Source organism: Acomys russatus, chromosome 5, assembly GCF_903995435.1.
Source record: "Acomys russatus chromosome 5, mAcoRus1.1, whole genome shotgun sequence".
NCBI classification, from domain to species: Eukaryota; Metazoa; Chordata; class Mammalia; order Rodentia; family Muridae; genus Acomys; species Acomys russatus.
In genome coordinates this window covers 26,306,227-26,441,539 of record NC_067141.1, presented here as the reverse complement: position 1 = coordinate 26,441,539, position 135,313 = coordinate 26,306,227, and the positions used below count along the sequence as shown (strand labels likewise).

Here is a 135,313-nt window from a genome sequence, read left to right as displayed (position 1 = left end):
CACCTCTAACCCAGTTCAGTACCCCTCCCTGCCCCCTCCCCGCCCCAGGTCTCTGGCTACCACCAGCCCAATGCTTGGGGCTGCCTAGGTTTTCAGCCTTATATCTCCCCATTGCCTTCCTACCTTAGGCCCCCGGCGCCATGGCCGCTTGGCACAGTTTCCCATGGGTCTCTGAACCATGCCAGGCCCTGAGTCCTAGGAGGACACTGTGGATGCTGCCAGCCCCCTGCTGTTTCCAGGGACAGCCCGGGAGCACTGGAGAGGATTTTCCTGGGGTTTTGTGGACAAGATCAGGGGCGGGTGGGCAGGCGGGTGGCCCTGGGCCCGGGGCTTGGGCCCTAATCCAATCCGGGATTATCTTTGAGTATTTCTGTAAAGGGGGGCTTACTCAGAGTCAAGGCACCCCTGGAAGGCACAGCTTCCCAGACCTTCCTCAGGAGGATCTTCTGAACACCCCCTTGATAACCCTTCTCCTCTCAGTCTTGCACTAATCACCCCCCAATCAGCACCTTCAGAAGCAGGCATGGATCCCCAGGGAAGAAGCAGGCACACCCAGTGCCTGGACCAACTGGATCCCAACTCTTCCAGAGTGGCACCCTGGGGCCGGAGGATGAAGTCCTTTGGGAGAGAGCCTACCTGATTTTACCTTGGCCCAGTACGAAATCCCTGTGCACCCCTGCCAGGACCCTGTCTCCATTCAGCATTCCTTTTTCCCCCTTCCATACATCTTGCATAAAGGGCAGCAGATCCCTCAGTATCAACAGAGTTGGTAGATGGGTCCACTAATTTCTCCTGACCACTCTGGTCACCTGTATGTGGACTTGGCCCTGGGTCTGTTTTACATCCAGCTGGGATGTGGGGGTCCCTTAGTAACAAACAGTCTGTGCCCCTTACCTGCCCGTAGGCAGCCTGCACCTGGGCCTCCAACTCACGGAGGAGGGCCCGCCTGCGGGCAATGGGGCTGGCTAGGCCCTGGCTGGGTCCTGGAGTGCCTGCACATGGGCTGGAGTCTCCTTCGGGGAGGCTGCCATCTGCTGGGCCCTCCGGCAGGGCCATGGGCATGGATGTGGTACCTTTGCTCTTCGGGTTGGGCCTTCTCAACCTGTAAGCAGGTGGCTCAGTGGGAGCTGGGGATATGTTTCCCTTCTGGCTCTGAGGGTTGGGAGAGCCCTACTTCCCTAAGGTCACTATTTTCTTCCATTGCCACATGCACAGCCCTTCTTTGAAATCTTCACCTTCCTCCTGGACCACTTTCCAACCTTCACTGGACCACAGACTGCACCCTGGGGCTCCATGATGACCCAGGTGGCCAGGCTCCTAAGCTGGCTGGCCTCCTTCGGTTCCATGTCCTGCCTGCACATCTCTGGTTGGTAGTTCTAGGATGTTCTTCCTGCTTCATGCCCTGTTCATTCATTCTCCATCTGCCTTGGCTTTTGCTAGCATCTGTGTCTTGGTCTAGCGGTGTTCCCATGACCCTCAGGCCCTCTTGGTCCATCTCTGTTCCCCTCAGTTTCTCTCTGTGCCTTAATCGGTCTGTTTCTCAGCACCTCCACCCCCACCCCCTCACCCTCTCCCTCTCTCTGCTTTTTCATTGTTACCCAGAGACTCATTCTTGCCTTGCTCTGTCTGTCTGTCCTTCCTACACTTCCATCATTCCCATTCCCAGAATGGCTCCAAGATTCTGGAAAAGTATGCCACCTGCTTCTCCCTCCCTCACCTGGAGCCCTGGTTCACCTCTGCCTCTCCGCCTCCTGGCCTGCAAGCTCTTCCCAAGGAACAAGGGTAACATGCCACACAGCCCCCTGCCCCCTGCCCCCTGCCCTCTGCCCCCTGCCCCCTGCCCCCTGCCCCCTGCCCCCTGCCCTCTGCCCCCTGCCCCCTGCCCCCTGCCCCCACCCCAGCCACTCACCACACAGCTGCTTCCTCCTCACTTCCAGAATGAGGTCAGCTGTGGCCTGCTGGCCTGCTGCAGGCCCCTCATGATTTATTCACCTGCCCTCTGCACCAGCCTTTGTCCCAGGGGAACCAGATCCCATGCCATGTCTGCCATCTGAGCTGATGACTAATCATCCATTCAGTGACGAGCTTGCAAACACCAAGGCCAGGGGAGGGGGAAAAGAGAAAGGCTGGTACAGGGGCTCATCCAGCATGCAGAAAGACCTGGCGTCGATTCCCAATACTGAATAAACTGAATACAGTACTGCACACCTGTAAAGTACCCACCCAGGAGTGGAAGTAGAAGAATCAAAAGTTCAAGGTCACCCTTGGCTACATAGTGAGTTCTAGACCAGCCTGGGTTACATGAAACCCCAAAGTAGTATCTAGTCCAATGCCAGCAGCTGGGACTACATAACTGACCCCACCTGCCCTGGCCCTGAGGACTCCAGCCTCAGGTGCATTTAGCTCACACAAGGGCAATCAAGAGGTCTGTTTGTGCTTGGTAACACCCAGCAAGGCAGGGGAGAGGAAGACTGTTTGCTAGGCTGTGTACCACCAATGTCAACTAGCCCTGGATCAGGTGACCTGGCAGTGTCTGGGTGGGTGTTGGAATCTTTAGGTAGTATTGGGCAGAGTCGTTAGGAGACAGGGGAGGACATCAGTGGCCTCTGTAGAAAGTGTGGACAGTAGGAGATGGGGGGCAAGCTGGGTGTGGTTGCGCATGCCTTTAATGCCAGCACTCAGGGAAGCAGAGGCAGGCAGATCGCTGTGAGTTCCAGGCCAGCCTGGGCTACAAAGTCCACGACAGCCAAGGCTACACAGAGAAAGCCTGTTGGGGGCCGGGTATATGGGGACATCACAGGGTGGTATTGGTTGAGTGTCAGTTCTGACATCTCTGAGCCTGGGAGCAGGCAACTGGTCTCATTTCTGGAACTGTTGACTTGATAGGGGCAGCAGCTTTAGCAATGTAAGGTTATAGTCACTGGGAAAATATAACAGTCCCACAAGCTGTTGGAGGGAGGCCTTGCTGCGCTTGGAGATGAGATAAGGTGACAGGGAGTAAGTGGCCTCCAGGACGTGGGACAAGTCTGAACACAGCCTGGAGCAAGCTCTGAGATCTGGGACAGGCAAAACTGAGAGGTGTGTGGACTCTGGCCAGGCAAGCAAGGGTGGGAAGAGGTCTTTGTTATACATAGTGACTCGGCTTGCGGCTTTCTCCAGCCCCTCTGCACCAGGCAGGGACATCCTCGGGAGTGTCCCCCAGAAGGCATATTCTCTTATGCTGTGCAAGGTCTTAGAGGGGCCAACGGGGCTGGGTTCCCACTGAGAAAGCACTTTACCTTCTGACCCTCTTTTCATTTTTGTTCAGTACTGTGTATTGAACCTAGGGCCTCATACATGCTAGGCAAGCACTCCACCAATGAGCTACACGTCCAGCCTTTTCTCTCTTCCTTTTCTTCTCTTTCTCCCTTCCTTTTGTCACGCAGCTGTGATTGCAGACATGCACCACTCCGTGAGGTCAATGATTTATCTGAAAGAAAGGAAGGAAGGAAGGGAGGGAGGGCGGGAGGAAAGGAGGAAGGAAAACTAACCTTGGATTTGCCTCTGGGAAGGTAGGAAGTGATGAGAAACATGTGTCCAAGGAAACTAGGGAAATGATTAGTTCAAAGTCCGTAGGCAAAAGTTTCCTGTGGGGACAAAGGCTTTGTCTCCTGGCTAGAAGCCCCTTCTCGTTTATTTTCAAGGAGTAATGTCCTGGAGAGCTCATCTTGGCTCCCCCAGTTAGCCCACAGTGACTTAGCCAAACTGAGGTTCTGGCCCTGGTGTCTAAGGTTGTCAATCCATAGATCAGGACCCTCACCATAGGGCAGAGTCCTTCAGGAGGCAAGAGAGGTGTTGGTGGTCTTTATAGAGGGGATTGGTGGCAAGAGGGTGGGGTTGGCAGGGTGTCAGCGCCAAGATTTCCAAGCTGAGTGCAAGAGATTAGCCGTTCTTCTGGAGCCTTCCGTCTGGCAGGAGCAACACCTTTGGCAGCGGGTGGATGGGTAGATGAGAGGAAAGATGGGCGGCTGGCTGGCTAATGGAGAGGCTGGCTTTGAGTGCTTAGTAGGTGGGAAGGCGAGTGCTCAGATAGGTGGGCAGAGGGAGGGATGACTGGGTACACAAGTGGTGAACAGATGAACAGTTGGGTTGGCGAAGGGGAAATTGGATAGGTTGATGGATGGGTAGACGGATGACATCCCATGAGCCAACTGCTGGCAGGTGGATAGTGGGTGCTTGCGCAGACAGATGCTGGAAGGGCAGATAAAAAGATGGGTGGATGATCTGGTGGTGGTAGACTGGGTGGGGGCAATGAGTCTGTGCGCATTCTGATGGACTCCTGCTGGAGTGTTTGTTGGATGACTGGATAGGTGGAAAGACGGGTAGAAGCAGGTGGACGGTGGGTGCAGGATCTTTTTAAAGATTTCTTTTTATTCTATGTGTATAGGTATTTTGGCCCTCTCCTGTAATCTCAGTACTCTGGGAGGCAGAGGCAGGCAGATCTCTGTGAGTTCGAGGCCAGCCTGGTCTACAAAATGAGTCCGGGACAGCCAAGGCGACACAGAGAAACCCTGACTTGGAAAAAAAAGTGGATGAATTTTTGGAAAATGCTATGGGAAATGAAAGGAGCCTGAAAGACAAATATAAATACTGTAGGATCCATTCATCTGACTCACCAGAGAAACAAGTCCCGGTGACTGACCTGGTGATGTGGAGTCACCACTAACTAAGGGGTACGGGGGTCTTTTGGGGACTTAATGATAATGTTCTGGACTTGGACAGTGGTGACAATTTGCTCAGTGCTGAATATATGAAAACCCACAGAACATCCACTGTGCAAGGGTGAATTTTACACAAGCCAGGCCTGTTTATGTCTTTAAATTGCCCAAGAAGCAGGTGTGGATAGACGCAGTCTGAAGGTTGGGGGATGGGCAGTAGGAAGCTGCTTGACGCAATGACCTGTCAAGGGTGGGCTTCTGGGATGGTCCCAGAGCAGACCAGAGGACAGAGTCTTCAGGCCCTCACGGGGAACTCTGGAAGGAGGGGTAGCCCACGTGGCTACAGAAGGGTCTCTTATGTCAGGTAGTTCTTCCTGACTTAGGAAGAGAAAGGGTTTATTTGGGCTCAGGACTTCAGAGGTGTCAGTCCACGATCTCAGAGGCCTGGGCTGAGGCAACACGTCACTCACCGTGGGCTCATGTATGGAGGAAACTGCCCGTTTCACAGCAGAGAAAGAGACTGACTGTGTCTGTTTCCTTCTCGGAGCCTGCTACCCAACAACCTAACTTCTGCCCACTAGGTTCATCTGGGGAAATGGCTCAGTTGGTGAAGTCCTGAACATAGGCACAAGAGCTCAAATCCAGATCCCCAGCATCCATATAAAAGCTGGGTACAGCAGCATGCTGGGACGGAGATGGGGAAATCCCTGGAGCTCATTGGCCAGCCAACTGAGCCAAACTGATTAAAAAAAAAAAAAAAAAATGGCAGAGTGCTAGACAAACACACTCTCTGGCTTTGACTTCTGACCTACACACACACACACACAGAGAGAGAGAGAGAGAGAGAGAGAGAGAGAGAGAGAGAGAGAGAGAGAGAGATCTACCATCTCTTTACACTGTGGTTCTCAACCTTCCTAAGGCTTTGACCCTTTAATACAGTTCCTCATGTTGTGGTAACTAATTTTGCTACTGTTGTGAACTGTATGCGGGATATCTGATATACCATGAATATTGTTTGACACCCCCAAAAGGGTCGTGACCCATAGGTTGAGAATCATGGTCCTAACCACAGTCTGATAACCAAGTCTTTAGTACATAGACTTTGGGGTCACCTATTCAAACTACAGCACCTGCTTTCCCAAGTCTGTGACGCCTCTATACAGGGAACGTATGACTTTGAGACACCGTGTCCCATCTGCGTACTGGCAACGAGCCTCCCATCCTGCCTCCTTAACTTCTTCCCAGAGTTGCTTGGGAGATGAAATGAGATCGTTTCTATGAAAGCTCTTAGTAAGCGGCTCCGTGCTGGGCAGCTGTTCCTCCAGCTGGGAGCCAGGGATGAGAGCCTAGCTCTGGCACCACCTCCTCCACTTGCTCCAGCCCCACAAAGCCCAGGGCTCAAGGGAGGGTAAGCGCTTCCCGAGCAAGAGCCTTGGCCGCTCAGCTTCTCCCGATTGGGGTAACTTTGGTGTCCCCAAGTTCCCGGCAGCTGGTTTTGCATCTCTACTTTCCTGTGGCTCTGATTCCCCCCCCCCCCCCAGAGCCTCCAGCGAGGGGCCCTGTGGGGGTAGCTGGCTGGAGTCCTGGGCATGCCAGAAGGTCCAGATTCTTCCGTGTTCATCTCTGTCCCCAAATCCGGCCTGGGTGCAAAGGGCAAAGGACAGGCAGTGCAGGGAGTAGTTTGGAGACTACAGATGGGAGGCGCAGGATGCTCCCCCTCAACCTTGGACACGCGAGTTTTGTTGGAAGACCAGCCAGGGCTACGTAGGTGTCTGCTGGAAAAGTTTCCAGAAAAGTTTAAATGGCAACAAAAGAGCCACCCTGAATGTGTGCGGCCCTATCCCATGATCCATGATAGGTAGCCAGCCTACCCTGCTGTGTAGACCAGTGTGACCTGTTCTCTTGTCCAGAAAGGTCGTTGGCAGTTGAGGAACACTCAAAGTTGTCCTCTGAACTACGCATATACTCACACACCACACACATACACACACTACACACATAAGCACACACCACACATGTATACACACTACACACATACACAAATACTTACAGCACAAATATATGTATGCACGTGCGCGCGCGCACACACACACACACATTTGTTTTTCACCTTTAAGCAGAAAGGGAGGAAAGGAGAAAGGGAGAGAGGGGAAGAAATCCTTTCCACCATTTGCTGTTCTCAATTGCCTCCTCTTTGCAGGAATTTTTAATTTTTTTTTTTATGATTATTATATGTGTGTGCATGTATGCCACAGTGGGGATCCGAGGGCAACTCGTGGGAGTCTGCTTTCTCTTTCAACTGTGGGTTTCAGGAGTTGAACTCAGGTCATCAGGTTTGGTGGCATTTCCCTGAGCTTTCTCATTGGCTCTGATTTATTTTATCTTTTAAAAGATACACTGAGCGCCATGACTAGGCATAACCCTGGGGCAGGGTCGGAGGGGGCGGAGTCTCGCTGTAAATATAAGGCCCTGAGATACCTCTCTTCCTGTTGAGCCTGCACGGTCCTGCATCGCCTAACAGTAAGTAGGAGCCGGGCGGCGGTGAGGGCAGGGCTTGGGCAGAGTTGACCTCCCCCCTCCCCCAATCTACCTGCCTTTGGCCCTGAAGCCTAGGCGAGGTCCTCCTTCATCGTGGTTTATATCTCTCCTAGTGCCGCCTTACACCATCGTCTATTTCCCATCTCGAGGTATGGCCTCAACGCTTTCAAGATGAAGGAAATGAACAGCAGTCTTCTTCTGAGTCGCTCCTGTTGCTTCCGACAGAGGAGCGGGGGTGGGGGGGGGGGGGTGTGGGGGGGTGTGGCCAAGGCCTGTTGGAGCGGGACCAAGACCTGGGGCGGGACTAAGGTTCTGGTTGTTGGGGCCAGGACTGCCCTCGCAGCCTTCTTAGGCAGCTGTACTTTCATCCTTCCTTCCCTGTGCCACTGTGGGGCTGGGTCCTCGCTCTCCAAGGTACTGTTAGGGCATGGCCTCTGCCACCACATTACTCCCCTGCCCATGAGGCTCCCACGCTAGTTCTGTTCCTTGCCAGCTTTCCACTCTCCCAAACTTCCAAGGTGCTCTTTCTTTGCAGTCACCCCATCTCTGTCCTGCACCCCGATACAGGGCGCTGTGAGGTTATGCGAATGCTGCTAGCTGACCAGGGCCAGAGCTGGAAGGAGGAAGTGGTGACCTCGGATGACTGGAAGCAGGGCACACTCAAGGCTTCCTGTGTGAGTGATTGCCCCTCAGTGGGATGGGGTTGGGGCACTTTAGGGTGTTGTGACTACGGCTGGGGGCAGCCAGGCTCATCACCCCTTACAGAGCTGTCTTCTCTCAGCTGTTTGGGCAGCTCCCCAAGTTCCAGGACGGAGACCTGACCCTGTACCAATCGAACGCTATCCTGCGGCACCTGGGCCGCTCCTTCGGTGAGTCCTGAAGCCCGGCCCCGAAAGACAGATGTCCTGCAAAATGTCCTGGGGCTTTCAGTTACCTCATCTGCAGCCACTAGTGTCCCATCTGGATGGACAGCAACCAGATGGTGCAGGGCTCAGGTTCTAGAAGGTTCCCAGGGTGGTGCTGGGCTATCTGCGGTCTGTGCACAGCCAAGGGGCTGTGAGTTTCCACTAACTTGTATCATTTTCTTAGCTGCCATCTCATTAGAGGCCAGCGGTTTCTATGTGTGACAGTGCAGTGGGGCTAGAGACCTTCCTGCCCATGGCTTTCTCACCTGGCTATACCCGAGTCACAGTGAGGCAGCCTCAGCCTGTTTGAAGAATGGCAGGAAGGTGGCAGGGGCAGGCTGTTCTCTCTGGGCCTGGAATTCCATAAGAACAGGGGACCCTGTGGGTAGATGGGAAGTGGGAGTAGTTCAGGCCTATCCAACTTCAGTAGGACACAGAGAGCAGACAGAGGCCTTGGGCTGGGGCCCCGCCATCTTCTCTTCTACCTGATGCATTCCACGATGCATATGGATAGCAGCCTTCACACACACCCCCAGGCTGTCTAGGCCCCTAGACAGCTCGTTCTAGAGGAAGTACAGTCAGACTCTATGTCTTCCCTTGGTGTGGCAGGTGTGGCCCAGGAAACAAGCATGGCCTTCAGTTGGTTGTGGCCCTGGGGGTCGGTAGACCTTGTGAAGGTGGGTGTGGCTGAGGTAGGCAGGGAAGACCTATCTCCAAAGCAAGACTAGAGAGTAGGGTCCTGGCCCAGGCTGAGGTCTGAGGTCTGAGGTGGGGGGAGGGTTGGAGGGAGTGGGGGTTGGGTGTACAGAACCTGAGCCTACTGCCTACATTTCCAACCCAGGGCTCTATGGCAAAGATCCACAAGAGGCAGCCCTGGTGGACGTGGTGAACGATGGCCTTGAAGATCTCATCAGGCACATTAGCCAGCAGTTTCTCCGTAACACTGTATGTAGGGGCCACAGACCAGTGCTGAACAGGGCCAGGAAAAGGGAAGTCAACCGTGGTCGGCCCGGCTGCACATCCCCTGATGGGGTCATGTCTGTCCACAGGAGGAGGACAAGGCTCAGTATCTGAAGGAGCTCCCAGGACACCTGAAACCATTTGAAACCCTCCTGGCCCAGAACAAGGGTGGCCAGTCCTTCATCGTGGGTGACCAGGTGAGCACGAGGCCAGGCCTTACCCACCTTACTTTGTCGGATCCTTTCTCAGAAGGGTAAACTGAGGCCAACTTCCCTGATTGGCTCCATGGAGCTTCTACCCATCCCACTCCACCTCAAGTCCTGTTGCATCCTTGCCCCACAGATCTCCTTCGCCGACTACCGCCTGCTGGACTTGCTTCTGAACCACGAGCTCCTGTTCCCTGGTTACCTGAGTGATTTCCCTCTGCTCGCTGCCTATGTGGCACGCCTCAAAGCCCGACCCAAGCTCAAGGCCTTCCTAGACTCCCCTGAGCATATGAACCGTCCCATTTCTGCTTACCGAAAGACATGAGCCCACCTGCCTCCCCCAACTCCCCACCACTGGATCAATTAAAAAAAAAAACAACGATGGCAGGAGCCAGGCAGTGGTGGTGCCCTTGGGAGGCAGAGGCAGGTGGATCTCTGTGAGTTGGAGGCCAGCTTGGTCTACAAAGTGAGTCCAGGACAGCCAAGGCTACACAGAGAAACTCTGTCTCAAAAAAATAAAAAATAAAAAATAAAAAACAAAAACAAAAAAAAGAGGGGGGGTGGGGAGAGGTTGCTGGAGAGATGGCTCAGTGGTTAAGAGCACTGACTGCTCTTCCAGAGGTCCTGAGTTTAATTCCCAGCAACCACATAGTAGCTCACAACCATCTATAATGTGGCCTAATGTGCACTGTATACGTAATAAATAAATAAATCTTTAAAAAAAAAAAAAAAAGCACTGGCCAGCTGCTGCTTGGGGTGGAGCAGAAAAGGTAGATTCCAGGGGACTGGCCTCAATCTCCCAAAAGGTTTCCCTTTTATAGCCCTTCCAGCATTGAGAGAGCTGAGAAACGAGAAAGGATCAGGGCTCAGGCCAAGGATCAGGCCTCTCTCTAACCTGGGAATCAGCTCAGGGAGCAGGTTTAACCCCAGGGTCAGGACTCACCATGAAGAGCAGGTTTTAGGACTGGAATCAGGATTCAGCTCAGGGATCAGGGCTTAGTGCAGGGATTAGAGTTCTGACTTGGGATCAGGGCTTAGCTCAGAGATCAAGGTTCAGTCCTGGGATCAGAGCTTAGGCCCTGGGTTGCACTCCTCAGCTATATCATACAGACAGCAAGTCTGTCTATGGGGATTTTCCACCAGGCAGGTGGATACTAAGCCTGCATCCTTTTCCAGACAGCTCCAGAAACTACTTTGGCATGTGCTCTGGACAAGTGTGGAGAACAATTTAAACATGGGGGGAAAACCACATATTAAATAAATACTCAGGCTGAAGTCGAGTGCTAGAAATGTGAGGTCACGTCCTAACTCTGGCAGCCTGGGTGTGTGTTGTATCTGAGCTAGGAAGGCTGTGCTAGGAAGTTCTGGAAACCAGGGGGGTGAAGTCAGGGTGACCTCCAGCCAGAATTTCTTCTCATTCCACCCGCGGGCTTTCCTGTCACCAAAACCGCCGAGTGCTTCTCTGTTTGGAAACAAACCCGCCTCCACCCCTGAGCTCTGAACATTCCCTGCCAATTTTGGACAGAGGCTGGAGGAAGGAGCGGTGCCTGGCGTGTCTGCACGGTTATTTCCTGTCATAAGGCAGAGACGCTGCCCCAGATGAACGAGCACAAGCTTTGCTGTTTCCTTTCAACTTCTTTCTGTCCTGACCCTGGTTCTCGTCAGAGCAGGAGAGAAAATGACAGGTGGACGTCTGCCCCTGGGGCTGCTTTGGTCTTAAAAGGTGACCAGACCACCTGAGGCAGCAGCCTCTCCAACATCCAGGGGCAGGAGGCTTGAGGCCTTCCCACAGATCCACTCGGGCTGTTTTTGTGGAAAGTTACCATTTTGCAAGTCTGAAACAGTTGCTTTTTCCTGCTGTTCCAAAAATAGGGCAACTGCAACCTTTGGCTCATAAATTTAGCCAAGGCAACAGTTGCATACACATTTGGGATGGCTGGCCAGTTCCGGCCTGGCAACCCCCTGGGTATCTCTTCCTCCACACTCCACGTTAGTGCCCAGCATTCTCTTCCTCCTGTGCCGGGCCTTGCGCTCTAGATGCAGGACTAACCTGTGGCCCAAGGCCAGCCAATCCCAGAGCCTCCACTCTGACTGTAGGGATGGATGCAGGATGAGTTCCCAAGAAACAAAGAACCGGGCCAATCCCAGTCCGTCTCTAACAGACCGCCCAGTCTCCTCGCACAGTTGGTCAGAAGCCATGTCATTCCATGTCCCTTACCTCATCCTCCTCTGAGGTGGAGCCTCTTCTGAGGAAGCTTCCTCTGAAGTGGGGGTGGGGGTGGCTTCCTTCTGGTGACTTGAATGTATATTTCTCTTCTCTCTACTCACCCTGTTCTCTTCGCTTTCTCTCTCTCTCTCTCTCTCTCTCTCTCTCTCTCTCTCTCTCTCTCTCTCTCTCTCTCTCTCTCACCACAGAGATGCCTCCCAAGTGCTTGGATTAAAGGCATGCGCCACCACCGCCCAGGGAGAAAATTACTTCTTAACCATGTTGCACCTCAGCACGATGATGATCTCTGGAAGTCATTGTCAATTGGAAGCCAGATTTTCACACCTCACTCCATAGGGTCGGGCTGTGTGTTGGCAAACGCTAAAACAGGATCTACCTCTATCCCTCCACGGTTAACCTCCTTTTCCCCCTGTTCTTCCTCTCTCTCTCTCTCTCTCCCTCTTCCTCTCCTCTCCCCTCCCCTCCCCTTTTCTCTTCTTCTTCTCCCCCCCTCCCCCCTTCTTCTTCCTCTCCTCTTCTTCAACAGTGTCTCACTATGTGGCTCTTACTGGCCTGGAATTTACTATGTAGATCAGGCTCACCTCAAACTAATAAAGACTCACCTGCCTCTAACTCCCCAGTAGTGGGATGAAAGCACGCTTAGACCCTAACAAATCTGCTACCAAACTGGGGGTCCCAGTGAACCCCTCTGCAGGTTCATTGATTTGCTGGAATGGCTCACAGAACTTGAACAAGATATCAGTCATCTTTATGTAGTTGCCAAAAAAGGCAGGACTCAGAAAAGGCAGGATGAACTGCAAGGGCCAAGATGTGGAGGAACAGATGAACAGAAAACTCACACTCTTTCCTGGGCCAAACGCAGGAAAGCACTTTGAGAACCTAGACTTTGATTCGTCACTGGCAACTGTGGCCATGAAAGCCTGCAAGACGCAAGACTCCAACAATGGAAACATGCTGGCAGAACATTAGTAGTCTTCAAAAAACCAAGAAACTCAGGCGAGCCAGTGACTAGGAGCAACCCTCTGCCTCAGCCTCTGCGTGCCAGCGCCCCCTGGTGGCACAGCCTTCAGCCTCAGCCTTTGCGTGCCAGCACCTCCTGGTTGCAAACATTTTAACTCTTAGAGATGATTTCCAGGGCTTTACCCTGGTTGGTTGGATTTCTCTATTCTAGGAATGAGGTTATAGTAACCACATTGCCCTCTATATAGAATCTTGCTTCTTCAACTTGAAAGACAGAAAGAAAGAAAACCTCCAGGACAGCAAAGGCTACAAAAAGGAACTCTGTCTCTTTTCTTTCTTTCTTTCTTTCTTTTTTTGTTTTTGTTTTATTGTTGTTGTTTTTGTTTTTATTTTTGAGACAAGGTTTCTCTGTGTAGCCTTGGCTGTCCTGGACTCGCTTTGTAAACCAGGCTGGCCTCAAACTCACAATGATCTGTCTGCCTCTGCCACCTAAGTGCTAGGATTAAAGGCGTGCACCACCACTCCTGGCCTAAGAAACTCTGTCTTAAAAAACAACAAACCAGGCACAGAGGAGCTTGAGGCTCCCAGAATAACAACTCAGACTCAAAATATATTTACAAATACCTATGCCACAGAGCTAGGCTCTTCTCTGACTATCTCATAACTTAAAATAACCCATTTATACTAATCTACATTCTGCAACATGGCTGATTACCTCTGCTCAGGTACTGTGCATCTGTCCTCCACACATCTTCCCAGGCACGTCTCCTGAGCCTGGCTCTATTCCAGAATCCTTTCTGCCTGAGCATATCCCACCTTCCATTCTACCATTTCCTATAGGCCATAGGTTTCTTTAGTTGACAGGCAATGCATCCATACGATACACAAGATATTCTCTCTATGCTATGTGGCAAAGAGAGACTACATAATGTCTTAACAGAAGATAGGCATTTGGAACTTAGTACTCAAGTGGGAGAGCTTACAACTACTTGTAATCAGCTCTAAGGGTTCTGATGCCCTTTTCAGCCTCTCTGGGCACTGCACTCACATGTACATACCTATATAGAGATGTGGGCACGCACACACACAATTTAAAAATAAATTATTTATTTTTTACATTTATATAGACACATTCTAATCTCAGCTGTCTGGAAGCAGAGACAGATGGATCTCTGTGAGTCTGGTGAACATGGTGAGGCTTTATCTCAAAAAATGAGATTTTAATTTTCACATTGTAAACTACAACTACAGTATTCTACCTGAATGTCTGCCTGCATGCCAAAAAAAGGCACCAGATCTCGTTATAGATGGCTGTGAGCCACCCTGTGGTTGCTGGGAATTGAACTCAGGACCTTTGGAAGAACAGCCAGTGCTCTTAACCTCTGAGCCATCTCTCCAGCCCCAGACATTAATTTCTAATTATTTACTTTGTGAAGGCCTCAGTGATGGCTCCCTTTTCAGCTTCCGTTCTCTAACGTTTTATCATTAATCTTGACAAGGCCATGGTGATTGGCTAGTTTATCCCTATGGTTGGGATTGTATGCTGTGGTGAGTCTCACATAGTCACCAGTCACGGCAGAGACACAAGGCAGTGTTTACTGCCTTTGTTGCCCAGCTTTTCACTTCCCCCTTTCCTCTTCACCTCTAAATCAAGTCCTCAGAGGAGGTATCAAGTGAGAGAACCTAGAAGGACAAGCTAGGACACTTCCCGAGCTAGACCATGGTCCCTTGGAGCAAAGCTCTTCTCTCCCTAGAGAGATCATGACAGATCCCAGTGCGAGGCATTGAGTGTGCTGACGTCACGAAGGCCTCACATGGCTACACCAAAGCCTAACTTGCACAGAACACAAGTTGAGCACCTTGGGCTGTAGAGATGGCCATGAGTAAAGGCACTTGCCACCATGCTTGATGACATGAGTCCTGTCTCTGGGTCTCACTTGGTAGAGTGAGAAAACCAACTCCAGCGGATTGTCCTCTCACCTCACACACGCTCATACACAAGTGTAACAAAAAAGCTGTGTGTTAAAAAGTGCTGAGAACCTCAGCGGTTCCGCTAGTGCCCTCTGCTTCCTGAGAGGGCTTCGTGACTTCAGTCTGCTTCCTAGCAGTGGGATCTGTCATGACATTTCTAGGCACCCTGAGGTACCATAGTCTGTGAAAATATGAGTGTTGAGCGAGCTCAGTAGCGTTTTCTTGTGGCCTGGAGCAGTGAGGTAGTATCCATGGCTGCCTGAACCTATCGCAGGATCATGTCAGGACCACCTGCTGTGGCCTGGACCCCAAGGTCAGTGCTATGGGGCACTCCGCAGCAGCCACTCCCACGAAACAAAGGATATGATCCAGTGTCTTGGAAGACAAGGGTTTGTATAAGAGGTCAGCAGGGTTTCTACACAGGAGAGACAGCAAATGTTTAGCCTTGGATGGTGGTGAAGCACACCTTTAATCCCAGCACTCAGGAGGCAGTCAAGGCTACACAAAGAAACCCTGTCTTAAACCACCCCTCCCCCCCAAAAGACAAGCATGACCAGGATCCAGCTAATCTACCCAGGCAGGTGATGTCTGAGGCCCACCATGTGCCAGCCCTCACTTTCTGTGGTAACCTAGCACACACTAACCTCAACTTCAGTAGAAAACTGGAAAGAGAAGAGGTATCAGGAAATTTTTGAGTAAAAAAAAAAAAAAAAAAGAAAGAAAGAAAGAAAAAAGAAAAGAAAAGAAAGCTGGAGAGATGGCTCAATGGTTAAAAGAACTGGCTGCTCCTTCAGAGGACCTGGATGTGCATAGTGGTTCACAGCCATCCACAACTCCAGTTCCAGGGTGTCTGACGCTGTCTTCTAACCTCTGAGAGCACCATCAGGCATGTGGTGCACATATATACATGCAGGCAAACCCCATTCAGTGAATCAATATTTCTTTCTTTCTTCTTCTTCTTTTTATTTATTTTTATTTATTTATTTATTTATTTATTTATTTATTTATTTTTGGTTTTTCGGTTTTTCGAGACAGAGTTTCTCTGTGTAGCCTTGGCTGTCCTGGACTCACTTTGTAGACCAGGCTGGCCTCAAACTCACAGCGATCCGCCTGCCTCTGCCTCCTGAGTGCTGGGATTCAAGGCGTGTGCCACCATGTCCAGCTGAATCAATATTTCTTTAAAAAAAAAAAAAAAAAAAAAAAAAAAAAACAATAAAAGATTAGGGGTTGTTGAGCAGACATACTTCTTAGAGACAGATGGTTGGTTTGAACCTATGTGTTTGTGCATAGAGGTGCATGAGCAGTGTGTGTGTGTGTGTGTGTGTGTGTGTGTGTGTGTGTGTGTGTGTGTGTGTGTGTGTAGCTTGAGACTGAGGGTATCAGAAGGTATTGACAAACGGAAAGCCAAGGGACCACTGTTACTCAGTCCTTACCACTGCCAGGGTTGGGGGAGGGGCTGCCATTGCTGTCACTCACACTGCCACTTCCATTGACCTAAGGTGGCTGCAGGCATTCCTGTCAGAAGGGCTGGCTGCAGACTCTGCTGGGGGAGAGGCACAGGGCAAAAGGGAATTTCTCTTATCCATGGCTTCTCCTTACATGCCTTAGGACTGACACCTTAGAGCCCAGAAGCCTCTCCCCCGCCCCTAGGGTCTTGAGGGGACCTCTGGTCTCAGGCTCCGTTTCGGCTGTCAGCTAATTTCCGCGGGTTCACCCCCTTCCTTCTTGAAGCCACAGGCTGGCATGTCCGGCAGCTAAGACTGGAGTTTTAATAAATCGTAGTTTGGCGTACAGAACAATACAGACTAATCAAGTCCAGCAGGGGGCGCAGGCTCACAAGTTCCCGAAGCCTCCAGTGTATCAGCCTTGTACGTAACCATGGGCCCACAGAACACACCTTCTAGAAATACAGAAGCACAAAAAGGACAGTTATGAAGAGGAAATAGAAAAAATAGTGGCAAAAAAAAAAAAAAAAAAAAAAAAAAAAAAAAAAAGCAAGGTTGAAGGGCCAGCAAGATGGCTCAGCAGACAGAGAAACCCTTTCTCGAAAAACCAAAAAAAAAAAAGAAAGAAAGAAAAATGAGGGCTCAGCAGGTAGAGACGTTTTCCAACAAGCATGATGTGACACTTCCTTGCACGGCACAGTAAATAAATAAATAAATACATGATTTTTTTTTTTCAGAGTTGAAACAGTGAATAACAGATTCATATGCCATATAAAACTGAAAAGTAAAAATACAAAAAGCTGGTTGCAGTAAGGGATACGCATACTTCTAGCTACTTGGGAAGCTGAGGCAGAAATGTGGCTAGAGCTCAGGAGTCTCAGGCCACCCTAAGCAGCACCCCAAGGCCCTGTCTTAAATACAAATAAATGGGCCTGGGCATGTGACTCGGTTTGCAGAATGTCTGCTTAGCATGCACAAAGTCCTGCCTTCCACACCCAGCGCCATAGGAACGGGGTGTGGTGGCACACACCTGCATTCCCAGCACTAGGGAGGCGGCAGCAGGAGGATCAGAAGTCCAGGATCACTCTCCAAAACCTGGAGGATTTGAAGTCAGCTTGTGGTAGAGTTGGCATGGCCAATAAATAAAGAAACAAATAAATGAAAGTGCTTAAACTGTAAAATAAAGTGGTGAGTGACATATATTGTTGGAGACTGTCAGAAAAGACAAAATGAAAAAGGTTACATATTTTATGTGTTAGCAAATCAGCAGACAGAATACAGCGTCATTTTCTCAGTCTCTGGTGTATCACAGGGGTGCCCCGCCATGTGTCACAGCAGGTATGCGTCACCTGGTCCTTCCTGCCCCCTCTTCTGAGATGTTCCCTGAGCCTTGGAAGAGAGGGTGAGGTATGCTTCCTATCTATTCCATGGCATCAAGTATATAAATAAATCTTAGAATTAAATAATAAGGGGGCAATTCTAGTAAAATATGCAGAAGACTTAATATTTATTTAAGTAGCTTGGGCGGGCCTGGATCAAGCTGGCCTCAAACTTTTGGATGCCTGCTTGCCTCTGTCGCCTAACTGCTGAGATAAAAGGCGTGGGGTACCACAGCCAGCTCTGAAGAGGATCTGAAAAGATACTTCCATGGAAACAATGTACTGATCTGCACACAGACCCATGAAAAGAAACTAAGTGAACACAACAAAGACAGAACACAACAAAGTATCCAGCAATTCTTTTTTCAGTGGTGGGAGTCAAACCTCCAGGCTCAGCCACAAGCAAGAGCTAGACCAAGGAGTCGCACCACCAGCCCACCAACCATCAGAAAGGCAAGGAAAAAAGCTACCGCTGTTGCTTCATGCTGGGGAGGATGGGAGAATTCTTCTACAATGCTGGTGGGAGCCAAGAACAGTGCCACTACCTGGACAGCATCTTAGCAAGTTAAAGGGGTTCTTCCCTCATGACTCGGCCATCTTTCCACTACACACATATCCTGGTTGATGAGCCCTACTGCTTACTTAGCTGCACCCATGTAGGGCAGCTGGAGCCATCATACCCATGAGCTCAGCTGGGCTTCACCTGGCCAATGAATGAACTGTAGCAATCTAGTCAATTCACCATGAATCAGCAACAAGAAATAGAGTCCGTACACACCCCATCCGTTTGCCTGGTGAAGCTTCCCCGGCCTCTAGTCCCTGACCTTCCTTCCTGCTTTCTCCCGCGAGTTTCCTCTCTTGCTGGGTGTCACGGCCTGAGAATGAACAGTGTGCAGACCTTGGGTTCACCTCTCCCTAGGATGTGATTCGTGCATGCCTGCTGAGAAGATGCAGGGATTCCCTCAACACTGTTGGTGGGGACAGAAAAGGCCACAGCCTCGGAGGAAGTTATTTTAGACAGGACCTCAGTGTGTAGAACAGGTTGCCTTTGAAGGCACAATCCTCCTGCCTCAGCCTCCTGAGTGCTGGGATTCTACACACGCATCGTCACATTTAGCTCAGCTCCATTTTCTTTTTGCACGTGTATGTGGTGTGTGTGTGTTCTTGGGCACGTGTGTGCCTGTATGTAGAGGCTTGAAATTGACACCAGGCATTGTTATCAATTGCTTTCTGCATTATTATTATTATTATTATTATTATTATTATTATTATTATTCAGAGTCTCTTGATAAACTCAAGTTCACCAATTCCAGCTAGTTGACTAGCTAGCTGGGAATCCATCTCTGCCTTTCAGATGATGGGATTTGGGATTACAGGTCAAACATCTACACCTAGAACGCCACATGAAGTCCCCTAGCCCTCAGGGCAGATGCTCTGACCCAGACAATAACCCAAAGCATGGGTGTCGTGGTGAGGTGAGAGTCCAGGGGTCCCCTCTCTGCATTCATACCCACCCAGCCATTTGAGACCCGGGCAACAGGTTCGGCGACATACCTGTAACCCCAGCACGTGGGCTGCTGAGGTAGAGAAGTTGCCACAGGTTCAAGGCCAGCATATGCAGTCTAAACAGTGAGTTCTCCACCAGTCAGGACCTACAGAGAGCCTCCTTCCTCACCATCCTGAGGCCTGCACCGCCATGCCCCACTAGAACCTAGTGTTTAGCTCCTCAGGCTTCTGGGTGCCTCTGGAAGGATTTATGTAGATAAAAGGAGAAAATTAACAGAAGTCAGTGGGGGTGGTAGCTGTGATTTGGGACATTAATAAGAGACTTAACTGCAGTTTCAGACTGAGGATGAGTGTGTGCTCACACCTGTAATTCCAACGGTCAGAAGTTTAAGGCCAGCCTGGGTTACAGAAGGAGTTTTAGAATAATCTAGTTACAACATGGAATGGTGACTCACACCTTTAATCCCAGCCTTCAGGGAGGCAGAGGCAGGCAGATCCCTGTGAGCTCGAGGCCAGCCCGGTCTAAAAGGTGAGTCTAAGACAGCCATGATGACACAGAAAACCCCTGTCTTGAGAAAAAGAAAAAAGAATAGTCTAGTAACAGAGTGAGACCCTGTCTCCAAAATGAAATAAATAAGTAAATAAATAAATAAATGGGAGTGGAATAAAAGCCAGACACATGTAACACCCATTCCTACATCCTAGCAGTAACATTTTTTTTCCGAGACAGGGTTTCTCTGTGTAACCTTGGCTGTCCTGGACTCACTTTGTAGATCAGGCTGGCCTCGAACTCCCAGTGATCTGTCTGCTTCTGCCTCCCGAGTGCTGGGATTAAAGGCATGCGCCACCACGCCTGGCCAACAAAAAAATGTTGAAAGCAACCTTGACCCGTTTTAATGAACGATATATCCAGTAAAGATAGAAAGGTGTAATGTCTCCAGGCAGTAAGAGCTGAGTCGGGGGAGAGGTACATTTGTAACCCCAGCACTCAGAAGGTAGGGCAGAGTCAGTCTTGCTACCTAACAAGTTCCAGGCCACTCGAGGCTACAAGAATTCCTCTCTCAAAATGGAGCAAACAAAATTAGGGTCTAAGAACATGGCTCGGTTTGTGCAGTACATGCTCAGCATGCATGGGACCCTGGGTTCAAGACCCAGAGCCATACGAACCTGGTGAGGTGACGGGAACCTGTGATTCCAGCACTCAGAAGGGGAGGCAGGAGGATCCGGAGCTGAAAGTCATCCTCAGCCATAGTAAATTCAAGGCCTATCAGGCCTTCTTGTGGCTTTGATAAATAAATGAGTGAATTAATAAATAGATAAATAGAAAGATAAATAAATGTCAAAGTCAAAAATCAATAAGAGATTAACATCTAGAATAAAAGAAGGCTCATTGAGCTTGTGAGCACAGAGCAGCAACCTTGAGGAACAAAGCCCAACGTTAGGAAGCAGCAGTTTCTACAGGGGAGTAAAAACCCTAATAACACAGGACCCTCAGTAATATAAAATGGGGTCTGAGGAAGCTGACAGCAGCTGAGAATGGGAGGTTGGAGTGGCCCACACAGCTGTGCCTGAGGGCCACCTGGTCGTTCCCCACCAACTCCCACCCCAGACAGGGTTTCTCTGTGTAACCTTGGCTGTCCTGGACTCCCTTTGTAGACCAGGCTGGCCTCGAGCTCACAGTGATCTCCAGCTGTTATTTTTAAAGGGCTGAAGAACTAGCCTTCTGGACAGAAAGGATTGGCAGCACCAACCGTGAAGGTTTTTGACATAAAACTGCAACTTTGTCTCTTCGCTTCAATTTTCCGTCCCTTTTTGAAGCTCCTCGGATTCCTGGCACGGAGGAGCCAGGATCGTAGTTTTCTAGATATTTCTGGCTAAGGTCGAATGACCTAATGAAGCTCTTTAGGCAGAAGAAAGAAGTTGTGGAGTTAGGATAGCCACTAATGGAATCTGCGGAGAGGTTGGTGGACGGGGGCAGGCGGAAGGCGGAGGTGCACACGCTACAGAAAGCTGTCCCGCTCCAGCACAAAGTGGGAGGGAGCTGGACACACCCCTCTCTGAGCGGGACCAACCTTTGACCCAAACGTGAACCCAGCACGGCTGCACACTCGTGAATGTCCCCGGCAGGAGGCGGGAGCTGAGGAGCTCAACCCAGTTCGCCCTCCACCGCGTTGACTCAGCATCCGGGGCGGGGCGCGAAGCCCCTTATAAGGCTGGAGGCCCTTGAAGCCTGTGCTCGCCTCGGCGTCCTGGGTCCTTCGTCGGCTACGCAGCTCTGGGTCCGCGCCTCTACGCAGCAGCCAGTGAGTCCGCACCGCTGGGCTTCCGCGGACTACCAGCATGCAGTGGGGCTGGCCTGGGCTCTCTCGGGACTCAGAGCTCTTTTGCACCGGGCAGGAGGGGGGCAGAAGGAACGGGGAGACTTTCAGGAGGTTTTCGAAGCCCAGAGCAGGGAGGCGATCCGGGAGATGGGGCAGGAGGGTGCACCACTCTGAACCTAAGTCATCCCCTTCCCTTACCTAATCTAACACCCTTCTTCTGCCCACCCCAGTGCCGCCGTACACCATTGTCTACTTCCCGGTTCGAGGTAGGAGCTCGTGACTGCTCACCGTTCCTATTCAGCCCGGGGAAACTCCAGTTCATGTTTGACCCTCTTCCGGGTTGCAAGGCTGGGCTTCCTTCACCATGCCCACTCCCCTGACCCCAGGTTGCTTTGAGGCTGGGCCTAGACACTGTCCCCCAAAATTTTCCCTGACCCTCTCTCCATACAGGGCGCTGTGAGGCCATGCGCATGCTGCTGGCTGACCAGGGCCAGAGCTGGAAGGAGGAAGTGGTGACCAAAGATACCTGGATGCAGGGCTCGCTCAAGTCCAGCTGTGTGAGTGACACACCTAGTGTGTGTGTGTTGGGGGGGGGGGGGCAGAGGCGAGGCCTTAGGAGATTTGTAACTAGGAAGAGTGCAGCCTCACTAAGCTTTGCCCCTCCCCTCCAGCTATACGGACAGCTCCCCAAGTTTGAGGATGGAGACCTAAACCTGTACCAGTCCAATGCCATCTTGAGGCACTTGGGCCGCTCCTTCGGTAAGTCCTGAACCTCAGGTGGTCCGGCTGGCGGGCAGGGTGGTGAAGCATTAGGCATAGTTTCAGGGTATTTGCCCTCCTGGCCACTCCCATTTTTGTCCAATTTGGACAGAACAAAGCAGGGACACACAGAGATTGTACTTGTTCGGGCTGCAGCTGTGGTCTGCCTGGCGTCACTTCCGGTTGCCTCTCATGAGCCCTGGACTCAGATGACTGCCCAGATCCCCCTCCCTCCCAGACTGGGACCTGCAGACAGACACATGCCTGGGGGGGGGGGGGGCTGAGGTGTGGGGGGGAATCAGGAGTTAGTCACGCCGTCTCTTCTAACCTGCAGGGCTTTATGGGAAGGATCAGAGGGAGGCCTCCCTGGTGGATATGGTGAATGATGGGGTGGAAGACCTTCGCTGCAAATATGTCACCCTCATCTACACCAAATACGTGAGTCTCGACCCCCTCTCCCAGGAGAGGGGCCTTAAGCAAAGGGGCTTGTGCACTTTTGACTCCATCCTTTCCCTCCCTGTGTCAGAGCCCCAGAGGCAGGCTGGAGCAGTGTGAAGAGGACCTACAGACAGCTGGGGGCGGGGGGGGCGTGGCCAGTAGTTGCAGATAGGAAGAGAGTGAGTGTGTGGGTGTGTGTGTCCACAAGTGTGTGGGTGTGTGCATGGGGACAGAAAGTGAGGAGACAGAGCTGGGGGCAGCAGGCTAGGTCCTCAAGTCTTTGAACCAGCTGGCTCCGACTCTGGGGCGGGGATCGGGGGGTGAGTGGGGGGGCTGTTGAATTACCTGTTCCTGGCTGGGTCTAAATGTAAAGACACCTCAGAGGAGACTTTACAATAATAAAGACAAGAGATCTTAGCTGGAGGTGGTAGCACACGCCTGCCATCATAGTAGTTTTGGAAGACTGAGGCAGGAGGACTACGCCAAGTTCGAGGCCAAACCTGAGCTACAATGTGAGCTATCCAGGCCAGCCTAGGCTATAGAAGAGGATGTTAGCAGGAATGGAGTGGGCGCCTGAAAGGGAGTGAGACCAGGTCATAGCCTGGGAGGGGTGTGGCTAGGCCTCCTGTTTCTAGGCAACCCAGGAGATAGTGGGAGGGTCTTGTCCCTTGGGGGTGGAGTATATCTAGAATTTATTATAGGCAGCAGGATTCCAGTGCCCACTGCACTGTGGTGGTGGGAGGAAAGTACATCTTTGGGTGTCTCCCTGGCAGGAGGATGGTAAGGATGACTATGTGAAGGCCCTGCCTGGGCACCTCAAGCCTTTTGAGACCTTGCTGTCCCAGAACCAGGGAGGCAAAGCCTTCATCGTGGGTGACCAGGTGAGCATCTTCTGGCATTTTGCCTCTTATGATAAGACAAGTAGGGGCCATTTGTAAAATGGAGCAAAACTACTGGGTACAGGGGAGGGAGGCTGAGGGATTCAGCTCTCTCAGCCCCCCCCCTCCACCTGCTGATATCCACACTTCCTGCCCCTGCAGATCTCCTTTGCCGATTACAACTTGCTGGACCTGCTGCTGATCCACCAGGTCCTGGCCCCTGGCTGCCTGGACAGCTTCCCTCTGCTCTCGGCCTATGTGGCCCGTCTCAGTGCCCGGCCCAAGATCAAGGCCTTTCTGTCCTCCCCCGACCATGTGAACCGTCCCATCAATGGCAATGGCAAACAGTAGTGAACGGAGGAGACAGAAGCTGTTTGTACTTCCCTCACCACCACCACCACACGCACACCCTTTTCCAGGTCTAATAAAGTTTGTAAGACAGAAAAGATGTTGCAGGCGCTGTTTCCTGGACAGGGGGCTCTGAGACCGTCAGGCTGGGAAAGGGCAGAAGACAGGAAGTGTGCACACAAGAGTGGGGCCAGGGCATCTTCCTGCGTAATGTTTGCAGACATTTTGGAACAGGAGGAGGAGGAAAAAAGAGTAAAAAGAGAAATAATCCAATGTCCAGTGAGAAGAGTATCCTGTTGATTTTGGCAGTCAGTTCCAGGAACACTTGACAGAACACCTGGCTGTAGGTAGGCTAGTCCCCTGGCCCGGGACAGGCTGAGACCCTGTGACCCCAGGCTGGTCTGGTGGAGGGTCACAAATTACACAGAAGGTCTCTGTTTGACTTGCTGGTGATGCACCCTATGCATACAAGCCGAGGTATGTTAGCAAGGGTTCTCAGAATAAGACATCCGGAGAAGATAAAATCTTATCTGTAAGCGGATCTAACCTTTTAGTGTTTGCTTTGTTCTTTGTTTTTTGTTTGTTTGGTTGGTTGGTTTTGGTGTGGTTTTTTTCAAGACAGGACTTACTTTGTAGACCAGGCTGGCCTTGAACTCAAAGAGATCCTCATGCCTCTGTTTCCTGAGTGCTGGGATTAAAGGTTGTTTTGTTCTTGCTAGGCCTGAGAGTTACATTAAGAAGGTAAGAGCCAGGTATCATTTATTTGGTGTGTGTTGTGTGTGCTTCTCTGTGTGTGGTGAGGGCAGTGTGCAAATGCACATATAGAGGCAAGAGGAGGGGAGGGTCAAGTATCCTGCTGCACCTCTCTCTGCCTTATTCCCTTGAGTCAGGATCTCTCAAAAACTACAGCTAGGATGGCCAGCAAGTCCCCGAGTCTGCCACCATCCCCTGGCTGCCCCAGGGTTGCACATGAGCATGTGGCCTCGTGCAGCTTTTTTACTTGAGTGCTGGGGATTCAAACTCACATCCTCATCCTCGCTCAGCAAGTGCTCTAATCCACTCAGCCATCTCCCCAGCTCCTTTGCTGGTTTTTTGTTTTTGTCTTAAAGATAGGCTCTCCTGGGCTGGAGAGATGGCTCAGCAGTTAAGAGCACTTGTTGCTCTTCCAGAGGTCCTGAGTTCAGTTCCCAGCAACCACATAGTGGCTCCCAACCATCTGTAATGAGATCTGGTGCCCTCTTCTGGTGTGCATGAAGACAGTGTACTCATAGACATAAAATAAACAAATTTTTAAAGATAGATACTCTTACATGCCAGGCTGCCTTCGAGCGCTCTGTGTAACCAGGACTGGCCTTAGCTCCTGATTCTCCTCTCATCTCCCAAGTGTTGTGATCTGTGCAGATTTCCTTTGGCCTCGGTATTCTGTAGTGGATAAGAAGGATGCTTTTCTTCTTCTTAGCCTGGCTTTTATTGCTGTAACAACACCCAAGCCCAGGTAATTGAGATTGCTGTCACACTAGCTGCTGAGTCACCACCGTGCTCTAACTTGTGTGAGACAGTGGCTCCTCAGGCTGGGAAGTTCCACTTGGAATATAAATGCAGACACAGGATGACTCTGCATCTAAGCACCGCCGTCCGGCCAGCATGCCTACCAGTCACTGATAGCGTATCTATAAACGTAGCCACGTAGATTGGAACACATGGGCACACAGGTGTATTAAAGCTATGTGAGAGAAAAGTGAGCCCAAGAAGTTAGTTAAAAACTCCAGATCAAGGAAAAAAGCAACACCTTCACCAGCCCCTGTAAAAAGAAGCCCACTGCCGTGGCAATGGCCCTACAAACCTGGCATCCAAACAGCATGGGCATCAGAGGACCAGCTGGCAGAGAATCTCTACGTGTCCTCTGATCAGGCTCCAGCTCTACATGGCCTGGTCCCCATTGCTTGACAAGGCCCATGGGACTAGCTTTTCATCCACCCACCCTTCCTTCTGGACCCCTGGCTCTCACATTGAGGATCCCACACTGTACTCCCCTGCAACTGGCTTTTTCTTACTGGCTAAGCAACTACCTGTCACTCCACCTGTGCTGGCCTCTGCCTCGGCCTTTGGTAATTCCTCTTTGAAGTCTGCAGCCCCTTCCCTTCTACCCTGGGAAGTGTAAGGAGCAACCTGAGAGTTAATATTTGTTAATGCCCAGCTGGTGCTCTAGAGAGGGTTCAGGGTATATTCTCTCGGACTGGATGTGGATGCCCTTCTAGTTCACTTTATCTCTTGGGTGACCAGAGCTGATGGCTCAGGCAACTGATCAGGATTGAAAGAAGAAAAAGGAAGGAAAGGGAAAAAGGAGCCCAAGGTTTCTTCTCTAGGGACTGGCTGTACTGCGGCTGAAGAGAACTTAAACTGACCACCTTTTTTCCTATGGCTTGGGCTGTAAAAGTGGCTTCTGGCTAGAAGCTGCACGGGGGTTGTAAAAGGAGGCTCTTTGATCTGTAGATAGGCCTTTCCAATAAGTTGGTGTAAACTTAGGCTTATTAGCCGTAGAAGGCTGATGCCCCTGAGCCTGCTAACTTATTTGCTAATCTATAGAGAAATAAGGAGTAAGAGAGAGAGAGAGAAAATAAACCACTCACACACATACGTTCGGAAGAAGAGGACCAGGAGAAAAGGTGGATGAAGTCAGGCGTCTTAACTTCAACTGAAGTTAAGCTCCTCAATCTTTTCTCCTCTGTTCTCCTTCATTTTCTCCTCTGTTCTCCTTCATTTTCTCCTTTGTTCTCTTCATTTTCTCCTTTGTTCTCCTTCATTTTCTCCTTTGTTCTCCTTCATTTTCTCCTTTGTTCTCCTGCTAACGTTTATTGTAGCCCCTATTTATACTTCTGAGAAAAGGGAATTACCTCATAGTCAGAAGAGTACAATTAATCACAAAAGCAGATGAATTCTAAAATACAACAGGTTACATGCTTTAAAGTTAAACATTTCTTATCTATGTATCCATTATGTAAGTTCATGGTGAGTTTAAAATGAGGAAGGTTGGCAGGGTCTAAAGTTAACAAGGTCTGAAACTTACAAGAGTATACAACCTATCAGTTAGGACGGACCTGACTATACATTATCCAGCTATCTCTTAGTTCATTATGAGCTCAGGACAATAATTTTGTCTGTCTTTCATTCTAAGAAACAGAGTAAATTCAGACATCTCTAGGTAACTTCATTCCACATAGGTTCACATGAAGTTTAAACAAATTTGGCTATATTTATGGTCAAATACCAGAATTCATGGTGCCATCTGTGATGGAGGCTTATCTGAAGCCACAAATCTGCTGGTAGGCTATCCTAAGTGAGGCATCTGGAGGTCCACAAAGGTATTTATTGCAGCCATAAACTAACTTTAACTTTTAAAACTATTTGAGCCAAATCAGGAATTCCATAATCAGGGATCAATTCATCTGGATAACAAAAAGTACATCTTCAATAAGATCCTCTAGGAAGTTTGCTCAATCAGAGCTGGTCAGAACCCAGAAGCTAACAATTCACACCAATGCCAGATGTATTTATTTTTGTTTTTTTGAGACAGAGTTTCTCTGTGTAATCTTGGCTATCCTGGACTCGCTTTGTAGACTAAGCTGGCCCTAGACTCACAGTGATTCACCTGCCTCTGCCTCCCTGGGTGCTGGGATTAAAGGCATTCGCCACCATGCCCAGCTCTAATGCCAGATTTCAGAGAGATACAGCAGTACACAATTGACAGGGCAGTCAGAGGTTGGAAGCAGTTCTGGGGTACATCACAATACAGACCTTGCAAATATCGGATCACCTCCGAGATCTCTCATGCCTCCTGGACTTTCCCAAATCAATGGCGCCTGACAGCATGTCAGAGGCTGGAAGCAGTTTTGGGGTACATCGTGGTATAAGACCTTGCAAACACCAGATCACCTCCTAGACAGCCCACATGCCTAGTGAGCTCCCTGAACAGGGCGGCTCTTGGCAAATATTATTAGTTAGGGCTAAGACAAAAGAAGCTATTGCCAGTGCTCACGATGTCAGGGGAAACTGATTATGTGATCAATCTCAGCGGACAGGGACAGTGTGGAGTAGGAGCAGATTCTTATTTGATACATACTAGCACCTTGAAAAGACACAGCTGTCTACAGGAAAGAGTCTTGTTTCCGCTCAGAGTTCCCGAGTTGGGAAAACATTGTATCCATATTGTATCTGAATCCACTCAGCTTCTGGCGAGGAAGGAAACAATGTCACAGAGGAGCCCAGCAAAGGAACTCATCTCCACAGATAATGCTTTCCTGAGGGGTCTGTCCCCAGCACCCAACACCTCTTAACTGTACCACTATTTGTTTGTTTATGTGTGTATGTTTGTATGAGTGTTTTTGTTTGTCTGGTTTGTTATTTATTTTTGTTTGATCAGGGTTTCTCTTTGTAGCCTTAGCTGTCCTGGAACTTGCTCTGTAGACCAGGCTGACCTTGAACTCAGATTTACCTGCCTCTGTGCAGCAGTACTGCCAAGCCATTTCTCTCTCTCTCTCTCCCTCCCTCCCTCCCTTCCTCCCTTCCTCCCTCCTTCCTTCCTTCCTTTTTTTTTTTTTTTTTTTTTTTTTTAGACAGGGATTCTCTGTATAGCCTTGGCTATCCTGGACTTGCTTTGTAGACCAGGCTGGCCTCCAACTCAGAAAGACCTCCTGCCTCTGCCTCCCCAAGTGCTGGAATTACAGGCAGGCACCACCGGGCCAGCTGCTGGCTGCTTCTGAATGTTCTAATGTTGACAACTGAATGTGATTGTGAGTTTTGGTCAGAGACCCCAGGCTGTCCTTAAATTCGCAGAGATCTGCCTCCCGAGTGCTGGGATTAAAGGCATGTGCCACCTTGCTCAGGGTGAACAAGTCACCATGCCCTGCTCTGAGCTTCTTCTCAGGAGAATGTCTCCTTGTCCTTCCAATGCCCATTAGAAGCGGGAGACGGTTATGGTTCAACAGTTGTGAGCACTTTGCTGCACTATCATGAGGACCAGAATTTGGATGCCAGCGGTTAGGTAACAAACTAGATGTGGTCCTGTGAATACTGGTAAGTCTAGCTTAGGGTGGGGCTGAAGTCAGGAGGATTGCCCTGGCTCACTGGCTTTCAGCCTAGCCAAGGAAGCTTGAATTCCAGGATCAGGCAGAGACCTTACTTCAAAGGAACAGGGTGATAGAAGAAGTGTGATGCCCCTTTTTTGGTCTGTTTGTGAACACAGGCAAATACATTCATGCACATGCACACACACACACACACACATACATTTTTAAAACAATTTTTTTTTAATTTTATGTACATTGTGTATGTCTTTCTGAGGGTGTTGGAAAACCTGGAACTGGAGTTATAGACACTTGTGAACTGCCATGTGGGTGCTGGGACTTGAACCTGGGTTCTTTGGGAAAAAAGCCAATGCATTGAGCCATCTCTCCAGTCCTATTTATTTTATGTGTATAGGTGTTTAGCCTGCATGTATGTCTGTTTACCACATTATATATACAGTGCCTGTGGATCTACTGGTCCTGGAGTTATGATGGTTGAGAGCTACCATGGGGATGTTGAGAACCTATCTCCAGCTCCTGCTCCTACACATAACTAAATAAAATAAAATTTAAATCCATATTACTGCGAATAGAAGAACTATAGATTATACTAGGTAGGCTTCTTAAGACAAGATTTCTCTGTGTAGCCTTGGCTGTCCTAGACTCACTTTGTAGACCAGGCTGGCCTCGAACTCACAGTGATCTGCCTGCCTTGCCTCTTGAGTGCTGGGAAAAGGTGTGTGCCACCACGCCTGACTAAGCTTCTTTTTTTTGTTTTAATTACATTTTATTTGGGACTGAAGAAATGCTTCAGGAGCTAAGAGTACTGTTTGCTTTTCCAGAGGACCCGGGTTCAGTTCCCAGCATCCATATGGTGGCTCACAGCTGTCTGGTAGCTCCAGTACCAGGGACTCTTTCTGGCCTCCGTGGGCACCAGGCACGCACACAGTGCACAGACACAGAGGCGAGCAAAACACCCACACACATAAAAATGTAAAAAAAAAATTTTTTTTAATTATATATTTATTCTGTGTTGTAGAAGAATGTGAATTCAGAAGATGGCTGCTCTGGCAAGAGATCACATCCAAAGACCTTCTAGGCCTGTGTGATCTGGCTGGAATACAAACATACTTTTAATCCAGGAGACAGAGGCAAACAGATCTGAGTTCAAGGCCAGCCTGGTATAGAGCAAGTATCAGGTACAGAAAGGCTTAGGTGATACCGGCCTTTAATCCCAAATGAAGGTAAAGTTAGTTTGTAGAAGGGAGCACCCAGGTCTGAAAGTGATGTCTAATTGAGTGGCAGAAAAGGTGACAAATCAGAGATTTGACAGAATAGGATACACCCAACTGTCATGAGAAGAGATAGGAAAGAGAAGCTATTTAAGAGACAGTTTTACTGCTGGGCAGGTGTGGTGGTGCACACCTTTAATGCCTGCATTTGGGAGGCAGAGGCAGGCAGATCGCTGTGAGTTCGAGGCTAGCCTGGTCTACAAAGTGAGTCTAGGACACTCAGGGCTACACGGAGAAACCCTATCTTTCTTTCTTTCTTTTTTTAAAGACAGGGTTTCTCTATTTAGCCTTGGCTGTCCTGGACACGCTGTGTAGACCAGGCTGGCCTCGAACTCAGCGATCTGCCTTCCTCCGCCTCTCAAATGCTGGGATTAAAGGTGTACACTACCACGCCAGGGAGAAACCCTGTCTTGAAAAACCAAAAAAAAAAAAAAAAAAGCAGTTTACCAGGACAGTAGTAGAGAGATGAGTTGCAGAGAAAGAAAGAGAGAGAGGACTCAGGTGAAGATGGAACAAGCTAGAAAATGAGAAGAAGCCAGAAGATTAGAGTAGATTGCTGAGTTAGTTTGAGGCCAAGCAGAGCAGTTATGGGGTGAGAGAAACCAGATTAAATAAGTCAGCTGGGAAAGGAGTTTGGGCCAGAACAGCTAAGTTGAATCAGCCAGCCGGAGCTCAGAAAGAACAAGTAAGGTTGAGCCTATTAAGCAGAAAGTCTCAGAGGTTGAAAACATTCTAGGCCTAGATTAGATGGTACGGAGCCTAGAAGCTTCCAGGACTAGGCCTAGGTTAGCAGAAAGGGGCAGTAAGACAATTGAGCTAGAAGAATAAAAGCTACTTTTACATTGTGTGTTTTTGTTTTTGAGATAGGGTTTCTCTGTGTAACAAGCCCTGGCTGTCCTGGACCAGGCTGGCCTTGAACTCACAGAGATCTGCCTGCCTCTGCCTCCCTGAATGGTGGGATTACAGATGTGTGCCGCCACACCCGGCTATTTTGTGTGTTTTCATGCATGTGTGTTTGTATGCATATGGGTGAGTGTGGAGGTCGAACACGAACATGAATGCAGGCATCTGCCCTAGAAGCCAGAAGAGGGTGTCAGCCTCCCAGGTGCTGGAGTCTCAGGCTGTCTGAGCCAACAGGTGGGATTCTGGGACGTCATGAACTTGGGTCCTCTGGAAGAGTAGCAAGCACTTTTAACCACTAAGCCATTGCTCCACCCCCATCTGAGTTTTTATAAGGCTGGAGGGTGATGTTGCCCAGCTGCTTGAACCCAGCTTCTCAGCAGAACTCTTAGGTGTTTTGTTGTTGTTGTTGTTGTTTGAGACAGAGGAAGTGTGTCACTGCTGTGTGGGCTTTGAGTTTTCAGAAGCTCAAGCCAGCCCCAGTGTCACTCTCTCTTCCTGCTGCCTACTGATCCAGATTTAGAACTCTCAGCTCCTTCCTCCTGCATGTCACCATGCTTCCTGCTACAATGACAATTGACTAAACCTCTGAACTGTAAGCCAGCCCCAGTTAAATGTGCTTTTTATTATTATTATTAGTAGTAGTATTGTTGTTATTATTATTATTATTATTATTATTATTATTATTATTATTATTATTTTAGTTTTTCAAGACAGGATTTCTCTGTGTAGCCTTGACTGTCCTGGACTCACTTTGTAGACCAGGCTGGCCTTGAACTCACAGCGATTCACCTGCCTCTGCCTTCCAAGTGCTAAGATTAAAGGTGTGCGCCACCACCCACCCCCCCACCACCCCCCGGCCAAATGCTTTTCTTTATAAGAGTTGCTGTAGTCATGGTGTCTCTTCACAGCAATAAAACCCTAACTAAGTCTTCTTATGTAGCCCAGGCTAGCATTGAACTCATGGTCCACCTATCTCTGCTACCTGTGTGCTAGAATTAGTTACAAGTGCATGCCACCACATCTGGTTCCCAGCACTGAGAATGAGATGGAAGAATCACTCCAAATTCAAACTTTCCTGGACACATAGTGAGCTCCAGACTAGCCTGGTTAAGGAATGAGATCTTAAGGCATGTGTGCAAGGTGGGAGTGGTGGTTTGAAAGAAGGTTTTTGTTTTTTTTTTGTTTTTGTTTTTTTTTTAATGAAAGTAAATTCCAAACGTTCCATTTTACGAATAAAGACTCGGGAGCCAGATGCTGGGGTGAAAAACTCCTAATTCAGAGAGGCAGAGAAAGCACCCAGCTGAGTAGGAGAAAGCACTCAGCTCACGTCTCAGAGGAAAAGCCTGAAAAGTTTACTAGCTCAGCTGACAGCCCAGGAGGAAAAGCCAAAAAAAAAACAAACCCCTAAAAGCCAAAGAGCTTGCTATCTCAAAACTCAAGATCCCCTTCTTTTTATCCACACTGTCTTAAATGCCCTTCAACTCAAAGTCCCTCCTCCTGTTTAATCCCTGTCAGCTGGTTTCTTGCTCCACCTCTTGACCTAGGGTTAACTTTATTAAATTCTGTGTGCAGATAGCTCTTGGATTAAAAGTGTCTGCTAGGGCTGAGCCACACTGTAACTACCTGTTTACAATAAACAAAAAGTCCTTGGATTAAAGATGTGTGTTAGGGCCCAACCACACCAAACAAGAAATAGGGTTTTACAGGTCACAATCTCAGGGTTCACCATGGCATCAAACATCCTGCAACAGAAGGCCCAGCAGACAAGAGTGTGTTCTGCTGTGGCAGAGAACTAGAGTTAGGCTCTCATTCCCACATCAGGAGATACAACTCCAGCTTTAGGGATCTGTCACTCTCTTCGAACCTCTGTAGAAACACACACACACACACACACACACACACACACACACACACACACACGAATAAAAAACAAATTAAAAAACAACTAAACAAAGCCAGTGTGGTAGCACACACCTGTAATCCTAGCACTCAAGAAGTGAAGACAGGAGAATCAGAAGTTCAAAGTCAACCTCAGCTATATAGTGAGTTCAAGGCTAGGCGGAGCTACGTGAAAGCCTGTTTGAAATCATTATCTTCATCATCATCATCATCACCATCATCTTTCAGTTGAATTTTCCAGGCTCCCCAACCCCCAACATGATCTGGTAAAATCCCATTCCGCTCCCGATCTCCAATCTCACTAGCTCGGAAAACTTCTCTAGGCCCAGTTCCACATTCCTGACACTCCTGGCATTCCTGACAGCTGTCCCAACCCCCATCACCTGAAGATGCCAGCCACCTAAGTCCCCACCCAAGATGGCCATATCTGGGCACAAGTCCAGCATGTGGCAGACAGACCACTTTCCTTTGCCTTTAACCCATAAAAAACCCTCCCTGCCATAGTCTGGGTGCTGCTTCCTCTGGTCTCATCCCCTGAGGCTGGTGAACTCACCCAAGAGCTTCAGTTCTTAAATAAGCCTTTACTTTTAATCGACTTGAATGGCTTATTTTGTTGGCAGAGATAAGCTATCAAACACCAGTGTCAACACTACCAGCGGCGGCAGCAGCACCTGAGGCAGGGGAGGGAGGGAGGTCTCTGCAGATGTCAGGCAAGGAAACAAATCTCAAAGAAATGAGACAGACATTTTTAAAAGTCTGATAGCAGGCTGTTTATTCCCAATATATGTAAATCCAGTGCAATTTGGGGGGAAAAGGTTCCTGGTGTAGTGCAATCCCATGTGCACAGAGAAGCATAATTACATCAAATCTTAACTGTTGGAGGTTGGCATGATGTTTTTTGATGCTAATTACTGCTTGCTCCCTTTGTACCCCAAGTATTGATTGCTATGGTAACCTTGCCTTAAAAAATGTATTGCTATTTGACCAATAAAGAGCCAACACACCTGGGCAGGTAAGCTTTGCCCCCACCCACCCACGCACTCATAGGAAAGAGCTATCTTAGCAAGCCGTGACTCACACACATTTGTGGTTCCAGAATTTGGGAGGAACAGGCTGGAGGACAGGAGTTTAAAGCCATCCTTGGCTCCATAGCAAGTCTGAGGACAGCCTGAGCTACAGGAGACCCAGTCTAAGAGAGGGAGAGGAAAATGGAGGAGAGGAAGAGGAGGAGGAGGAGGGAGGAGAAGAGGAAGAAAACCATTTTGACTGATCAAGTGGACAGGCTGCAGTTTCTGACTGCCACAGTTTCTACTTTTGTTTTTACCGATTATACTCCACTTTATAAGAATCTTTTCGTGTAGTTAGGATCATAAGATGCTAGCACACTCACCTCCAAGTTGGATGATGATGGGACAGGTGGACAAAATATCGCTGTAGCCTCAACCACCTGGCTTCCCTGTCCGCTCTGCTGGCCACATGACCTGTGCCAACTATTTCACCCACCCCCTTGACTGAGACCAGAGAGAAAATACTCTTGTGAGATGGCTTGAGTTCAGCAGTGACATTATTAGCTAGCTAAATGGCCTGGGCTCAGCAGTGATATTGTCAGCTAAAGAAACAAGATTCCGGGAGGCTCGGACCCAGCGTTTGCAGGCTGGTAACAGGAACAAACCGAGGAGGAGGAGTTAAAGATTCTCCACTAGCCTCCACCTCAACCCTGGCCCCCGGAATTTACTACCTCAGACCCCATTCACCTAAAAGGTCACCAATTGTTAAGCCTATCATCTGATAACTAACCACAGTTGTTAAGTTCTGCCTCTGTGAGAGGGTATTTAGGCGACCCTCCACCATTACAGAACAGGGTCTCCCATTGCTACGAGTACACAGTGTGGACCCCTACACGTCGGCTAATGAACTCCTTTGCTTTTGCTTCGACATTGGACTCTGTCTCTCAAATGGGCTTCCAGGAATAAACTTAGCCGGCCTAAATTTAACATTCTCAGTCGTCGGTGAGGTAAAAGGTTCTGCATGTGACTAAGGGAAACGGGACATGCTCTGGTTCATTGTGCTGGTGGCCCACAGCAAAGCTTATTCACACAGATGCGGTCCAGGCAAGATGCCCAGCTTTCTTAGTCTACAAGATGGGCCGTAGCCGAGGGATGCAGGCTTCGGCGCCGAGGCATCAGCCTCAAGGCTCCAGCAAGCACAAGGAGCATCCCTTCCCGGGGCTGCTGTGGACAGAGAACCTTGGCCTGGAGCAGCTGACTGACGTACTGAAGGCAGCTGTGGTGGATCAGAAAGGACCTCTGGTGACAATGAACAAGCCACAGGGTCTGCCTGTGACAGGGAGACCGGGAGAGCTGACATTGCTGTCTGTGCTGCCACAGCTGAGCCAGGCCCTGGGGCTGGGAAACCAGGAGCTCCAGGTTGTGCGAGCACCTGGAAAGGAGGCTTCTGGGCTTGTGCTCCTCTCCAGTCGTCCCCAGACAGCAAGCCACCTGCAGAAGTTCTTTACCTACTCAAGGAGAGCCCAGAGACCCACAGCCACTTACTGTGCCATCACTGATGGCATCCCTGAGCCTCCTGAGGGGACAGTCCGCGTGCCTCTAAAGCTGGAACACATGGATGGCATTGATCTTGCAGTCCCAGTGACATCCCCATCTTGAAAGGACATCATGGAAGGTGTCAAGAAGACCCTCAGCCATTTCCATATGATGGCCACAGGCTGTGGCTGTGCCCTGGTCCACCTGCAGCCGCTGACAGTCAGCTGCAGGTGCACATGGCTCTACAGCTCTGCCCAATTCTTGGGGACCACACCTATGCAACTCGCGTGGGCACCGTTCTGGGCCAGCGCTTCCTGTGGCCAGCCAAGACCACCAAGCCCCAGAGACAGGTCCTAGATGAAGCCCTGCTCAGACATCTCCACCTGAGTCCTTCCCACGCAGCCCAGATGCTTTTGCACCTGCACCTGCACCACCTCCTCCTCCCAGGCACCAGATCCAGGGACCCCCCCACCAGTGAACTTCTGGCACCCCTGCCCCCTTAACTTCCCTCGGACCCTGCAGTGTCTGCGGCTCTCCCCACAATAGACTGTCTGACCCCCAGTTGGAAAATAGGAAAAGGAAGGGCTGTGGCCCAGCTCAAGGACCATAAGGTCAGTGCTGAGCACCATCAAGGCCCTGGGCTCCTGGATCCAACAAACCTAAGATCAAATCCCAGTTAGGCCACTTGCTTGCTGTGTGGTGTTGGGCAAGTGACTTCTCTCTGGACTTTAAATAAAGTTCTACCTCACAAAAAAAAAAAAAAAAAAAAAAAAAAAAAAAAAAAGATGGGCCATAGTCACAAGCTCACGGAATCATCTTGGTCCTACCCTGTGATTCCCCTCCACGTGACTAGTGACACAAAAGACAAAGAACAATGACAATAAAGGACGCACAGAAGCCGGAGCCCTCAAGACAGTCTGCCAGAGCCTCTGTCCTCAAAGGCATAGTTCACACAGATTCTCCCACCAATCTAAATTTAGAAAGAGACAGACAAGGGGAGGCTTGTGTGTGTGTGTGTGTGTGTGTGTGTGTGTGTGTTGGATTGTGTGTGTAGTTCAGAAATTGGCACCTGGTATCTTTCTCAATCACTCTCTACCATTTTGTCTTGTTTTGTTGTTTTGTTTGTTTGTTTGAGGCAGAGTCTCAACACACAGCTCTAGATGGCCTGGAACTCAAGAGATCTGCGTGCATAATCCCGACCCCAAGTGTTGGGATTAAAGTATGTGCCACCATGCCCCGCTTTCATCTTATTTCTGAGATGGTCTCTCAATGAATCAGCTGGACTGGCTGCCAGTGAGCCCCAGGTGCCTCCTGTCTGCTGTGAGACGTGCTGGGATTAGACGGAGTGTTGGGCCACACCTGCCTGTTGCTGTATTTCTTTCTTTCTTTCTTTCTTTCTTTTTTTTCTTGGTTTTTCAAGACAGGGTTTCTTTGTGTAGCCATGGCTGTCTTGGACTCTCTTTATTGACCAGGCTGGTCTCAAACTCACAACGATCCACCTGCCTCTGCCTCCCAAGTGCTGGGATTAAAGGCATGTGCCACCATACCTGGCTCTGTTGGCATACGTTTTAAAAACTATTTTTATTTTGGGTTCCTTAAGTCTCTTTCTCCCTACTCCTTCCCAACCCCTTCCAATACCCCAACACCAGGTAGGAGAGAAGGAAGGTTAAGGGGGGAGAAGGGGCATGGTTTCCCCTAGCTACTTCCGGCTATTTAGGGTCCTTGGGTTCCTTGGGGCAAATGCAATCCTCATTTCAGGATACCTCAGCTTCACACTGTGACCAAGAGCAGCGGGGGGGGGGGGGGGGGGGCAGTACCAGCAGCCTTCTGCTTTCTCGGAGCCCCCAGTCTCTGTCCCTGTCCCTGGCTCTGGCCCTGTCTCTGTCTGTCTGTCTGTCTGTCTGTCTGTCTGTCTGTCTGTCTCTGTTTCTCTCTCTCTCTGGCAATTTATTCCCAACTGGCAAAGACCACATCCCTGCACCAGTTAGTACCCAGCTGACAAAGATCACCGGCCCTCTCATGACGTAGTTATCAGCTGTGGACAAACTTGAGGCAGCCCCCGTAGCCCACACCTGGGATGAAAACAAAATATGTTTATATATCATAAGTAAAAACTTCCGTACAGTTTTGGTTTTTAGAAATGGAGGGAGGGAATTTGGTGTCTGGATGGGCTCCAATATGTAGGGTCTGGTCCAATGGTGGCTTCCTGGAGATGCACTGTACTTCTCTCCCTTCAGGTTGCTCTAAGGAGGCCATTTCCTTCTCTCCCATTATCACTGGGAACCCTGAGAGACACCCCCTCCAGGTCCCTGAAGCCCTGATCTGCCCATAGCTGGTGCCTTTGTTTGACCTGGCCTCCCTCATTGTAGACTCCCTGCCTCCAGTCACCACGTTCTCTCTTTCCCTCCTCCTTCCTTCAGCACAATGGGTGATAATAGAGGGCGGAGGAGAGCTAGGATCGCCAGTTATGATGTTCAAGTCTACCCGTCAGTTTGGCTGAGCCGTGCGATGTCAAATAGATGAATATTATTCCTGGACATTCCATGAGGACTGTTTTGAAGGAGACTAGCGTTTGGATCTGAAAAGGAGGCCGGCCTCCGCAATGTGGGAGGCCATCGACTGTTTGAGAGCCTGAGGGGAACATAAGAGTGGAGCTGCCGCGTGGACTGTGCCTGAGTGTGCAGCTCCTGCGTGCTGGAATCCGCATGGTCACGGCTCTAGCGCTTGGAATTACGCTGCCTCCAGCTTCTGGGGGTGGGAGTCTTCAGCCTACCCATGATACCCTGTAAGGCTCCCTGCAACCCATACATCTCATAATGTATATGTACGCATGTGTGTTCACATGAAAAGAATAAGATGCCACTCCTAATCATGCCCCTCTGGCATACTGACTATTTTGAGTTAAAAACATTTGAAAGATAGCAGGAGCAAGAAAGACCTTGCTGGTCTTGCTTTATATATGTATTGCTTTTTCTTTTCTTCTTGTCTCAAAAGTAGGAGATAAAATTCACACCAAGACAATTCCCTCCCTACAGCAGACAGACTCTTATCATCAAGGACAGACGGCACCCTGGCTCATTTCCCTGTCCTTCCTGAATGGTGTCTGGCACTGCCCCCAGCTGCTCTGTGTCTTGAGACAAGGGTCCTCTAGCAGAGCAGCGCATGCCCTTGACCATTGAGACATCTGTAAGTTTTGTTTTTCAAGACAGGGTTTCTCTGTGTAACAGCCCTGGCTATCCTGGAACTTGCTCTGTAGACCAGGCTGGCCTTGAACTCATAGAGATCCACCTGCCTCTGCTTCCCGAGTGCTGGGATTAGAGGTGTGTGCCACCACTGTCCGGCATCTGTAATTTTTTTAAAGCCAGGAATAGAAATTTTTTAAACATTTTTAACTGTTAGACTCAGATAGTCAGAGTCTATTCCTGGAAGCCCATTAAGAGTCAGAGTCCAGAGTCGATGCAAAAGCAAAGGAATTTTATTAAACTGATGCTCTGGGGTCTACCAAGTCCAAGGAGATGGAAGACCTCGTCCTGCAGAAGCTGAGGCTTTAAGCTTTACTTATTTATTATATATACAATGTTCTGCATGCCTGTCTGGCAGAACAAATAGACGGTTGTGAGCCATTATGTGGTTGCTGGGAATTGAACTCAGGACCTTTAGGAGGAACAGCCAATCCTCTCTTAACCTCTGAGCCATCTCTCCAGCACCCAAAGCTGAGGCTTTAAATACCCTTTACAGAAGCAGAACCTAGCACACAGTGGTTAGTTAACGAGTGATAGGCTAACAATAGGTGACTTTTTAGGTGAATGGGGGCCTGAGGTAGTACATTTTAAGTAGGGTGAGATGGGAGCAGTAAATTCCGAAGGCAGGATTGAGACGGAGGCTAGTGGAGAGTTGTTTTTTTTTTTTTTTTTTTCCGGAGTAAGAAGGAGATTTAATGCCACACCCATCTTGTCAGCCCCAGTGTCCACGATGCAGAAGCTCCCCCGTGCATCCGGCTTCCAAAGCATCTTCCACAGGGTTAGGCTGTTCCTGAGGCAGCCAGGCGAGGCCTACATCTGAGGAAAGGGGCTCCTAATTCTTTTTTTTTTGGTTTTTCGAGACAGGGTCTCTCTGTGTATGTAGCCTTGGCTGTCCTGGACTCACTTTGTAGACCGGGGCTCCTAATTCTTAAACTTGCCGTTGATGTAGGGCACCCAGCCCAGGATGAGCCGCCAGTCCGTGGCCCACACCAGCCCCACGGCACCCACAGTGCCCCACATGCTGGCTGTGGGGACCCAGTTCTTGGCCAGCTCCCTGTAGCGTGGGCCTAGAAACCTGGTCAGCATCGCCGCAGGGTCTCTAGTGGAGAATTTTTATTTTTTCAAAGATTTATTTATTTATTATTATGTATACAGTGCTCTGCCTGCATGTACACCTGCAGGCCAGAAGAGGGCATCAAATGACATTATAGATGGTTGTGAGCCACCATGTGGTTTCTGGGAATTGAACTCAGGACCTCTAGAAGAACAGTCAGTGCTCTTAACCACTGAGCCATCTCTGCAACCCTAGTGGAGAATTTTTAACTTGTTCTTCTCCATTTACTGTTGTCTCGTTTGCCCTCATTATCAGCCTGTAACTTTTAACTTGCTTTGTTCAGCTAACAATGTTATTGTTATGATGGCTAAGCCCAAGTCGCCTGTAATCTTATAATGCTTAGCTAATAATGTTACTGCTGAGTTCAGGCCACCTGGGATCTTACATAACTTATTTATTTTTATGATAACAGAGGTTTAACTCAGGGCCTCAGGCACGGGCCAGGCAACTGTTCTACCACCAAGCTACATCCTCGCCTCGTTTTAAAAACACTTTAATCCCAGTACTCAGGAGACAGAGGCAGGTGGATCTCTGAGTTTGAGGCTAGCCTGGTCTACAAAACAAGTTCCAGCATAGCTAAGGCTACTGAGAAACGCTGTGTTGAAAAAAAAAAAAAACAAAAAAACCAAAACACCACCAACACTTTATTTTGTGTGTGGGCACGTGCGTGCCAAGGAGCGCGTGTGGAGGTGAGAGGTCAGCTTGCTGGCTTGGCCCTCTCCTTCCACCACATGGATCTCGGGGATTGGACTCAGGTTCTCAGGCTGAGCCACTTCGCCATCTCTAGAGGTACATTTTTGTTTTCCCAAGTTTCTCAAGAGAAGGAGACTCCCTGGCTGGGGCTTTTCTTGTTTTGGTGTTGCTATGGTCAAGTGATCCTGAGACATGCAAAAAAGGATTCTCACCATATCGTGCCCCAGAGCCAGCTTAAGCCCAGGAGACACACCATCCATCTCTGATCCACACACCAACACCACCACGTGCCATGTCTCGCTGGGTCCGGGCTCTCATTTACATCCTCAGAGCCCTAGGCCACGCCCCTCTCCATACCACAGGAGGCAGGACCCACCAGCGGGCAGAAGCCACGCCCCTCATGAGACAACTAATAGCTGCGGACAAATGAAAGCTCAATCTGAAATCCCACACTTGGGATTAAAACAAAAACAGATTTACATAACACAACTGAGTTTACAAAGAAACCAAAACTTCCACTACACAAAACAAAACAAAGCCAGGCGTGGTGGTGCACACTTTTAGTCCCAGTACTCCGGAGGCAGAGGCAGGCGGATGGCTGTGAGTTCGAGGCTAGCCTGGTCTACAATGTGAGTGTAGGTCAGCCAAGGCTACACAGAAAAAAATCTCTCTTAAAAAAAAAAAAAAAGAAAGAAAAAGAAAAAAAACCAAACCAAAACAAAACCCAACCCAAACCAAACCAAACCAAACACATGGCAATAAAATGAGGCCTTACCAGAATTGCCACTAGAGATCCAAGAAAGAGGCAGTAGTGTCCTGGCTGAGAGGGTCTGCCCAGGTGCCACGGGTGTGGGAGTCGGTATAGTAACCAAGGCTGATTACATAAATAGAGGCTTGTAGTGAAAAATTTTGTTTCTTTTCTTTTTTGTCCAAGACAGGGTTTCTCTGTGTAGCCTTGGCTGTCCTGGACTTGCTTTGTAGACCAGGCTAGCCTCAATCTGCCTGCCTCTGCGCCCTGAGTGCTGGGATTAAAGGCATGCACCACCAGGTGCTTGTGCTTTGTTTTGTTTTTTTCAAGACAGGGTTTCTCTGTGTAGTCCTGGCTGTCCTAGGATTGCTTTGTAGACCAGGTTGGCCTTGAACTCACAGTGATCTGCCTTCCTCTGCTTCCCAAGTGCTGGGATTAAAGCTGTTCGCCACCACCGCCCGGCTTTATTTAGAGTTCTTAAACACTTCAACCTCCTTCTAACCCACTGATCAGAGGAAGGGGAGAAAGAATCCTAATAGGTAAAAGGGGTTGTGGACCTGATTAGCTGTAGTTCCTTGGACCAACTCTGCTCTGCCTCGTCAGGATACCCAGCAGTCCAGTCCAACAATGAACACCAAACAGCAATACAAATCCACAGAAGTGGCATGTTCCAGCTTCGCCAAATCAGCCTGCGTCAGCAGAAGCAGCCAAAAGATGCCAGAGTACCACAAGAAGTTCTGTGAACTTAGGTTTTGGGCTTGACAGTGGGTGTCTTTGCCCAGTGAGCCATCTCACCAGCCCTGTACTATTCTGTTTGAGACAGTGTTTGTCTATGTATCTCACGTTGGAAAGACTTAATAAAGATGAGGCAGCAGACATTTAGAAAATTATGATTTTTACTGTCTAGAAAAACCAAAAAGAAAAAAAGAAAATTATGATTTTTAAAAAATCATAAGTCTCAGAGGCTGGAGGGGTGCCTCAGTGGTTGAGTGCACAGGCTGCTCTTGCAGAGGACTAGGGTTCAATTCGCGGCACCCTCGTAGTGGCTCAGAACTATCTGTAACTTCAGTCCCAAGGGATCTGGTGCCCTCTTCTGGCCTCCACAGGCACGAGGCATGTGTGTGAGGTGCACAGACATACATACATGCTAAACACCCACACACAGAAAACTAAAACAAAATTAATTCCCTATCTGTTAGGATCATTGCCTACCTCTCTCAGCTACTTTAGCTGTCTGATCCGGAGGTGGCTTTCTGAAAAGGCAGGTGCCCCATAATTCCATGTTGTCATTTTAAGACTGGCCTGACCATAGCTGGAGCTGTGTCTCAGTGGTGGAGCTGTGCATAGGAGCCACCATGGAGGGACTGGGGCGTGGATCAGCGGTAAAGGGCTTGCATAGCGTGTGCCAGGCCCCGGGTTCCACCTGCAGTGTTGAAAGGGACCATCTTGACCATTCTCGGCTTTTTGTTGCTCTGCACATTTTACCATCACATTTTCAGTTCTGTGGGAAGCGCTGGAGAGCTTTGGGCCAGAGTTTGCCAAGCCTCGTCTCTGTGCCACTAGTCATCCCACCAGTCAAAGTCCCGAGCAACCAAAGTACTTGCTGACCCCAGGGGTCATGGACCACATCACGCAAGGAAAAAAAAAAGCCATAAATACCCCCAGGGCCTCATGATCCAGTGCAGCAACCGAGGCCCCTCCTCCTAGTTTTAAGATGTTCTGAAGAGGTAGAAGTTGTTTGGTTTGTGTCCTGTGCTTGTTGTCCTGTCTCCGAGGACGTTAGGCCTCTGCCACAAACATGCTCCTCCACATCCTCGGACAAGCCAAGAAGCATCCCAGCTTGACCCCTCTCTTCCTATTCGCTGGAGCAGGAGGCACTGGAGCGGCGCTGTGTGTGATGCGCTTGGCACTGTTCAGTCCAGAGGTCAGCTGGGACAGGAAGAAGAACCCAGAGACTTGGGACAAACTGGGTCCCAATGACCAATACAAGTTCTACTCAGTGAACGTTGACTACAGCAAGCTGAAGAAAGAAGGTCCTGACTTCTAAACCATGAAGTTCACCATAAAACTGCTTATAATGAGGGTCTTTCAGAAGCCACCTGCACAATTTTCCACTCAACCAGGAAACACTTCTCCTCTGGATGCATGAAATCGTGCTGATTTTTTTTTTTTTAGTTTATTTACATTGATGAGTAAATCTCTGAAACTTGATATGTGTCACTATTTTTTTGGGGGGTGGATGTTTTAAGACATGGTTTCTCTGTGTAGCCCTGGCTGTCCTGGACTCACTTTGTACACCAGGTTGACCTTGAACTCACAGGATCCACCTGCTTCTGCCTCCCAAGTGCTGGGGATTAAAGGTATGCGCTTAAGTGTCACTATTTTTTTTATTTAAATAATTTATTCAGATTACATCTCAATTGTTATCCCCTCACTTGTATCTTCCCCCCTCCCTCCCTCCCTCTTTCACCCTATTCTCCTCCTCTACACCTGTGGCAGAAGGGGACCCCCGCCCCACACCATACGATGACAGCCTATCAGGTCTCATCCTGGTACCCTGCTCACCCTTCCTTTGAGTGCCACCAGGCCTCCCCACACCAAGGGGAAGTGGTCAGAGGGAGGGCACCAGAGTTCATGTCAGAGTCAGTCCCCACTCTTCACACAGCTGTGGAAAATGTGCTGTCCATTGACTGGATCGGAGTAGGGATGCTGGAAATCCATATGGAACTTTATAACTAGAGTATAGGAAATAAAACACTAGGATTTAAAGAAGAAGAAGGAAAAAGATTTTGCTATGAGGAGAAAGTGCCTTTGGGAGGTCCACAGTGACCTCAGGAGGAAGTGCAAGGGAAGCTGAGCAGCTCAGCCTGTATCTGGCCACAAAGACCCAGCAGGATCGTTTCCTTTCTTCGAGCTCGATGGTCCTCAACCTTCCTAATGTTGCAACCCTTTAATACAGTTCCTCATGTTATGGTGACCCCCAACCAGAAAATTTTCATTGCTAATTCATAGCTGTAATGTTGCTACTGTTGTGAATCATAACATAAATACCTGATATGCGGGCTATCTGATATTCCACCCCTGTGCAAGGGTTGATGGAGTCCCTAAAGGGGTGTCAACCCACAAGCTGAGAACTGCTGACTTACAAACCGAGGCAACTCAAAACTTGGATCCTTTGGAGTGGAGTGATTAGGTTCCCATTTCTCACAGTTCCCAAGGGGTGCATAGACACCTCCTGCATCTGTCACCCCACACAGCCATCAAGGACACTGGTCAAAAAAAGGAACTAGAGCTTAGTGTAGGAGGACAAAGAGAGAGTGGGCAGGGTGCTAGGGACAACTCAGGATTGGCAGAGGGGACAATGCAGCTAGTCAGCCCTGACCTGCTGTCTGTCTGAATTCAGGTGGGCTGTGAGGACATGGCAGAAGCAGCAGCTGGAGTGAGCTGTACCTCTGACCTGTGACCTGTGACCTGTGACCCATCTCAGCTAAGACCTCAGGGGCTCCCTCCACCTGAGAAAACTGCAGATGATGTCCACTATGACCAGGAGGACATTAGACAAACAGGGATGAGGACAGTGGGAGGATGCCCAGCCAGGTGGGTGCTGGTGCCTGGGACCTGGTGCTGGCTCTCTGCCCACTTCCCTCCTGGAGAGAAGTGTGTTTCAGCTGTAAAAAGAACTCTGACATCTGTGGCCATCTGTGTTCTGATTCATACTATCTAGACTGGAAATTATGACTAAGTTATGACTTAGCCAGAGCCAAGTGCAATCCCAGAATTTAAGAGGCAGAGGCAGGTATATCGCTGTGAGTTCGAGGCCAGCCTGGTCTATGTAGTGAGTTCCAGGACATAGTAAGACCTTGTCCCAAACCAAACAAACAAACAAAACAACAAAAACTCAAACCAAACAAACAAACAAACAAAGTAGCAGCTAGGTGTAGGGAGGCATTACAGTAATCCCAGCACCCTGAAGGCAGGAAATCATCCTAGGCTACATAGCAAGTTGAGGAACAGCCTGGGTCCTAGGAAACCCTATCACAAAACAACAACAAAGGGCTGGAGAAATGGCTCAGAGGTTAAGAGCACTGACTGCTCTTCCAGAGGTCCTGAGTTCAATTCCCAGCAACCACATACCATCTACAATGTGATCTGATGCCCTCTTCTGCAGATAAAGCACTCATGTACAATAAATAAATAAATAAATAAAACAAAAACAAAAACAAAACAACAACAAAACAAAAGACTGATAAATGAAAACAACAAACAGGTCCATATATATACTGCATGCCAGCTCCTGTTGTAAAGCTTTACAAGGGAAAACACTTAATGAATACACCCACACCTCGGGCACAGAGAGGTCAAGGAACTTGCTCAAAGCCTAGCTAGGCACAGGTCAACAGAAGATCTGAGGATTAAACCTGACTGAATTCGGATTCTGCTCTCAGAAGCTGCTTGCGGTGGCAGCGGGCCCACTTAGGCAACAATAGTTTACATGACTGAAAAATGATTCGGGTAAGGAAGGACCGATTAAGAAGGGAAGTTACTATGGTCTCGGATGCCGGACACCAAACACCCTTCAGGAGAAATCCATGCTCCTGGAAGTTTCCTAAACATGATCAAGACCCCTCTACCAAGGGGCAGGCAGAGCTCAGTTGGCAGGGAGCCTGCCTAACATGCATGAAGCCCTGGGTTCGGTCCCCAGCTCTGCATAAAGTCAGGTCCTGTGGCACATGCCTGGAAACCCAGCAGTAAGGAGATAAGGACAGAAGTCCAAAACCTTCCTTGGTTTTGTAGTTGAGTTTGCGGCCAGGCTAGTCTGCACTGAGCCTGCCTCAGAAACTGAAGGCTTCAGCAAGCTTCACTGTTACTGATTGTCACAGTATCAGATTAAGAAGCATTTGGCTCCAGGATGGTGAGCAAGGAGTTTAGTTTCTTCTGTCAAATTCTAAATTTTTTTGGATTATTGAACTCATGTGTAAAGCGGAGTTTTTGTTTTTTGTTTTTTGTTTTTAAATCACCAGGAAAACAGAGTGCAGAAAAACAAAAAGGATTACGCCAATTAAGTCAGGGTGGTGAAAACACACCTTTTCTTGATTTTTCTTTTTGCAATTTTTGTTTTGAGTCAGAGTTTCATGCAACACAGACCAGCTTCAAACTTGCTACGACATAGCCAAGGCTGATCTTGAACTCCTGATCTTCTTGCATCCACCTCTACCTTTTGAGTGCAGGGATGAAAGGTGTGAGCCAGGCATGGTGGCGCACACCTTTAATCCCAGCACTCAGGAGGCAGAGGCAGGCAGATTGTTGTGAGTTCGAGGCCAGCCGGGTCTACAAAAAGAGTTCCAGGACAGTCAGAGCTACACAGAGAAACCTTGTCTTGAAAAAAAGAAGAAGGAGAAGAAGAAAAGGTGTGAGCAACTGGAATTGGTTTATATAGCACTGGAATACATAAAATGAAAAAAAGTTATATTTTTAATTTTTGAAATATAAAATTGGTTATGGTATAAAATACGCATTTCCATTAAAGAAAAGAGAACTTCCACTCGGGCAGGCCCTCATCTCACTAGGCCCAGGATAACGGCTAATCTATATAGTTAATTGTTGGCTTTGATCTTTTATAAACCTACTTTATTTGGGTTCTTTAATGCCTATACTTCCCTTCAAACCCACCTACCCAAGATAAGAGAAAAAAGAGGTTAATGGGGACAGGAGAAGCAGACCTTTTTAGGCTCAGTTCCTTGGGTGGCTTCCAGCAGACTGGTAAAACAGCAAAACAGAAATTCAGCAAAAGCAACCGCAACCGCAGCTGGAACCAGAACCTTAAAGTGTTCTCTGGAGCTTTTTGAAGCGGAGCGATGAACAGTCAACTGATAAAAAGCAATGCAAAAGCCAAAAACCAAGCCTCTGGTTTGGGGCTAATATATATCTCCTCTCAGAGTCCATACCAGGGATGTTTATTAACTGGCAAAGACCATGCCCCCACAGGAGGTAGTTCCCCTTTTAGCAGGAAAACATCACATGCCCTCAGGTCTCATACCTGTGATCAAAACAAAAACATGTTTACATCCACTACAGTTGGTCCTGGTGGATGAAGAAAGCTTCCTGGGGATGGTGACATCCACGGGCTTCCTCAAGAGGAGGAATAGGAAGAAAGGGGCCAAAGGGGGTAGCAGATCCCTGGGTGTAAGCTATGCATACAGGCCTATTGGAGCTGGGCCTTGGAGCTTAGAACACTGGACCTGGGAACCTTGCGGTTAGTCCTGAGTCAGTGAGGAGTCATGAAGAATTTCTGGTTGGGGGTGGGGGTGGTGGGGGTGGGTAGACAGGCCTGGGATTTATGATATTTCTACTGGCTCCACATTTGCATAGAGTGAATGGCGGTGGCTAAGAAGCAGGATGGGGGTTCTTAGGGGACTTGAAAAATTCCAGGTGGCAGACAAAGAGCCATGGCTATGAGGGAGGGCACGTGGACATGGAAGCAGGAGCGTCCACTGGAAAGGACAGCGGGTGTGAAGCATGTGGAATGGCAGACATCCCTCATGCTTTCTGGTGTCCAGTCAGAAGCCAGATACACAGACAATAAGGTACCAGATGCTACTTTGTGGGTTCTTCTTTTCCTACCTTTTATACCCCCACCCCGTTTCATCCTCTATCAGTAGATAGGAGAGAAAGAGGGATCGAGGGGAGAGAGAGAGATCCCTGAATCTCATTTCTATCCTTTTGTTTCTTCTTTGAGCAGGACTATTAGCGAATGGCAACCAACGTCTCTGAACAACCAACAACCACCAACTTTCTGCTCAGGGCATTCAAATTTATGTACCTTCTGAGAAGTTCCCAGAGTTCCAAACCTCACACAATTGCAGAAATTATCTGCAGCTGGCCAAACGACACTTCTGCTGGAGCACGAGGCAAATCATAGTGAGCTGCTGCAGACAGTCCAAAGGAGCCCCATATCCCTATAATTGGGATTAAAATGAAAGCATGTTCTTATACTATTTCTGTGGGGTTTTTTGTTTGTTTGTTTGGTTGGTTGGTTGGTTTGGTTTGGTTTTTGGTTTTTCAAGACAAGGCTTCTCTGTGTAGCCTTGGCTGTCCTAGACTTGGTCTGTAGACCAGGCTGGCCTCGAACTCACAGAGATCTACCTGCCTCTGCCTCTGGAGTGTTGGGATTAAAGGGAGGAAGAGGTTGAGAAATAAGTGAGCACCAGGCCTTGGACACTTCAGAGGAAGCTGTTGAGGAAATGACACCAGAGTGGACCTTTAACAAGATTTTTTTTCATGCCAGGGGTGGTGGCGTATGCCTTTAATCCCAGCACTCAGGAGGCAGAGGCAGGCAGATCTCTGTGAAATTGAGGCCAGCCTGGTCTACAAAGCGAGTCCAGGACAGCTAAGTCTACACAGGAAAACCTTGTGTTAAAAAAAAAAAAAAAAAGGTTTTTTTCTAGGTTAACTTGACCTCAATCCTCCTGCCTTAGTCTGCCAAGTGTTGGAATTATAGGTGTGAGCCTGCACAACCAGCTCATAGACCTCTGTGTCTCCTTGTTCTCGCTCCTTCTCTCTGTGACAAACACACACCTCTCTAGAAGGCTCAAAGGCGGGGCCTTAAGCATGCTAGGCAAGCTAAGTGACATCTCTGGCAGCCTCCTTTAAAACAAAAAAAATTTTTTTGAGAAAGGGTCTCTTTTATATTTTAAAATTAAGGCAGTAAGATATAAGGTAAGACAAGGTAATAAGGTACCAGATGCCAGATAGTATGTTGTAGGGGAGTTTATTAAAGGAGCATGGGAGGAGAGGGAAAAAGGGAAGGGTATGAGAGAGAGAGAGAGAGAGAGAGAGAGAGAGAGAGAGAGAGAGAGAAAGTAAGAGGGTGGGGCAAGGTAGGACTGTCCTTTTATATGGCCCTGGGCGGGGCCACGCCCCTGTGGCAGGTAAGCAATGACATCATAGGTAGGTGGACTGAAGAACTCTAACATTCCTACCTTTTCCTGTAGTTAGATAGATAAAAGTACCAGATATTATGCTATATGAGGCTTTATTAAATAAGCATGGGGGGGAGAAAGAAATGGGGGAGACAGAGAAAGAGACAGAGACAGGAAGAGTGAGAAGAAGAGAGAGAGGGTGTAGAGAGAGAGAGAGGTTAGAGAGAGAGAGAGAGAGAGAGAGAGAGAGAGAGAGAGAGAGAGAGAGAGAGAGAGAAGTAAGAGAAAGAGAGAGACCATGTGGACAGTCTGTCCTTTTATATGTCCCTGGGCAGAGTCATGCCCCCTGTGGCAAATAAACAATGACATCAGAGCTAGGCGGACTGAAGAGCTCTAACAGTCTCGCCTTATATTCCTGGCTGGGCTGGAATTCACAACACACATAAGGATAGTTTTGAATGTGTAGCAACCTTGCCTCTGCCTCAGACCTCCTTTACTTGAGGAGCCTGGCAGGCAAGTGAACTGGCAGCTGTACCATGGCTGGGTGGGCCCACTTGGCACCATAGCCACACTGTCTGCTTCTGCAAAAGGAGCTCCTTACCCCTATGCCCTGTGTGTGGGAGGATTAAAGGGTTAACATCTGCTAAGCACTTGGCACTGAGCCTGACACTAAATGAACGTGGGCCCTGTCCTTCATTCCACGTTTCTATCACTTCCGTGGCCAGCACCTTGTCCCTGGCACCCCTGCCACTTCTCCCTGTGGCCTGAGTATTCATGATGGGTGGGGGGGTTGTTGGGGAATACTCTGGCTCCATCTTGCTCCTCCTCCACCCCCCTTATGCCCCAAAATGATCCACAGGTTTAAGTCTGAGCCCCGGATTAGCTGTGTAATCCCTAGCTCTACCCAGGCATCTCTTCTCTACCCAGGGAAGAGGGTGGGGGTGGGGCTGGGACTGCCCTGCCAGTCTGTGAAATTTTAGTAGGATGTGTGTAGTCCCTGTACAGCAATCAAGGCAGCCTGCCACTCCCTACTCTTGACATCTTAAAAAGAAAGAAAGAAAGAGAAAAGAAGCAATAAAAAAGTAAAGTGGAGCGGGGCTGAGGCTCCTGAGCTCCTCAGCTCACCTAGGGATACCCTCCCCTGGGAGCTGCAAAGCCTCTGCTGAGGGGACCTGACGGAGACCAGCTCCGTGAACGTCTTGAAACAGGCGGACTACTGCTCAGGTGGCAAGTAGCCTTAAGAAACGGGCGGACTATTGCTCTGGTGGCAAATAGCAACAGTTTATTTCTTAAGCACAACTTTTATACATTTCTAAAGTAGCATATTTCTGGCTTGGCGCATTAATATTACCAATAACAAACTTGGTTCCCATACCTATTAGACTAAACACGCTCTGGGAATCAGTCAGGGGAGAAAATCATGGACAAGAAAGAAGATAACTATAAGCCTTCCCTCACCTTGAACCAATAACTGTTTAACTTTATCAAGGAGTTCACAAGGAATTACTGCCAAGACTTCTGGGAGCAGAGCCAGAACCACCCAACCCTTCCAGGAGGGGCAGCCCCTGAGCTCTTCCCCAGAATCCTTAGTTAACCCTTTCAGGCCAATACTAAGTAGCAGTTCTCTTTAGGGACCATCTCTCAGAGTTGTGTGGGTCCTGCCTGGGCTCCCGAGTCCTGGGATACTTTTCTTCAGAGCTGTAATACCTTCATTGGGGATAACTTCTCCCTCAGAGTGGTGTGGTCCCTGGGCTTTCGGGTCCCAGGATACCCTTCCGTCTGAGTGGGAAAGCTGACACTGTAGATGTTCTTGCTGCCTCTTTGGAAGCACTGCTGGCTGGAGGCCTGTCAATAGTGCCAAGCACTCTGGGAAGGGAAGCAGGAATTTGAGTGCAGCTCTACTAGTCAGGGAAGAAATACTCCAGAGGCTCATTTTCACCCCATGGACCTAACACCATCTCAGGCCACTGTCCTACTTTGCTGTCTATTTCAGTGAGAAGCGCCAGGAAAGGCTTCCATTTCCATGTCACAGCCCACCACTGAGGGGAGCAAGCTGACTCAAGGTAGGATCCTGGAGACAGAAATGAGGGAGGAGCACTACTTACCCGCCTGCTTTCCACTGCTTGCTCAGCTCAGCTTTCTTCTCCTTCTTCTTCCTCCTCCGCCTCCTCTTTTTTAAAAAGATTTGTTTATTTATTATTATGTATGAAATAGCTCTGCTTGCATGTACACCTGCACACCAGAAGAGAGCATTAGATCACATTATAGATGGTTGTGAGCCACCATGTGGTTGCTGGGAATTGAACTCAGGACCTCTAGAGCAGACAGTGCTGAGCCATCTCTCCAGCCCACTCAGCTTTCTTCTTCTTCTTCTCCTCCTTCTCCTTCTTCTTCTTAAGATTTATTTATTTATTATGTATACACACTCAGCTTTCTTCTTAATACCTGCCAGGGATGGCTTCACCCATAGCAGGCTGGACCTTCCCACATCAATCATTAATCAAGAAAATCCCCCCATAGACTTGCCAACACGTGATTTAATGGATACAATCCCTTAGTTAAGGGTCCCTCTTTCCAGATGCCTCTAATTGGTGTCAAGTTGACAAAAAAAATCTAACCTGTACACACTTTGGGGAGTGTGTGAGTGAACAGGCCTGCATCGGTTTCTTACATACTACACTTCTAAGTTAGACATAGTGTTACACACCTGGAACACACTTTGTAGACCAGGCTGGCCTCAAACTCACAGTGATCCACCTGCCTCTCCCTCCCGAGTGCTGGGATTAAAGGCATGCGCCACCACTGTTTGGCTTAAATTTTTTTTATTAATATTTTAGATTTTTTTATGTGTATGAGTGTTTTACCGCATGTAGGTATGTGCACCTCATGGATGTCTAATGCTCTTAGAGGTTAGAAGATGGTGTCAAATCTCCTGGAACTGGAGTTACAGATGGTTGTGAGCCATCACCATGGGTGCTGGGAACCAACCTGAATCCTCTGCAAGAGCAATAAATCCTGAGCCACTTCTCTGCTGGGTTTCAGATCATACCAAAGTGGACCTGGCCTCCCAGCTTCTGCCAGCATCCCTTGGTCCCTACTTGCTGCAGGGCATGGCTGGCATACCCTCACACCCTGCCCTCTACCCTGAACTTTTCAGCCTAAAGCCCCCCCCCCCTCTCGTTTTTCAAGACAGGGTTTCTCTGTGTATCCCTGGCTGTCCTGGAACTCACTCTGTAGACCAGGCTGGCCTCGAACTCACAGAGATCTGCCTGCCTCTGTCTCTGTTTGGATTAAAAGCATGAGCCACCACTGCCTGACAATGAGACTCTATCTTAAAAGAAAAACAAACAACATTTCTGGTTTTTAGTTTCAAAAGCTGAGTATGATAAGCATTGATGGATCAAGCGCCCAAGTGACCAAGTGCCATGACTGGAAGTGAGATCAAGTGCCAAGGGCTGGGTAAGCGTAATTACACCAGAACAGGACGATCTGATTCTGAATTAGCCCAACTAAATCTCTCCCCAGCGTCCATTCGTGCATACACCTGGTGCCCACTAAACGCACAGCCTGTAGAAAGCGGAATACTTGGGATCCAGCAGAGGGCGACACGCAAGTCTTGTTTATTACTAAAGGAAAACTGGTCTCCAAGAAAGGAGAGGCTGAGCCAGATGAACTACATTTCCCAGAAGGCCCAGCACTAGAGTAAATGTCCGGTCTCTGTGCCCACTTCTCCCCGTCTAGTGGGCGGGGCCGAGGGCGGAACGTAAAGGCGCCCCGGTGCCTGGGCCGGCAGCGGGCTGCGGGTCCTGTGACGCACTTCCTGAGCGCCCTCGGTGCCTTTCTATCGCGCCGGTCTCACGGCTCCGAATTGTGAAGGTGACAGCGGGAGGTGACCCGCCTGGCTTCCGCGATGCTGGCGGCACGGCATCTTCTCGGGGGGTCGCTTCCTGTACGGGTATCTGTGCGTTTCAGCAGCGGCACGGTGAGGCCCGTTCTGGCTCAGGCCTGAGATGGCCGCCCTTGTGTGCGGCCCTCGGGGTTGTGCTTCCCTCTGCAGAGTCCTCTCTTTCTCTCCGGGTTGCCGCCCGGCTTAAATAAAAGCGGACGGTCCCAACTCAGGACACACGCTCTCTAGTCCAGCTTCTGTTGTTTGACGGCCTCGTCCTGGCCTGAGGGTTTGCAGGTTTTGAAGCCTTGCTGGGTATCAGGGCCATTGCCCCATTTGAAAATGCAGAAAACAGCTTTGGGGAAGCATTCCCCCGCCAGGGGTCTATTTCTTGTAGTGGCCTGGAAGCACATTTGTGGGTTTTTGTTTGACTGTTTGCTTTATTAGAGATAAGGGGTCACTATATAGTTTAGTGGAGATCCTCCTATCGCAGCATCCTGGGTGTTCCTGGAACCACAGGCACCCACCTGTGGAAAAGTTGCTTTTAAGGAGGTAGGAGTGGGTGTCAGTCCACTTTTTACGAAGTCACGAGCCATTCCAGTCCATACCTCTTCACCTTATCTCGGGTAGACCCCACATCCCTTTTGTATCTCAGCCCCAGCGAAGCAATTCCCTTCCATCAAGGAACACATACTTCTGATTAGCAGAGTTACAAGCCCCTCCTCTAACCAGGTTTTGCTCTAGTGGAAGAGCCAGACAAACAAATGCTGGGCTTGGGGAAGCAGTGTTGGTGCAACAACCGAAGTGTGACACGGGCTCAGCAGGAGCCATCTGCTTTCAGCTTTGTGACCTTCCTTTTAGCTTAAGCGTTCAGTTTCCTCCTTTGTTAAATGGCGGAGACCATCCCTGTATCAGAATTGTTACCGGGACGAATTGGGATGAGGCGTGGAATGTAACTTCCAAACATGGTCCCCAAGCTCTTCTGGGTCTCCTGACCTTCCATCTCCCCAGACAGCACCCAAGAAAACCTCATTTGGCTCGCTGAAGGATGAAGACCGAATCTTCACCAACCTGTACGGCCGCCATGACTGGAGGTGAGACAGTGCCCTTAGCCTGCTGAGTCTCAGAGCAGGCAGGTCTTCTTCACCTCCTTTCCTCCCCTGTCCAGGCTGAAAGGTGCCCAGAGTCGGGGCGACTGGTACAAGACAAAGGAGATCCTGCTGAAGGGGCCTGACTGGATCCTGGGTGAGATCAAGACGTCCGGTTTACGGGGTCGTGGAGGCGCTGGCTTCCCCACTGGCCTCAAGTGGAGCTTCATGAATAAGCCCTCGGATGGCAGGTTCGTGGGGAGTACCCTGAGGTGGGGTTGCAGAACAGACGAGATGCTGCTGAAGCACTGGATTTTGGGGCTGATTCTGGAAAACTTAACAGGCTGTAAGAGGATAGTCAGAACTTAAGCCTCTCTGTCAGCAGAGACTCAAGATGTTACAATCCGTACAAGATTTTGATTGAGGCGGGCCCTTATTATTCAAATCCCAACTTTGCCTTTTAGTTATTTTGTTTTTTTTTTTTTTTTTTTTTTAAAGTCAGCCACTCTACCTCTAGTTGGTCTTCATGACCAAGAACTGAATTGACTCTGAAGGGAAAGCACAGGGAGAGATGTTGGATTCTAGACATGTTGGAGCACACCTGGTCAAATACGGAATAGGCAGCCAGTGTCCTGACACTGGGGATGAGGCAAAGAGAGCCGCAGGCAGGGCAGAGAGGACCTGTGCGTTGAGGTTCTCTGGGTGCAAAAGGATTGGAGTTGGGTTAAGAGCTGGGCCCGGGTGGGTCTGCAGCCTGACTGATGCACAGGCCCCCACAGGCCCAAGTATCTGGTGGTGAATGCTGACGAGGGGGAGCCAGGCACCTGCAAGGACCGAGAGATCATGCGCCATGACCCTCACAAGCTGGTGGAGGGCTGCCTGGTGGGAGGCCGAGCCATGGGAGCCCGAGCTGCCTATATCTACATCCGAGGGGAATTCTACAACGAGGCCTCCAACCTGCAGGTGAGTGTGCTGGCTGTGCGTGTGCACCTTACATGCTCTCTTCATGGCACAGCCATTCTTAGGTGGTAGCACCAGTCTCTGGTCTAGCAGAAGGGGGAAGGGGGCCCCTCCTGCATCCATCAACAACAGGGCCTGGCCCCAGAGTTCCTCCTGTGTGCTCCAGAGATCAACTTAGGGAGTCTTCCAGGGTTCCATGGGCCCTGTATTGGAGGCTGCTCTTGGGGTATGGCGGATAGGGCTGGGGAACTCACACCTTGTCCCACAGGTAGCTATCCGAGAGGCCTACGAAGCAGGTCTGATTGGCAAGAATGCCTGTGGCTCTGACTATGATTTTGATGTGTTCGTGGTGCGTGGGGCTGGGGCCTACATCTGTGGAGAGGAGACGGCGCTCATTGAGTCCATCGAGGGCAAGCAGGGGAAGCCACGCCTGAAGCCGCCCTTCCCAGCAGACGTGGGTAAGACCCTGCCGGGCCCTGCATGAGGCCTCACCTGAGCTCTGCTCTGCGGGATCCGGATCTGACTTCTGGGTGGTTCTTACAGTATTTCCCTGTGCCTTTTGGAGGGGAGCACAGATTGCTGGGGGAAGGCGTTAATAACGGTCTCTGTCGGTGCCACTTTGAGCTCTCAGTGGCATCAGACACCCATGTCCCCTCTGGGTAGTGTACTTTCTTTCTGTCCTGGGAGCCAGGGTATGGTGGCGAACAGGAAATAAGCTTCCCGGAGTCTGGGGTGCAGTATGGGCCTAGAGTGACAAGACAAGAGTAGGAGCTGCCACAGGGGCAAGATATCCTACTGCCAAGAAACATGTTCCACACGCCTGTAATCCCAGCACTCGGGAGGCAGAGGCAGGCACATCTGAGTTCAAGGCCAGCCTGGTCTACAGAGTGAGTTCTAGGACAGTCAGAGTTACACAGAGAAACCCTGTCTCAAAAAACAAAACATGTGGCCTGGCGTGGTGACGCACGCCTTTAATCCCAGCACTTGGGAAGCAGAGGCAGGTGGATTGCTGTGAGTTCAAGACCAGCCTGGTCTACAAAGCGAGTCCAGGACAGCCAAGGCTACACAGAGAAACCCTATCTCAAAAAAATAAAAAATAAAAAAATAAAAAAAATAAAATTAATTTAAATAAAATTAAAAACCAAAACAAAACATGTTTCCTTTCCTGGGAAGCCACCAGTCTCTTGTCATTTCCTTGAAGGAGTGTTTGGATGCCCTACAACCGTGGCCAACGTGGAAACGGTGGCTGTGTCCCCCACCATCTGCCGTCGTGGGGGCACCTGGTTTGCTGGCTTTGGCCGAGAACGCAACTCAGGTACCAAACTGTTCAACATCTCTGGCCATGTCAACCACCCTTGCACTGTGGAAGAAGAGATGTCTGTGCCGCTGAAAGAACTGATTGAGAAGCACGCTGGTAAGCCTGGGGCCAGCCAGGATAGGCAGAGTGCCGTGAGAGGGCATGGGGGAGCCTTGGACTGGGCTAGACCAGGCGCAGGTGCTGGCATGGGTCCTGTCTTAAGCCTAGCAGGTGTGCCGGGCTTAGCCATGACAGTCCTTTTGGGAATTGTCACAGGTGGTGTCACAGGTGGCTGGGACAACCTCCTTGCTGTGATTCCTGGTGGCTCTTCCACGCCACTGATCCCCAAATCTGTGTGTGAGACAGTGCTGATGGACTTCGATGCACTGGTGCAGGCCCAGACAGGCCTGGGCACGGCTGCCGTGATTGTCATGGATCGCTCGGTAATGGCCTTCATGCCCACAAACCTCCTGCCAGCCTGGTGTTATCCCCTCCCTGGGCCGCTCGAAAATTCTCTTACTAGCTCATGGCTTCCAATTCCTACAGCCTGAGATCCCTGTACAGTGGGAGTGTGGGCCAGAACACTGGGACCCAGGTCATGGTGTGGCAGGTGGCTAAGGTGCCTGCGCTGTTCCTTGCCTCCTAGACTGACATTGTGAAAGCCATCGCTCGGCTCATTGAGTTCTACAAGCATGAGAGCTGTGGCCAGTGTACCCCATGCCGTGAGGGTGAGCTTCCTGGGAAGGCGGGGGTCTAGTTGCTGGGCTGTTCCTAACCTTCCCCATGAGACCTGTACCGCTTCAGTGTTGCCCTCTCCCTGGTGGCACACCTCAGGCCACTCTTGCTGCTCTGCTGTAGGAGTTGACTGGATGAACAAGGTGATGGCCCGCTTTGTGAGGGGCGATGCCCGGCCAGCTGAGATTGACTCCCTCTGGGAGATCAGCAAGCAGATAGAAGGCCACACCATTTGTGCTCTGGGTGATGGTGCCGCTTGGCCAGTACAGGTACACATTGCCCTGCTGTGTGACACTAAGGTGGGTGGCATTGAGAGCCCAGAGCTTTGGGAATTTAGAATTCTGGTTCATTCAGTGCCTCTCTCCTCCCCAGGGTCTGATCCGGCACTTCCGGCCAGAGCTGGAGGATCGGATGCAACGGTTTGCCCAGCAGCACCAGGCCTGGCAGGCAGCCTCCTGAGCCCATCTCCAGCCTGCTGATTTCACATCCCTTTGGGAAGCTGGACAATAAACAAGAGCTGCCCACTCTCCAATCCCAGCTTGTCTGGGACTCTTCTTTTCTCCCACTCTCCCCTACCCATACCTGGAGGTATTGGGCAAGGGAAGGCTAAGCTTGGCCCACTTTTATTTTTGTGGTACGAGGGGATAAAGCTCAGGGCTTTGTGCATGGCAAGTAGGCATGCTGTCACAGAGCTATACCCCAGTCCTGAACTTGGCCAGTGGTTCTCAACCTGTGGGTTGCTACCCTTTTGTGTATATGTGTGTGTGTGTGGGGGGGGGGGGGGGTTACATATCAGATCTTTGCACTAGGATTCCTAACAGCAGGAACATTACAGTTACAAACTAGCAATGAAATGATTTTATGGTTGGGGGTCACCACAACATAAGGAAGACTGAGAAATACTGCCCTAAGGGTTGGGAGACAGGAAATAGGGGCCTGGTCTGCCCTGTGAGGTAAGGGGCTAGAAGCAGCAGACATTCCTAGGCAAAGGACAATCCTGCCTGGCAGAAACAAATGTTTATTTTGCTTTGTGTTCTGGGGTAGCGCGACTGAAAGGAGACAAAAGTAAGCAAAGCAGATGGGGCCAACCCAGAGCTCTTTCTAGATGGAGCAGACATCTTGGCCCCTGAATAGGTTGCAAGCAGGGCCTTGTGCTGGCTACTCGTCGAGTTGGGGGGGCACACTGTCCAGCAGGTGCCACAGTTCCAGCCGGCAGTCACAGCGGCCGAGGCACTCACGCCAGTGGCGCAGGCGTTCCCCACTGGCTCTGCCACTCAGCTGCACCCCACCTGCCGAGGGATGGGTCTGTAGCCAGCAGAGGCTCATGAGGCCCCCTCCAGCACCCCGTGTTCCTGCTTACCTATGAAGTCATCAGCCGTGCCCAGGTCATAGTCCCACACAGACACCAGCAGTGCCTTCTGGGCCAGCTCCTCCCGATGACCTGCGTAAAAGAATTCCTGTAACGAAAGGCACAGGAGAGAGGTGAGCTCTCCGCAGCTTAAGAAACAGGCTCAGGCCGGGCATGGTGGCGCGCACCTGCAATCCCAGCACTCGGGAGGCAGAGCAGGCGGATCACTGTGCGTTCAAGGCCAGCCTGGTCTACAAAGTGAGTCCAGGACAGCCAAGGCTATGCAGAGAAGCCCTGTCTCGAAGAACCAAAAAAAAAGGAAAAGAAAAGAAACAGGCTCAGGTAGAGCCTAGTTTGCTAAGGCAAGACTGCACTTGACTGGGGTCTCCCAGCTGTGACCCACCTCATTGAACTCGGGGTTCAGGGTCTTCCTCCGAACACTGGTCTTGTATTTGGATTTCTTCCCAGAACTTGGATGCAGGAAACTGGATGGACAGATGGGCAGGTTAGGCATGGCCCCGCAGAGCCGAGGACCCTCTCTCACCCTTCACGCCCACCTGCCTGTTTCTACGCACAGGCGGACAAAGGGGTCCGAGTAGCCATTGGCATCCATGGGAGCAAGGTGGGCACAGCGCAGCACACCCACCAGCAGGCCACCGCGCTCGGAGCTGTAGCACAGGGACAGTAGGATGCGCCCACGTTCCTCTCCAGACACCTCTGCCTCTACCTCTTCCTGCAGGTGCAAGCTGTGGTCAGACCCTGTGCAGTCTGAACCCCCCCAGGCCCCCCCCTGCAGGGGTCAGGTCCCAGTGTGAAAGCACAAATGACTATAGAGAAACCAGGCTGTCAAGCTTATTTCCCCAGATAGCCATGTTCCTAGTTCCCAGTGATGAGATCTCTTCCCCCCCCCCCCCCCCCCCCCCCGAGACAGGGTCTCTCTATGTTAGCCTTAGCTGTCCTGGACTCACTCTGTAGTCCAGGCTGGCCTCGAACTCACAGTGATCCACCTGCCTCTGCCTCCCGAGTGCTGGCCAGTGATGAGATCTTATAGTGAGGCTCAGAGATCTGTACCCTCCAAAGGCCAAGAAAGGTAAGGAGGTTGCTGCTCAGATCAGAGCAGGTAAGGGAGCTGATGGGGAGCGTCACAGCCATGCCAGGGGCTTTCTAACTGGCTGGCCCCATGCAATGGCAGTAGCTCTGGGAGACTGACATCAGGGAGGGACAGGTCTCTTAGCTCACCTCCATCCCTACTGCCTGGCAGAGCGTGTTATGAATGTCCTTTGCCATGTTCTTAGACACTGGAGCCCCCAGGCAAGCCTGGGAAAGCATGCCTTCTCCCCTACCTTTGGGAGACTCCAACATTCTAATCGTTGGCGGTGCTCAGTACCACAGGAGTGCTCTGCCTGCAGCACGTGCCGAAGCACAATTGCACATTGATTCTAGGATTGGTTGTCTCACAGGTTTGGGCTTAGCTAATCAGACGCTGCAAAAACTTGGGTCTCCACTAGGGGGCAGGGCACCTACGCTGCTGCCAGGAGCAGTTGGAGGGCCTGCCTCCTAGCCTTGTAGGTGTCCTTCCTGCCGGGCGATGGGCTTCTGGGCAGGATCTCAAGTGGAATTGAATAAGTACGGAAGTCATCCTCACAGCCTCCTGAGAGGCAGACACAGATATCCCTAGCCCTGACACTAGTGGCAGACAAGCAACCTGGGAGCTTCTTTCTACTCCCCCCCTCCACCGCCGCCCCACTCCCCCACCCCCCCTCCACCTTTCCGCCTTCTCCCGCCTCTGGCCACAAGCACCACCTTTCAGACTCTGACTCTAGAGTGCTGGTCTCTACCTACCCATCTGCCTACCTATCAGCTGAGAACTTCGCAGGCCCTTCCTAGTGTTCCTCATCTCCAGGCTGCCCTAGCAAAAGGCTCACCATTACCCTGCCCAGCCACTTCCGGACCCTAGCAGATCTTTTTTTTTTTTTTTTTTTTTTAATTTTTTATTGTGTGTGCATTGGTGTTTTGCCTGCATGTATGTCTGTGTTGAGAGTGTCAGATCTTGGAGTTATAGACAGTTGTGAGCTGCCATGTGGGTGCTGGGAATTGAACCCAGGTCCTTCGGAAGAGCAGTCAGTGCTCTTAACTGCTGAGCCATCTCTCCAGCCCAACCCTAGCAGATCTTGAGGACTCACAGAATTTATGAGAGAGATGGATACAAATTCCACGAAGCCCTTAAGGGCCTGTGCCCCTGCCTAGCTCAACCCTGATCCCAGCCTGGGCAGTCTAGGCCCCTCTGTCTATCTGGCTCAGTCAAACCTTCCTACCCACCTCCTCATACAGAGACATGCCACGAGCTGTGTCCAGGCTCTTGGGCCTCGTGGTCTGAAAAACCAGAGAACTTGGTCACTTCAGTAGATATTGTCCAGTTCCCTTCCCCAACTCTCCTCACCACATGGCTCCTGGTCCTATAGACCCAACCTGAGCTTCAGCTGCTCCACTCACCAGCCTCCGCTTCTCCAGGCAGATGTCAAAGCTCCGGGCTCGGTTCGGCACCAGCTTCCTCAGGGGCACCCGTAGCTCCCCTAAGGGTGGTGCTCGCCTCCGGCGCCGCAGCCGGGAGTCCTCACACACGCATAGCCTGGTGGCCATCCAGGTCAGTCCTGGTCATACAAGCCCCATCCTCTGCCTCCCTACTGGTGCCCTAAGCTGGGTCCTCACCTCAGGGTCTTCCGTCCAGCATCCTGACGAGTAAAGCCATGATAGGTAAGTGTCTCTTCCCAGACAGGTCCCCTCGTGCCTCGAACAGTGTGGGTCCGAAGCTGGCTGGCCTGGGACCAGGCGGGCAGGTCAGGCACCCTCCTGGCCTCCTGCCCTGATTCTTGGATCCTAGCAACTGAGATCTGATTTTGGGGTAGGGGTGAAGGTGGATTAGTGGGTATCCTAAACTGTCCCTGCTATCTGAGGATCTTATCCTCACCTTGCTGGCCCCTGGCAGCAAGTTAGCTTTGATGTAGGTGTCCATGGAGCCTGAGGCTGATGGCTTGAGGCCCTGCAGAGAGAAGATGCATGTAGAGAGGTCTGCGGCTTGTCCCATGCCAGAAACTCTGCCCCCGTCCTCACCTTCGCACAATGGGCCGTGCAGTGCAGGGCGCTGTTGTCCTCATCAAAGAGTAGTGTGAACTCCAGGGTGCCTAGGGCAGCTAAGGTGGCAGGTGCCAGGCATGGTCACCCTTCTCTTGCACCCACTTGTCCCACATGGCACAGTGCCACTTGCCTGGCCTCTGCCATGGGCGCTAGAGACCCTGACCCCGTCCTAGAGAGCATCCCCTCATTGTGTCCCCTACTCACTGCTGTCATCTGAGTCTCCTTCTGGCTCTGAGTTGGGCTGTAGCTGCGATGCAGAGTGGATGGCTGGGGCCAGCACTGCCTGTGGGTCCGGGGCGCGCAGCACCGGCTCCAGGAAGGGGTAGAAGTGTGGAAAGTAGTCAGAAATGAGGTGGATGGGCCGGATGGGGCCAGGGCTCACATCGATGGCCATATGTTCCTGCATGCTCACCCGCTGCCGCCCACTGGCTGGCCCTGCACATGCCATGGTGGCTCAGACATAGAGACTCAGAGAAACTCCCACCTCCTGGGGACACTGGGCACACACCTGGCCACCAAGATGGAATAAAGAGGCGTCACCAAGGCTGCCCTAGGACAGACCAAGGGGTCCTAAGACTAAAAGGGTGGGGATCCTTACCTCTGAGAGATGTGTCACACTGCTTTGCTGCTGCTGCTGCTGCTGCTGCTTCTGGGTGTATGCCTAGGGTGATGGAGCCTGAGACTGAGGTGACACATTGAAGCAAGTGTGTGACTGAGCAAGGAGGGGCTCAGGAGCCCACGCCTCCCAAGGGCCCTTCCCTAGCACTGGGGGCCCAGCCTTGTCTCCTGCCTCTGCCCCTCTCGTCACACTGTTACACGGAGCTATTTTTACCACCATCATGTGGTCCTGCTGCTGGGTGAAGAGGATGCAGGGCCAGAGGTGATGAAAAGGGTGTGTTGAGGAGGTGGGGTAGGCAGGAGAAGGTGAGAAGGGTAGGATAAATGTGGGAGGACAGAGAGAAAAGTGGAGGGGACAGGGGACTGCAGAGGTGTGAAGGGACTGGGGTGGCGCTTCTACAGAAGTAGGTACAGTAGCTGGGAGGGCCCTACATTTTAGTCCCCTTGAGGAAACCAGCTGATCATGCCACACTCCTGCCCTGTCCCCTAGCTGGGAATACAATCCAAGTAGTCATGTCTCTTTGTCTCCCGTATGGTGGCCCTCTGTGTGGTGGAGCTGGCCTATCACTCCATCTCCATATGGCTCCTTTCCTCTACTTCCTGGGCAGTGCCTTCTATGTGGACTGGCCTTCACCCTGGCCATCGGTCACTTTGAGGCATTCGCAACAGGGGACCTTACTGGCAATAGCTGCCCAGCATCCCTTCCCCTTCTGTTCCCAATAGCTTATTGGTTTATGAGACAAAGTCTCACTGTGTAACCCAAGTACAAGCTGGCCTTGAATTCCTCTTTTTCTTGTCTGTGCCTCTGGAGTGCAGGGTTACAGGGATGTACCACATACCTGGCTTCTTTCACTTTTTAAACATTTACTCTGTATATGCATATTCATATGTAAACATACATGTCCTGACCAGAGGACAGCTTGCAGGAGTTGGTTCTCTCCTTCTACCATGTGGGTCTCATGCCTTTACTCCCCAGCCCCTATCTTGGTTTGTTTGTTTTGGAACAGGGTCTTTCATTGGCATGGTAGCCCACACTGGCTGGCCAGCAGCCCCAAGAGGTCCACCTATCTGTTGCCCAGTGCTAGAATGTCAGGTGCCGCCATGCGCTGTTCTTCCCTTTCCACACAGAAGATGCCAGAGTAGAGTTGCGGAAGACTCTTTTAATCAGTTCTGGAGTAACCTGGCCAAATGAAGGCAGAGGCACTTCAAGGCCAAGCAGGTCTCAACCCCTAGGCAGCTTGGGGGCGGCCAGGCAGGGCTGGTAGATGCCAGGGGCCAGCAGCTTCAAGGTGAACTCAGTGATAACAGCTGTGATGCCCCAGACGCGGTGTGGTCCATGCAAGAAGACAGGTAGTGTGTAGCGGAAGTGACCGCCCTGGCAGAAGTGGGTATATCCATGATTCTGTGTCTGCAGTAAGTGGGCCAGAGACAACTCAAATACCTTATCCACCTGTGGACAAGAGACAGAGGGGGGAGGGGGTAAAGGGCTGCCTCTGAACCCCCTGGTAGGACAGCCTGGCTCCCCAGTACTCCCCTTTCACCTCCGCAGGGTTGGGTCTGAGGCTCTGCAGATCCAGTGGGCCCACGTTGGCAAGCACGGGGACTATGGTTGCCTTCCCCTGCGGTGGGAGGAGGGTGGGCAGTCAGGAGGAGCAAATCTGAGAGGCAAACACTGCTCAGCCATCAGTGGCCTTGGGTAGTCATGGGCAAGGCCTCCAGCCCCTGTCCTGACTGACTCACGAGTCTAGAGTGTTTAGAACCCCCTTCCTACCCTAAAATCTCCCACTTGTCACTCAGGCCCAGATCAATGCAGCCTACCCTGCCAACCTTCCCGGATCCTTGTCCCAAACTGAGTAGGGCTGGCTCACCCCTTCACTTGGGGTACAGTGAGTGTGAGAGGATGACGGTGGCTCACCCGGTCATATACGGGCTGCAGGACACCCCACACGTGCTCCTTGGGCACCTCTAGGCCCAGCTCTTCCTGAGTCTCCCGAAGAGCCGTATGTATTACATCTTGGTCGTTAGGATCACACTTACCACCTGGGAAACTGAATGGGCAGAGGGAGTCATGGAACCACGGGTCCTCAGGAGGCAATTTACCTCCTTATGCCCCTAGGGTAAGGGGGGGGGGGAGGCACTGGAGATGATGCAGGCTAGGGCACGAGGGTCTGACAGCGGGGTAAGACTATACTGGGGCTCAGACACCCGTGGTCTGCCTATGGTGTCCCAGCGGTGCTGGGACCCTGGAGTGTCCTCAATTTCTGCTGAGGGCGAAACCACAGAGGGGGAGCCCCGGACTGGCCCTCTCTCTCGAGTAAGGAGCAGAGTTTGTGAAGGGGAAAATTCAGAGGGTATGCGGGCCGTAGGTAGTGCGCCGGCACGACCGGCGTACCTGACTTCCCCCTTGTGCTTCCGGACCAGGCGGCTAGAGCGCAGCGTGTAGAGCAGCGCCGGGACGCCCCGCACCAGGCACAGCGGCACGAGCACTGCGGCCGCCGCGGGCCGCGAGCGTAGCCGGGAAGTGTTCTCCGCTAGCAGCTGCCTGCAGCGCTGCTCGCCCTCGGCCGACAGGCAGTCAAGCAGCATGTCCCAGACGACTGGGACAAAGAGGACGCAGCGGACGCCACAGCGCGCAGGCTCCGACGCAGAACGGGGGCCGAAGAAGGAGCCGGAAGGGGGCGTTGCGGGGGCCCAGGGGGCGGGGTTTTCCGGAGCCGGGTAACGGAGGCCGGCGGGACGGGACCTGCCCGGGTGGAGAGCCTTGGAGGCCGACCGGGCAGTGGCTGCTGGGGTAGAACCTCAGAGGTGTTCTATAACGAGGCCTGCAGAGGTCAAGCTTCAGAGGCCATCGCGGCGGGGCATACCGGGGCAGGGCTTAAGGCGGGGTTTGTTGCTATTGGAGGCGGGGCATCTGGGGCGGGGCTTGCTAGGGGTGGGCAGAAGCGGTTTTGTGCGTCTGGAGCAGAGAGCCACCTGAGGGAAAGACCTGGCTTAGAGCTGATGGGAGGCGGGCCAGCTTGATTTGCGTTTCCTTCCGAGGGGCTTGACTTCCCTATCAGTCTGGCCCAGTGGGCCTGGTTTTTATGTTTCCGGAACGCTTGGGTGACCTGGATTAAGTGGGTCTTGACTTCAGGTTCGGGAGTTGGAATGTCTGGCTGCTGAAGATCTTCTGTGCTCCTTGTCTCTCGCCCCTGTGGGTGTCCGTGCTTTTCAGAAAGTCTCACAAGAAGAGCTCCAGCTTGAGCAGAGTCAGAGTCCTCCGGTCCCCCGGGGCGTCCACTCCAAAAGAACGCATGATCGCTCTCTTCCCAGCCTTATCCCACCAGACTCCAGCCCCTATCTACTTGGACTTTTCCCTCTGGCTTTGATCGGCTCTCCAAGTGTACTCTCATCCCTAACCCTGACCTGTATTAGACCTACCTATCATATTAAACACCGCTCGTTAATCCCTAGCCCTCAGGACCAGCCTTGGAATATAGCGTTTAAATGGATGACGCTTGTCAGCTACACATTGCAGTGTGACTGTGAACGGAAATCTCTCTGAGCCGGTTACGCCTTTATATGGGTTCACAAAGTAGGAAACAGACCAGGTTAACACAGCCTTGCTCGTGACATCACTGTCTTCCTGGGTCCAGTTTTTGGATGCCTACAAAAGTGATGGGGACCGGCTGATCTGGGAGTTCCTGTGGACAGAAGTGCTCCGACTCCTAGTGTCAAGCGGTTTAATGTGGGGGATGGACCATTGAAACAGAATTTAGAGGCGGCACCTTCCAGGCAGGGGGCAGGACTCAGGGCTTTTGGGTAGGAAGTAGGAAGCCTGATTCCAAGGCTGGCAGGCCTCAGACTGGCGCTGAGGCAGGAGCCACAGCCTCCGGGGCTTCCAGTTGTACTGATCTCCCCAGAGGAGGGTAGGAGAGGCGGGGCACAGGGTTCAAGGGCTTGGGCTGCACTCCGCCATCACTGGGAGTCCTGGCTGGGCCCCAAGCACAAGGCAGAGGAGCGCAGGAGCCCCAGCCCAGCTGGAAGGGTTGGGTCTGGTTGATCTCCGTCAGTGCCGATGTTGGGGAGAGGGTAAGGTGCCAGGCGAGCCCTTGGGATGCCAGCATGACTTGGGGCTCCAGGATACAGGTTCTGGTAAGGGATGGGCCTGTAGGTGGCAGAGGCCAGCAGGACCTCAGGAGCAGGCAGCAGCTGATGGTGAGACTGAGTAGGGGGCCTGGAGTTGGGAGCTGAGGCTTTGCTGGAGTCTGCGGGAGACAGTGGTTTGAGTGGCCAGCAGATTTCCCCCCACGTCCCCAGTCCTGACACCGAGGCCTGCCTTATCTGTCTTGTCCCTGGCTGCTCCTCTTGGCCCACTTCAGTGTCTGTCCTTATTATCTTCTCTGCCTGGACTTTTCTTCCTCACCTTCTCTATTCAACCGCCTGCTAGTCCCAGGCTGAGCTTCCAGCCTCCAGTGCCCAGCTCAAAATCTACCATCTCCAGGAAACCCAACAGGCACCCCTGTGCTCTATACCCTGCCCCTGCCCTGGTCTCTCTGTTTTGGGCCTTCCTGCGCAGGCAGGGGTCGGGGTAGTGATGTTGCTGATCATGGGGAAGCCCCCTCCTGGAGGCTTGTGTGCCTGCCCTTGTGTTTGGGCTGCGTCCTTACCTTTCTCTCGTTCTGCAGAGCCCTTAAGCAGGCAAGGACCGAGGCTGCTACGACTCCGGGCTGGGAGGCTGAGCAATGGCCGTGGAGTCACAGGCCTGAAGATAGGGTAAACAGGAATGGGGTCAGAGGCCAAGGGAGCTGTTCCCCTCCCCCCTAGACATTATGGGGGGTTAGATAGTGAACACGGGGGCAAACCAGGAGATGTGAACATGAAATGGGTCAGGGGTGAAGGCCTTAGGGATGGAGCCAGGGCCACACTGGCTTTAGAGCAAGAAGGCAGGAATGAGACGATACCACGAGTCTAGGTCACTCTCTCTGAAGCCTTTGGCAAAGGGATTGCTGGCAATTTTCAGCTGTGTGATCTACAGAGAGAAAGTATAGTTATGGGCTGGCTTCCAGCCATTGGACCTTGAGGTGAGTCCATACCTAGCTACCCTGTCCCCTGGGAACTCCCAATGAGCAGGACCTCCCCGCCTTGGCCCAGGACCTCCAGAGCCAGGAGGAAGGCCGATGCCCAGGGGGCCAGGAAGAACCTCCAGCCTCAGTTTCCACCCCTCAGAGATGGGCTGGTCCTCATGAGCTCTGGTCTGACCCACCCGGTGGTTCTGATAAGCTGTCACAGCTGTGAACTGTGTCTCCGTGAAGACGAAGGACTTGAAGTTTTCCTGGGCATAGCGGGCGCTGTCCTTTCGCGGGTCCACGAAGACCACGTGGAAACGGGGCTGATACCGATGCATGGAGTTGAGGATGATCTGCAGGAGGGTGGAGGCCAAGTGCAGGGCTGGAGCTGGTGCAGCCACCCTCCCGGGGCCCCATCTACACTCTTCTCACCATGGTCCCACCTGTGGCTTTACCTTAAGAGCTGCCCGGAATCTGACCACCTTTCCCATCCATCACCTTGTGGCCAGCCCTGGTCATCTTTCCCCCCATCTCTTGTCTGGCCTCCCTGTCTCCCAGCCTTCTCCTCCTGCCCACTCTCCACACAGCGGCTGTGGCAACAACACACACACACTAGCTCTAAGTCCTCTGTAGCTCCCACTCATAGAAAGGAGAAGCCCGGGTTCCCACCTCAGGCACCTGGGCCTGTGTGACAGCCGACCAGCCACCCATCTCCTCCTCACTCCTCCTCCCACCAGAATCTCCTTGCGGTCTCCCAAATCTCACTATGTTTTCTAGCTCAGGCTGCCCCACCCCCACCCCCAGGCTTCAAACTGCTTCTCCTCTCCCCTTCCCTCCTTCTCTCCCTGCTCCCTCTCTTCCCTTGATATTCGATTTGTTCAAATACCACTCCAGCACTGCCAGCTCTAGCTCCAGGCTTTTTCTTTCTTTCTTTTTCTTTTTTTTTGGGGGGGGGGGCTTCGAGACAGGGTTTCTCTATATAACAGCTCTGGTTGTCCTGGACCCACTTTGTAGACCAGGCTGGCCTCGAACTCACAACGATCCGCCTGCCTCTGCCTCCCGAGTGCTGGGATCAAAGGCATGTGCCACCACTGCCTGGCTTGCTCCAGGCTTTATCACAATCACAGTCCCCCCCCCCCCCCCCGCGACTGCCTCAACCCCTCCCCACGATGGCCAAGTGGCTTGTGCCTCACGTGGCCATTGTCATCCATCAGGTTGTTGGTCAGCTTGAGTTTGTCAAAGGACACGATCTGCCGCATCCACTGGGCACCCTTGGCTGGCGAGTCAGGGTGGAAGTGCACTCTGCCAGGTGTGGCGGGGTCGGCCTTGCCCGCCACCAGCCAGGCAGAACTGTGGAAGGCATACCTGGGGGAGTAGAGTGAGAGTCAAGGGCTGTCCCTACCCTGCTCAGTGCCAAGTCCATACTGGTGAGGAGGCTGATTCTTACCCTGTCACGCTCAGTCGGCCTGCTGGGCAACCTTCATTTTTTAATTAATTGTGTATGTGTGTGCACACCTCAGCCTGCCTCAGGCTAGCCCATTCCCTCTGTCCTCACTGGCATGGACTCAGAAGGGCTCCATCTCACCCTGTTTACCCTTGGGGGGTCCAGTTCTTGTTCTCAGCACCCCTGCTCCCCTGCTGGGTCCAGACCTGTATCTCTTGTCATCCAGTGGGATGAAGTCCATGAGCAGCGCATAGTCAGCCAGTGTGTCCATGCCTAAGATCTTCACCTGGAAGGTTGGGAACATCCGCCTGTGGGACGGAGGTGCTCAGCCTGGTGGTAGCCCCCAGCCCCGGCCAGCCCCCGCTGCCCATGCCCACACCTGCCCATGCCCACAGCTGTCCATGCCCATACCTGCCCATGCCAACACCTGTCCATGCCCACACCTGCCCATGCCAACACCTGTTCATGCCCACACCTGCCCACTTTGGTGACAGTCATCTCTGTGGCCCCCACACCCTGCCCAGCTCCCACTGTCCATACCCACACCTGCCCATGCCCACACCTGCCCATGCCCACACCTGCCCAAGCTCACCCTTGCCCACTTTGGTGGCAGTCATCTCTGTACCCCCACTGTCCATGCCCACACCTGCCTGCTTTGGTGGCAATCATCTCCATACCCCTACTGTCCATGCCCACCCCTTCCCATGCCCACTCCTGTCTATGCCCACACCTGCCTGCTTTGGTGGCAGCCATCTCTGTGTCCCTCACCTCCTGTCCAGCCCCCACTGTCCATGCCCACCCCTGTCATGCCCACCCCTGCCCGCTTTGGTGACAGTCATCTCCGTACCCCCACTGTCCATGCCCACACCTGCCCGCTTTGGTGACTATCATCTCCGTGCCCAGCTGGTTGAATTCTTCCCACAGTGGCTTCATCTCTAGCTGTACCATCACACTGGACACACGTGGGTTCTTGGGGCCCTGCCCAGTGGGCTCTGCTGTGGCTTGGGCTTCTGTGGACATGGTACAGGAACCTGAGGGGAACGGCATCCCCAGCCGGGACTCCCAGCTGCCACTGGTCACAGGCTGGGGGTAGGTCTCTGAGGGAGCAAGTACTCCTAGGCCAGCAGATAGGAAGACTGTGGAGAGAGGATGAAGCCCTGAGCCCTGGCCTTGCCTGCCTGCCTCACTGTCCAGTTAGCCTCATCTGCCAGGCAATGTCTGTGTGCCTCTTCCTCTGGAAGGCCTCGCTGCCTGCCAGGCTTCTGTTTCCAGTATTGTCAGCCAACATCCACCACCCCAAATTTAGTTACATTGAACTTGTCTTCTCTCTCTCTCTCTCTCTCTCTCTCTCTCTCTCTCTCTCTCTCTCTCATTCCTTCCTGAGACAAGGTCTCTTGTAGCCCAGGCTAGCCTCAAACTCATGTAGCAGAAGATATCCTTGAACTTCTGAGCTTCTTGCCTCCACTTCCCCCGGCCTAGGGTTACAGGCATGTGTCACCCCAACTATTTGGGTGGGAGTGTTGAGGCATGGTGGTACTTGGTAGCCAAGGCTGGCCACAAACTAGAGGGAATCCTCCTGCCTCTGCTTTTCTTTCTTTTTAAAAATTTTTTATTTATTTATATTTTTCAAGACAGAGTTTCTCTGTGTAACAGAGCCCTGGCTGTCCTAGGCTCGCTTTGTAGACCAGGCTGGCCTAACTCAAAGAGATCCACCTGCCTCTGCTTCCTGAGTGTTGGGATTAAAGGCATGTGCCACCATGCCCGTCTCTGCCTCTGCTGGCCTCGAACTAACAGCGATCCGCCTGCCTCTGCCTCCCAAGTGCTGGGGTTAAAGGTGTGTGCACCACCGTGCCTGGCACTCTACTTCTGCTTTTCAAGTGCTGGGATTACAGCCGCTGTACCTAATCCAAAGTCTTCCCCCAGTGGTCTTAGAGGGTAGAGACAGGCACCTACAAGACCGTGGCCAAGTTGTTTCCCCATCTGATAGGGCAGACACACGCATTGCTGAGAACACAGTGTGGCAAACGGAGGCTCTTCATAGGTGACATGTTTACAGATGGTGTGCAAGTAAGGTGGCAGGAAGTACAGCAGGGGGCTAACAAAGCTTTGGGCAGCCCCAGCAGCCTCTGGTGCTGTTTAGGGGGAAGGAGGCCAAAGGGAGATCCCTCAGGTCATCCAAATTACCTCCCCCAGGTCCTGAAGCCTCAGCTGTGCCTCCAGGAAAACCTTTCAATTGTGGCTAGAGTATGCACGATGTAAACTTTGCCATGTTAACCATGTTTAAGCGTACAGCTCATAGCTGTTCAGTCATGGCTATGTACGCCCCCTTCTCTCTCTCTCCCCATGTTATAGACAGTCTCAGCCACAATTTGTAACACAAGCCTTGGCCAAAAGCTTCCAAACTCTCCAGCCTCCTGTTTAAAATAATGATGCTTGGGCTATGAGGTGGCTCAGCAGGTAAAGGAGCCTGCTGCTAAGCCTGACTACCTGAGTTCAAGTCCCAGGACCGACATGGTGGAAGGAGAGAATGAACTAGTTTATTTTATGTCACTGTGATAAACACCATGACTGAAAGCACCTTGGGGGAAGAAAGGGTTAATTTGGCTGCAGGAACTCAAGCAGGAGCCTGGAGTCAGGAAGTGAAGCAGGGCCATGGAAGAACACTGCTCACTGGCTTGCTCCCCATGGCTTGTTGAGCTTGCTTTCTTACAGGACCCAGGACCACCTGCCCAGGGTGTGGCACCTCCCACCAGGGGGCCACACCTTCCACTTCAGTCATTAATCCAAAAGGTGTCCTGTAGACGGGCCCACAGGCCAATCTAATGCAAGCAGTTCCTCAGGTGAGGTTCTGAAATGAAGTTGACAGCCAGCCAGCAGACAACCAAATAAATATTAACAAAATAATGGCCCGAGGCTGGTAGGTAGGTACCAATCAGTTGGTAGATTGCTTGCCTGGTGTCCACAAAATGCTGGCTTTGGTCTCCAGCACACACAACATGGTGGTACATGTCTGTAATGCCAGCATCTGAGAGGGAGAGGCAGGAGGATCAGAAGTTCAAGGCTCTTCTCAGCTACAGAGTGGACTGAGGCCAGACTGGGCTACGGGAGACACTGGTGAGAGAGAGACAGAGACAGAGAGAGACACAGAGAGACACAGAGACAGAGAGAGAGACAGAGACACACACACACACACACACACAGAGAGAGAGAGAGAGAGAGAGAGAGAGAGAGAGAGAGAGAGAGAGAGAGAGAGAGAATTTAACAAACAAAGAAAACGGATAAGACTGATTCAAAACTATAGAACAATGGTTCTAACCTCACTGAGACCTCAGGCTAGTAATCAAGATGGCTGTTAGGACAAGAAAAGAATCTAGAGTGTGGGTGAAATTATGGAGACATTGAAATCCTGGGGCTCATGGGAATTTAAAACTGTGCCGCCTTGCAGAAATCAGAGATGACTTACAAACTACACTCGGAATCACCACAGTGTGCTCGGGGAAACACTGCTTCAATAGCCGAAAGGCAGAAGCAATCGAGTGTCCACGGACAGATGAAAATAAAATGTGGCCTACAATGGAATACTATTCACCCTTCAAAGGAAAGGACTTTCTGATGCAGTGAGGAGGGACTGTGAGAGCATTCTGCTCCATGAGATAGGCCCCAAGCACAAGGCCAGTCTGTCTCATTCTGCTTACAGAAGGTAAAACATCTACAGAAGCACAGAAAGTTCAGTGGTGCTCGCCAGGGCTCAGGAGGAGAGATGTCCAGCGGGGACAAGAGTTTCAGCTTTATAAGATGTAAGCAGACTGTAATGAGAAGCACACAGCCATGAATGTCCTAATGCCACGAGCTATCCGCTTAAACATTGTTTTTACAGTTTTATATTATGTATACTTGCCACAATTTGAGGTTTTTGCTGGGCATGTAGCTCAGCAATAGAAGGCTTACCTAGCATGTATGGGGTTTGTTTTCGATGTCCAGCACTGGATTTTAAGGAACGTTATTTTGAGCCAAATGTGGTAGTACACACCTGTGCTCCCAACGCTTGGAAACTGAAGTCCCTCTAAGCTACATACTGATTAAAGGTCAGCCTTAGCTACATGAGACCCCTGTCACAATACAAAAACAAGCCATGGAGAACATTCCAATAAGGGGCCGAGGATGGGAGGACCCACAGAATTCGTTGTGGCCAGGAATCAGGAGACAAATCTCCGTTCTCAACAGTGCTCCCAGGTAAGCAAGGAGCAAAGGTGAAGAGACAGGTGGGAGGTGACTCAGCAGGTTTAAATGGATGCTGTGAAAGCCAGACAACCTGAGTTGCACTTCCAGAGCCAAGATGGAAGGAGAGAACCAACTCCATAAAAATTGTCCTCTGACCCCCACATGTGTTCCATGGCTACCCCACCTCCACCATGCAGACTGTGCAGGAAAAGACAGATGGCTAGAGGTGTCATGTCTAACATGACATCAGGTAGTCATTGCCACTGGACTGCTTACAGAGCATGTGATGACAGGGTGTGTGTGCCATGTCTTCTGCAGTCCTGACTGCCCCCTGACCCACGAGATCCCAGTTGGAGACCTTTTGGAAAGATCAGCAGGATCTGAGGCCATAGCATAGGGAGCCCTCCCATCCGGTTTCCCAATCCACTTGTGTGGCCACCTCTGTAGCCTGACCCATACCTACCTGCCATGGGGACAGCTGGATCTCAGCTCAAGCCTGCCTGCAGCCTCGCCAGTGAGGGACACTGGGTTGGCTCCTGTGCTCAGCAACACGCCTCACTCTCAAGCGTGCACCCGTCCCCAGTTCTCAGCACTCCTGTCCACGTCTCCGGCCAAGGCTTTTCCTCCTGAGCTGTGCACTTGGTCTGGACGTTCTAAAAGCCGGGCTCTGGGATGTTCAGGGGGCGTCTCCGAACAACCTCTGGCTGTAGTGTCTGGAGCTGGGCCACTGGCTGGGTTTAGCACTGGGGGCAGGCTCATGCGGAAGGGGGCAGGTGGGAAGGCTGTGACGTGGCAAAGCTCCCCCTCTCCTCTCCCTTCTCCAGCTAAGAGCCCCCCCCCCCAGCTATTCCTGATCAATGGGCCCCAGTGCAGGTGGGGGTGGAGCGTCATCTTGAGGACAGCTTGGTGTCCTCAGGGGCTAGGCTCTGGCTAGATGGAAGGGCTGTGGGAAGCCGGCAGGAGAGGCAGCAAATGAGGGTTAAGTGCAGAGGTGATGCCCTTTCTCCTAGCCTAAGACCCAGTCTACTGATATTGTTCCCACCAGCCTACATCTTGTCCCTATAAGGGACAAAGCAGGAAACCTGAGAGGCAGGGAGCGCTCCAGACTGGGTGGTAATATATTTAAATCCTCCTGCCAGTCCCGAGGCCTCAGTTTCCCTGACTTCAGTGAACAATCTCTCTCCCAGCCTCAGCTGAAGAGCAGGGGCTGTGCCCTCGTGTGATGCCCACCTGTCATCTCCGTTAGGGTAGATGGAGGCAGGCTGAGCATCTGTCCCCTCTACCCACTGGTCCCTCTCCAGCCTTGCCAGGCACCTCCTCCAAGCTAGCTTCCCCATCTGTCCTGAGGGAAACCTAGTCACTGCCCAAAGGTGGGGCACCCCTTGACTAGTGACCTTTCCTAAGTAGCCCACAGAAGTTCAGCTGACTAGGCCACCTCTGCTCATGCTGCGGGGAGTATCCAGGCTTCTTCAGTCTAGTGCTAGGAAGTTAGGTTCAGAGAGACCATGGTCTCAGCTGGGACAAACTTCCAGATGGAGGGGTGTTTTTCTCAGAGTGCGACGCTTGGGGCACAGGCTAGATAACCCTGCCTCTCCCTACCATTCATTCAATGCACATCAGTCTCCAGTTTCAGCCTGAAGCTGGACACACACCAGTCTTAGCGGCTCTTCCTCTGCCCAGATCCTCAGAAGTGGCCAGCCCACATTCTGTTGGGTCTTGATAGGGGTGTGTGTGTGTGTGTGTGTGTGTGTGTGTGTGTGTGTGTGTGTGTGTGTGTGTGTGTGTGTGTGTGTGTGTGTGTGTGTGCGTCACATACACCTGCCCTTGATACATGAAATAGGAAATACACACGTTAGCATAGACATACTAACTCTCACTCATGAACTCAAAGCTCACCCATGACAGGACAGCAGACAGGGCTTCTGTGTGTGTGCAGTCTCTCCACACAGCCCGGCACACATGCACACTGTGCAAGACGAGTCATCCTACACCCCTCCCTAACTGGCCTGCCTTCCTGCCCGAGGCTCCTGCCGGCCCCCACTGCCCTCTCATCCATCTTGCCTGCCAGCTGGTCCCTGGCGCACCCATATCCTTCACACCTTCTCATCTCACAGCTCAATACCAGGCGGCGGCGTGGCAGCCATGGCCGCAGGGAGATGAATGGGCCAGGCCGACTGCAGAGGCCCAGAAAGTGAGGCTTCAGGAGGACAGAGCTCTGGGCCCCAGGATCCTGACCTTTCCTGGGTTTGCAATGCTGTGCCTGCTCAGCAGGGCACCTGGGTGAGGACTGAGGTGATACCACTGGAACTTTGCACTGGTTCACTCCCCTCATGTGTGTGTGTGTGTGTGTAGTGCAGGGGTGGGGGTTGCAGGTAGTAGAGAAGGTGGTGATGGTGAAAGGACCTTGGCTTCTCTCTTGCCCTTCTGCCCCAACCCAGGTCATCTCTTCTCAGTGCCCTTGCAGCTAGGCACTTGTCCTGGGTGCACCCATTTGCATCCTGACCCCCCCGCCCTTTCAGTCACCTGGAAATTAGTATCTGGGCCACAAACCCAGCTACTTATAGATTACCCCAAAAGAAGACTTGTAGGCCTAGAACTCCTGAGAACATATACATGTTCTGAGGACACTTGGGTAGGCACACACCTGGGCAAGCACAGCTGGGTACACTTACATGAGCACATGTCTGTAGGCGGCTGGGGATCCCCCACTGTGCTCCTGGAAGTCCCTCTCCAAATCCTCCCCCATATATAAGATCTCTCTCTCTGCTCTCAGGATGTGTGGCCAAATGTGGGAACAGAGAAGGCTACCACTGGCCCCAGGTCCAAGGTGACACTGGCTGGCTGGCCCTTCCCCACATGTTCAGTTCCATGCATGATCCTGTGGGCATCTCTCCCCTCCTCCACCGACCTTCATAATCAAAGAGAGGCAATGCTAGGTGAAGAGCAGGAACCAGAGTTTTGGGGGCACATTCCATTTTATATCATGGGATCAACTGTCTGGCAAGGACCCAGTGCCCAGAGTGGGCCAGGGGACTCTGGGCTCGGACCTGTGCCTTGGTACCCATTGTTCAGAGAGGGAAACTGAGGCCAGGCAGGTATGACTTGGGTTAGGGAGCCACTGGAGAGCTGGAGGTCAGCCCCGGCAGGGCAGGCACCGAGACCTGGAACTTCTCAGACTTCAGGAAAGCCACACGCTTCTCATAGTAGGCAGCCTCATTAATGAAGACGGGGTATACAATGGAGTCCCCCTCGTACAGAATGTCCTCTCCACTGAACAGCTTGAAGATGGGGTCACCAGGCTTCAGCGGCTCAAAGTCATGGTCCTGGGAGAGAAGAACCAGGGCCAAGGTTGCTTGGGGTCATGGCCTCTGTCTCCCTTCCCCTCCATCCTACCCCCACCCCAGCCCCCGCCAGGGAGGGAGTGACCTCAGCCTTGCCAAGAAGCACTCTTAGAGACTGGGTTAGTTCTGAGAAATGCGTCCTCAGGTGGTTATGTTGTTACAGGAGCATTGTAAGCGTGTACTATGCAAATTAAGATGGCTAAGACATCACCAGGAAATACTCTCTCACCAGAATCATTGCTGTATAGTCTCTTCTTGACCAAATATAGAACATGCTTATACTTTTTAAAGTAAAAATCCCTAAAATAACTGTTTTTACATAGCATTTGCAAAGCATATGGGCAGCTCTGGCTTAGGTGTCATATGTGAGCTCGGAAAATATGAAAACTGCTGCAGAAAAAGGCCGCAGGACTGCACAAGAGCCTGTTTAACAGCGACCCCGTGTAGACAGTCAGCTCATAGCCATGGGGCTGCTCACAAATCCTGCATCTCTTCACAGAGGTCCTGTCCCTTCCCCTCTGCTTCTCCAGTCAAAGGAGAACAGCATCCAATGAGGAGCCTCCCTCACCCGAGTGTGAAGATTTCAGCGACTCCAAATGCTAGGCCCAAGGGGGCTGTAGGTGCAAGTGTGGACTGGACCAGCCTCCTGTCCAGCTCAGGATTCTGAGGTACTGTTTGCTCATGCTCGGTGCAACGCTCAGGGTACACCCCACTCTGTCCACACCCTCCCCCCAACACCAACCTGCAGTTGAGGGTGCACAGTGCCGACCAGGTCGCCATCAGAGGAGCGTGGGAAGTCCACACTGCCAATGCACCTGTAGATGTCCATCTCAAAGGCAGGGAAGGCCGTGCCTGTGTAGAGGTGAGGTGTGACTGCCTGTCTGTTCCTCTGCTTTCTAGGAGCCAGACGTCTCCCCAGACCTGTTTCCCTGCAAAGCTGTTGGAGGTCTCACCTTGGTTGAAGAGCTCGACGAAGTCCAGAATGGAAGCTACCAGAGCTCTCATCTGGGTGCACACGTCAGCCCGCAGCACGCCCTGAGGTTGTGGGCCCATTTCCAGACCTGGGGACCAGGAAGGGACATGTCAGGCAGGTGTCCCAGGCCTAGACACCTATAGGAGAAGTCCCACCTCTCTGGGTCCTGATTCCACCCTCTGAGTGGCTGTTCTACCCCGTCCAACTACGCCTCTCCAGGTGGACTTCACCCCTCCTGCCCCACTTCCCACTCCCCCAGCTCACAGATTCCGTTCTTGGACACAGAGTTCAGGCTATAGGTTTCTGTCCCAGGTGGGTCATACAGCAAGAAGCGACAGGGCAGCCCTGGGTTCTGTAGCTGTGGGGTGAGATGGGCCAGTCAGGACCCAGGCCTTCTTGAGAGGGGAAACTGAGGCACAGAGGCTGGGGAGAGCAATGTATAGGAAGCGCAGGGCTTATCCACCCTGCCCTGCATTCCTTCCTCCCTTGGTTGGAAGGTTCCAGAGAGCCTGGAATACTTGCGAGTGGAAGGCCCCTGGGAACAGGGTCCAGGCAGAGGTGGCCCCCTTCCCTGCCCTCCCTCTCCTCGCCCTCTAGGGACCACCTGTAGGTAGTGGCACAGGTACAAGTTGAAGGAAGTACAGGAGGCTTCAGAGATGAGGCAGACCCCAGTGTTAGCTGTGGTGTTGTGCAGGTCGAGGATAAAGTCAAAAGCCCGGTCTGTGCCTTTGGGACCCAGGAGCTGGTTCAACTCTTGGGCTCTTGTCACCTCATATGGATCATTGGGGGTGGCTGTGGAACTGTGGGGGAAGATGTGGGGGACATCAGTCTCCACCATCTCAATCAGTCTCCTTTTCCTTGAGTAACTTCTCACTCTTGAGAGGGGGTGAGATGCCACCTCCAACAGGAAGCCTTCCCTGAGTACTCTTGGCCAGGTCAGATGCTTCATGTAGCCCCTACCCCCAACCCCGCTTTTTCTCTGTGTCCCCAGTAACCTGAGGCTCACGTATTACTCCTATTCCCCATGTGTGTCTCACTCCAGCTGGTAAGAGTCTGGTGATGGACCCAGCCTGCAATCAGGACAGACTTCCTGGAAGAGGTGACATGCTCTGGATCTCTCTAAACCAGATGGTCATTGAGCAAAGGCAGAGGTGCCTTGATAGTCACAGAGGCAGGTCTGTGGGGATGTTAGTACCTGGCTGTGAACCAGCCAACCTGGCCAAGGCTACTTACCCAAGAATGGTGAGGGTGAAAGAACGGTTAAGATCCTGGTCCACGTAGCGGCGACAGGCAGCTGTGGCTGCTGGGTTGGCCAGGATTGGCACAGCCGAGAAGCTGGCTCTCCGCAGCTCCTCTGGGGCTTGCAGCCAGTGCTGGGCCAGGTAGATGCCACACATCTCATTTCCATGGGTGCCCCCAGTCACAGCCACACGGTGCAGGGGCTCCCGGGGCACAGGCAGGAAGCTCATCCCAATGTGGGGAAGGAGTTCACAAAAGACACGAAGCCAGACAGTAGGGTGAGCTCCCCAGGCCCTGAAGATTCGGAGGCAGGGGGCTGCTCGAGAAGCAGTAGCTGGGTGGTGGTGTAGGCTGTGTCACACCTGTACCGGGAAGCCTAGCTCAAGAACACCTGTAGTCAAATTTTTGTCCCACTTGGAACCTCAGTCCCTGGTTCTAGAATATTCTTTGAGGGTGGGTGTTGCTCTCCCACCTCACTTTTGTCTCTGAGGAGACACTTCCCTGATTCTTTCTTTCTTTCTCTCTTTCTTTTTTTTTTCTGAGGCAAGGTTTCTCTGTGTAGCCTTGGCTGTCCTAGACTTGCTTTGTAGACCAGGCTGGCCTCGAACTCACAGTGATCCTCCTGTCTCTGCCTCCAGAGTCCTGGGATTAAATGTGTGAGTCACCATGCCCGGCTACCCCTGATGCTCTTAGGAGGAAGTTTCTTTCACCTAAACTGAGAAGAGGGACTAACACATTCAGAATGCAGACTGGTCCCACCCACAACACAGGAAACTCACACACACTTTTTATAGATGGCAAAGCCAACACCAAGCTTTCCAGGGAGAGAAGACTGTCGCCTCTTAGCTGTGCAGCAAGAGTCTGGGTTCCAGACCGCCTATGCCCCCTCCTCTGAACTGCCTGGAAGCCTCCGAGAGGACACTTACCTGCTAGGAGACTGGCTTTCCCTAGGCCACAGGCCTGATGCATCCAGCTCGTGGCTGTTTTTACAGGCCTGCAGGCCCCAGGCAGGAAGTTGTTTGTGCCAAGTTGACCGAGAACAGGGAAGGGTAGCTGGGCTGAGAGCCATGCTGCCAAAGTTCGTGGAAATTTGCTGGGCCCCACCCCCACTCCCTCAGCCCCACCTACCACAGCCTAATGAGTCCAAGTCACTAGAGCAGTTTCTTATCCTTGTCTGTCCCAGACATGAGGATAAGTTGCAGAGGCTTTGTTTGACAAAGCTCCAGAGACCTCCGACTGTCCAGCCTGATCACTAGGCATCCAGAGCAGCTGTTGAGGCTTTGCCTGACAAAGTTCCCAAGATCTCCAGCTGATCATCACTGCCTCTAAATATTATGTATGGTCCAGGTGTAATGGTTTTTAGAAATCTGCTATTTCTCCTAAAACTATTGTTTTCTGTTTATTTCTCAGCCCTGAGGAAATTCATAGAGGGAAAACTTTTTCCACGAGAATGTTGAAAGAAGGCATCTGGCCAAAGGCTTGAGACAATGATAAAGCTTTTATTATTATTATTATTATTATTATTATTATTATATTTATTATTATTATATTTATTTAGGCTTTTTGAGACAGGGTTTCTCTGTGTAGCCTTGGCTGTCCTGGAGTTGCTTTGTAGACCAGGCTGGCCTCAAACTCACAGCAATCTGCCTACCTCTGCCTCTAGAGTGCTGGGATTAAAGGCATGTGCCACCATACCTGGCAACAATGATAGAGTTTTCTGCTCTGACTGTGAGCACCCAAGCAGAAACTGCATGAAAGAAAGTTAAGACCTTGACATAGCAGTCCCTGACTAGATTACTGTTACCTATAGAAATGTTTCCATAGAATCTGCTTTGTGAGCACTTGAAGGAGGACTTGGAAAATCATGCTTTACAGATATTTTACAATAGAGGACCCCTTGGCAGTTAGCCTAGGCTTGGATAGTACAGCTGTTGGTCTGGGACTGGAAGTGGGTCAAGTGTTTTCTTTAGAGAACATTTAGCTCAAGCTATGTTGCTATAACCATCTTGTAAACACATTGGCTTTAGCCTAGGGAAATTTATGATTAAACTTTCCTGTGGATTATTTAAAAGATAACGAGCGGGTTATGCTGACCATTGCTTGAAAATTGATGGATTCAAGGATCCACCTCTTTTTTCTCCTCTTCCTGTGGAGTGGCACTTGTCCTCTGCTTCCCCCGTCTGGAACGGGGACAGTTTCACTACCTGCCTCTGAGGACTCCTGCTGGAAGTTGCACTTAGCCTTGGAAAATTAATTACAGAAATTCCAATCTGGAACACTGACCCCCAGTCCTCAGAAAGGACAAGGCCTGCCTGGGGGTCCGTCCAGATCCACCCAGTGCTTTCTTTGAGGCTACTAACGGCAGACAGCAGTGAGTAGTGACTTGGTTTTGGCCACACCAGCCCTGTACTTTGGGGGCCACCAGAAAAGGGGTCCTCTTCGTTCGGTCACCTTCCCTCTGTATCCCCCCCTCTGTCTTTGCAGCGGTGGCCTGTGGGATTCATCTCTTGTAGCTCATTGAGGCTTCAAATGAAATTGCAAATGTTTTGCTTGGTCTCTGTGGTGGTCTTCAAGGACACTGTCACTGAACCAGCTTTGTTTACTCTGTTTTGGGAAACAACCCTCAGATCCAGATTACAGATGTGGAAACTGAGGCTCAGCAGAGGAGCTAAGGGTGCACTGAACACAGGGTCCTGGAAGACAGGGTGTGAGCCTTTCCTCTCCTGCTGCCTGGGGAAGGGCAAAGGAATAGTTCTAGTCCCCTGATCCAGGGCTGGCCCTCCCACTGAGCTTAGCTGTTCCCTGGCAGAAGCCAAGCACTATTCAGAGGTCACTGAGGAAAGAGGCGAGGTGGAGGCAGTGAGCCATGCAGCCCACTTAACCATCCGATGAACTATGTCCATGGAACTGTCTGCACCTGGGCCCTGAGTCAGACTTTGTGTCCCACCCAGGTTGTCTTCATATGCTGGAGGGACAAGACTGTTCTTGCTGTAGGCCCAAGCCTACCAGACAATTTGGGGCTTCTGGGTGGCTCCCTCCCTCCTCCCTCTCTCTGGGCTAACCTTCCTCAAAGCCACTTAGATCACACTCTAGCCTGAGCCTGCCCTCTTACCCTCCCTGACCTCGTGGCTCTGGGGAGTCAGTGTGAGGACAGTGGGGCGCTGTGGCTTACCTTTGTTCTCACCAGGGCGGCTATCCTTTGGCAGAGAGCTGGAGACAGTGAAGTGTGGTCCTCAGCACCCTTTCTGTTGTCTAGGGCCTCCGCTGAGGGAGGGCAGGGACCTTCATAAGGCCTATGCAGAGGGCCCACAATTCCTGGGAGCTGTAGGTGGTGGGGGCTGTTTGTCGGGGGGGGGCTTGGGGTGGATGAGTCTGCTTCCCAGCCCTGCTCTGCTCCAGCCCAAAGCCTTGCTGTTCACTCTGAAGGCCACCTACCTGCTGGGCCTCTAAGTGGGAACTGTTTGACAACTTGGCTGTTTGGGGGTGGGGTGACAGGTTCAAGGCCTTTCCTAACCAGGAGCTGCAGGGCTTCCCCACCCCCACCCCCACACTATGGATGGGGCAATGGTGAGCAATGCCTCACTTCCTCACTGGGACTAGCTTCTCTTGTTTCTGTGGGTTTCTAGGGTGGAAGTGGGTCTGGGAGCTAATGTGAAAGCACAATCCCAGCGTGTTCTCTCTCTCTCTCTCTCTCTCTCTCTCTCTCTCTCTCTTTGTGTATGTGTGTCTGTGTCTGTCTGTCTCCAGACACAGCTGTGGACAGAGGCTAGGGCAGGCCCAGTGAGTTATTCTCCTGAGCCCCGCTGACAAGCTGTGTGACCTGGTGAGAGGTGGTGCCTTTCCTAGGCCCTGGAACCTGCATGGGGAAGTGAGGGTGAGGCAGCTCTGAGCCTGAGACAGCTGTGGGAAGCAGGGGGCAAGGACACGCCAAAGTGAGTAACGGCTAGAGCCCAACCCAACACCTCTCTAGTTAGAGAAACTGAGGCCCAGAAAGACCAAGCTATCCCCACCCCCAAGTTGTAAATTTTTTTTTTTTTTTTTTTTTTTTTTTGCTTTTTCGAGACAGTATTTCTCTGTGTTAGCCTTGGCTGGCCTGGACTCAGTTTGTAGACCAGGCTGTCCTTGGACTAACAGGGATCCACCTGCCTCTGCTTCCTGAGTGCTGGGATTAAAGGCTAGCGCCATCATGCCCGGCATCCAAGTTGTAAATCTTGATCCAAGAGGGTCTTGTGGCCTGGAGTCCATACCTGAGGATCATGGACCCAGTGGCTTTAGAGGCCCCAGCCTGACCCTCCCACTCTCCTGATTAGGCTGTAGTTCCCTTTGTCACTGGTCAGCTCCTCTGGCCTGCCTGTCACATCTTGATCAAGATCTGAAGGCCTTGTTCCCTGGGCCTGGCCCACTGAGTCCTTAGGGAAGTGACACTGGCCACTCTCCTACCAGCATCTCCAGACTCCTGCCTGTCTGTCCTTCACAATCAAAGTCTCATCTTTCTTCCAGTGACTCCCAAGGTGACATCAGCAGACTCAGGAGTGTGTGTCATGTTTCTCTAGCTTCCTTCTGAGATGGCCCCTCACAGGGCTTGTGACATCTGCCTGGAGTTTTCCCCCCAAGGGCTAGGGGGTGACAGATGGCTTTGTCTTTCTCTGAAAGAGCTTTGGACACTGTGTGGAAGCTTGCTCTGGCGAATGAGCCAAGGAAAGAAGGACTTGTCAGGCTGTGCCAGGGACCAGCCCAGAGAACACATGGTCTCCACCTGAGAAGGAGGGAGGGAAGAGGTCAGAGAGGGCCTGGGAATACAGAGAAGGTGTGTGGAGGGGAGTGTAGCCAGCACTACAGCCAAGAAAAGAGAGGGCCCAGCTTGGGTAAAAGGTTCAATAATTAGAAGTTTATATTTTGAGCCTTGCTGAAGTGGAGACCTGGAAGCAAAGCCACTTGTGGACTGACCGGGAGCCCTGTGGCCAGGCCACCATCACTAGTTCTTGGAACCAGGATCTGGGCTTGAGGGATGCCCACACACTTCTCAAAGTGTGCAAGGCTGGTTGGGGGGAGGGAGAGAGAGAGGAGGCAGCTGAGGGGTGACCTTGTTCCTTCCCTGTCCCCTAGGCCCTCCCCTATGTGACTTATTAATTGAACTCAGGTGCCAGGCAGGGCCAGCTCTGGCTGGGTACTGGGGACATGGCAGGCAGCCAGAGCTTGCTTCTGTCCTCTTGTGTTGACTTTCTAATGAACAGATGCTTGAGCAGGATGCTTCACTGGTCATGCTGGGGTAGCAAGGCATGGAAAATCTCTTTGTAGGACATTAAGAACTCTCTGTGGTCCACAGGCACTGTCCCGGAAACAGCTCTGTCCTCTGCCATGGTGTTGTCAGGTGAGACTTGGCACTGCCTGACAGGAGCTGAGGCTGCAACATCTTGAGAGATAACGTCCTGTTTTCTGAGGCTGTGATAACGATCCAGTGACCAGAGCTACTTGGGAGGGAAGGGTTTACAGACCTCTGCAAATCCATCACTAAGGAAGTCAGGACAGGAACTCAAGACAGGAACTTGACAACAGGAACTGAAGTAAGCACCATGACAGAACACTGCTTACTGGCTTGCTCCCTGTGGCTTGCTTAGTGATTCCTACACACCCCCGGACCACCTGCCCAAGGGTTGCAGTATCCACAGTGCACTGGGCCTTCCCCGTGTCACTCGTTAGTCAAGAAGAGGACCCACAGACTTTGCTACAGGCCAAACTGATGGAGACAATTTCTCAATTGAGGTCCCCTCATTCCAAATGACTCTAGTTTATGTCAAGTTGTCAAAGAACTAACCAGCCCAGGCCATACAGGGTAGGAGGCCCCTTGCCATGATCTCATGCAGATATATGCCCCTACCTGCATCCTTCTTACAACCAGATGTGGCCTCCCAAAGCCTATTTACACTTCAGACCTGGGGTCCTGATGCATGCTGTGCCTCGCCACCATCTTCTCTGTGGCCAGTCCTATCAGCACCTGCTCCAGCGCTGTCCTGCTGTCCTAACCTGCTGTCCTGGGTTTGGACGGGGAAGGATAACTCATGTGTGTTGTTGATTTTCTTATAGCCACTCTGGTGGCTATCGACAACCATGGGCCCAGCACCTACAGCTAGATTCACCATGACGACACGGGAGCCTGCTGTCCTATGAACTGAACTGTACTCTGTCATGTCTGCTGTGTCATGGGGGAATGGAACCTTCTGAGGCCATGAACCCTAATGAATCCTTCCCCCTGGAACTTGCCTCTGTCAGGTCACTTGACAGAAGCTACAGACAGGTAACTAAAGACCACACTTCAGACAGATCCCACCGATTAATCTGGTCTTGATTCAAGATCACGTCACTTCAGGTGGGACAGAGCCACCCTCCAGCTGTGGACGGAGCTATGAGCAACTTCTCTGTCCTCTGGGAGCCTGACTATGATCTGACAAAGTCCTCCTCAGTCACCAGAGCTGCCCAACCTTGGGGAGGGGCTTCTCTGTCAGCTGACTTATCTCAGGAGAGGGTCAGGAGGCTGCAGGGGGCACTGTGCTATGGGAAGGGACTGGACCAGCCCCCACCCCCACAGCCCCACCCCCATCCTCGCCAAGTCCTACAGGTCTGTTCAGAAAAAGTTCCAGAAGTGAGGTGTTCATAGGCTGGGCTGGACACCACTAGGGACTTGGGGGCAGCTGAAAGTTCAGGTAGTTCTGGGCGGGGCAGCAGAAGGGAGGAGTTGGGGTGGTGTTCACAGGATGGTGCAGCTCTGGGAGCCCAGGGCCCAGCTTATCAGTTGCTGGTTCCAGGGACCATAAGGTGGGTAGCGGAGGTCATTAAGCTTTTCCATCCCAGGGCTACTCAGCAGGCAGGCACGCTGGTGGGAAAAGGTGTCAAAGGTGAACTTGCCATGGTACCTGCCCATCCCGCTGTTGCCTGCAAGGACACAGAGAGCGAGAGTGTGAGTACAACAGCTGTGCAGCCCTCTTTGCCAGCCTAGGTAGCAGCCACCTGCTAGGACCAGAAGCCCCAAGCTTTCAAGGGAGCTCAGAGAAAGGCAGGGCAACCAACTAACTGTTTACAGATAAAGTAACTGAGGCCATAAGAGGCTCAGAGCCTAGAACCAGGTGGAGTAGCCAAGAACTTTTTGGGGTTGGGGCTGGATTGGGGAGGGGTTTAGGAACTCACCCACTCCCCCCAGGGGCAAGGCTGGTAGGGTCAGGTAGAGGAAGCCATCATTGCCTCCAAAGCCACCACTGCTGGTGCGTTCCAACATCTGGTTCACCACCTGAAAGAAGTGGAAGTGAGCAGAGCCTTCGGCAGTGCCTCTCCCAGCATCTCCTTGCATGGAACAGTCCCTTGTTTTAAGCATCCACTAGGGGGTGCACCTTGTAGGGGCTATGCCCATAACCAAGACACTGGGGAAATTATAACTTTATGAGAAAGCGTGGATCTGTACTGCAACCAGCCAGGCTCTGCCTGTGTGGTCCTGGTCAGTGCTGTCCTTCAATGCCATAGGAGCTTGGCATATAAGGAATTTTTCATGACTCAGAAGGGGTAGGGTCTTCCCTAGCTCTTCCAGCAAGTGGAGGCTGCCCGAGCCAGGACAAATAGCTGGCCAGCTGTATACCTGGCACTGGGGTCCTGTCTTCAGGTGTCTTTATGCAGTATTCAGTGGAACCAGTCTGGCTGGTAAAACTTGCAGCAGCAGTTTAAAGCCCCAAGCATGAGGTGTGGTCAATCTGTCCCCTTTGTACCCTTCTCCTGCCAGACCCACCTGGCTGCAGTTGGAGAAGGCATACAAAGCCAGCGGCGTCTCCCGCTTGTTAATGAACTCAATGGCCTCATCCAGGCTCCTCACAGTCACCAGGGGCAGGATGGGCCCAAAGATCTCCTCCTGCATCACAGGCTCTGTCTCCTGCACATCTACCAGCACGGTGGGTGCTATGGACAAAGGGAGAGCAGCCTCGTTTGTTGTCAGGGCTTGGATGGGAACAAAGCTCTCAAGATCTGACCTCTCAGGACTCCAAAGACTGAGTGAGTGTCCAGGGTTCTGACCTCATGGGGCAATGCAAACCAAATGGAAGCTTAAGCCCATAAAATTGGGGGTCTCAGCTCAGTAAGTCAAAAGCTGCGGGGCCTAAGGTTGGAATTGAAGAGCCAGAGTTGTGGCACCAGAATCACTAAACTCAGAGATCCAAGGATTCCTATTGAAGGCCACAGTCGGTTCCAGCATGCCCCTCATTGGTATGGAAAGGTGTCAGCCCAGGTGGGCCGTGTCCTGTGATGAGGCAGGAGACTCACCAATGTAGCGCTCCCCCTCATCGCTCTGGCCACCCACGGCCACGCGGCCACAGCCCAGCAATCCCTGCAGACGCTTGAAATGTTTCTGGTTGATGATTCTGCCCAGGTTGGGGGAGGTCTGCGGGTTGTCTCCATAGAAACGCGTGATGGCATTCTGCAGGGCAGGCACCAGCCTCTCCTGCATCTCCTGGCTACACAGGACATAATCGGGGGCCACACAGGTCTGGCCAGCGTTGAAGTAGCGGAACCAGGCCACACGGTTGGCCACGGTCTGGGGGTCGCAGTTGTCATCCACATAGCAGGGGTTCTTGCCCCCCAGCTCCAGGGTGACAGGCGTCAGGTGTTTGGCAGCAGCAGCCATGACAATCTTCCCCACCCGAGGGCTCCCTGAAGACATGGTCAAGAGGCACATTCCTCACCTGGGCAACCGGTCTGGCATGAACTTTGGCCTCCTCTCTCCACAGAGACCTGTCTCAGCCCAAGTTCTGGGCTGCTCCACCTGCCTCCAAAAGTCTGTCTCCATCCTGACCACCCAGAGGCCAGTCTCCAAGAGTCTCAGGGAGTCTGGACAGCCACCCTCAGGGACACCTCCACCTCTTGATTCGTCCCCTACCCTGGCCTATGGCCTCATCCCCCAATGCCTTCACAGGCATTCCCTGCTGTCCCCCATCCCCAGGATTCTGGCCAGGGCAACCTTCACCTTACCTGTGAAGAAGATATAGTCAAATTTGTGTTTCAGCAGCTGCCCGGTCTCCTCAGGCCCACCCAGCATCACAGCAAAGCAGCTCTGCAAGGCAGGACAGAGCTCAGGAGGCAGACCCAGGGCAGCGGGACCTCCCCCCTGGCCGAGACAGCGGTGTGGGGATGTCAGGTGCTGCCAGGCCCAGCCATGCCCACCTGGTCCAGATACTGGGGCAGCAGCTCCGCCAGCACCTTCTCTGTGTTCTTGCTTATTTCTGAGGGCTTCAGCACCATGCAGTTCCCTGCAGGAGCCAATGAGGAAACAGAAGATGGGATGCTGGTGCCTGTACCCTCCAGGGAACTCTGGATGCCCTTTTTGGGAAGGACCCTCAGGCTAGGAGGGTCCAAACCCCAACTCACCTGCTGCGATGGCCCCCACTAGGGGAGTGATCATCAAATTCAAAGGGTAATTCCAGGGCGCGATAATGAGCACCAGGCCGAAGGGCTCCTTCCGGATGAAGGCTGAGCTCATCTTGGTGAGCTAGGATGCAGGATACAGACAGCGCCTAATGAGCAGCAGGCCCTGCCCCCACCGCACCATGTGCACACATGTGGGTCCTCACCTCTCTAGGTGATGGGGTCTCCAAATGAGAAGACTGGTCTCAAGGGCAAGAAGGGGCCTGGGACAGGCTGCCCTGTGCCCTGCCACCCCACTGCCACCCTCACCCACCATCACGCAGCCAACAGGGCTCACCAAGTTGGTGGACACAGTCTCGTCCTTCATCCAAGTCTGCAGGTTCTTGAGGGCCAGGTCCACCTCATTCTGGCACAGGATGATCTCACTCATGTCTGACTCGAAGGCTGACTGTGGGAAAGAATAGGCCTTGTCAGTGGGACAAGGCCTATTCTTTCCCACACATCCCCCTTCTCTTTTAAAAAAAATTAAGAACTATAGACACACATATACATATATACATAATCATCAGGTATCAAGTACATAACCAAGTCCTTTTATACTTATTAACCTGAGAGAAAGTATTTCACTATCCTACCAAAGAGAGTCCTTTTCTTTCATGAGAAATTGCAATTATCCATCTATAAATGTGTTTTTAATTCTTAAACTAAAGCTTCTAATAACACTGTGGCTATCTAGTCTTCAATCCCATCAGAGACCCAAGAAGGAAAATCTATCTAATAAAGGACGTGCTGGCAGGCAACTTCCAAGTTGCATAGGACAGAGAGAGCAGACCGCCTGGATAGTCACCGGATTCTCTCCTTCATTGGGGCAATCAGTCTTCAGCCTTATCGGCCCAAGGCATCCAGCAAACTGCTTTTTGAAGCAGGAAATCCGACGGTCTGGTCCATCTAGTCTCTTCATAGCTGGACAACCAACTTTCCAGCATCACTGCTGATCATTGCAGACAGTCAGCCTGTCATCAGCAGTAGAGATAAAAGCAGTTTCTCCGTCCAGTGACCATTCTGTCACCCGCGTCTCTTGAAGCCCCCATCTTCAATGATGCAAATGGAGAAGCGGCCAGGAGCGGATGTCTCTCTCTGTCAGGAAAGCCCTCATCCTTAAATGCCATATTCTGTGTATCTCTGAAGAGTTTGAAGACCAACTCTATCTATTCCTACAGTTATCAACTATTCCTTTGAAGACATATACAAGAAATTAAACAAACCTGCTCTATGACAAAGTAAGTTAGTATCTAGTAGGATTTCTACGTAACTAAATACCAACTTTTATCCCCAATCTTCCTGAACAGTTTTTCCTAAGACATTAGTGGTACATGAATAATACATTAAATAAACATTGAATAAAATGAACTTAAGTTTCTAACATACAATATATATTTTGTCAACATATAACATACAATACATAAGGCAAAAATGAATGACAATATACAATTTAAATTCTTATCAATGAAGCAAAAGTTGAAGTCTTAAATTTCCATCAATCAAAAGTCTTAAATTTTCATCAATCTACAATACCAATGTAAGATTTTTGAAGTTAGTAGATTCAATAATCTACCTTTTATTCTACAGCTGACTGTGAGGTGGGGAGATGGGGTTCAAGGCCGGGCTGGGGTCTACCATTTGGATAGGGCACGAGGAAGTTCCCTTGAGCGTGTGTGTGTATAAACACAGCATAAGGGCAGCGTGGAGATCCCATGGGGAATAATTCTGGGCTGCCACTGCTTGGCCTTGAGACTTTGGGAAAACAACTTAACACCAAGTGCCTCAGTTTCCCTACTTGTGACTTAAGAACAGCTATCACCTGGCCTCTCAGGCATGTTCCATGTGTTCTTAAAATTATATTGCATTCTGCGCGTAGATCAAAGGTTAAATACACCTGGAGGTTCACTCCTTCTCAGGTGTACAAGGTCTCACAGAGGCCCAGCTGCGCCATCTAGATGCCCCTAGTGTCCCCAAACAGTACCTTGCCCACGTCCTTCGCCAGAGCATCCTGCAGCAGCTGCTTGTTGTCCTGCAAGAAACGGCCCAGCCCCTGAAGCTGCGTCATCCGGAACTTAGCAGGCCGAGTCCGACCTGCACTGAAGGCCTCCCGCAGCCTCCGCAGTGTGTTCTCACAGGGTTCTGCCCTACAGGATGGGGAAGTGTTCAGTGGTAGCCTGTGCCCACTCAACCTTTGGGGAGAGTTTCAGAAGCCCCAGGGCTTGAGGCATCCCCCCAATCCACACTAGCCACACCCCACTTTCCTATCCTCCCCAAGCCACTACTCTCCCCCCAGCCCCTGGCCTTGGGCCTCATATCCCTCCCATGTGCACATGCGTGTTATTGTATATTTTGAAGTTTTTGTTGTATGACTCTTTTTCATTGTTTGAAATAAGCAATTTCATAGCTTTTTGTCTTTTACATTTTATTTATTATTGGGTGTGGAGAGAGGGGGCGGAGCAGATTCACTAGGCCCCTCCCTGCCAGAGTAAGTAGAGGTAAGTAGAGCAGGAGGCACTCTGAGGGAAGAGATTCTGACCAACTGAGCCGCCTGGGAAGGACACTGCGCAGCCTAGCCCGTAGGCTGTGCAGTGTGCTCTGGGGTTCCCAAGGCTTTGTTTGTTTGTTTGATTTGTTGGTTGGTTGATTTTTTTGGTCGTTCAAGACAGGGTTTCTTGCTGGGCATGGTGGTGCATGCCTTGAATCCCAGCACTCGGGAAGCAGAGGCAGGCAGGTTGCTGTGAGTTCAAGGCTAGCCTGGTCTACAAAGTGAGTCCAGCATAGCCAAGCCAATGATACACAGAGAAACCCTGTCTCAAAAAACAAAAACAAAACCAAACAAACAAACAGAAGACAGGGGTTCTCTGTGTAGGCCTGGCTGTCCTAGAACTACCTCTGTAGACCAGCCTGGCCTGGAGCTACCTTTGTAGACCAGGCTGGCCTCGAACTCACTGAGATCCCTCTGCTTCTGTCTCCTGAATGGGTTTCCTAGCTTGGTAATACAGCTCTATTTGAGTCATTTCTGCTCTTGTGAGTAGCCTCTGATTAAAATCACTGGTCCCCCATGTTGGGCTTTGGTGGCATCCATACCTGGGGTGAGTAGACGTATGTGTTCTCTTCCCCCAGGAAAAGTTTTGCCACACAACAGTAGCCCAGGCTTGCTTCCAATTATGAAGCCAATACTTATGTGACTGTGTGTGTATGTGCTTGTATCCATGTGTGCTTTTTTCAAGTGTCTACATACATGTAAGAAGTGTCTATGAGCCAGATGTGGTGACACACACTTTTAATCCCAGCACTCAGGGAGGCAGAGGCAGAGGCAGGCAGGTTTCTGTGAGTTTGAGGCCAGTCTGGTCTATAAACTAGTCCAGGACAGTCAAGGCTATACAGAGAAACCCTGTCTCAAAAAAAAAAAAAAAAAAAAAAAAAAAAAAAAAAAAAAAAGAAAGAAAGAAGAAGTAGAAAAAGAAGAAGAAGAGAAAGAAAGAAAACTGTTGCTCAGTGAGTGTATCTTTACACCAGAGTGTCAGAACACATGTGTCTTGTGTGGTGAGTTGGTGGGGGTGGGTGTTGCCTTCGTCCGGATGGACAGGTGCAGCACATGATGGGACCTGCTGGTGGCCCTCAGAGGGACTGGGACAGCACCCCCCTGAGTGCCCCTGAGGTCGTTTCTCAATAGCACCTACATCCTCCCTGGACATCAGCAGCAGGTCACCATCTTAGTTAATGACATCCAGACACACATCTCTGAGGCAGTGCCTCCCTGTGGACAAAGCCACTGTCAGGACAGCACCACCACACTCCACCACAGGATATCCCCAAACCTGGCATTGAACAGAATCTTACAACAGTGCCCCCTGTGGACAGAACTCTTGGGGCAGTGCTGTGAATACAGCTCTTAGGACCTGGCCTGTTCTTAAGAACAAGGAGCAAGGGCCTGGCTGGCATGGTGGCGCACACCTTTAATCCCAGCATTTGGGAGGCAGAGACAGGCAGATGGAACTCATTGAGTTTGAAGCCAGCCTGGTCTACAAAGCTAGTCCAGGACAGCCAAGGCTACACAGAGAAACCCTGTCTCAAACAAACAAACAAACAAAAGAACAAGAGGCAAAAATCCAACAGCCACTGCAGGCTCTCAGGGGCTGGCCCACATGAGGAATGTGGGGTGACAGAAGATTATGGACATGCCCTTCTCCCCATGACAGTGTGCTGATTTCCCAGCTGAGGCATACTCATTCAGGTCCCCCTCCCCCTCCACATTCAGGTCCCCCTCCTCATTCAGGTCCCCTCTCCCTCCTCATTCAGGTCCCCTCCCCCTCCTCATTCAGATCCCCCTCCTCATTCAGGTCCCCTTCCCCTCCCCATTCAGGTCCCCTCCCCCTCCTCATTCAGGTCCCCTCCCCTCCTCATTCAATTCCCCCCTCCCCCTCCTCATTCAGGTCCCCCTCCCCTGGGGCCTGAAGGAGGAGGCAGCTCACAGCAGTGTTGCTGAGGACTGTCTCTGAGCAGACTCACCTCCTCTCAGGGCTGGATGGGGACCCAGGCCCTCCTTCCTTAAGGCCACGCCTGAGGAGCCCCCACCTAGACCCCTTCCCAGGAAGACATGGTGCCATTTCCTGCAGGGACTCCTGAAGGCTCTGGTCCCAGGGGGCTACCCAGGGGTTCCCCACTCCCTGGACAGTTGGAACCATTGGCCTAGACTCCAAGCCCTAGAGCTTTCCAGGTCCCTAGCTGAGAGCTCCTTCTGGGGTGTCAATGTCACCAGGCCTTAGCAGTGCTCCCTGCCAGGGCTCCAGAAGCTCCTGGTCACGTTGGCCTTGCTCTAACATTGCCCATCCTTCCTCCTGCCTTCATGGGGCTGAACCTGGGATGTACTAAGGCTCCCAGGGCTCCCCACTGTGGGGCAGCCTGCTTCACTCAGCCTGGTTATAATCTTTTGGATTACTGTTGCTGACTGACATGCCAGTTACATGGCAGGGGACTGTAATTATACAGAGTCAGCACCCCACAGGCATAGCCAGAGCCGGCATCCTGGCTGTAACTGCAGTGAAGACACAGGGACACTGTGCATTGTGGGTGTGGGGCAGCAGGCCTCTAGCTCACAGAGATCTGCCTTGCCTGTCTCTGCCTCTCTGACTGCTGGGATTAAAGGCCTGCGCCACCACGCCCTGCTGTGGCCTGGTATTCTTTATGTAATTTTGAACTTGAAGCAATCCTCCTGCCTCTGAGTACAGAGGTGACATGTGTATGCCACCATGCTAAAATTTTAGTCACATTTAAAAAAAAGCATCTCCTCAATTCCTTTCAGTTGCTTCTAGGTTTTCTAGGAGAACGTAACATCTCCAGAGCCACAGTGAACCCAAGCTAGCCTCAAAAATCTTGCCAAGGATGACCTAGAACCCCTGCTCTTCATGTTCCTACCTCCCAAGTGCTGGCATTAAGGCCTGAGCCACCTCACTCCGTTCATGCAGTGCCGGGGATCAAACAGGCAAGCACTCTATCATCCCCAGCCTTGTCATTTTCTTTTTCTTTGCAATAACTCACACCAGGCATTCCAGACTGTGTCTGAATTCTAGAGAGCTGAGGTCGCAGGCACAGGCTACTGTGCCCCATTGGTAATATGGCTCTTTCAACGAAAAACTGGGTCAGGTATGGTGACGCATGCCTTTAACCCCAGCACTCCAGAGGCAGAGGCAAATGGATATCTATGAGTTCAAAGCCAGCCTGATCTACATAGTGAATTCTAGGCCAGTCAGGGCGACACAGTGAGACCCTGTCTCAAAAACAAACAAACAAACAAAAACAACAACAAACAAACCCCTCAGCTCTGGCCTTGCCTCCCAAGACGTCCCCTCCTTTCTGACACCCTGGTCACAGCTCTGGTGTCCTTTGCCAGGTTTCCATCTGTTTATATGGCTGCCACCTTCAGCAGCCTGGGGCTCCTCCAGACAGGATGGGGTTTATCCCTAGTCCTGGGGGTCCTGGATGCTTCCTACCTGTCACAGGAATGTGAGGCTCAGAAGGCCAAAGCAAAAGACTGGGTACCTCAGCCCTCAGCCCCTGGTCCTGTTGTCACCATACCGTCCTAGGCTCGTTGACAATCTCTCCTTCTCGCCTCACAGCCCTGCCCTTCACCTATGAATTTATATCCCATTTCCACCAGAACTGTCCCCTGACCCAGGGCCTTTTGTAGTGAGGCCCCTTTGTCCCCAATACCAGTGACCCTACCTACCCCCGTGAGGGCTCCGAGCCTGTGTCCGCAGCAGACATGCTGGTTCCTGATGCACAGCTCCTCTCTGAGCAGGCTCCTTTACCCTTGCTGCTCCTTCTAGGTGGGACCTCAGTGGGGCACTGCCTGGGTCCTACCTGGCAGCCCAGGGTCTGGTCTTGGAGCTCTAACAGATGGCGGGTGGGGCAGCTGCCTCCTAAATCCCACACCCTCCCTGCCGGGCACAGCTATGGAAACCGGAATGGCAGGCTGCGCAGGCTTCTCTGTGGGTCTGAGTGTTCTGAGGATGATGACAGGAACTTAGCTAGTGAGGAGAAAAGTCATGGGAATGGGAGGTGAACGCAATGCTCACCGGTCCCGACAGCAATACCACCTCCTCCAGGAAGCCTCCTGGGCCTGTCATCTCCACCCTCACACTCATGCAAAATCAGGGTGTTCCTGTCTAGGGGAGAAATTGTAGGACTTATTTCTACTCTCCTGTAACCAAATGACACACACGGGGCAGAAGAACGGGGCTCTGACAGTTGTAGAAGGGACTCTACAGGCAGGGGAATTGCTCCAAAGGCGGGGAATGTCACTTATGTCTTTATTTTCTATTTACTGTGAGATCCCAGTCAAGTTACATAACTTCTCTGTGTCTGGCCGTTTTGCCTGCATGTAAGTCTGTGCACCACGTTGCATGGCTGATAACCACAGAGACCAGAAGAAGGCATCAGATTCCTGGAACCGGAGTCATAGATACTGTGGCATGGCGTGTAAGTGCTGGGAACTGAACCCTGGTCCTCTGGAAAAACAGCCAGCAATGTTAACTGAGCCATCTCCCCAGGCCCTTAGTATCAAGATTTTTGAGTTTCTCCTGGGCATGAGAAGACATGGTCCCAGCTTCCTATACAAGTCAATGTTTCTGGGGCTGCAGAGCTGGTGGCTCCCAGTGTTTCTGTGAACATTCACCCAGTACCTCCCAGGGCCCCTGACACTGTCTCTCACTGATGGCCAGACCCTGTCCCCTGCTCCCCCCTGACTCAGACATCAAACACTCCCCAAGTTCAGGGTTGCAGAGAGGGCCTCTCTGCCTGCAGGTGTCTGGCATAACCTTTCCTTGTGGCTGGAGCTGGGACAATGGGAGCCACATCACACTACAAACCTCTGGCCCCTGAATCTTTGGCTAGTTTTAGAGCTCAATGCCCATCTGGGCCCAGGAAGGGAGCACAGGGAGAGCCAAGGGGACTCAGGATGATATCTCAGGGGTGGCCTTGCCTGAGAGCAGCAGGGAGTCCCAGAGATGGCTTCTCACTCCAGTTCAGAAGCTACATGGTGTGTAGGCTACAGGCTGTGTGAAGCCTAACTCGGTAGAGACACCTCTTAAAGAAAACTAAAGCGGAGAGAAACCTGCACAGCTGTGATCCTGATAGCAGTGGGCAGAGTGTGAAATCAGATCATTAGGGTGGGTCCTGTGCCCCCACTCTGTCCTGTGCAGGGCTGCGGGACAATGACCCAAAGTGGCCAAGAGCTCTGAGCTGTCTTCTCTCACAACACTGAAGACAGACATCCACACCCAAGCTGAGTGTGGTGACTCACACCGGTAGTCCAGTCCTCACACCTGAGGCAGGAGGGTTGCCATGAGTTTGAGGCCAGCCTGGTCTACACAACGAGTTCTAGTTTAGTCAGAGCTATAGAGCAAAATTTGTCTCAGAATTAGAAGAAAAGAAGAGGAAGAGGAGGAAGAGGAAGAGGAGGAAGAGGAAGAGGAGGAGGAGGAGGAGGAGAGCTGCCGACAGTTGACTTGGAAGGCACCAGTTCCTTTGGAGGGCCTGGTGAGAGTCTTCCAGCTTCAGGTAACTGCCAGCAACCCTTGACTCAGTCTCATCACTCCGATCTTGTCTCTGTCTTGACATGACCTTTGTCTCAGAACACATCTACTGCTGTCATCCCCCATCCCTACCCATCCCCGCCTGTCACAGTGCTGGGAATGGAACCCAGAGCCTCCAGCTTGCTCAGCAAGTGCTCTACTCTGAACCCCAGTCACCTGCCCCCCCCTTTAATTTTTTTTTTTGAGACAGGGTGCCCCCCTTTATTTATTTATTTATTTTTGAGACAGGGTTTCTCTGTGTAGCCTTTGCTGTCCTGGACTAACTTTGTAGACTAGGCTGGCCTCAAACTCGTAGCGATCCGCCTGCCTCTGCCTCCCGAGGCTGGGGTTAAAGGCATGCACCACCACCACCCGGCCTACCTGCCTCTCTTATAAGGACTTATGTGACTCATGCTGTCACCTACCTGGATGACCTTCTTGCCAAGATCCTTAACTTCATCAGACTTGGAAAGATCTTTGTTAAACACAGGGTCCTGCTAGGTGGTGGTGGCACACACCTGTAACCCCAACACTTAGGAAGGCAGAGGATTTTTGTGAGATTGAGGCTAGCTTGATCTACAAAGTGAGTCCAGGAAAGCCAGGATTACACAGTGAGACCTTGTCTCAAAAACATAATAATAAAAAAAAAGTAATAATAATAATACAGGGTCCTGTAGTACATGTACCCATGTGTTTGTTTTGATCCTAAGTGTGAGATAGGTATTGGATGTAAACATGTTTTTTTGTTTTGATCCCAAGAGTGGGATGGGGAACAGACTTGTGAGAGATCAGGTGATGTTTATCCACTAGAAGATGAACCACCTGGCATGGGAGCTGGATTTTTGCCAGCTGAAACACATCTTAGTACAGGCTCTGAGAGAAGGCATAAATATGAGCCCAAAACGGGAGGCGGGGGCTTTTGGGGTCTTGGTATTGTTTGGTTGTTCATCGCTCCACTTCAAGATGCTCCTAGAGAGAACAGCACCAGGGAACGCTTCGGGGCTCCGGGTTCTGGCTGCTGTTCCAGGTTCCAAGAGCAACTTTGGTGGAATTGCTGGTCTGCTGAAATCCTGCCGACTACACCAGGGGAATCACTCCCAGGAACTGAGTCGAAAAGATCTACTTCTCCTGTTCCCATAAACCTCTCTTCTCTCCTGTCTAGGGCAGGTGGGTTGGAAGGGAGGTATAAGCATTAAAGAACCCCAAATAACGTAGGTTTGGAAAATGTCACGCCTACAGGGTCCCGTTCACAGGCCCCAGGAGTTAGTAGGTGTTGTTTTCAGGGCTACTATCTCCCTCCCACGGAGAGCAAACACCACTGCTCTATCACCCCTGGGGAACCTTGGGTCACAGCTTTGTCTCATGGCTCATCTAATCATTCCTCTGTCTTCTCTCAGGATACATCACCCCGCCTCCCCCCACAACTTTCTCTTTCAGCAATCCTGGTCTTTCATATGCTTGGCAGACTCTCTACAACTGAACTGCACCCCCAACCTCTGCCTCCCCCTCCCCTGCTTCTCTCTCTCTCTCTCCTTTGAGACAGGGTTTCTCTGTGTAGCCTTGGCTGTCCTGGACTCGCTTTGTAGAGCAGGCTGGCCTTGAACTCACAGCGATCCGCCTGCCTCTGCCTCCCGAGTGCTGGGATTAAAGGCGTGTGTCACCGCACCCGGCTTTGGCCCTCAGCTTCTTATGAGGACATTTATGATTCAACTTTGCACTGTATGAATGACCCTCTTACCAAGACCCTTAACTTCATCAGATACTGAGGTGGACTGACCCCTCTGATCGAGAGCTACAAGAGAATCCTTCCCCCTGGAACTTGCCTCTGTCAGGTCACTTGACAGAAGCTACAGACAGGTAACTAAAGACCACACTTCAGACAGATCCCACCGATTAATCTGGTCTTGATTCAAGATCACGTCACTTCAGGTGGGACAGAGCCACCCTCCAGCTGTGGACGGAGCTGTGAGCAACTTCTTTGTCCTCTGGGAGCCTGACTATGATCTGACAAAGTCCTCCTCAGTCACCAGAGCTGCCCAACCTTGGGGAGGGGCTTCTCTGTCAGCTGACTTATCTCAGGAGAGGGTCAGGAGGCTGCAGGGGGCGCTGTGCTATGGGAAGGGACTAGACCAGCCCCCCACCCCCACCCCCGCCCCCGCCCCGCGCCCCCCATCAGGTCCTGCAGGTCTGTTCAGAAAAAGTTCCAGAAGTGAGGTGTTCACAGGCTGGGCTGGACACCACTGAAGATTTGGGGGCAGCTGAAAGCTCAGGTAGTTCTGGGTGGGGCAGCGAGAGGGGAGGAGTCCAGGGTGGTGTTCACAGGATGGTACAGCTGTGAGAGCCCATGGCCCATCTCAGAAGCTGCTGTTTACAGGCACTATAGGGCGGGTAGCGGAGGTCGTTAAGCTTTTCCATCCCAGGGCAGCTCAGCAGACAGGCACGCTGGTTGGAAAAGGTGTCAAAGGAGAACTTGCCGTGGTACCTGCCCATCCCGCTCCATCCTGTAGGCAGCACAGAGCACAGGGTCAAGCTTTCAGTGGATGGCTAAGGAGATATCACACAGATCTGGCTCTGACAGCCTGTTTCCCCGTTCGTCCAGTGGGCTACATAAAGCATGCAGGTAAAAGGCTGAGCCCTCAGCTTGCCCTGGTACCAGCTTTCCAGGTGCTGGTACAGGATAGACAGTGGATATTCTGAAGCCAGGCTACGGGGGTAGAGTTGGGGAGGGGTGAAGCCAGGCTATGGGGTGGAGTGGGGGAGGTGAATCCCAGCTTTGCCCTGAATAGCTGTGCCACCTTGTGGAAGTGACTTTGCCTCAGTCTTCTCTTCTGTGACAGTGGTGCCCTCCTCCTAGGGCTGTGGTAGAAAAATAAGTGGCTCTTCAGAGAGTTCCCAGTGTGTAGGAAAGGAAAAAGACCCAGCCTGGGATTTCCAGGGGGAACAGCTGGGATGACATAGTGGGCAGTGCAGCCTGGGTATCCGGAGTGAAAGAGGCTAGAGGGTTATGGAGCCAATCAGATAAACAGCATGGGTGAGGGCCCAAAGGAGTCAGGCTTAGGGACAATGAGAGCCTTGGCGGTGGGTGACATGTTAGGACCAAGCTCAGTCAGTGGCTGCCACAGCATACAGAAGTGAGGGGAAAAGAAGGGAGTGTGTCCTCTAAGACAGACTAGGAGGGGTCAGGGCCATCTGTCACTCATTCCACTACTGAGAACCCCCAGGTAGAAGGAATGGGATATCCTTTCAGCAATGAATTAGCTCAAAGGGAAAAGGGCTGTCGAGGTCACATAAGGCTGTGGAGCTTGCATCTTCACACCCCAGGCCTCCTGGAAATAGAGGGGCCCAGGGATGGGCTCCCAGGGACATGGGAAGGCTGAAGGGGCAAGTGTACAGCCCCATTACTGAGTGAAAACATCCACACCTATGTGGGGGGTGGGTGGCTGAGGACACGCCTTGCTTGACAAAAGTCAAGGTACTTAGTGACTGGCAGCCACGGTGTGTTTTTTTAAAATCCACAAAATGGCCTATTTGTTCCCCACTGGCACATGCACGCGCCAGCACACCTGGAAGTTTCCACCACAGACTGGGGGGGGGGGGGAGGCGGGCAAGCTAGAAGGGACACTGTCGGTGGAGAGGGGCTTCCTCGCCTCCCCCCTGCACGGGGCATTGAGAGTGGCTGCGTGTTCTGCAGTTAGTGTAGCTGGATGGGCATGCACTCCTGGATCAGCCCAGGAGGGCGCAGAGCTCTCTCCGGTGCCACCTACCCACTCCTCCAAAAGGAAGGCTGGACAGGGTCATGTGCATGAAGCCGTCGTTCCCGCAGAAGCTCCCACTGCTGGTCCGGGCCAGCACCTGCTTGACCACCTGGGAAAGAAAGAGGAACTTTTGTTTGTTTTTGTGTTTGTTTTTCAAGACAGGGTTTCTATGTGTAGTCTTGCCTGGCTGTCCTGGGCTCCATTTGTAGACCAGGCTGGCCTCGAACTCAGAGAGATCCACCTGCCTCTGCTTCCCAAGTGCTGGGATTAAAAGTGTGTATCACCACGCCCGGCTTGAAAGAGGAGCTTCTAAAGGAGACCTAGATGTCCCTTCTTTCAGGGACATCTGGTACGGTCTGGTAGGGACAGACTCCTGGACCCCTACAATAGGGACATGTCCCCTGCATGTCTGCCTGTGTGTGGCCCTGGCAAGGTGTTGGGCCATAATCCCAAGGAGGAGGCATAGTGAGGTACCAGGTGGTCATAGAGGTTTCCCAGGGCGGGGACATGAGGTGGCTGCTACGTTTTATTATAACAGACAGTTCTTCGGGAGAGAAGGGAGAGAGAGGTGAGTGGCTTTGTGGGACAAGTTAGGGCTGCTGAAGTCAGGTTTGGGTTTAGCAGCCTGAGATTGGTCCCAGGGGTTCAAAGTCATTCTCAGCTTCCATAGGGAACTCACCACCAATCTAGTCTGCAAGAGCCTGCCTCACAAAACAAAGCAACTCGCATGCACATGTGCGTCCACACACACATGAATATGTCCATTCTGTCTTGATAAATAGTTCTGGGTTGGAAACCCCACACTTTTTATCAAGTTGTGAGGAACCAAGAAAGAAACTGTGGATGATGCAGAGACGGCTGAGTCCTAGTGAGATAGGAAGCACAGGCGGCACAGATTGGTGGGGAGGAGGTGTGGCCGCAGTTAATGGCGATGCCCGAAGTCATTTCTTGATTCTGACCCTTGATGGGGTAACTGGGTGTAAGGTATGGGGAAATCTACTGCCTTTGTGGTTTATCCATGAACGTATTTTCAAATAAGTGTATTTACAAAAGCATTGTTGAGGGCTTGGGGTTGTCGCTTGGTGCTTGGTTAGCATGCTTGAGGCTTTCATTTGATTCCTAGGAGCACCTGAAACCAACTGCAGCATGTACTTCTGTCACCCCAGAAGGATGGACGTGAAGGCAGGAGATTTAGGAGCTCGAAGCCACCTCAGCTATATAGAGAGTATGAGGCCTGAGTTGCATGAGACCTTGTTTCACCAAAAAAAACCAAACTAACAAAAGTACATAAAACCTTGGTTCAGCCAGCCAGGTGTGTGGTCTGGCTAGGATGTGGGAAGGGACCTCAGTGCCTTCAGGGACGGAGGACAAAAACAGCCTAAGAAGCCACCATCCCTGAAATTCTGTTTCTCCAGAGGGCCCCTGAGCTCTTCCATAGCTCATTTCTGGAGACTATACCCACCTGGGCGTTGTTGGAATAGGCGTACAGCGCCAGCGGCTTCTCCCTCCGGTTCATGAACTCAATGGCCTCATCCAGGCTCCTCACGGTCACCAGGGGCAGGATGGGCCCGAAGATCTCCTCCTGCATCACAGGCTCTGTCTCCTGCACGTCCACTAACACTGTGGGGGCTGCAATACAGGAGGTAACACAGCCCCACACATACATGGAGAGAGAGCTCGGCTCCAGGACAGGGTATCTTAGGGTCTGACTTCTGAGGACTCCACACTGTCTGGGATTCTGCCCTTATGGGACATGGGACAATAGAGGGTAGGACAGGAATTTAAATCACAATCTGGACAGCTAGCTTGGTGGGTTTGAGCTGTGGAACAGCTGTTTGTAATGGAGTCACAGACCTCAAGAAGCAGTGTTGGGGGTTCCTAGCCACCGGAAGCTAGAATTCACTGTAAGCTTAGACTTGAGGTCCAGAGTGGGCCTCGCCCCTCAAGTATAAAAGGGTGTCAGCCCAGGTGGGCCGTGTCCTGTGATGAGGCAGGAGACTCACCAATGTAGCGCTCCCCCTCATCGCTCTGGCCACCCACGGCCACGCGGCCACAGCCCAGCAATCCCTGCAGACGCTTGAAATGTTTCTGGTTGATGATTCTGCCCAGGTTGGGGGAGGTCTGCGGGTTGTCTCCATAGAAACGCGTGATGGCATTCTGCAGGGCAGGCACCAGCCTCTCCTGCATCTCCTGGCTACACAGGACATAATCGGGGGCCACACAGGTCTGGCCAGCGTTGAAGTAGCGGAACCAGGCCACACGGTTGGCCACGGTCTGGGGGTCGCAGTTGTCATCCACATAGCAGGGGTTCTTGCCCCCCAGCTCCAGGGTGACAGGTGTCAGGTGTTTGGCAGCAGCAGCCATGACAATCTTCCCCACCCGAGGGCTCCCTGAAGACATGGTCAAGAGGCACATTCCTCACCTGGGCAACCGGTCTGGCATGAACTTTGGCCTCCTCTCTCCACAGAGACCTGTCTCAGCCCAAGTTCTGGGCTGCTCCACCTGCCTCCAAAAGTCTGTCTCCATCCTGACCACCCAGAGGCCAGTCTCCAAGAGTCTCAGGGAGTCTGGACAGCCACCCTCAGGGACACCTCCACCTCTTGATTCGTCCCCTACCCTGGCCTATGGCCTCATCCCCCAATGCCTTCACAGGCATTCCCTGCTGTCCCCCATCCCCAGGATCCTGGCCAGGGCAACCTTCACCTTACCTGTGAAGAAGATATAGTCAAATTTGTGTTTCAGCAGCTGCCCGGTCTCCTCAGGCCCACCCAGCATCACAGCAAAGCAGCTCTGCAAGGCAGGACAGAGCTCAGGAGGCAGACCCAGGGCAGCGGGACCTCCCCCCTGGCCGAGACAGCGGTGTGGGGATGTCAGGTGCTGCCAGGCCCAGCCATGCCCACCTGGTCCAGATACTGGGGCAGCAGCTCCGCCAGCACTTCTCTGTGTTCTTGCTTATTTCTGAGGGCTTTCAGCACCACGCAGTTCCCTGCAGGAGCCAATGAGGAAACAGAAGATGGGATGCTGGTGCCTGTACCCTCCAGGGAACTCTGGATGCCCTTTTTGGGAAGGACCCTCAGGCTAGGAGGGTCCAAACCCCAACTCACCTGCTGCGATGGCCCCCACTAGGGGAGTGATCATCAAATTCAAAGGGTAATTCCAGGGCGCGATGATGAGCACCAGGCCGAAGGGCTCCTTCTGGATGAAGGCTGAACTCATCTTGGTGAGCTAGGGTACAGGATACAGTCAGTGCCTAATGAGCAGCAGGCCCCACCCCCACCGCACCACACATACACACACACGCGCACGCATGGGTCCTCACCTCCCTGGGTGATGGGGTCCCCAAATGAGAAGACTAGCTTACTTTCATCTCAAGGGCAAGAAGGGGCCTGGGACAGGCTGGCCCGTGCCCTGCCACCCCACTGTCACCCTCACCCACCATCACGCAGCCAACAGGGCTCACCAAGTTGGTGGATACAGTCTCGTCCTTCATCCAGGTCTGCAGGTTCTTGAGGGCCAGGCCCACCTCATTCTGGCACAGGATGATCTCACTTATGTCTGACTCGAAGGCTGACTGTGAGGTGGGGAGATGGGGTTCAAGGCCTGGCTGGGGTCTACCTTTGGATAGGGCACGAGGCAGTTCCCTTGAGCGTGTATATGTAAACACAATGTAAGGGCAGCATGGAGGTCCCATGGGGAATAATTCTGGGATGCCACTGCTTTGTCTTGTAACTTCAGGCAAGTGCTTTAATCCGAGTGCGTCAGTTTCCCCACTTGTGACCTGAGAACAGCCATCAAGCTGGCTCTCGGGGACTGTGTGGGGCTGGGGGGTGGGGTGTCAGGTGTGTGTGTGTGTTCCCAAGTTAACACTGCACTCTGAATTCAAGGCAGAGTAAATATAGAGGATACAGTTTGCACACACAGTCACATTGCAGAGTGTCACTCTCCTTAGGGACAGATCTCAGAAAGGAGGTGGCTAGCCTGGGAGGGATAACACAGCACCTCTGCGTCTCCGGGGAAATGTACCCCACCCCCACAGCCCCCAGCACCTTGCTCAGGTCCCCAGCTAGGGCGTCATGCAGCTGTTTGGTATTGTCCTGTAGGAAGCGGCCCAAGCTCTGCAGCTGTTCAGCCCTGAATCTGGCCAGCTTTGTCTTCCCTGTGTGGAAGGACTCCTTCAGCCTCCGCAGCTTTTCCTCGAAAGGGTCCGCCCTGCAATATGGGGCCGTTAACTGGGTGCCATCCGCTGAAGCTCATGGTCTCCCATGGGAATCTTTTCCGCTCAGTGGTCCCACGGGCCAGGCCCTGCAACGGTGCTGAGTGCTTCCGAACCGTGGGGCGTGTGGAGCTTGGGTTTTTGTCTTTTGTTTGGGGTTTTTGTTGTTCATTTGTGGGTTGGTTAGACTTTTGAGACATGTCCTTCATGCTGGTCTCCGGAGTATTCTCTAGCTTGAGGTGACCTGTGAATTCCTGATTGTCCTGCCTCTACCTCTCACAGAGCTAAGAGTACATGCATGAGCCAGCTCGCAAGGCCGAATGTCATTTGACGTCTGTTGCTGTGTGTCCATGTGTCAGAACAAGGATGTGTATCCTGAGTCTGTGGATCAGCGTGTCTGTGTGTATCGGCACGTGCGTGCGCATGTGCCTGTGCCCTTGTTTTTTTGTGATGGTCTGAATGAATACAGGTGCGTGCTTTGCATCTGTGTGGACAGGAGCTGTCTGTGCTGGGACCTGGTCGTGACCCTTGGCAGGAGCAGGGAACAGCGGCCCCGCTGCATGCCTTTGAGGCCCTGTTCCCATCAGCATCTCTATCTTCCCCTGGGCCTCAGCGGTTGTCACCTTCTTCAGTGAAACACAGACACACAACACACCCTTGTGAACAGCACCCCGTGTTGACAGAGTTCATCTATTGCCAACATACCATTGTGAGCAGAGACTTCTTGAAGCAGTACTTCCCGTGAACCGGGCTCCTATCAGAACAGCGCCCCACAGCGGACATCTACAAAACAGCGCCCTCTGGAGCAGAGCTCCCAAAGGGTCAGCTGACCAGCTGAAGCCTCAGTCTCTCCTCATCCTTATAATGGGGTAAAAGTATCTGGCAGGGTTAATATCACTACCTCCAGTCATAGGACCTCTCAGGACAGTGTCCCCTGTGCTTAGACCTCTCAGCATAGCCCCCCACCCCCAAGTGGATAAAGTTTTTAGGACAGCAACACAGTGGATAGAGCTCCCAGAAGAGCGCCGCCTGTGGACAGAAGTCTCACTACAATGCCCCCTGTAGACAGAGCTCTCAAGACAGTGCCCCCCATGTGGACAGAGGTCTCAGAACAGTGTCCCCCTTGCATAAAGCTCACAGTACAATGCCCCCTTGTGAATAGAACTCTTGGGGGAGCACCCCCTGTGGACAGAACTTTCAGGATAGTGCCCCTATGGAACAACAGACAGAAAGGCAGAGCCTATTCTTATGGTAGATGCAGGCAGATCTCTGAGTTCGAGGACAGCCTGGTCTACAAAGTGAATTTAGGAGAGCCAGGGCAGCACAGAGAAACCGTGTCTCAAAAACAAGGACAAAGAACAAGAGCAAAAATCCAGCAGCCACTGCAGGCTCTCAGGGGCTGTCCCAGGTGAGGAATGTGGGGTGACAGAAGACTGGACACAACCTTCTCCCCATGACAGTGTGCTGATTTCCCAGCTGAGGCCTCCTCATTCAGGTCCCCTCCCCTCATTCAGGTCCCCCCCCCCCTCCACATTCAGGTCCCCCTCCCCCTCCTCATTCAGATCCCCCTCCCCCTCCTCATTCAGGTCCCCTCCCCCTCCTCATTCAGGTCCCCCTTCCCCCTCCTCATTCAGGTTCCCCCCCCTCATTCAGGTCCCCCTCCCCCTCCTCGTTCAGGTCCCCCTCCTCCTCCTCATTCAGGTCCCCCTCCCCTGGGGCCTGAAGGAGGAGGCAGCTCACAGCAGTGTTGCTGAGGACTGTCCCTGAGCTGACTCACCTCCTGCCAAGGCTGGATGGGGACCTAGGCCACGCCTGAGGAGCCCCCACCTAGACCCCTTCCCAGGAAGACATGGTGCCATTCCCTACAGGTACTCCTGGAGGATCTGGTCCCGGGGGATACCCCGGGGGTTCCCCACTCCCTGGACAGCTGGAACCATTGGCCTAGACTCCAAGCCCTAGAGCTTTCCAGGTCCCTAGCTGAGAGCTCCTTCTGGGGTGTCAATGTCACCAGGCCTTAGCAGTGCTCCCTGCCAGGGCTCCAGAAGCTCCTGGTCACGTTGGCCTTGCTCTAACACTGCCCATCCTTCCTCCTGCCTTCATGGGGCTGAACCTGGGATGTATTAAGGCCCCCAGGGCTCCCCATGTGGGGCAGCCTGCTTCACTCAGCCTGGTTATAATCTATAGGATTACTGTTGCTGACTGACACGTCAGTTACATGGCAGGGGACTGTAATTATACAGAGTCACCACCCCATAGGCATCTCCAGAGCTGGCATCCTGGCTGTAACTGCAGTGAAGACACAGGGATGCTGTGCATTGTGGGTGTGGGGCAACAGGTGCAAAGGCCCTGTGATGCAGGTTTTGAGAAATAGAGTGTAGCAGGTCCAGTTGTGTTGATGGGACCAGCTACATGGGGAGCTGGGATGGAGTCTGTGAACCTCAAATACAACATGGAACAAAGCTGGAAGGAAGAGTGATGGTTACTCTTCCTGAGTGGGGTACAGTGCCTGTCCGATACTGTTACCCGCCTTGGAAGGGTGGGGAGACTGAGGCCCGGGGAGGCCAGCTGATTTGTCCTACTCACAGTGGCTGCTAAAAATGGGCCTTTGTGGACCCCAAAGGCCTCTTCTCTCACTAACATTATGATCATGTTCCAACGTGTAGTCCATGAAGTGTGTATGTTTGAATGTGTATGTACAGGCGCAGGTATACATGCGTGTGTGGTGGCTATAGGCTAACACTGCTTTCTCCAGTGGTCCTCTTTATTTACAGTGGAAGCGTCTCTCACTGCCCCAGAGCTCACTGATTTGGCAAGGCAAGCTATTTAGGCTGGCCCAGGGATCCCTGACTTCTGAGCACTGGGCTAACACATGGCGTGCTACACCTATCAGGCTTTTTCTTGAGTATAGCAGATCTGAACTGCTTCCATACTTGTGTGGCAAGGCATTTACCCAGAGTCATCTCTACAGCTGGGTGTATGGTGTGGACACATGTCTACCTGGTTCTGTAGAAGAATGTTAAGTCAGAACATGGCTGTTCTGGCAAGAGATCACATCTAAGATTTATTTATTTGTTTATTTTATGTATATGAGTGCTCTATCTGCATGTACACCTGCATGTCAGAAGAGGGCCATCTATACTCAAGACCTCTAGAAGAACAGACAGTGCTCTTAACCACTGAGCCATCTCTTCAGCCCCAAGAGATCACATCTAAAGACCATCTAGGTCAACAGGATCTGGCTGAAATACAAGCCTCTAATCCAGAAGACAGGAAAACAGATCTGAGTTCAAGGCCAGCCTGGTACAGAGCAAGTATCAAGTAAAAAAAAAGCTTACATCCAGGCGTGGTGGTACATGCCTTCAATCCCAAACAAAAGTAAAGTTTGTAGAAGGAAGCACCCATGTCTGAAAGTAATGCCCAATTGATGGCAGAAAAGAAGATTTGACAGAATAGGATATGCACAGCTCTCATGAGAAGAGAGAGGAAAGGGAAGTTTTACCAGGACGGTAATACAGAGATGGTTGCAGAGAGCGAGAAAGAACTCAGGTGAAGATGGAATGAGCCAGAAAATGAGAAGAAGCCAGATGATTAGATTGCTGAGTTAGTTTGAAGCCAAGGCAGATTAAATAAATCAGCTGGAGGCTGGATATGGTGGCACACTCTTTAAATTCCAGCAGGAGGCAGAGGCAAGCTGGTTGCTGTGAGTTCAAGGCCAGCCTGGTCTACAAAGCGAGTCCAGGACAGCCAAGGCTACACAGAGAAACCCTGTCTCAAAAAATCAAAAGAAACAAAAAATCAGCTGGGAGAGGAGTTTGAGCCAGAACAGCTGAGTTGAACTAGCCAGCCCAGAGCTCAGAACAAATAAGGGTGAGCTTATTAAGCAGTAAGTCTCAGAGGCTGAAAACATTCTAGGCCTAGGTTAGATTGTACGGAGGGTAGAAGTTTCCAGGACCAGGCCTAGACCAGCAGAAAGAGGCAGTTAGCCTCCCAGACAACAATAGAGCCAGGAGAATAAAAGTTTCTTTTACAAGGTACTGTCTTTGTAACCTCGAACTTGCAGCAATCCTCCTGTCTCTGCTCCTAAGTGCTAGGACCATGCCTTTTATCAACACCTTTCTGTAGCTTCAAGATTTTCTACAATAAGAATGTAATATTGAAGCCGGGCGTGGTGGCGCACACCTTTAATCTCAGCACTCGGGAGGCAGAAGCAGGTGGATCGCTGTGAGTTCCAGGCCAGCCTGGTTTACAGATCTAGTCCAGGACAGGCAAGGCTACACAGAGAAATCATGTGCAGTTTGAGGCCAGCCTGGTCTACAATTGAGTCAAGGATAGCCAAGGCTACACAGAGAAACCCTGTCTCAAAACAAAAACAAGAATGTAAGAGTTCTGGAAACACAGGAACACCCCCCCCACACACACACACACACTTTTTTTGAGACAGAATCTTTCGTAGCCTGGGTTGGCTTCACACTTGCAATGCAGCCAAGGATGGCCTTGAACCCCATTCACCTGCCTCCACCTCATCCCAGGTGCTAGGATGACTGACATGTGCATGTGTCTGTCAATGTGATCTAATTTACACAGTGCTAGGGATGAAACCCAGAGCTGCTTACACACTGGTATACACTCTGTGTATTGAGATGCACCTCCAGCCTTTTTTTTTTTAAATACAGAATTTACTACATTACATAGTCCTTGGGTTGAGAAGCCTTGTACCTCAGTCCCTAAAGGGCTGGCATTACAGGCTTGTGCCGCTCTGTCCCGCTGGAAATGTGGCTTTTTAAACATGAACCTGAAACTCCTCTTCCTTCTTCCTTTCTATCTTTCGAGACAGGGTCTCTCTGTGTAGCCTTGGCTGTCCTGGACTCACTTTGTAGAGCAGGCTGGCCTCGAACTCACACCAATCTGCTTGCCTCTGCCTCCTGAGTTCTGAGATTAAAAGGCCTGCACCACGCCACCACCACCTGGCCACCTAGCAATCTGGCCACAGCTCAGCTGGGTCCCCATGTACCCACACAGCTGCTTTCTGTCGCCTGGAACTCTCCCTGGGAAAGATGGGGCTTGTTCCTACCCCAGGAAAGCTGGGGTCCCCAGGAACCTAACACAGGGATGTGAGGCTCAGAAAGACAAGGAAGGTCAAGGGCACACTTCTGCTGCGAGCCCTGGTCCACCTACCACTCTGCAGTCCCAGGCACCTTGGTGGTCTCAACCCCTGGGCTCCTGGGCCTTCACCTCTCCTGTGACCCCCACATCCCATTTCCATCAGCCTCTGCCCCGAGTCTATGGCCCTGAGTAGGTTCACCTACCCCTGCTCCGGTTCTGGATTTTTGCCTTTGGTGGACATTCTGGCTCCAGCCGTGCAGCGCCTCTCCTACCCTGAAGGCTCCTGCGTCTGCCTCTGCCAATCCCTCTATGAGCCCCTGGACTCCACTCCTACACCCACTCCCGACAGCACAGTGAATCTGTCCTGGTGGGGCAACTGCTTTTAAACTCCACGCCCTTCCTCTACCTCTTCCCTGGCTCCACCAAGGGGAACTGGAATGACAGGATGGGCAAGCTGCTCTGTGGGCTTCCAAGATATGGAGGGGCAGGTGGGAAGCTAGCTGAAAGGATAAAAGGACCCCCTACCCCCACCCCGCAGGGGTCTCAGAGCTTACTAGAGCTGTACCAATAGTGCCACCTCCTCCAGGAAGCCCTCACAGGCTAAGTCACCATCTACACCCTCACACACTTGCACAGCCAGGGTGTCCCTGACTGGATAACAGAGGGACTTTCATTTCCATTTTTCTATGAGCAAATGGCACACATGGGGCAGAAGAAGGAGCCCTGACAGTTGTAGAGGAGACCCAGTAGGTGGGGGTGGGGGTACCCCAGGGTGGATGTCACTTATAACTTTATTTCCTATATTCTGTGTGATGCCAAATTGAGTCATTTAACCTCCCTGAGTGTAATTGTGATTGTTTTTGAGTCTCTTCTCAGGATGAGAAGATGCCAGCTTCTTACACAAGTCAGTGTTTCTGGGGCTGCAGAGCTGGTGGCTCCCAGTACCTCCCAGGGTTTGAGAGTCCCTGATACTGTCTCTCACTGGTGGCCAGACCCTGTCCCCTGCTCCCCCCTGACTCAGACATCAAACACACCCCCAGTTCAGGGTTGCAGAGAGGGCCTCTCTGCCTGCAGGTGTCTGGCATAACCTTTCCTTGTGGCTGGAGCTGGGACAATGGGAGCCACATCACACTACAAACCTCTGGCCCCTGAATCTTTGCTAGTTTTAGAGCTCAATGCCCATCTGGGCCCAGGAAGGGAGCACAGGGAGAGCCAAGGGGACTCAGGATGATATCTCAGGGGTGGCCTTGCCTGAGAGCAGCAGGGAGTCCCAGAGATGGCTTCTCACTCCAGTTCAGAAGCTACATGGTGTGTAGGCTACAGGCTGTGTGAAGCCTAACTCAGTAGAGACGCCTCTTAAAGAAAACTAAAGCAGAGAGAAACCTGCACAGCTGTGATCCTGATAGCAGTGGGCAGAGTGTGAAATCAGATCATTAGGGTGGGTCCTGTGCCCCCACTCTGTCCTGTGCAGGGCTGCGGGACAATGACCCAAAGTGGCCAAGAGCTCTGAGCTGTCTTCTCTCACAACACTGAAGACAGACATCCACACCCAAGCTGAGTGTGGTGACTCACACCGGTAGTCCAGTCCTCACACCTGAGGCAGGAGGGTTGCCATGAGTTTGAGGCCAGCCTGGTCTACACAACGAGTTCTAGTTTAGTTAGAGCTATAGAGCAAAATTTGTCTCAGAATTAGAAGAAAAGAAGAGGAAGAGGAGGAGGAGGAAGAGGAGGAGGAGGAGGAGGAGGAGAGCTGCCGACAGTTGACTTGGAAGGCACCAGTTCCTTTGGAGGGCCGGGTGAGAGTCTTCCAGCTCCAGGTAACTGCCAGCAACCCTTGACTCAGTCTCATCACTCCGATCTTGTCTCTGTCTTGACATGACCTTTGTCTCAGAACACATCTACTGCTGTCATCCCCCATCCCTACCCGTCCCCGCCCGTCACAGTGCTGGGAATGGAACCCAGAGCCTCCAGCTCGCTCAGCAAGTGCTCTACTCTGAGCCCCAGTCACCTGCCTTTCTCTTATAAGGACTTATGTGACTTAGGCTGTCACCCACCTGGATGACCCTCTTACCAAGATCCTTAACTTTGTCAGACTTGGGAAGAAAGACCTTTTTAAATACAGAGTCCCAGCAGGCAGTGGTGGCACACACCTGTAATTCCAGCACTCAGGGTGGCAGGGGCAGGAGGATCTCAGTGAGTTTGAGGCTAGCCTGGTCTACAAAGTGAGTCCAGGAAAGCCAGGATTACACAGTGGAACCCTGTCTCCAAAAAACCAATAACAACAACAACAACAAATAAATAAATAAATAGATAAATAAATACAGGGTCCCGTTCACAGGCCCCAGGAGTTAGTAGGTGTTGTTTTCAGGGCTACTATCTCCCTCCCACGGAGAGCAAACACCACTGCTCTATCACCCCTGGGGAACCTTGGGTCACAGCTCTCAGAAAATATAGTCGGATGCCCATAGACTGGATAAGCTGCTTCACTCTGCCTTGACAAGCCCACGCCCAGGGGAGGCAAACAGCGGACTGGGAGAGAGGCAGAGAACCAATCAGGTGAGAAGAGCTGCCCCAGGCCATCAATAAAACACAGCGAAAGGCCAGGGCTTAGTGGCACATGCCTTTAATCTCAGCACTCTAGATGCAGAGGCAGGCGGATTGCTATGAGTTCGAGGCCAGCCTGATCTACAAAGTGAGCCTAGGACAGCCAAGGCTACATAGAGAAACCCTGTCTCGAACAACCAAAAAAACAAAAAACAAAAAAACCCACAGCAAACAGCCAGGAACACCTTGTCTGCTAGATCGGGGCATTAGAAATGGACACAGACCACAACCAAAGCCACGGGGACTTCAGACAGGGTCACCATCGGAGTTTCAGTGGCCTTGGATGGGCTGGTCCTGGAGAAGCACAGCTGTAGTCCTAGGCTATCGTGGGCTACATGACTTTATCTAACTGAAAGAAGAGTGTAGTCCTGGAAGAACTTCAAGTAGGGTTCTATATTGGGGGCCAGGGTTTCAGGACAATGGACAGGGAGAAATAGGGGCTGATCAGGTGTCTGCTGAGACCACAGATAGGCTGAAAGTCTCTTCTTAGTTCTCAGGTTTTGTGCCCTGGGAGGTGGGGACCCTGAGTCCTGTCTGGATAGAGAGGTCAGCAAGTAGTGCCCAGTGAGACCCAGAGCCGATGCGCAGGGACCAAGTCAGCAGCAGGGCCTTCAACCTGTCTTGGCCAATGGCATCTTATGGGGAGTGAATATAGAAAATAGGCAGCCATGGTAGGCAGTGTGGTGCACTTTAATCCCAGCACTCAGGAGGGAGAGGCAGGTGAATCATTGTGAGTTCAGGGCTAGCCTGGTCTATAAAAAGAGTTCCAGGATAGCCAGGACTACTCAAAAGAAACCTTGTCTTGAAAAGCCAATTTAAAAAAAAAAGGGAGAGAGAGGGGCAGCCAGGGATACCGCAAGTGTGGTCAAACTGGACAGATCTGGACACACCCATGTCAATGAGGACAAATAGGCTAGACAGAGCTGGAGGTTGACACTTGGAGTAAGTCAAGGGGACACCTGGCTAGGCTGGCCCTTGGTGGCAGGCATATTCTGACCCAGTAGGTTCCTGCAGTTGGAAAGCTGTGGTCTCAGCAGGCTCCAGGGTGTGATCCTTGCCCTGTCATGTGCAGGGGTAACAGCTGGGCCAGCTGCTCAACCGGGCCACATAGCATCCTAGTTGTGAAACCATGATTATCTCTACCTGTTGCAAAACATCCCTTGAAGTCACCTCACACCCTGGGGAGAACCACAACCTCCATGGTTCTGCCATGGACAGTGGCTGGCACCCAGTAGGGGGAGGTGGGATGTTCCCAAGTACTACAGAGACAGATTGAGGAAGACATTACTGCGGAGGATGCATGGGGAGGTGAGCTCCTCTGGGGGCTTCTACATGGAGTAACCAACCACCAAGTGAGGTTAGCATGTTTAACATGGGTGAGCAATCAGCCGGGACACTCTAGTGAGATCTGACATGTGGCTGTGAGCTAAATGGTGTCCCCCAAGTTTATATATCGAAGCCCTGAGCCCCAGTGTGACAGTGTTTGGGGGTGGCCCCTTGCAGGGATGGTTAGATTAGATCACAAAAACAGGGCTGTCAGGATCTCATGGATTCCCTCGTAAGAGGAGGAAGAGAACGGGCTGGGGAGACGGCCCTGTTGATAAAGTGCCTGGCCTGTAAGCCGGAGGATGGACATGGGTTCCTGCATCAGAATCCATGTGGAAAAACTAGGTGTGACTTTGCATACTTGTAATCCCAGAGCCCAGGTGGGGCACAGACGGAAGGATCCCTAGGGGTCACTCTATATAGGGGTCTTATAGGGGTCCTCTATAAGTTCATGTTGAAATGAGGCTGCTTGGTCACGTCATATTGTGCAGACCAGCTTTTCAGTGCGCCATGCCAGAAGACTCCTCGCTACAAACACTTTCTTACTCCATTTCAAGGGTGGAGGCTGTTCCTGCTCACCAGAGTGGCCCTACAAATACCACCAACTTCCCAGCACCACCCACACAGAACCTAGGCTGATAAATGACTAATTGCACTGAAGTAAGAATGGTATTGCCCCATACATTTATCAGGGTAAATTTAAACTGTTGTGGCACATGACATGTTAAAATCATTTCGGCCAAGAAATTACCAGACAAACTAGACCAAGGAAAGGGCAGAACTCCCTTGCCTGGAGCCCATAAAGTGGTAGACACTGAACACAACAGCCATGGGACAGCCCCACCAACTCGTCATCTGACACTCAAGTTATGTAGTAAGAATGACCACACAGAACACCCAACTGCCTCTGGGGCTTCAGCTTGGCTCCATCCTGTGTTGACGAAGCCCACTCAATGGCCACGTGCTGTCCATCTGGTTGACCTTGGAGCTGGCCCTGCCAGTCCTGCTCTGGGCTTCTGCCTCTGAAGCAGGCTACATCTTTGCTCTCCTTTTCCCAGGATCCCTCTCTCTCCTAGCCCCACCTATCTCCTGCCCTGCCCAGGTGGGATGTCTTTTTATTAAGCAAAAGGTGGGTCAGACAGCAAGCAGTAATTAGTATCAAAATACATCAGACCATCCCCCAACATCTCCCCTTTTCTGTCTAAATAAAAAAGGCCATTTTTAAAAATACACAGTAAATATAATTATGAAAAATTATAAAAACCAATAGGTAAGACTTACACACATAATTTTTAATCAAAATGTATTTGGCAAACTTGTAGAAAATATTATCTATTTTATCTTGGTAAATCTAAAGTTTCGAACCCAAATCAACATCTATTAAAGCTCAAATCTATCAACCTAAAAGTTTTTATCTAGACTTAAAAGTATCTTTTTAATTTTTAAACAACTAAGCTTAATTTTAAAATTAACTATCTGGTTTTTAGCCCCAGCAGAGACTTAAGAAGAATACATTTAACTACCTGAGTAAAAGGTTAGCAGCTTTCAAATGAAAAAACAGCAGAGGCAGTTTACTGCCTGAACAGACACACCCAAAACTCTCTAAAACATTGGAGCATTATCTTTAGCCCTTTGGCTCAGTGTATCTGACAGAAATCTTTGTGAGGCAGGAACCATTGAGGACTTGCTTACCCTGTCTTGCCAGAGTCTGGCCATTGACTCTGCCTGTATCCAAGCTTGTCTATTTTAGCCAGAATTCTGTCTTTGGGAGAAACAAGGACATTTTTGTCCAGTGGCTGTTTTCTCACACTCAAAGTCATCTCCACAAGGAGGTTCTTCAATGCTCATTATTTTCTTTAGGGAGGCTGGGTGTTGTCAGGACTTAACCTGTCTTATTGTCAAAGAATCTTTAAAATAATAAAAATATTTTTTGAATGTCATATTCTGTAGGTCTCTGAGGTTTTTGAAGATCTTATGTAACTATTTTACCATATCCATCTATAGAATCATCTGTTAAACCTAGTGTTAGACTCCGATCGCTTGAGTCTATTCCTGGAAGCCCGGTTGCGAGCCAGAGTCCGGAGTCAATGCAAAAGCAAAGGAATTTTATTAGGCCGAGTGTCGGGATCCACCAAACGCCGGGGAGATGGAAAGACCCCGTTCTGTAATGGCGAAGGGTTTAAATGCCCTTACAGAGGGCTGGAGAGATGGCTCGGTGGTTAAGAGCACTGCCTGCTCTTTCAAAGGACCTGGGTTCAATTCCCAGCACCCACATGGCAGCTCACAACTGTCTGTAACTCCAAGATCTGACACCCTCACACCAACACACAAAAATTAAAATTAAATAAAAATATTTTTAAAAAAGAAGTCATTTTGTTTTTGTTGTTGTTGTTGTTTTGAAACAGGGTTTCTCTGTGTAGCCTTGGCTTTCCTGGACTTGCTTTGTAGACCAGGCTGGCCTCAATCTCAGCGATCCGCTTGCCTCTGCCTCCCAAGTGCTGGGATTAAAGGTGCGTGCACCACCAAGCCCAGCAAGAAGTCATTTTTTTTTTTTTTAATTAAAAAAAAAAAACACCCTTACATGATTGGTTAGTTGACCTTTAAAATGATTGGTTACTAGTTATTTTATCCTTGATGGGGCAAGAGCTCAGCTTGGGACATCATGTGTTGTCAGGTGCTTGGGACAGGTATGAGGGTGTGGTTTTTCTCAGAAAGAATAGAATAGCCCTGAGGCCATCTCGGAAAGCACCAAGTGGCCAGGGTTGAAAAACAACTTTTCTATCTCTTCATTAGCATGTATATTCCTATATTTGACATGACCATGAATTGATCAACAGTTGCCTTGTATTACTTAACTATCTTAAACAGTTTACAATAACACTATCAGACTATTGCAAGTAAACTATGTATTAACTGAGCTGCATGTATACAATACCTTATGCTAGATAGAAATATAATGTGTGCAGAACAACACCAAATTTGAATTCCATTTCAATATATCAAAAAAATTTTTAAAGTTTTTAAAAAAGATTTATTTGATTTATTTATTACATATACAGTGTTCTGCTTGCATGTACACCTGCACACCAGAACAGGGCATCAGATCACATTATAGATGGTTATGAGCCCACTATGTGGTTGCTGGGAATTGAACTCAGGACCTCTGGAAGAGCAGCCAGTGCTCTTAACCGCTGAGCCATCTCTCCAGCCCCCCAATGCATCAAAATTTATCCTACTTTGTATTAATATACAAAATTCTATGTCAATGAATCAAAATTAACCCTATTTGTGAGTAACAAGGCCTCAAGTTGAGTAGATTCAATAATCTACTTTTTGTTCTATCATCCCTACAAATTATCTATAGGCCCAGCTAACAATCAACCAAGACACAGACACTTGTTATATTTTAAGATAGCCTTAGTTAACCTGGGGCAGGGCAGATATCAATCCTCTAAACTACCTCCCATAGTGGGGCAGGCATCGGATCCCTGTCTCAATCCCATGCCATCTGTTTCTAATAACTTCTACCAAGCTACCTCCCACCCATAATCCCAAATACTTGCTAATGTTCGTCATCTGGGCCAGATTCTCCATCCACACAGGCCATGTGCTTCTCCTCCATCTAACCCATGGTGGCCTTCCTCTCTTCACTTCAGGTCTCTCTCCTTTCTCCTCTTGGTGGTCCTTTCTTCTTCCTTTTCCCAGGATCCCTCTCTCTCCTAGCCCCACCTATCTCCTACCCTGCCCAGGTGGGATGGCTTTTTATTAAGTAAAAGGTGAGTCAGACAGCAAGCAGTAATTAACATCAAAATACACCAGACCATCCCCCCAACAACTCACTACGTGTGCTGGCTAGTTTCACCAGCTTGACACAAGCTAGAGGTAGCTGAAAGGAGGGAAACTCAATGGAGAAAATGCCTACAGAGGATTCAGCTCTAAGGCATTTTCTCAGTTAGTGGTTGGTGGTGGAGGGTCCCATTCATTGTGGGTGGGGCCATCTTGGACTCTATAAGATAGCAGGCTGAGCAAGCCTGTGGAGCAAGCCAGTAAGCAAACCCTCCATGGCCTCCATATCATCAGCTCCTGCCTCCAGGTTCCTGCCCTGCTTGAGTTCCTGTCCTGACTTCATTTGATGTTGAACAGCGATGTGGAAGGAGAATACACCCTTCCCTCCCAGCAATAGTAACCCTAACTAAAGTGCTTCGCCCAGCTTTTGAGATCCCCCAGAAAGAACCAGAAGACTCGAAGCCGCTGTAAACACAGAGGAATATTTAATAATTCAGCCCGAGCTGGTTCGTCCCTGACCCCAAATCAAAGGTCTTGGGAAGCGACCCAGACGCTGACCTGGGAACTTTTTGTTTGTTTGTTTGTTTTTCGAGACAGGGTTTCTCTGGGTATTTTTGGCTGTCCTAGACTTGCTTTGTAGACCAGGCTGGCCTCGAACTCACAGCGATCGCCTGCCTCTGCCTCCCGAGTGCTGGGATTAAAGGCGTGCGCCACCACGTCCGGCTCCCTGGGAATTTTTTTATAAGTTCCTCACCCCCCAGGGTCCCCTAAGCAGGGGGTCCTAATTAACATAAGGGGGCCTAATGTCCAAAAAAGGCACCAAGACCACTCATAGCTTAACTTTCTTTGTTCGCCATTTGCTCAGAGAAGTGTCTGTTTCTTAGTAATCCCATCTTGTGGGGGGGAGGGTAGTGGGGGAGTCAGTTGTTATCAAATAACGCTATCTCTGGTTGCAGCTGTGAGCTTGAATATCTCTCTCTCTCTCTCTCTCTCTCTCTCTCTCTCTCTCTCTCTCTCTCTCTCTCTCTCTCTCTCTCTCCCTACAAGAACTTTGTGAACCTTAGATAGGCCATTTGTGGCGCCAAGGTCATCTGGTGTTAGCTCAGGAGGGAATGCTCTCCCTCAGCTCTGCTCTTTCTGTCAACAGTACTAGGTAAACCAGGCTGGTCTCAATTTCCCAGAGATCATCCTGTTTCTACTGTGAGTGCGGTGATTAAAGTCGCTCATCACCATATCCAGCATTCTCTCCTGCTATCAGTAAATTAGTTTGCTTTCCTTCCAGCCCACTTCTGAATGCTGCTGTAGTCTCTTGAACATTTGTATATATGTGTATGTAGGTATAGTTACTATGTGCTGTGTGATATGAATTAATGTTAGCAACTAAGACCGGAATAGCGTCTGCAGGCTACCAAGGTAGGCAGGATTGTCTTGGAGACTGCCATCATTAAGACTGCTGAACTGTGTGAATTTATGCTTGCGCAATCAATTCTGACCTTATTGAAAGACACAGATGTGGGACTGGAGAGATGGCTCAGCAGTTAAGAGCACTACCTGCTTTCCCAGAGAACCTGGGTTCAATTTGCTGCACCCATATGACAGCTCACAACTGTCTGTAGGTCCAGGGGATCTGACACCCTCACACAGACGTACAATGGAGGCAAAACACCAATGCATATAAAATAATTTAAAACAAAAAAGAATGGCACAAACGTGTTCCTCTGTGTTTTTATCATAGGGCAGCCATGGTACAGTCATGTATCTGAACACCTGGTGGCCCTGCACTTGGGGACAGACTTGGAGGCTTGAACCCCTCTCCCTGGCCCGCCCACTGTTCCCTGAGCTTCCTGGGTGTGGATACGGAAGTGTGATCAGTCAGCTTCATGCTCCGCCACCATGATCTCCTTACCTGTTGCCATGTCGCCCACCACGAACGGTGGACTGCGCCCCACATGAACTATAAGCCCAAAACAAGCCCTTTCTCCCTCCAGTGGTCTCTGTCAGGATATTTTATCACAGCAACAGAGAAAAGGCTGATATATTGTTTATATAAGGTGGAGAGAAAAGAAAACAAGGCTCTAATCTCCTGACGTTACCAAGTCCTTATGAAATCAGGAGAGCTTGCTGGATGTGGTGGCGCATGCCTTTAATCTCAGCACTTGGGAGGCAGAGGCAGGGGGATCTCTGTGAGTTCAAGGCCAGCCTGGTCTACAAAGCAAGTCTAGGACAGCCAAGGCTACACAGAGAGACCCTGTCTCAAAAACCAAAACCAAAACAACAGCAGCAACAACAACAAAAAACTAAGTAAGAAAGAAAGAAACCAGGAGAAGTTCTTCTAGAAGCTTTAAAGCACCATTCTTGGTGAGAGGCCTGTAGTGTAGAGGAGGTCGTCAAGGTCTGTGCCTTTGTCTCCAGACTAGAGACCCAACAAAATGCAGCTGAGATGTGGAAACTTGTGATGTAAGATGGTGGCTGAGGGTCTGAGGTCTCTGGGCAGATGGTAGGCATAGCTGTGACATAAGAAGCAATTTATTATCTTGGCCAGGCAGACAGCACGCATCTTTATTCCCACCACTTGAGAGGCAGAGGCAGGTGGATCTCTGTGAATTTGAGGCCAGCCTGGTCTACATAGTGAGTTCCAAGACAAGTAGAGCTGCTCTGGATCAAAAAAAATTAAAAAATGAAGAAAGGTGCTGGAACGATGGCTCAGAGATTAAGAGCACTGGCTCTTCTTCTGAAGGTCCTGAGTTCAATTCCTAGCAACCACATGGTGGCTCACAGCCATCTATAATGAGATCTGGTGCCCTCTTCTGGTAGGCACATGTACATGCAGGCAGAACATTGTATACATAATAAATAAATCTTTTTAAAAAAATACCTTGACAGCCGGATGTGGTGGCACACACACTTGGGAGGCAGAGGCTGGTGGATTGCTATGAGTTCGAGGCCAGCCTGATCTATAACGTAAGTCCAAGACAGCCAAGGTTACACAGAGAAACCCTGTTTCAAAAAAAAAAAAATGCCTCAACATATATCTTTTTAAAAATATATCTTTTTAAAAATAAATCTTAATAAACAAATATTTTTAAATAGCACTAAATAATCATAGATATGCTCTCTAGCTTTGCCAGTTAGTGGCACTGGCCTTACCTGAGTAGACCTTTCTCACTTTCTCCCTCTCTTTCTTTCTTTCTTTCTTTCTTTCTTTCATTTTTGTGACAGTCTCACTAGGTAGCCCAGGCTGACGTCTCCCAAACACTGTGATTCCAGGTGGCCATCGTAGCTCTGTGGGTTGGCTTTGGTGTGTCAGTGTGTGTGTTGTCATTCTCCTGTATCCCTGCCACCAGGATGTGACAACACCTGCCTCCACCGAGTGTCCTTGTGTGCTGTTTGTTCTGGGTGTTTGTTTTGGGACAGAGTGCGAGTCAGCTTTAAACTTGTTTCCTAGGTGACTAGATGTGGCTTCGAGCTCGGCATGCAACACAGACTGGCCTCAAACCCTGGCAATCCTCCATCTGCCTGCCTCAGCTTCCCCAGGAATGGGAGACCACACCCAGACCGAACTCATCGAGCACAGGCCTGTTGCCAAGTTTGCCTCGCAACAAGTGTGACTGTTTCTGGTCTGCTTGTTACCAAGTGTGTACAAGGCACACTGCTTTCCCCAAACCATAGAAAATGTAACAGTCTCCTGCTGTGCCTCTCAGAGCTCCCTCCAGGACCATGGGATGTCTGAGGGTCTAACGATTCTCCTATGCAGACACATTCCACAGAGAAGCAATGTAGGCTCCAATGGTCACAGAGCTGGGCTCCAAGGATGACTAGAGACTAAAGGAGATGGAGGGCAGGAGAGATGAAGGCCTGGGCATGGAGAGAGGACCCTGGAGAGCTTGGTGTGGAGCTGTGAGATAGGGACAGGGGTGTGGTCTTCAGCCCAGGGCCAAGAGTCTTTAAGGAGAGGAAAAGGCCCAACCCTAGCAGAGAGCCTGCCAGAACATGGCTGGGACGGCCAGGACTCTCACCCAGCCACTCAGGGCTCTTCACAATGGGTCTCAGTCTCCTCTGATGGAGTGAGTGATGGAGGTGAAGAAAGGCTGTGGACAGAGCCAGGGGATCTGGCCCCTTCTGTGTTTCTGGGTACCCTAACTGAGGCTGTCAAAGAAAAGGGCAGTGACCAGGTTCATCCATGGTGAGTAAATAAAGGCAGTCCCTGAGCACCATGGGCAGATACACTTGAGGAGTAAAAAGGTCAGGCTTGTGGGCTGGGGTGGGTGATGGATGGGCTGGCACAGACCACATGGAGGGAGAGAGTGACCTCTAGCACCTGTCCTGTTCTCTAAGCTCAGGAGAGACTCTGTCCTCTGCTGAGGTCTCTGCAAACCATTTCTGTGACCCTCCCTCCTGGGTGGGTGGGGTGCAGCCAATAGGCTGTACTTCCTGGAGAAGACATGGGTCTTGGTGGGGCTTTGAGGGGATGCTTCCTCTGAGGTAACTGAGCCCTCCCCACAACCAGCCAAGGATTCTGCTCTGTGGGGAGAAACCTGAATGGGTTGTCAGAAACACAACCTAGACCCTCTCCAGAAAATGTAAAACTCTTTATTATTTTCTATTTTTTAAAAAAGAGTGCCCCTGTTCTGAGGTGGGGGAACCCCTAGGCAAGAAATAGAAACTGCAGTCAAAAGCTGTCATAAGACAGAGCGTGACCTGAGGTGTGGCGTGCAGGAAGGGGATCTCACGGATTTAGGCCGAGGCATACCCCTTGATTAGGAATAGGGGTCCTGGAGGGTGACCCTCATTTCCCTGGAGGAAGTTCCAGGTGACCCCAGCCTCTGAGAGCGGAAAAATGTCCTTCTGGCAGATGGCGCGTGACTCAGGAGGGATCTTCAACCTGAGACACAGTAAACTGAGGCTGGGAAGCTGGAAAACTGAGTCTGAGGGTCAGGCTGGCCACCCTGGTCCCTTACTGCTCCTCGGGCCCATCACCACCCAGAGCCTGCTCATAGGGACAAGGCCTGCGGCAGGGGCCAGCTGACTCCTCACCCTGGGACCCCAGCTGTGCGTCTTCCTCCTCTGCACAGTCCCTCTGGCCCTGCTCAGCCTCCATCTCACTCTCATCTGAGTTGTCCTCCTCCAGGTAGCGGTAGCCACGCACTTTGTGCTGTGGTTTCGGAATGCGCGGCTGTCTCGGGACCAGTCCCTGCTGCAACTTCTGCTCCATCCACAGGTATGAGGTTGCTGCTGCCACCAGGGTCACCAGCAACACTGCTAGCTTGGCCTGGGATCAAGGGAAAGGAGAGACACCATGCTCCTTCTTCTGGAGCCTTCCTCCTCCTCTACCAGGAGCCTCCTGGCTCTCCCTTCTGCAGTCTCCTCACCCAGGCAGATTCTGAGGACAAGGCTCAAATCCCCACACTGACTTTGAAGTCCCTATATTTCCAGCAGGACTCAGTTTCACAACCAAAATGGGGTCCAATCCCTTTGTCTCAGAGAAAACACGAAAGTGTAAAAGCAGGCCTGGCTTCCCTGGACCATAGTTGAATTATTCCCTGGCCTGACAGGACACAGGTGTGCATAGAGGCATACACCTGCAATCCCATCACTTGGGAAGGGGGTAGGGATAGTCTAAGAGTTCAAGGTTAGCTGCGATTATATTTTAAGACTATGTCTGGGGGGTGGAGATATATATATATACGTGTGTGTGTGTGTGTGTGTGTGTGTGTGTGTGTGTGTGTGTGTGTACAAAGGCCAGGCGGTGGTGGCACATGCCTTTAATCCCAGCACTCAGGAGGCAGAGGCAGGAGGATCTCTGTGAGTTCAAAGCCAGCCTAGTCTACAAAGCAAGTCCAGGACACTCAAGGCTACACAGAGAAACTTTGTCTCAAAAAACAACAACAACAAAACACCAAAAACAAAACAAAACAAAACAAAAACCCCAAAACAAAACCCCAAACAAATACATTTATATTTGCATTCCGATTCCTTGTTATTTCAATTCATTTCATTTCATTTTCTAAAAATTGTTGCACAAAGCTGAGCCTGTTAGTGCACTCCCATCATCTCGGCCCACAGAAGGCTGAGGTTGATCTTGGATACCTTTGAGACCATGACCCAAAGACAGACAAAGGGAACAAAAACATATGACAAGGACCTGCTAAAATGACGTGCTGGGGTTGGGAGCGGACTAAGAGCTTAAAGTACAGTTGATGGGTAGCCAGAATGGGCCTGAGGCCCATCTCCAGCACAGTTGGAAACAAAACAAAAGCTGGGCGTGGTGGCATCTGCCTCTAATCCCAGCACTTGGGAGGCAGAGGCAGGCGGATCTCTGTGAGTTCGAGGCCAGCCTGGACTACACAGTGAATTCCAGAGCAGCCAGAGCCACATAGTGTGACCCTGTCTCAAAACAACATAAAAATGGAGGAGCTCATTCCTACAGAGCCCCTGGGTGTCCAGAAGTCTAGAAACAGATGGTCAAACAACCCACAGTTCAGCTGGGTGTGCCCACAGGGACCAAGGCTAACAGGTGGAGCAGTAAGTGGGGTGATAGGTTAGGGTTTACCCTGTGGACTAAGTGGTCCTTGGCTAAGTGTCTGGCCTTTGGAAAGTGGTGCCTTTCAGGAGGCTTTAAAATCAGGGTCTATTTCCCAGTGAGGCAGGGACACCCGAACTTCACCTTCATGGGTAAGCTGGAGCCCAGGTACACAACGAAGATGGCCACAGCCTGCCACCAGTGATAGATAGTGAAGATGAAGTCCTGCCTCTCTTTGTCCTCATATAGGATGCCCAGGAGTGCTGCAGGCAGAAAGGGCAAGACTGGTAAGGAAGGAGTACCGACAGGAGCTGTGTGCCGATCCTTGCCTGGCCCCTAGTGGAGACTTTGGTTACTACACTGTTAAGACGCGCCTAGAGGTGCAAGATCCCTCTCCACCGAGCCCTGCCTTTGACCACGCCCCCACACGCCCAAGCAATGTGCCCAGCGTTCAGTTGCTGTTTCTCGAGAGAACTCCTTTCAGCAAACAACTTTCCACAAGTCAAGCCTAGAATGAAGTGGGAGGGGGCTATTTTCCTGAGGGATCGTCACAAGGTGGTAGAGAAACAGCGCTGGACAGACAGGGAAATGAGATGCCAGTGCTCAGGATGGGGGTGGGGTGGGAGGGTACTCAGGGATCAAACTACTTACTATAAGGTTGACGCCAGCCTGAGCTATATAGTGAGCTATGTACCTACCCTGGGCTATAGTGTAAGGTCTTGTCTTAAAAAATATTGAGTGGGCTGGAGAGATGGCTCGGTGGTTAAGTGCACTGTCTGCTCTTCCAAAGGACCAGGGTTCAATTCTCAGCACCCACGTGGCAGCTCACAGCTGTCTGTAATTCCAGTTCCAAGGGATTTGATACCCCCACACCAATGCACATAAAATAAAATTAAATAAAAATTGGGGCTGGAGAGATGGCTCAGTGGTTAAGAGCACCGCCTGTTCTTTCAGAGGTCCTGAGTTCAATTCCCAGCAACCACATGGTGGCTCACAACCATCTATAATGTAATCTGATACCCTCTTCTGCAGATAAAGCACTCATATGCAATAAATAAAATAAATAGAGCCGGGCATGGTGGCGCACGCCTTTAATCCCAGCACTCAGGAAGCAGAGGCAGGCGGATAGCTGTGAGTTCGAGGCCAGCCTGGTCTACAAAGTGAGTCCAGGATGGCCAAGGCTACACAGAGAAACCCTGTCTCGAAAAATCAAAAAAAAAAAATAATAATAATAATAATAAAAATAAAATAAAATAAATCTTTTTAAAAATTTAATATATATATATATTTGAAGAAGAAGGAAATGTTTGAGTGTGGTGGTGCATGCCTTTAATTCTAGCACTAGAGAGGCAGAAACACGTAAATTTCTATGGGTTCAAGGCCAGTCTGAGACCTATATGATGAATCCCAGGCCAGCCGAGGCTATATAGTGAGACCCTGAGAAAAAGAAACAGAAAAGAAAGAGTCCAGTTCTGTACCTACACCTTGGAGTACGGACAAGCACCTGCCACTCTTCCCCTCCCTGGGCCCTGGATTCCAGGATCTGCTTCCTGTGGCATGGAAATTATGCCAACATAATCCTTGACTGCTGGTATGTCTCCACACCCAGCCCTCGCCCACCCTGTGTGTCCACAAGATTTCACACATATTCCCCTCAGTGTGATGCCCACTGAGCATCACAGAACCCCTACATCCTTCCAGAATGTCCATGGGACTTCCCCGACCATCTCTACACTGTCCACAGAATTCTTTCCACCCCAGGTTATGCCAAGCAATCTCCACCTACCTCTACTATGTCCACAGAATGCCAGGGTAGATCCCCATAGGATGTTTACAGCCCTGAACCACCTAGAGGTGGCCACTGCCTGCCTGCCACCCCCAGACATGCCAGTTCCTAAGGCTGTACTCACTGCTAAGTCCGGTCTTGTTGAGGGCACTGCCCACACCCCAGAGGGCAGCCACGAAGTAAAGGATCCATCTGTGCTGGAGGGCTCGAGGCGCCGGGGCCCAGAAAAAGAGGCTGAGAGTGAGCAGCAGGTGCAGCCCTGCCCCAGCCACGAGGGGCACAGAGCGAGGTAGCCACAGTCCCAGCAGCCCCAGGACCGAGGCCGCTGAGGCACCCAGGCTGTAAGCTATGAGCAGGTAGGCCAGCCGCTCCAGCCCCACGGAGCACACGCCGTAGCCCTAAGGAGAAGAGCAAGAGGAAGACGATTGGTCCAGGCCCTTCCCACCCCAGAAGCCAGTTTAGGCCACACCTTGTCCTCTTATGGATCTCCTGGTGCTAACTCCCTTTAAGGCTGGTAAGAAAGGGCGGGAGCATCGCCATTCTAACTACAGAAAGTGGAAAGTGATTTGTTCAGGGTGAAAGGCAATGGGCATGAGAGAGGCAAGAGAAAGAGGGAATGGGATAATCCAGGTTACGCTTGTACCATACTTAGACACGTATATGCTGTGCAACTGAAATTCAAGTTTAGCAAGACGTCTTGTCTGTACTTACCAGGGCAAAACCAGTGCAGGCAAAGAGCACCTCAAAGCCGCTATAGATAAAGAAGGGCACCAGGTGGCGTAAGCGGAAGTCACGCACATGTTTGAAGGGCAGCTGGAAGATGTTGCCCCAGCCCACGCTACGCAGATCGATCTCCTCCGTGGGCCGGTAAGCGGCTCCACACAGGCCCAGCACCTGCAGACGGGAGCTGTGAAGGGACCATCAGCCAGGCATCCCGCCCTGGACAACCCCCACAGGTCTCAGCCCGAGACACCTCCCCCATCCCCCCATCCCCCCACACGCCCACACGGCTGCAATCCGATGCCAGGTGTGGTGGCAAACGTCTTTAACCACTGGGAAGGCAGAGGCAGGAGGTTATCATTGCGTTCTAGGCCAACCTGGTCTACATAATTCCAGGACAGCCAGGGCTACAAAAAGAGACCCTGTCTCAAAAACCCAAAAAAAAAAAAAAAAGAAAGAAAGAAAGAAAGAAAGAAAGAAAAGGGCTGTAGTCCCGAGGCCCCGCCCCGCTGCTGAATTTGCGGCACCCCCTCAAGACTTCAGCCCAAGGCTCCACCCCAGACACACCCAGAGGCCCCGCCCCGCTTTTCCGCACTCCCTTAGCCCTGTCTCTCGACCTAAAGCCATACAAACCACACCTCCCTGCTCAGGTCCCTCAGAGCTTCAGCTCTGCCTTCCAGAACTGCCCTCAGTCCTGAGTGACATTTGCCAGCCCACGAGCCTGGGTGGTGTTCCTAGTCCCCTCAAAGATCACAACCATCGCTGTAAGACCTGCGCCCCCTCTGTCCTTTTTCCTCTGGATCCCAACTCCATCCAGCCTTGGTCTATGGGGAACCAGAATTCAGTCCTGATTCTTTACTTTGGCTCCAGGCTTGCTACCCGGACCAAGCCCACATACAAGCAAGCGCTTACAGGTAGAGAACCCTTCGCTCCCACCCCCTCCTCCCCACCAACCCGAGCCTCACCAGCAGCATGGCCAAGAAGGCCACTGCCATGAGCACGCTCTCTACAACAATGAGGTTTCGGCTGCGAGGCAGGGTCCGTAGAACCGTCTTGTTGAAGCCCGTCAGGATGCCATAGCTCTTAGTGCCTGGGAAGGTGGGTGGAGACGCGATCAGGGTATACTGCAGCCAGACCACAGTAGGGACAGGGAAAGATTCTCCCAGCAATCTCCTTTGGAGTGGTGGTTTGTGAAGGGGACAGAATCCACCTCCCACCTCCAACCACCGCACCACGCAGCCCTGAAAGCTGAAAGGGAGGGGCTTTCTGAAGAGGGAAGCAGGCTTTGGAGGTCCTACCCCTCCCCCCAGGACTGACCGCAGCTCTTCACGTTGAACAGTGTGTGGTTCAGGTCATACAGGTAGTTGTCAAGGAAGTAAATCATGGGCAGCTGGGCGCATGCGAAGCTCAACTGTGGGCCAGAGGGCAGTTGGGATCAGAGCCCAGGGACAGAACCAAACAGGAGGTAAGATCTAGGGAGGGAGGGGACTGGACATGGCCTCTGGTGGGGGGAGCAGCAGCTCTCCCATCCCCTAGGGACAGCCCAGTAGCAGTGACGGGGTGCTCGTGGCAGGAGAACTGCCTCCTGATCACAGTGGACAGGGAAGAGGTCTCCATCTCCACAGGGAAGTAAGGTTTGGCTCGGGAGGGCTGGACTAATCTAGAATACTCCACCAGCCCCCACCTCCCCCCCCCCCGGGGTTTCCTGTAGCACTCACATGGAAGAAGCTATAGAAGATCGCCTGGAAAACCAAGAGATAGGGTGCGTGGGAGCCGCGTGGAGGCCGCTGCTGAGGCCCCTGCTCATCCTGCTCCTTATAGTGGGAGTATTCGTAGAACTTCTGGGACATCCTGCAGTACAGAGCGTGAGGGCGTTTCCCCACTCTGCCCTCCACCACACTTCTCCTTCCTGCAACCATAGCTATCAGCTAGCCGGTTTCGGTGGGGGAAACTGAGGCCCAGCAGAGTAAAAGGCTTGCCTGGGGGTCCCCAGCTACCGGTTCTCCAGCATCCACTCCATTGCCCGCCAGGCTTACCTGGTGATATAGTTACCCATGGAGGCCCAGAGAGGCACTATGGCCATGCCAAGAGCCACAGCAGAGGGCACCAGCGTGTAGTAGCGTTCCCAATAGTTGGTAGAGACGAAGAGGGCATAGATGCCCACAGCTAAGAACATCATCCACTTGGTACCGAAAAACCTGTACAGAGGGAGAGACATTGGTACTGAGGGCTGGGGATTGCTGTGGCCTGAAACCCTCAGGGCCTCAGGTCCTAGTCCCTAAGGCTGTGGGAAGTCAGGGGACTCCCTTGGCCTGGGAGTCAGGGGCGCAACAATGCAGTCTGAGAGATGCAGGCTGGCAGAGCGGCCTGTGCTCACAGCAGCGGCATGGCCCAGGTGTCTCATAGTCATTATAAGGATATACAACAAGAGGGCAGGCCAGGGAAGAGCACTCGTGCAGTAAAGCACTTGCTGAACAGGCATGGGGACCTGTGTTGCACCCCCAGCACTACTGTGAAAAGCCAGGTACACTGGCATACACTTGTAATCCCAGCACTGGGGAAGTGGGGGCAGGCAGATCCCTGGGGCTCACTGGCCAGCCAGCCCAGTCTAAGTGACAAGCCTTGGGACCAAGTGAGAGAGCCTGCCTCAAAAAAACCAAAACGAGATGGACCTCCAGCCTATACACATACCTACACACACATTAAATAAATAAATGTAATTAAAAAAAAAAAAAAAAGGTAGGGGCAGGAGAGATGGCTCAGTGGTTAAGAGCACTAAAGCACTGGCTGTCCTTCTAAAGGACCCAGTCCAATTCTCAGGACGCACATGGTGGCTCACAACTGGCTGTAACTTCAGTATCAAAGGATCCAACACCTCTTCAGGCCTCCAGGAGCACTAAGCATACACACGGCCTGGGATATATGAGATCCTATCTATAAGTAAATAAAGTCAATATATGACAGACACATTAGGGTAAGTGCTACAGCCCAGGGGTAAAGCACTTGCCTGGAATGCGTAACGTCCTGGGCTCGATCGCCAACAGTTGAAAAGGAAAACGAACAAACAGGCATACACAGCTAGTGGGTGTGAAGGCTACACAGCCCTTGGACAAAGCGGCATGGCGATTTGCTGGGAGACAAGCATATGGCTTTCAGCCAGGTCTCTAACCTGCTGACTACCACCTTCCCCTCTGTCGAAGCTGAAAGATTGCTTCATGCCTAAGGTAAGAGCAGCCACCCTGGCTGTACGATGGGACAAAATAGGGGCTCACTGTTAAGTGTCAAGAGGTATAAAGCTGGCCAGCCTTATAACATGTCAGTAGTCCCAGCACTCAGGAGGCTGAACCAGCAGGATTCTGAGAGTCAGCTGGCACTACAGGGTGAGACCCTGTGTGCAGGCTAGTTCTCTCTCTCTCTCTCTCTCTCTCTCTCTCTCTCTCTCTCTCTCTCTCTCTCTCTCTCTCTCTCTCAAAACTAGAGTCATTTGGGAAGAAGGAATCTCGATTGAAAAAAAAAATGCTCATCTTTTCAGATGAGCCTGAAAAGAAGCCTATAATGCATGTTCTAGATTGCCTCTCGATGTGGGAGGGCCCAGCTCACTTAGGTGGGGCCAGCCCTGGGCTGGTAGTCCTGGGTTCTATAAGAAAGCAGGCTCAGCAAGCCACGGGAGCAAGCCAGTAAGCAGCACCCTTCTGTGGTCTCTGCATCAGCTCCTGTTTCTCCATCTTCCCGCCTGGTTGAGCTCCTGCCCTGGCGTCCCTGGATGAGGGACCACAAGCTATAACACGAGACAAACCCTTCCTCCCCAAGCTGCGTTTGATCAGTACTTCATCATAGCAACAGAAATCCTCACTAAGACTCCTGTCTCCAAACAAACAAGCAAAGAGCCATAAAACCCTTTCAGAGTCCTTAAGCCTAGGACTCTAGGAAACAGCTGTGGTTTGGTTTGGTTTGGTTTGGTTTGGTTTTCGAGACAGACATGGTTTCACTGTGTAGCCTTGGCTATCCTGGAACTCTATAGACAGAGATCTCTCACGGAGTTGGGCCTGCCTCTGCCTCCTGAGTGCTAGAACTAAATGTGTACGCCACCATACCTGTTGAGGAGACAGCTCTTAGTTAACTTCAAAAGGAAGGCAGGGAGGCCTGGATGGTGTGCACATCTGTAATCCCTATGCTTGGGAGTCAATGGCAGGAGGAGCATCACAAGCTTGAGGCTAGCCTGGTCTACAAAGTGAGTGCCAGGCCAGCCAGAGCTATGTAATGAGACTTTGTCTTTAAAAAAAAAAAAAAAAAAAAAAGATAGGAGCTAGAACCCGTTCACCCTATGTACCCATTCAGGAGTCTCCACAGGCCGTGCGGGATTTGTGCAGCGGCCAGGAGGTTGGACCATAAATGCCCTGGAGCTTCATGAAGGCTCCAAACTGAGCCTCTGCCTAGCTAAAGCCCTTTCTGTCAGAACTGCCTTTCAACACAGTCATGGCTCACTGGGCTGAGGACCTGTGCTGTGCTGGGAACTTCACAGCTCCAGCCCAGGAAGTCACAGTGGGCCTGGTAGAAGGATGTCACCAAGCTAGAGCCTGCATGAAACCGAATGTGCAGCCAGGCAGGAAGGCGGGGAGGCGGCGGGGAGCTGGGGAGGGGGTAGCTCTCGGTTCCTCTTCTAGTAGGGATTTCCCCTTTTCCTTCTCACTCTCCCAGGCAAGCAAGGCCTCTCTGCAGTTCCAGGTCCCCTCCCTCCAAAACACCAGGGCAGCCTCATGGTCCAGCAGTCTCTGCGCCGGAGAAAGTCGGGGGAGGGGGTGGGGACGGCAGCTTTAGCACCTGATGAGCACAGGTGTGTAGAGCAGGGCAGCGATGGGGGTCACGTTGATACCCATCAGCATCTTGCTGTCGATGTCCGGCAGCCCCATGTTGCCGTACTTCACCTCCCTGTAGGTCTCGTCATAGTGCAGGATCAGCTGCATCTGCAGAAGGCCTGGGGACAGGGGGCATCGTGGAGGGCTCTAAGCAGCCCAGCTCAAAGCAACCAGAGGCCCATGTGGCAAGGCTGGCAGGGCGCCCAGTCACCTATGCGACCCTTTCCTATGCTCATCAGGTAGGGAGGAAAGATGACTATTGCCACCCACCCGCCTAGTCACTGGCCTGCAGGACACCCCCGTCCCCCCACCCCCAGCCCCCATCCTCCCTGTCCTAAGCGCACTCCACGGCAACAGTAGCTCTGACCCGGGAAGTGAAAGGGGAAGGAGGCCAGCTGGCCGCAAGGTTTCTCTTTCCCAGCTCGGGAGTGGAAGGGGGGGGGGGGTGGATGGGGGTGGCGGAGAGACAGCAGGGTTCGTAAGTCCGCCCTACCCAGGTAGACGCCGTAAGTGAGCGTGCCGCCCGCGCTGGCCGCCAGCACGTTCTTGATCACGCCGAGGCGCTTGCGGCGGTAGTAGCGCCGCTCCTCCTCCTCCTCGTTGTAGTTGGGGTACGCGCCCACCAGCTCGTCCAGCTGCGAGCCGATCACTAATCACACCCTGACTCCCCGGTCCTCCTGCCCCCACTCCGCCTCCCAGGAGTCTGGGTTCCCCACCCAGGGTCCTAGTTCCTATCCCAGGGTTCTCGCACCCTACCCCAGGTGTCTACCATCGTAGAGGCCCGATCCCCTGACCCAGAGTCCTGGTCCCTCTTCTCAAGATCCGTGTTCCCCACGCCCGGCTCCACTTTTCCCTTATCCGGAGGTGTGTCCTCACTCTGAGGCCCCGTCCCCCGTCTGGAGTCCCCGTCCGTCATTCCAGGGTCTGCGGCTCCCATCCTAGGGTCGCTTCCCCTCCCAGATGCCCTGAGAGGCAATGGGACCGGTGTCCCATTGTATTTCCCACCCTGCTCACCGGAGCCTCTGGCCCATCGGGAACTCCGAGCCGGTCTTCATCCCCTTGAGGGCCTGCGGTCCCTGCCACAGGGTAGAGCGGCGGCTCCGCCTCCATGGCCAGATAGAGACCTAGTGCTACCAGCGCTGTTCTGGACAGCAGCAGGTTGGTACTTCCTTCATCAGAGACCGCCCCGTCCAGTAGGCCCCACCCCGTGGACTGCCTCCTTACAGAAGTAGTGTCTGTGTGTGTGTGTGTGTGTGTGTTTGATGTGTAGGTGTAGTGTGGTGTGTTTGGTGCATGTGGTGTAGTGTGTGTAGTTTTTGTGTTTGTGTATGTGTATATATGTGTGTGTGGTTTATGTATGAGTCGTGGGGGGGTATATGTATGTGTGCGCAGTGTGTAGTATGTGGGTTTTGTGTTTATATATGTGTGTGTTTATGTGGGTGGTGTGTAATGTGTAGTGTATGTTGTGTGTGCATGTGTTATGTGTGTATAGTGTGTGTGGTGTGTGTGTGGTGTAGTATGTATGTGTGTGGTTTGGGTTGTTTTTGGTGTGTATGTGTGTGTATAGTGTATATGTGTGGCGGCATATGTATGTGTACGTGTGTGCATGTATGGTGTGTGTGTGGCGTGTGTACTGTGGTGTGTGTGGTGTGGTGTGTGTGTGTGGTGTGTGTGCATGTATGGTGTGTGTGTGGCGTGTGTACTGTGGTGTGTGTGGTGTGGTGTGTGTGTGTGGTGTGGTGTGTGTGTGTGGTGTGTGTGCATGTATGGTGTGTGTGTGGCGTGTGTACTGTGGTGTGTGTGGTGTGGTGTGTGTGTGTGGTGTGTGTGCATGTATGGTGTGTGTGTGGCGTGTGTACTGTGGTGTGTGTGGGTGTGGTTGTGTGTGTGGTGTGTGTGCATGTATGGTGTGTGTGTGGCGTGTGTACTGTGGTGTGTGTGGTGTGGTGTGTGTGTGTGGTGTGTGTGCATGTATGGTGTGTGTGTGGCGTGTGTACTGTGGTGTGTGTGGTGTGGTGTGTGTGTGTGGTGTGTGCCCGTTTGGTGTGTGGTGTGGCGGTGTGTACTGTGTGTGTTGTGGTGTGTGTGTGTATGTGTGTGTGCTGTTGCAATTGGTATGTATCTTGGAACCCAGCCTCAGGAGATACTAGTTCCAGTCTTAAGTCAGCCACTGCATGGCTTTGTGACATAAACCAATTCGAGTCTGGGTGATGGTGGCACACACCTTTAACACTTGGGAAGTAGAGACAGACAGATCTCTGTGAGTTTGAGGCCAGCCTAGTATATAGCGTGAGTTCCAGGTCAGCCAGGATTACACAGAGAAACCCTGTCTCAAAGACAAAAGACAAGCATAAATAATAAAAAGAAACCAATTCCATCTCTTCATCCCTCAGTTTACTCACACATAAAACATAGACACTTTCTATCTTGAAGGTGGCACATGACTTTAATCCCAGCATTTGGGAGACAGAGACAGGTGGATCTCTGTGAGTTCAAGGCCAGCCTGATCTACAAAGCAAGTCCAGGACAGCTAAGGCTACATAGAGAAACCCTATCTCAAAAACAAAAAACAAACAGACAAACAAAACACACACACACACACACACACACACTTTACAGGACTCCTTGGGGTGGAGTCTTTTTTGTAGCTCTCAATATCAGAACATGAAGCCATCCTGGTCAGGGATATGAACCGCTGTTTCCCATCTGGTTTCTGTGACTTTATTGTCTTCAAAGCTGACTGCTTGCCAAGTACCCCTCACGGAGAGTATCATACCTAAAAACAAACAGGTGAGTGGATAGGGGCGGAAGCATGGGGACAGGCTGAATTTGCAGAAGCTTCAGGTTTTTGAGTGGCAGGTTTTCTCCAGGTGACAGAGGGCACTGCTCTGAACCAAGGAGAAAGGTGGGCTCCTGCAGCTTGGTGCCTACAGCTCTACGAAAGGAGCAAGAGTGGGGGTGGGGATGTAGCTCAGTTGGTCAGGTGCTCCCTACCATGAGCAGAGCTCTGGGTCGGTCTCCAGCACTATGTAACTGGCTGTGGCTGTGAGTACCAATAAATCCAAGATACAAGAAGTGGAAAAAAGCTGGGTGTGGTGGCGCACACTTTTAATCCTAGCACTTGGGAGTCAGAAGTAGGCAGATCTCTGTGAGTTCAAAGCCAGCCTGGTCTACAAAGAGAGTCCAGGACAGCCAGCCAGGACTACAAGAGAAACCCTGTCTCGAAAAACAAACAAACAAATACAACAGAAAACAAAACAAAACAAAAAAGCAGCAGCAGAAGAAGTGGAAAAAAGAGAATCAGGGTTAAAGGCCATCCTGCTACATCCTGAGTTTGAAATCAGAATTGATTACAATACGAGACCCTGTCTTTAAAAGAAGGAAGAAAAAGAAAGAAAAGAAGAGGAGAAGAAAGCCGGGCGTGGTGGCGCACGCCTTTAATCCCAGCACTCGGGAGGCAGAGGCAGGCGGATCGCTGTGAGTTCAAAGCCAGCCTGGTCTACAAAGTGAGTCCAGGATGGCCAAGGCTACACAGAGAAACCCTGTCTCGAAAAACCAAAAAAAAAAAAAAAAAAAAAAAAAAAAAAAAAAAAAAAAAAAAGAAGAGGAAGAAGAAGAAAAAGAAGAGGAAGGGGCAGTGCCAGAGGTGTGGGGGCATGGAGGAGGCAGGAGAGTGGGCATACAGTGGGCACTAGGAAGCCTGGAGCTGAGTGGCTGCAGCCAGAGTGGACACCAGTGCAATAATGAAGTCCATGTGGTGGCCGTGGTAAGCCTCGGGGTGAGTGATCACAGTGCTGGGAATGGCAGTGGACTTTGACACACCAAGAGGATGCAGTCTTACAGAATTAAGAGGGCAAGTGTGAGGTACAGTGAAAACATAGCAGCTGAGATGGATGTGTATTGCAGGGAGTGGGCTCAGAGGGCAGGGAGTGGAAAAGGCAGTGTGTGTGTGTGTGTGTGTGTGTGTGTGTGTGTGTGTGTGTGTGTGTGTCCTCTCAGGAGTGCACCCTTCAATCATATTGGCAGAGGTCCCTGTGTGCCAGGGAAGAGGCCAGGACCATGTTGCTAAAACCTGTGTCCTCCTCTCAGTCAGCCACTGATTTAAGGACGGAAATGAGACATGGCTCAGCCAGTGGAGATGCTTCCTGCCAAATCTGAGTTCAATCCTGGAGCACCAAAGAGTACAAGAGAATGATTTCTATGGGTCATCTCCTGACCTCCACAACACGACGTGGCACTCAAACACTCGAGCACACACATGCACACACACACACATACACACACACACCCCACTATACCCATGTACACACACACCACTATATACATTAACACACACGCTCCACACCACACATCACACATACATACCTCTATACACATGTACACACACATACACACCACATACACACATGCATACACACCACACATGTACACACACACACCACTATATGCATTAGCACACACACACTTTATACCATACACATGTATGCGCGTGCACGTGTGCATGCACACACACACACACACATTCAGGTGGATTGTGAAACATCTGTCAGAGAGCTTTAGGCTGATAGAGGTCGCCTAGGTAGGTACCCAGTGTGACCTGCAGAACAGAGAACTTGGCAATTCTGTCCCTGCCACCTCTAGTCAGGCCATGACAGCTCAAGATGACACCCCAGTACTGGTGTCACCAGTACTATACCCCACATGCTTTCCAATACCTTCTCTACAATAACATTTCATGGGTTTTTTTGTTTTTGTTTTGCTTCTGGGGTGGGGCGTGGGGATTTCAAGACAGAGTTTCTCTGTGTAGCCCTGGTTGTCCTGGAACTCAATCTGTAGAGCAAGCA

At 51.3% G+C, this 135,313-nt stretch overlaps 12 protein-coding genes and 1 pseudogene across 20 annotated transcripts in view; 5 read left to right on the top strand and 8 right to left on the bottom strand.

Annotated features, from left to right (window-relative positions):
- Positions 1-1,120, bottom strand: part of LOC127189998 (calcium-binding protein 2) — a 5,410-nt gene extending 4,290 nt beyond the window's left edge. Inside the window, exon 1 of one of the 2 annotated variants that reach the window (XM_051147048.1) lies at positions 895-1,120. In XM_051147048.1, coding sequence (XP_051003005.1) covers positions 895-1,062 — 168 coding nt within the window. In that variant the 5' untranslated portion in view covers positions 1,063-1,120. Of the gene's footprint in view, positions 1-123; positions 196-894 lie in introns of those variants that run through there. The other variant, XM_051147049.1, reaches the window with a different exon arrangement.
- Positions 1,121-7,198: 6,078 nt separating this feature from the next.
- Positions 7,199-9,683, top strand: LOC127189158 (glutathione S-transferase P 2-like). 2 transcript variants are annotated; one of them, XM_051145793.1, is made up of 7 exons: positions 7,199-7,217; positions 7,349-7,384; positions 7,803-7,909; positions 8,017-8,104; positions 8,982-9,085; positions 9,190-9,297; positions 9,443-9,683. In XM_051145793.1, coding segments are annotated over exons 1-7 (633 nt in total). In that variant the 5' UTR covers positions 7,199-7,216; the 3' UTR covers positions 9,632-9,683. The 2 variants fall into 2 exon arrangements, with proteins under 2 accessions (XP_051001750.1, XP_051001751.1); XM_051145794.1 differs by lacking the exons at positions 7,199-7,217; positions 7,349-7,384 and adding an exon at positions 7,501-7,649.
- An 11,310-nt stretch (positions 9,684-20,993) lies between these two features.
- On the top strand, positions 20,994-23,573 carry LOC127189157 (glutathione S-transferase P). Its single transcript, XM_051145792.1, has 7 exons — positions 20,994-21,097; positions 21,346-21,381; positions 21,566-21,672; positions 21,787-21,874; positions 22,209-22,312; positions 23,086-23,193; positions 23,353-23,573. Coding segments are annotated over exons 1-7 (633 nt in total). The 5' UTR covers positions 20,994-21,096; the 3' UTR covers positions 23,542-23,573.
- An 11,172-nt stretch (positions 23,574-34,745) lies between these two features.
- On the top strand, positions 34,746-35,784 carry LOC127189778 (mitochondrial mRNA pseudouridine synthase Rpusd3-like; annotated as a pseudogene).
- A 3,617-nt stretch (positions 35,785-39,401) lies between these two features.
- On the bottom strand, positions 39,402-39,574 carry LOC127189777 (cytochrome b-c1 complex subunit 10-like). The gene has a single exon (XM_051146884.1). The coding sequence runs from the start codon at positions 39,564-39,566 to the stop codon at positions 39,402-39,404; it is 165 nt and encodes a 54-aa protein (XP_051002841.1). The 5' UTR covers positions 39,567-39,574.
- A 3,259-nt stretch (positions 39,575-42,833) lies between these two features.
- On the top strand, positions 42,834-43,129 carry LOC127189997 (cytochrome c oxidase subunit NDUFA4-like). The gene has a single exon (XM_051147047.1). The coding sequence runs from the start codon at positions 42,834-42,836 to the stop codon at positions 43,080-43,082; it is 249 nt and encodes an 82-aa protein (XP_051003004.1). The 3' UTR covers positions 43,083-43,129.
- A 9,628-nt stretch (positions 43,130-52,757) lies between these two features.
- Ndufv1 (NADH:ubiquinone oxidoreductase core subunit V1) lies at positions 52,758-57,459 on the top strand. Its single transcript, XM_051145791.1, has 10 exons — positions 52,758-52,936; positions 53,852-53,934; positions 54,009-54,179; positions 54,708-54,891; positions 55,157-55,346; positions 56,090-56,302; positions 56,462-56,628; positions 56,832-56,913; positions 57,044-57,189; positions 57,293-57,459. Exons 1-10 carry the CDS (start codon positions 52,865-52,867, stop codon positions 57,377-57,379), a joined length of 1,395 nt encoding a protein of 464 aa, XP_051001748.1. The 5' UTR covers positions 52,758-52,864; the 3' UTR covers positions 57,380-57,459.
- A 271-nt stretch (positions 57,460-57,730) lies between these two features.
- LOC127189155 (double C2-like domain-containing protein gamma) lies at positions 57,731-62,230 on the bottom strand. The gene is made up of 11 exons (XM_051145790.1): positions 62,002-62,230; positions 61,608-61,911; positions 61,380-61,459; positions 61,237-61,308; positions 60,978-61,087; positions 60,762-60,897; positions 60,588-60,641; positions 58,844-59,001; positions 58,672-58,753; positions 58,281-58,377; positions 57,731-58,209 (listed from the first exon to the last, which is right to left on the bottom strand). Exons 2-11 carry the CDS (start codon positions 61,849-61,851, stop codon positions 58,079-58,081), a joined length of 1,164 nt encoding a protein of 387 aa, XP_051001747.1. The 5' UTR covers positions 61,852-61,911; positions 62,002-62,230; the 3' UTR covers positions 57,731-58,078.
- Positions 62,231-63,161: 931 nt separating this feature from the next.
- On the bottom strand, positions 63,162-64,632 carry Nudt8 (nudix hydrolase 8). Its single transcript, XM_051147046.1, has 4 exons — positions 64,414-64,632; positions 63,937-64,069; positions 63,563-63,640; positions 63,162-63,471 (listed from the first exon to the last, which is right to left on the bottom strand). The coding sequence occupies exons 1-4, from the start codon at positions 64,605-64,607 to the stop codon at positions 63,244-63,246; spliced, it is 633 nt and encodes a 210-aa protein (XP_051003003.1). The 5' UTR covers positions 64,608-64,632; the 3' UTR covers positions 63,162-63,243.
- Positions 64,633-65,754: 1,122 nt separating this feature from the next.
- Tbx10 (T-box transcription factor 10) lies at positions 65,755-73,335 on the bottom strand. Its single transcript, XM_051145788.1, has 8 exons — positions 73,198-73,335; positions 69,382-69,649; positions 68,720-68,821; positions 68,263-68,434; positions 67,267-67,422; positions 66,965-67,032; positions 66,671-66,765; positions 65,755-66,268 (listed from the first exon to the last, which is right to left on the bottom strand). Exons 1-8 carry the CDS (start codon positions 73,202-73,204, stop codon positions 65,979-65,981), a joined length of 1,158 nt encoding a protein of 385 aa, XP_051001745.1. The 5' UTR covers positions 73,205-73,335; the 3' UTR covers positions 65,755-65,978.
- Positions 73,336-75,841: 2,506 nt separating this feature from the next.
- On the bottom strand, positions 75,842-78,790 carry Acy3 (aminoacylase 3). Its single transcript, XM_051146883.1, has 6 exons — positions 78,282-78,790; positions 77,653-77,848; positions 77,313-77,406; positions 77,029-77,136; positions 76,818-76,927; positions 75,842-76,057 (listed from the first exon to the last, which is right to left on the bottom strand). The coding sequence occupies exons 1-6, from the start codon at positions 78,515-78,517 to the stop codon at positions 75,842-75,844; spliced, it is 960 nt and encodes a 319-aa protein (XP_051002840.1). The 5' UTR covers positions 78,518-78,790.
- A 6,111-nt stretch (positions 78,791-84,901) lies between these two features.
- Positions 84,902-109,239, bottom strand: Aldh3b2 (aldehyde dehydrogenase 3 family member B2). 6 transcript variants are annotated; one of them, XM_051145783.1, is made up of 11 exons: positions 109,075-109,238; positions 103,602-103,764; positions 103,079-103,126; positions 88,021-88,083; positions 87,687-87,807; positions 87,483-87,568; positions 87,291-87,372; positions 86,586-86,972; positions 86,059-86,225; positions 85,470-85,569; positions 84,902-85,217 (listed from the first exon to the last, which is right to left on the bottom strand). In XM_051145783.1, exons 1-11 carry the CDS (start codon positions 109,110-109,112, stop codon positions 85,033-85,035), a joined length of 1,440 nt encoding a protein of 479 aa, XP_051001740.1. In that variant the 5' UTR covers positions 109,113-109,238; the 3' UTR covers positions 84,902-85,032. The 6 variants fall into 6 exon arrangements, with proteins under 6 accessions (XP_051001740.1, XP_051001739.1, XP_051001741.1 ...); XM_051145782.1 differs by lacking the exon at positions 103,079-103,126 and having other exon boundaries at positions 88,021-88,131; XM_051145787.1 differs by lacking the exons at positions 84,902-85,217; positions 85,470-85,569; positions 86,059-86,225; ... (3 more) ...; positions 87,687-87,807; positions 88,021-88,083 and adding exons at positions 98,046-98,301; positions 99,565-99,664; positions 101,018-101,184; ... (2 more) ...; positions 102,456-102,541; positions 102,660-102,780 and having other exon boundaries at positions 103,016-103,126; positions 109,075-109,239.
- Positions 109,240-121,216: 11,977 nt separating this feature from the next.
- Positions 121,217-131,649, bottom strand: Unc93b1 (unc-93 homolog B1, TLR signaling regulator). Of its 2 annotated transcripts, XM_051145779.1 has the most exons (11): positions 131,484-131,649; positions 130,963-131,104; positions 130,435-130,588; positions 127,650-127,811; positions 127,332-127,464; positions 126,931-127,024; positions 126,579-126,703; positions 125,605-125,787; positions 125,018-125,291; positions 123,252-123,370; positions 121,217-121,856 (listed from the first exon to the last, which is right to left on the bottom strand). In XM_051145779.1, the coding sequence occupies exons 1-11, from the start codon at positions 131,577-131,579 to the stop codon at positions 121,542-121,544; spliced, it is 1,797 nt and encodes a 598-aa protein (XP_051001736.1). In that variant the 5' UTR covers positions 131,580-131,649; the 3' UTR covers positions 121,217-121,541. The 2 variants fall into 2 exon arrangements, with proteins under 2 accessions (XP_051001736.1, XP_051001737.1); XM_051145780.1 differs by lacking the exons at positions 121,217-121,856; positions 125,018-125,291 and having other exon boundaries at positions 123,254-123,370.
- Between the last annotated feature and the right edge of the window lie 3,664 nt (positions 131,650-135,313).

Bases quoted from the DNA above. Each gene is read 5' to 3' on its own strand.
- LOC127189997 (XM_051147047.1), top strand. From the start codon at position 42,834: ATGCTCCTCCACATCCTCGGACAAGCCAAGAAGCATCCCAGCTTGACC.
- LOC127189157 (XM_051145792.1), top strand. The intron at 21,382-21,565 runs GTAGGAGCTCGT...CTCTCCATACAG, and splicing joins TGTCTACTTCCCGGTTCGAG to GGCGCTGTGAGGCCATGCGC. The intron at 22,313-23,085 runs GTGAGTCTCGAC...TCTCCCTGGCAG, and splicing joins CCCTCATCTACACCAAATAC to GAGGATGGTAAGGATGACTA.
- Aldh3b2 (XM_051145787.1), bottom strand. From the start codon at position 109,112: ATGTCCACCAAAGGCAAAAATCCAGAACCGGAGCAGGG. The intron at 103,127-103,601 runs GTGCTGGGGGCT...CCCACCTCACAG, and splicing joins TAGCTGGGGACCTGAGCAAG to TCAGCCTTCGAGTCAGACAT. The intron at 102,346-102,455 runs GTGGGCATGGCT...CCTGCCTTGCAG, and splicing joins TGCCCCAGTATCTGGACCAG to AGCTGCTTTGCTGTGATGCT.
- Acy3 (XM_051146883.1), bottom strand. From the start codon at position 78,517: ATGAGCTTCCTGCCTGTGCCCCGGGAGCCCCTGCACCGTGTGGCTGTG. The intron at 77,849-78,281 runs GTAAGTAGCCTT...CTTCCCCCACAG, and splicing joins TTCACCCTCACCATTCTTGG to TTCCACAGCCACCCCCAATG. The intron at 77,137-77,312 runs GTGAGCTGGGGG...CCTGGTCCCCAG, and splicing joins TGTGTCCAAGAACGGAATCT to GTCTGGAAATGGGCCCACAA.
- Tbx10 (XM_051145788.1), bottom strand. The intron at 68,435-68,719 runs GTCTGGACCCAG...CTACTCCCCCAG, and splicing joins CTGGATGACAAGAGATACAG to GTATGCCTTCCACAGTTCTG. The intron at 67,423-68,262 runs GTGAGGCACAAG...ACCCTCCTGCAG, and splicing joins TGATGGATGACAATGGCCAC to ATCATCCTCAACTCCATGCA.
- Unc93b1 (XM_051145779.1), bottom strand. From the start codon at position 131,579: ATGGAGGCGGAGCCGCCGCTCTACCCTGTGGCAGGGACCGCAGGCCCT. The intron at 131,105-131,483 runs GTGAGCAGGGTG...ATCGGCTCGCAG, and splicing joins CCGATGGGCCAGAGGCTCCG to CTGGACGAGCTGGTGGGCGC. The intron at 123,371-125,017 runs GTGAGTACAGCC...TTCTGCCTGCAG, and splicing joins CAACAAGACCGGACTTAGCA to CACTCCTGGGCATCCTATAT.
- Ndufv1 (XM_051145791.1), top strand. From the start codon at position 52,865: ATGCTGGCGGCACGGCATCTTCTCGGGGGGTCGCTTCCTGTACGGGTA. The intron at 54,892-55,156 runs GTGAGTGTGCTG...CTTGTCCCACAG, and splicing joins ACGAGGCCTCCAACCTGCAG to GTAGCTATCCGAGAGGCCTA. The intron at 57,190-57,292 runs GTACACATTGCC...TCTCCTCCCCAG, and splicing joins GTGCCGCTTGGCCAGTACAG to GGTCTGATCCGGCACTTCCG.
- LOC127189158 (XM_051145793.1), top strand. The intron at 7,910-8,016 runs GTGAGTGATTGC...GTCTTCTCTCAG, and splicing joins GCACACTCAAGGCTTCCTGT to CTGTTTGGGCAGCTCCCCAA. The intron at 9,298-9,442 runs GTGAGCACGAGG...CTTGCCCCACAG, and splicing joins CCTTCATCGTGGGTGACCAG to ATCTCCTTCGCCGACTACCG.
- Nudt8 (XM_051147046.1), bottom strand. From the start codon at position 64,607: ATGCTGCTTGACTGCCTGTCGGCCGAGGGCGAGCAGCGCTGCAGGCAG. The intron at 64,070-64,413 runs GTACGCCGGTCG...CTGCCCATTCAG, and splicing joins AAGCACAAGGGGGAAGTCAG to TTTCCCAGGTGGTAAGTGTG. The intron at 63,641-63,936 runs GTGAGCCACCGT...CTCCCACCGCAG, and splicing joins TGCAGCCCGTATATGACCGG to GGGAAGGCAACCATAGTCCC.
- LOC127189155 (XM_051145790.1), bottom strand. From the start codon at position 61,851: ATGGCATGTGCAGGGCCAGCCAGTGGGCGGCAGCGGGTGAGCATGCAG. The intron at 60,898-60,977 runs GTGAGGACCCAG...GATGGCCACCAG, and splicing joins GCTGGACGGAAGACCCTGAG to GCTATGCGTGTGTGAGGACT. The intron at 58,378-58,671 runs GTGGGTCACAGC...CTTTCGTTACAG, and splicing joins TGAACCCCGAGTTCAATGAG to GAATTCTTTTACGCAGGTCA.
- LOC127189777 (XM_051146884.1), bottom strand. From the start codon at position 39,566: ATGCTGACCAGGTTTCTAGGCCCACGCTACAGGGAGCTGGCCAAGAAC.